Here is a 144179-nt window from a genome sequence, read left to right on the forward strand (position 1 = left end):
TATTTCAGCCTAGCACAATGTGAGATATTTGTTGCTGTCACACATAGAAATGACTTTGACTTGTGGCTCAAAATGGTGTTTTTGGCTTGAATAGTTGTATAAAAAAGGACAGAAAATTTCAGGCAAGACAGTAGGGTTTCACTTTGGAAGTAGTAGGTTATTTCAGGTGCGCTTTTTTTCCCCCCCAGGTGTATCAGGTGTATTGTTTTTCCTTGTAATAGGTGGGGTAATTCAGTGGTATTGGCCAGGTGGTATCTGTTCAGTTAGATTCCTTCAGCTTGTTTCCTCTTTTGTGATAAAGCTGGGTGGAGTGCTACTAAAAGTGAACAATCACAACACTGACATTTGTGTGTGAAGCAGTAGTTGTATTATTAATTTGCATATCCTTAACATAATGGAGCATAACACAGGCAGAATGACAAAATTACTGTATCTGTTACTGCTTTTACTATTAATTTCTCATCCCAAGCTTTTCCTGACTTGATAAAGAACCTCCTGCAGGTGAAACCTCACTGGTAGAAACATCATTTCAGATGTACTTTCAAGTACATTGAAATCATATTCCCAGGAATTTCAGAAGAATTATTTTTTTCTGAAATAGGCCTGATATTCTTCTCTGGTTTAAATGAAAGAGTTGGAACTAGGGAGGAGATCAGCCCTTGCTAAGTGTTTGTTTGTGTCCCTTGCAAAGGCCATGGTTTCCCCTTCTAGGTATTCTGAAAAAAGAATGAGAGGAAAAGCATAGACTGCATACTAAAATGTCTCCTTGTTCGTTATTTGTTTTTTTAACTTGGTAAGAGTCTTTCAAAGATTTCAGTAGGCTTCAACAGCTGGAGCTCCAGGTCGTCCAGTAGTTTTGCTTGTACAGTGAACTCCCCAATGGCTAATACTGCAACTAGGAAGCCAAATGCTTCAGAGAAGACTGAACACTCCTAACTCCAAGTCCCACTGGAATTACACTCACAAAAACATGTGAACTTAGGAGTCAGGCCCAGAGATGTCCTCATACATGATCAAGTCCTGCCCTAGCTTTCTATGAGAGGCTGGCACTATACATCACAACGTCATTTTTGTCAGAGACTCATGGAATATTTTAAGTTAGAATCAACTTCTAGAAATCATCTGGTCCAGCATCCATGAGTTTTCTTGGGAAGCTTTGTCTATGCCCCTCATTTAGAATCATAGGCTGGAAAAGATCTCTAACATTAGAGTCTGAACATTAGACCACTGAGTCCAACCATTTCTGAAATTCTGCATCTTATGTTTCTCTGGTCCTACCCATCTCCTCGGCTCATAATGCTAGATTTAGACTTTAGGTGTGGTCTTGGTACATAGACTGTCTACATCAGATGATGATTCTTTGGCCTCAGTATTTAACTTATGGTAGCCCTGAGTATGTATGTAGTGCCATATGGATCTCATATGCCATATGGATCTTCCTTCCTTTCATATAGAAAGATCATGGCTTTGGTCAGATACATACCACAGGGGATGTAGAAAATGTTCTTAAAATCCAAAGTAAGATATAACTCAGCCCTGACCTTTAGTACTTCCTTCTCTGCTGCAACTGAACTGTTATGAGAAAGCAGTTGGATTTGTGTTCCATCTGGAATTTCCAACAAATTCCTTAGCTCATTTCAGTTCCCTGACCTTGGCCAGCACTATTTACACAAGTTGTTTAATGCCAGTGTTATATGGTATTAAGTTAAACAACTTTGATGAAATACCACAATTATCCCAAGATGTACAGCAGAGGGTATTGAACTTCTGAAATAAATAAAACTTACCTGAATAAATCACATTTCTGTTCAGAAAGCAAAGGGTAATAGCTTAGGTATCTCTTTGGTGTTAGTAAGAAACAGTGAAAAAGTTTCTCTTTCATTCTCTTTTTTAAACATCCATGATCAATTGCAAAAGCAAAGTATAATATTTTTTAAGATTTCTACATCTTTCCTATTTTCTCACCTCCAGTAACAGTGAAGTGAATCTTCAAGTGTGTATACTGTTTTCATTAGTTAACATTTTACATTGTCTTAAGTATTTTAATCCACCCTTGCTTTCTAGCAGGGATGAGAAGAGTCATTATATTCTCTTGGTACAGCTAAGTCTCTCTCTGTCTAAGTGATGAAGCAAAGTTAAAGGCAAGGACTGGTCGTTCTGTCTACATTGCTTTCAAGGTGAAAAACTGACTGTATGCTCAGGTGGAGCCATTTGGGTTGAGGCTGCACTGGAAAGCAGTAATACAATCCTAGGAATCCAGTATGTCCTGCATACAGATTTGTCAGACCTCATGCTTGGAGTGGCGCACTTAGCCAAGACACTCAGTGGAACTAAGCTTCAACATATTGATTGTGAAACAGACTTAATATAAAATGTCCTGTCTCTGCTGTGCTTCTCTGTTCCCACAGAAGAGTCTCATGTAGTTAAAATGCAGTTCTGTGGTTCCTGTTATGAACAAACACTGACTTAATTTTCAGTGGTGTTAGCTGTCTCACTTTGGATCCAGCAGTAGAAAGTGACTGCCATGGGCCCTCAAGAAAGGACTTTCAGCTCACAAAAACACACTCCCAGAGTGAACACCAGCACTTCTCTGCCTTCAAAATGCTCCTTTGGAACACAAGCCCCACTGCATTTGCACCAACATCAGCTTGTCCTTGTCCACCCTACAAACTACCAAGCTCTTGCTTGAATGAGGACCAGTTGTCCAGTTCCAGTCTGCAAAGGCAGCTTTAGGAAACCTCTAAGAACTCAAGTCCTCCAACAGTACCAGAAACAGCCAAGCAACACTTGCCTTGGCCTTCAACAATCTTGTCTATCTTTGAAACCGCTCTTTCTTTGAGCAGGAGGCTGTACCTCAGATGACCTTGAGAAGTTCCATCCAACGTCAATTACCCTATGGTTCTGTGAAAAATCAGCAGCATGCTATCACTTTTCCCCATACATAGTTTTCCATGGAAAGCTGCAGTTACTGGCACAAAGGCAGCAGTCAGATACTCAGCCCCAATGCCTGGGGCTTCCCCAGCTGTGAGATGCGTGGTGGGCTGACTGTCCCACAGTCAAGAGACAAGTCTGTACAGAGTAAATTAAGTTATCCTGTGTCAGAGATGAACAAAAAATCTTGTGCAAGCATGGTGGTTTTAGGGACCTTGAGTCCAACCAGTGACTAATGTTACAAGAGTGAGTAGTTTTCTTCCCCACTTAGGTCTTGTTTGTTTTCCAGTCCAGGTCAGTATCCAGTTTAGACATAAAAGAAGATGAAACTATGTGAATAGATAATAGTTAGTTGGACTGCCAGGTTTTTGGAAAAAGACTCTCTCCCTTACTAATGGGTGGTTCATCCAGCGTCCTGGGAAATGGGGTGCTGAGCCATGAAAAGACCTGTATTACAGAAAATGAAGTGTAGCATTAAGCTTTGTTGAAAGCATTTGAGTGAGAGGTGAGTGAAAATTTTCTGTAAAAACTACAGGTAATTTTTATTTAAGTAGGTGTGTTTGCATACATAAAACATATCCTTTTCATGGAAGATGTAGATTAAAAAAGAAGAAGAAATATTAAATCCAGAAAATGTTGGGCATTAGTATTTGTTTAAGGAAAAAAAAGAGACTCTCTCTTTTTGACTATTTCAGTGGGGGGTAAAAGTTCCCTCAAGGCCAATGTAACTAAACTGAAAAAACTGAAGTCAGAAAGGCTAATGTAATTGCTCCTTTGCTCAGATCAAAGTCATAAAAGTTTTCTAGTAGCTGCTTTTATTTAGTTCATGAAAGAACCTAGTGTCCATGATGATAAGCAGAAATTATTAACCATATGTGCTTTCCCTTTTCTTGTTCCAGCAACTGAGTTCTAAAACTGCTTAGCTACCATTACCCTTACAGACTTTTTCTCCTGCTCGGGGTGAGTGGCCAGATTTATCAGAAAAGAGTGCCGATATGAGATTTGGTTGTAATTCCAGAAAACAGTCAACTCTTGATATAAGTGAAACTCCAAAAATTCCGTTAAGTTTCAGCAGTTTTAGGCTAGTTTCATGAGTTTGAATACTTGTCCTTCCCTATGACAGGCATTTATTTGTCTATTTTTTTAATAACATGAGTATTGCTTTTTCAAGTGAAAGGCACGAGGATGTTGTATTTGTTTACAACAAGCACTTCTTCCTGTTACTGGAGACAGCTACCTGCAATAGCTGTTCAGGTTGCATAGTCACCTCTCCAGTGGCAGTGGGGCTTTACAATGCACAAAACCACAGAGCCAAGTCTACTGCGAGGTTGAAAGCAAATTATTTTAAAAAGATTATTTCTGTATATGTAATGAATGATTTGTACCTGATTAGGGAAATCTCAGATTCCTACAAAAGCTAAAGAATAAAAATTCTACATAATCAAATGCGACAGCTCTAGAGGTCAGTAAGAAAGGAGAATTTTCATTAAGTGTTATAACTGGTACTTACCAGCAGCCAGTGGTGACCCTGCTTTTAAGGATGGAGGTCTCTCAGCGTAGTTCCTTCTCTTCCTGGTTTCACTGCTTGTGAAACTGGCAGTGCTGGCAGAAGGTTTCTTTAAGATTTCCTCAATGGAAAAGGACAGGCTGGGCTTCCCCTGGCCAGCACACATCCGGGGGTCCATCATATTCCTGCCAAATTGGCCGTGGGGCAGAGAGTCCTCTCCTGCTCTCCTGGCTCTCAGAGCACCCTGAGGAACATGCAGCTGGGACGGTGTGTGTCTCTCCCCACCCATGCCCAGATGACCTGCCAGAGCACGGGGAGGAGAAACAAAGGCGACCCAGAAGTAAGCACACAAGCCTGCTCCTCTCTGCTAATCAACCTGGAACCAAGACCTGTGCTCCTGTGTCTAGGGAAGACAGCATCAGAAGTGGGGGTTAAAAGTCGTACCAACCCCACCCACTGCCAAGCATTCCCCCTGCCACTCAGATTTACGGAGCTCTGAGCAATCGCGTGGCCATTCCAGGAGGAGGTGTGCTCCTTGCAGACACAGGTGAAAAATGCTCTGGGAAGGATTGCTTCTTGCTGGTAAATCCTGTCTGTGGGGCAGTTATCTTCCTTTTATGCTTCCTTTTATGCAGGCTGAAACCTGCAAAAAGCCCACTGGATTTGTACTGTGATAAAGTTAAGAAATAATTGGCATGACAAATATTTATTGCTTGTGTCACTTACTAGCTAGAGAGACAACCTGTAAACTTCTCTTGCATACGACTAGGTGTCACATATGAAAACCTCCCTACTAGAATTTCCCAGGTTATTCTTCAGCCATCTCTCCCAGCCATCAGCTTTGGTTCAGATTCTCTTTTCTTCTACTTTGGAAACCCTTTGAACTTTCCAAGCAGGTGCTTTTCAACATCATCTGATCTTATCAGTCAAAAAGAGAAAAAGAGATGGCCCTTGCAACATGTGTAGGAATCAGAATTAATGCCCTCCACCTCCCACCTATGCAGATAAAAGATCATTTTATTTCCATCCAGAGCTATGAGGTAAGCCAGCTTGATAAGCATCCCATCACTTGCTTATGCCTCCCAATTAGGCATCCACTGCAGGGGGAGAAGATTTCCTGGTTAATGCAGGTGAATACCAGTGATTCCTCTCCTGAGTCACTTCTATCTTCTCGTTCATTTTTATTTTGAGAAGAATGTGTAGTAAGATACACTCCTGTTCTTTCCCTCTTCCTCCCCCCAGTGGTTTTTTTGCCTTCTTTGGGGATTGCCCCTCACCTTTTAAATTGCTAAAGTTGTTTCTCTCTTTCCTGCTGGTTCTCCTCTGCACCTTCCTTATCGGGCTCTTATAATTGTATTGGCAGGCCCTGCCTTATTTGTCCAGTGAACTGACAATTCTTGAACTGATATCCCATCATATGACCTTTTCATGGAGTGGAGACCAAAATTACTGTGTAACCAGGGGGCAATAAACCACACCTGATAAGATGAAAGGCTTTCGGCTTTTTCCAGATTCTAAATACTGGAAAAACAGTGGGGGTGGTGGGGAAAAGAACAATGGAAGAGGTTAAGAATGGTGCAGCCAGTCGTGGTGAAGAATATTTAATTATCTGATTTTACTAATCAAGCTTCTCCACAGGCGACAGGGTAGACAAGTGAGTGTCTTTAAAAACGATGACACTCGTGGGGTAGAGTGGGAAGCATTTGTCTTTGTTTCTTTTGCATCCCTCTGTCGTTTTTATGAAGGGGAATCCTGTGCCTTCCTGGTTGAGTGATGAGGTGGCAGCTGTTTGTGTGGGTGCAAAAGGTCTTATGGCCCTCTCCATTAAGCAGGGAGCACCTTCTTGTTTCAACAAATGCCTCTTTGGCCAAGCTTTGTCCTCTCCAGCTTTGCTGCTGGTGTCTGTAATCCTGGCTGGACACATGAAAAGGGATGTCTTCCCCTTCTTTGCTTAGGCAGAATGAGAGAGTGGGTAACTTATGGGATGAGAAGAGGTAAGTGTGCTATCTGTATAGAGAGGGAAGGGAAAGAAAGGTGCTCTGAATCTACACCCTGGATTAAAGCTGCCTATTTAATAATAGGGTTCCCCTTTTTTCCTTGTGATTCCTGATTCAAAGCCCATTAAAAAGCCCAAGGAGAAACCTAGTATATTCTCTTGCAAATGCCTTACTTTCCCCACTGTGTTTGCCTGAGGCACTAAAAAGGGAGCCACTCTTCTTGGTTTTACTGGCCCTCCTACAGAGCAAGGGCTTCAAATCTTACTCACTTCTCAGATGTCTCAAGAGTCCTTGACCCAGCCTTCAGTGTATTAATTTAGTATATATGACAATGTCTGAACTCCCTGATGTTTACCGTGCTACCTTTTACCTGGAAGTTTCAGGGATAGGAAAACTAGCTCTGGGGACCTCTGTTTCTCGAGTCTCTCTGCTGTCCACTTTTCCAAAGGTGCAAGAGAGAAGCACATGGATTTGTCTGCTTTGGTTGTTAAATAAAGAAAGGCCACATTTTCCTTTGCAGTGAAAAGCTTTGGCTTTGGTTTGTTATTAAAACTTATGTGTTTAAGAGGCTAATTTCCTACTGCAGAGGGAGGAGGAGGAGGAGGATTTGACAAGAAAGTCTGATAGGTCCCAGCACTCCTAATGAGATGACTCATATCTTTGGGTAAATTAGCTGGGTAAATTAGCCTAGAGAGTCCCAGGGCAAAAAATACACCTCCTATCCCTCGTCCTTGCCCCAGCTCCACTTTTGCTGTGTTAAACAGACACTGTTTTCAAAGGAAGAAAGGTAGCCTTCTGGCAGAAATATATGTGCTTTCATGTTGAAAAATTTCTGAAGTAAAGAGAGTTGAGACAGACAGACCCCAAGTTTTCATCTCAGTGAAATACTTTTAATCAATGGTCACACTGGCAACACACAGCCAGCAAAGCCAGTATATCCCCATATTCAGAGTGTGTGCGCTGCCTGTCTCCACTGCCACCAACTTGCTCTGGGCAGGCACCTGCTGAGACAATGCTGTAGTCCCATGTCACAAAATCAAATTGTGCATGTTTGTATAACTATTCTGTCTCAGTCTGCAACTTTAAACCTCCCTGCTGCTCGCAGCGACAAGTTGATTCTCTCTGCATGTTTAAATTAGATGCTCACATGCAAATTTACAACTTGAAAGCATCCTTGTGAAGGCTTTATTTTTGTTCTGTCTTATTATATTGTTCTTTTTTATTAAAACTGAAGGCAATGTCAACCGAGAAATATATTTTTCTTTTTCTGTATGGGAAGACAAAACAAGCCCTAAAGTGGGAAACAGGATAAATAAACAGGATGAACTCTTGAAAGGCGATTTGAAAACAGCAGTGTGAGGTTGCAGAAATCCCATGTTTTGTGTACAGAACTTCTCCAGAAAAAAATGTAGTTATGATATCAAAATGTTTAAGTAGTACCAAAAGACATGAATCTTTTAGTATCTTTAATACAAAAATAGAAAAATAGTGATAAACACTATTTCATTAACTAAAAAAAAATTAAATACTGTCTTTAGAATGACTGCTAGTTTGGAATTTCTTTGCTTTGTATTATGCTAAAATAAAGATGAGTGGCAAAAAATAGATGCTTGAAATGCAAATGAACATTTTGCACATTAAAATAGTTCAGCTGACCCCCTTTTTCAAATGACTGAGTTGCTGAAATGTAACAAATTATTTATGTTCAAAACAAGAAATTATTTACTTTTAAATTACCAGAGAATGAAGAAGTTATTTTTCTGCCAAGTACTAATATGATGGCTTTTGTATGGTTGTTTGGGGATATTTTTATATTTCTGCTTGACCTGGAAATGCAGATGACTCTCATTTGTTACAATTATTGTGCTACCCGTCTAATTTAGTCTATAAATTCCTTGAGGCAGGAAACACATCTTCCTCTGGGACTGATGAGCTCTGAAGGCAACTCTGTACAGGAGAAGGGAGCTGTCTAGAACAAAATCATGCTGTGTTGATTTTCTCAGCTTATCCTCTCTGTGCCAAACAAACCTTTCACAAAGCCTCTGAGATTTTTAAAATATGGTGAAAAACCCTGGATGAGTAGACTTGAAATCAACTTGGGATCAATACGTTGGAGTTTTTTGTCCTGTATTGCCTATCTCAAATTTGAAGAACTGCGTTTATGCTGTCAGTCATGGAGCAGGACCGTTCCTGCCCCACTGGTCTCTTCCCCTACACAAAGACAATAACAGGATGATATTCCACCTGGTGCCTCTGAAGCACCTCCTTTAATTCCCCATTCTCAAATGTGGCTCAGAGTCGTGGCTGTGCAGTGTTTATGCACAGTGTGGATGCTGCAGCTCACAACACCTCATCTCCGAGGGCTTGTGCTCAGTCAGCTGTTCAGAGCAAGTCAACGAGCTCGGGCAGTCAGAGACACCGGCGGTTGTCAGTGACAGCGCGGCTGCAAATTGCCCATAACACCTCTGGATCCTCACGTCCCTGTAGGTTGTCTTCCATCCTTTATGCCTTAGTGGACTCTAACAATCTGCCCAGTGACATCTGAACTGCTCTGGTCTTCTCAGAGTTCAACAGCTGGCAGTGATCTAGCATAAAGCCCACGCAGCCTGCTCCTGGAGTCCCTTTCACCTCAGATTTATTAGCCCCGTTGTCTCTCCAGATTTCTCAACAAGCTCATAAATTAGAAACATTAATAAAAGGGATACTGTAGGCTTAAACTGATAACATTTATTGTGATTTTCTTATGGCACAGTTATTATCAATTGACATTTAAAATGGCATCATAATCCATCAGGGTGAAATCAGCTGAGAAAAATATTTCTCCCAAGTCAAAAATAATAACAGCAGCAGCAGGATTGCAGGAGAGGAAGGACACAAACAGTTTGAGCCCAGGTCATTGATTTCATACTTTGGAGGTGTTTTTTAGCAACTTCATCCTCTGTTTAATCCATTCTTGTATTTCATAATGCTTCTTCTCCCCTGCTGGGCCCCTCACGCCCTTTGTAGAGCTTTTTCTATAAAAAATCTTTAGTTAATCCATGATGGGGAGCATTTTGCTTAGAACAGAGCAGGAGCTGTTATACGTGGGAAGGGCTGGAGAGATCAAAGGTTGTCCTTTTCATAACAATTCAGGCCTCTCTGAGCAGCAATTGCCATGGAGAACTGTCCAGCATGGCTATAAAGTAGCTTTGATTCTTGTACTGTTTGGCTGATGGAAAGTTAAAAATAAAGAAGGATGTGCTTAATGAGGTCCATACTTGCAAACATGGAGAGAACAACAATCCTTCCCCACCTACTGAAGAAGGCTACAGAGTCCTTATGTACAGAAATAAAACCAATTCTTCAGGGAAAAAAAGGGGGAAAAAAACCCTAGGAATCAATAACAGAGTAAAACAGAAAGTCCATGACCTGTAGCTCATTATTTCAAACTGGTTGTAGTTCGGTAGCTAAGAAATGTCTATAGTGATGCATGAAAATGAACTTCCCATGACCCAGAATGGTTCATCATCACCCAGGTGTGGAGAAGGCACTGAATCCTCCTTGGAATCACTAGTGCTATGCTGAATTGCTGTTGTTTTGTAGTAGTACCTGCTGTTAAAGAACTAGGTCTTCACTGCATATTCCATTACGGAGATGCCCAGCAGAAGATAATCTTTGAAACAGTGCCATGGCAAGCTGTCTCATTTCCCAGTGAGAAGAAGAATGGCACTTCCAAATGTGCCATGCAAGCTATCCTCAGGTAAATGCCTGAGAGAAATGTTCCTAGCATGCCTCATGATGCACTCCTCTCCCTATATTTAAATTAATCTAAACTCAGCAAGTTTAGATTAATTATCTAAAAGTTAGATGCATGGAGTACAGTACATACATCCCCGACTCCCAAACTGACTATGCAGTGCACAGATTGGGAGTGTGAGACTGACATTTTTTCTTTTTTTTTTTTTTTTTCTTCTCCCCTCTGTTTTTAACCTCATGCACTGGACTGCTTTTTTCCATGTGTTTATGTGAAAAAAAGGCACAGACTGACCAAGTGAGCATAGCACTCAGGCAGAAGCCAGTGAGGTTTAGCTGACCATTGGTGAGTTGGCTGTATGGAAAATGCTCATGTTATACAAATGGAGTGGAGCTGTCAGTCATCTCATTCCTGAGAAGACTGAATTCTCAGTGTTGCCTGGGTATAGTTTCATGGGAAGTAGCCTTCTCATGCTGGGCAGATTTTGAGGTTTTAAGAGATTCTCCCACACCAAACCAGAACAAAAAGTCAAACTCTCAAGGACTCAAAAGAGAAGTTTGGGGTTTTTTTAGTTCAGTAGCCTCAGCTCAATAAAAACCTTCCATTTTGATCATAATAAAATATTTTGTCTTGCTATTGAATTTTCAATTATTTTTCCACCATAATTAATTTATTTTTAAATAAAGTAGTAATCTCAAACAAGGAAAAACTATCTTTTAAAGACTATTGGAACAACATGTTTCAAGAACATGAAGAATTTCTTAATTTTTTTTTGTTTTATTAGCAGCGAATCCAAACAACACCAGGCTGCTGGTGCAGTGCTCTGTGTGTGCAGAGCAAAGCACACGTTTTCCCTTGACTCAGTTTCCTGGTTTCATAGATGTTACTGGAAAATTAGCTGTTTGCAAAACCAACCATTTAGGAATGTTGTATGATGTGTGTTTTTCCTGGGTCTTTGGTCTGCCCTGATTGACAGCAGGCATAGTTATATTATATTGTTAAACCCACTTTTTCCGAAGCCTTTTCCTTTATTCCTGTAGCTACTTTTCTCAAATTCAGGAGTCCAGTCTGTGACCTATCCTGGAAAGCAGTTACTACATAGATAATTTATGTGGGAATAAAGAAACTCTATACTGCATGTGTAAAAGGGTTTTCAGCTGTCTGGGATGGTCATGGTGTGTACAAGTTTGCCTTTCTCTAAAATTGCTTTGATTTCCACAAGAATAAAGCATTACTGTGTTATAAAGTTCCCAACTGGTTCTGACACCCTGCACGGATTTTAACCAGTCAACATCTTCTGCATGACAGGCTTAGCAAACAGCACTGTGAAACGGTGCTTTAGTTGCCACTAATTAATTCAATGTTCAGGCTGACAGAGCCAGCATTAGAGGATCACTGCTTGAACCATTTCTGCCTCTCAAAGCCAAGCAGGAGAGGGCAGCATGTCCTGTGGGATAGCACTCCGGGGCTGCAGCTGCCCAGGTGGGGAAGAGACAATTGTCTTACATTCTCATCTTTAAGTCAAATCATCTCCGTGATAAAAAGATGTCACAGGATAAAAAGTGGTATTTTTATTCACCTGATTTGCATGCAAAGATTCTCCTTCAGTAACTTGACACACTAAAGCCCATGATGTACAAGCCAAGAACAAGCTTGATTTTTCCCATTTCTGCAGTTGGCAGGGTGGGAAAGAATTAGAGAAATAGAATAGAGTAGAGTAGAGTAGAATAGAATAGAATAGAATAGAATAGAATAGAATAGAATAGAATAGAATAGAATAGAATAGAATATTTTTGTTAGAAGTGACATACAATGAGCATCTAATCCAAATGTCTGACCAACTCAGGGCTGAGCAAGGTAAAACACGTTATTAAGGACATTGTCCAAATGCCTCTTAAACACTGCAGCATTGACCACTTCTCTAGGAAGCCTGTCCCAGTGTTTAGCCCCCTCTTGGTGAATAAATGCTTCCTAATGTCCAGTCTTAACCTCTCCTGGCTCAGCTTTGAATTATTCCCATGCTCCCTAGTACTGGACACCAGGGAGAAGAGATCAGCACCTTTCTCTCCACTTCCCTTCCTCAGAAAACTGTGGAGAACTTACAGTATCTATAAGGAAAGCCAGTAGATTAAAAGCAGTTAAGGACTGGTAACTAAAGCTCATTTTTCAGGTGACTTATTCTAGAAAGTACAAGAGAAACTGAGAGTTTTCCTGTGTTCTTTAAACTTCAGTCTTCCCAGAGCCCAGACATGCAGTTTTAAAGAAATTAATAATGGGGAAAGTTACAATCATTCATGATTTCTGCTGTCAGATACCCCAAACCCTACTTATCCTACAAAGTGTAGGGAGTGAATCGATCCTGATGCATCCTGCCTGAAAAGACCTTAAGTATTATTTCAGGGTGAGCTGGGATTTCTTGTATTATCGAATTTCTCTGCAGGTCCTAAACAGGAATGGCAGAAGGGTATGAACATGTGTCCTCAGAGCCACACAAAGGGAGTCCCAAGAGGAGAATAAACTCTTTTTGACAGAGAAGGGAAAGCAGTAGATAAAAAAAGTCTTGATAACAGGAGAAGATTCTGGGCAGGAGCAAGATACATCAGCAGAGCAGACTTGAGATAATGTCCTTGTAACCTGTCCTGTCAACACATCATCTTTGTCAGTGCTAAAATTCAGCTCAAACCCCATGAAGAGAGAGTAAAAGAGATTGCATTGTAGCAATTCATTAGTTCTGCTTACAAAACCTGGGGAAAATGTCACTTCCAAATTTAGACAATGCATCAAAATTTCACCCTCTGCCAGGGACAGTCGTGTCAAGCTGGCCAGATGGCAGAATGGCAAAGCAAGCAAAGAGTCCATTGAGGCCCTGTAAAATCTTGAGAGAGCACAAGATATCTGTGTACAGACTAGAGAAGGAAAAATATCACCTGCAGGCACACAAAGGAGACATTCATCCACTTACTGAGAAGGTACGAGCCCCTCTTGCCTGGCAGAGCTCTTGCAGATTCCTTCCCTCCACTTCGGTAACATTGCAGCATTTCCTGTCCTATCCCTGGGGATCCTGAGAAAATGATGAAGTCCACAATATTCCTAGGCTTTCAGCATTTTGTTTTATTTAATGGGCTCCAGTGGGAACTCCTATTAATCCACTCTAGAGAGAAGAGCTTTTTTGTTGTTGTTGCTGCTGTTGTTGTTTGCCCCCTTTTGCCTGAGGCAGGTAATGAATTATATGCCTGGGTTTTTTCCTCACTCCTGGACTTCCCTGTGATGTCCCATGGGGACCCATTAAGAGCTTCCTTGCTGCATCCCTCCAGAGAAAGACCAAATGCTGAAGTGGCAGAGGCAGGATTAGAGAGAGGCTCTTGTGGCTCAGGGGATTACAGGATTTTTGGAGGGCAGCAGCAAGTCACCATTAGGGTTTGGAAAGGGGCAAGACATTTCCAGAGCTACATGGGCACATGGGGTTCTGCTGGGAAACTGAGTTGCATACCAGAATAAACTGTCCTATTACAGGGCAAAAGCATGGTTTGGGTGTTTTTTCTTCTGAAGTCACTCTTCAAGACATGGTGTTTCCATTCATGCAGTGGCACAGGAACTCAGACTTCAGAGAAATGGACACTTCTGACCTGCAGCTGACTGCAGACCCTTCTGTGATGTAGCCCATGAACTACACAAACTTGAGCCAAAATTTAGCTCCAGCTGCTAAAGCTGCCTATGCCTTTGGGGTATAAAAGCCCTAGTTTGGTTCCTCTGAGTGACGTCAAACATAGCCACTTTCACATGTTTCAAATAAATTTCCTGCAAGAAGCCATCTCATGTGTTTATAATCACAGACATTTTAAATAAACTTCTGTATTTTCTGATGTGCCACTGACACAGGCTATGAAAATTGTTTGGGCTATATATAGTTGGGCTTTTTTATTTTTTCCCTTGCAGTTTGTCATAGGAAAGCATGACTTCTGTAGTGGTGTGTCCACCTGGTCTCTTTTCAAGTGCACTGTCTGCTTTTTATCCATAAAATTACATACCAGAAAGTCCGTCTAAAGAACATTATTAGCTGAGGCTGCAGAGTCAAGGACTGGAAAGCTAAGGCAATGCCAGACTTGAGCTTGCTTCTGCTCATACATTAAGAAGCAGATGCATTAGGACATACTAAAAGCTTTTATAGATGGGCAGACTCCTGCAGAAGGTGGGATGATCTTTCTCACAGGCAGGACTGAAGAATGAAAAGTAACTCATTTGTATGAACTCCTTCCTCAGCTGTGGCCTCCCATCCCCTTCCCTGTGCTCATTTTGGCCCACTGTCTGTATCCTCTGCAAGTCCTAGTAGGTACTAAAACCATACTGGCTATGACATAAACCATGGCACTCTGACACAGATGGAGAAAGAGAGGGAGGAGGCAGCAGATGAGGATTGCCTAGTTTAGACAACTTCTGAGGGTGAACAAAGGGCATTTTTTCAGGCCAGAAAGGAGGAGACAAGAGCCCTTAGGTAGATCACCCCTCCCTGTGGTTTACTCCTGGTTCATTAAACCCTCTTTCGTGATGAGCTGTCAGTCACTGGTGAGGCACTGAAAAGGGCTACAAAAGTAATGTTTTTTTTCTGATCCAGTAAATAATTCCACAGCCTAATCTGAGGAGAAAATGAAAATTTACCCCCACTACACATCAAGGTAGTGCAGAGCAGCTGAGCTGTGTATGACCAAAACAAGGCACTGAGGAACGCCCTGCAGAGCCAAAGAGAAATCTGGTCATGGATTGGTGAGCGTTGTTAGGGGCAGGGTCTGTCTCTCTCCCCTACCCCTGTCTACACTAGTGGTAATGTAACAGGACAGTTAGTTTCCTTTCTGACTGAATACTGAAGCTTATTTGCAGTTTAGGTTGCCAAAAATAAAACCACTTGTCTAAAATATCCCATTTAGTTGTCTTATTATAGGAGTAAGTTTTGAAAAATGAAAACACTTTCAGATTGTCCGTGCTCTTTTTATGGAATCCAAGAAAGCTGAATTTTTAAAAATGAAAAATATTTTCTGTCTTCTTTATTTATTTAGGAAAAAAAAGTCCCTGTAATTTCCTTTTAGGTTTAGGTACAGCCCTTCCCTCTGCTGGACGCTGACAGCAGATTCAAGCAGATGTTGCTCTATTCGTGACATGCAGGTTGTCATTTCCAGCTTTCCTTCATGGCCAGGAGGCTTAAAAGCATTTCTTAATAAGGAAAACACAAATGTTGTTGACATCAAAGCAGAGCTGGAGCCCCAGGCACATGCCTGTGCATTAATCTGTCCTGAGCATCATGTAGATTTGTTCCTCTGGATCTGCAAAGGCAGGTACAGCCTTATGCTTTATCCACAGGAACTTTCTTGCAGACTACATACTAATTGCCATCCCTGTACTGGTGACATGTCTAGGTGAATACACAAGACAGTCACTACCAGCTTTGGTAGGTTTTTTTTTGGTAAATACTTTCTAAATTTTGTTTACATGGTAGTACACTAATGGTAGAGGTGAAAATCAGGTTAAGAATCAGCTTATTATTGCCCATCACTTTCTATTTTAAAGAGTAACTTTCTATTACTCCTTTGATACACTATTAAGAAAATGGAGTGCAAACTCACACTATTTTTACATCTCCACATCTGCCAAATTTAAATCAGTGCTCAGTTATCAATACATGTAATGTTACTTGACTAACAATAGTGACATGGGAAGTATGTCTAGACTCCACTTTATACTCTGGTATTGGTTATTTAGAAATTGTACTACATAAACCCAAAGTCTACTGCCAAGTAATTTGAATGCTGCATTAAAGTATCCTCCTGCTTATACCTGAAGATATATGGTTTCACTTAAACAATTAAAAAAATTTATGAGCTCAACTTGACTCCCATAAAAGTCAAATAAAATGTTTCTTTGACTGAAATGGTGGTTTGAACAAGCTTGTGGCATGTCTGTGTTTTTTTGTTAGTACAAAAGTGTTAGAACTATCAAATGTATCTACAATATTAATTTTCTGAGACAGTATTTTGAATTCAAGAGTTATGAAGATGCACATATTGGACTTGGGGATTATAGAATATAATAGAAATATCACATTCCAATAAAAATCCACCTCAGGCATAACAAGCTAAATGTCTAAATATTCAAGTGGCTCCACCTTCATACATCACAGATACATAGCAGTAAAAAAATTGCACACACACACATAAACACAGAGTCATACTTAGCCAAGGACTTTTTTTCTCTTGATAATGCAAGGTAATAGTGGCACAGATGACATAACACAATTCACAGAAAGGATTAAAACAGCTAGTGCTGAATGCATTTCAACTAATGTGAGGGAGGATGCAGTAGGAAAAAACAATTCAGTGAGGGACTATGTCAGTGCAGACATGTTCCTGACAGCATCCAACAGCAACAATGTTCCACTTGGGATGCTGCAGCACCCTGTTGGTGTTGTCTTTGGATTTGAAAATAGCATTGTGGTTCATGTAGAGCACCCACAGGTTATTCTGCACAGTTAATATCCAGCCTGGATAATGGACATGCAGAGCACCAAGAAGAGCTGCAGCATAATCTTTTTTATCCCCTGCTTCACTCTCAAAAAGGGCAATCTGCCTTCCACAAAAATCTTTTGACTAAGAACTTTTCGCCATTTGTAACTGAGCTAATCAAATTCAGAATACTTCAATCCAGAGAGAGTGCAAGTGTCCTTAGTGTGTGGACCCTGCCAGACTCTCCTTTTAAAATAACAAATATTAATCTAAGTTGCATATTTCTTCTATTTGCAGCTGCAGCAGGGAAAAAGATGGCAAAACAGCATCTTAAATCTCATGTACAAGCCGGTTGCTTAACCTGGCTCATGCCTGCCCAATTTGCAGCTGTTTTTTAGTGCTAATGGTCAGCTTCTCCTTCTACTATTGTTTCCACAGTGAATTGTTGATAAATCTTCCTGGTGACATTTTAGAAGACCAAATACATAGAGAATGGTTTAAAGACACAGAGAAAGAGAGAGAGTTTGCACAGGCTTGTGTCTGTGAGGAAACTGTGGAAAGTGCAGCTTGAGAGTGTTTCAATTTGCTTCCTGAGAGACAATGATATCAAGTGTTGGTGGTGGGGTTTTTTTTGTTTGTTTGTTTCTGGTTTTTTTGGTTTTTTTTTGTTTTTGTTTGTTTGTTTGGTTGGTTTTGTTTGTTTTTATAATTTTTGTTGTTGTTTTGTTTGTTTTTGTTTTGTTTTGGGGTTTGTTTTTGGTTTTTTTATTGGGTTTTTCTCTGGTTTTTGGTTGGTTGAAGTTTTTTGCTTTTTGGCTTACAATTGCAACTGTGACAAAGCTTTCTGATCAAGGATGACTTAATGCATCTTTTGGATGGTCTTTTTGACCAATAGTCTGCAGTAATAAGTAAAGGCTGGAAGCTGTAAGCTTGGAAACATGTTCCAATCTGATGGAATTTTCTACTGTTGTTGATGCAATAGTCATATTATTCACTGACTTTGCATTCTGTGCTTGTTTAATTCTCCAAAATGTAGCTTCCAGCTGGACTTCTCAAGTCACTAGACAGTGTTTGCAGCTCACCTCTCTTTAACACCAAAGAACTTCCTTGTGCTGGGTACTGTAAAAGTACAGAAGAAGGAGACGCTTGTCTAGGTAAGATGAGAAGTATCGAATTAATCTAGTGACCTTAAAAAAAAAAGATTGTTACAAAAATCTTTTATGTCTTCATGATCCCTTTGGTGGAATTGGGCTGCACTGAGATGAGCTAAACCATGGCTATACTTTAAGCACTTGTATCTGAACTTCCTTTTAGGTGCATCAGGGTATGTTAGCACTATGCAGTTCAGAGATATACAGGCTGGATTCAAACATGCTACCTCCTTCAGGTAGAATTTTGCTGAACTTTGCTGTACTACGATCCTGCTTCTAAGTCCTGTGTAACTATCTCAGTTAACACAGGTTTCCAAACAGGCTGCTTAATCTTGTTCTGTGGCATGAGCCTAAGGAAGTAGGGTTTTTTACAGTACTGGATTTTGTATCAACACACAGTGCTGCCACAGGTGAGGGAGATGAACCCCCCCTTTCTCAGTGCCCTCTTTCTGAGCAAGTGAAGAGTTAACTAGAAAGCTACTTCTTTCTCAGCGTTTCTGAGTCTGCAGTATACAGCACACACGGTTGGTCTGCCAGCAGTTAGCAGCATGCTAACAAAAGCACTGAGCTCTGAGTTACGGTAGGTTTCCAGATGAAATGTACTACCCTGGCAGGGTCCTGGGCCCCCTGTTCACTAGCTATACCTCTTTAAGCCATTCAGTTAATTTTTCTTCTTTCACCTCCCTTCGGAGAAGATGTGAACAGAACAGCACAGAGGAATTTTGGTTGGGTTTTTGTTTATTTGTTTGTTTCCCCCCCTCTAAAAACATTCATCTCCCACTGTTGCTGGGACGCACATAAATTCTAGAGGTCTGTGACAGTGCCTTGGCTTGGGAAGGTCTGTGGCAGCGAGTGCACCAGGGAATGGTTGATGGAGTGAGCAGGGATTGGGGACCGAGCAGGGCGGTCGCCGCCAGAGGGAGCCGGGCTCACGGCCGGCCCGGAGCCTTCCCGATGGGCTGGGATGCGCCAGCACCGGGAGCTCGGCGGGAGCCACGGGCTGAACCCGCGGCAGGGCGAGACGAGCTGCTCTGCCGACCCAGCGCGGGGTGCAAACTAAAACTGTTCGTCGCTCCTCGCCGCTCTGGCCTGGGACTAGGAGGCCTGGCTTTGGGAAGGGGAGTTTTAATGTAGAAAGAAGTTATGGATGGGCGTAAGTCTCCATGAGGAGCAGGGTAAAGTCGTACTGCCTAAGTACCCCTGAGATACCGGGCAGTTTCGAGACTGTCGGTTTGGGGATCTTAGGAGGTAGGGGCAGTTTCACAGAAGAGGAAGGTTGTTGGTGTGGTCCCACTGGCACAGCATGCCTCCGAATAGTCTCCTTGGAAAAGAGGTTGATAGTGAATTGGCACATCCAGCTGCTGACACCACATTATTTACAACAGTCACAGCTAAAACTGTTTGTGAAGGCTTGAAGAAGGAGCTCAAGAAACTGAGTGATTGGGTAATAAAATGGCAGATGAAATTCAATGTCAATAAACGCAAAGTAATACACATGGAGGAAAAAAACCTTAACTTACATTCACAGTGATAGACTTTAAATGAGCTATTACCACTCAGAAAACAGATTTGGGAATCATTACACATAATTCCTCAGAAACGATCAGCTCAAAGCTAGCAGTGGTCAAAAAGACAAATGGAATATTAGAAATTATTAGGAAAGAAATAGATAACATAATGAAAACATACTTTTTGTTACCATACAAATCAGTGCTGTGCTCACATCTTATATGCTATCTGCAGTTCTGATCTTCGGGCATAATAGAAAAAAGTAAGAGGTAGGTGTGGAAAATACAGACCTAGAAACTTCACAAAGAAAATGACGAGGCTCAGTGGAGGGAGGGAGCAATTTATTAGACAGTTTGTTAGATAGTTTAAAGGAAGCATCATAAGTTTTCAAGAGACAACAGCACTGTGGAAGTCATTGTCAGAGGAAATTTTGAAAGGCCACATGAAATTAAATTAAAACAATTAAATAAAGCTGTTGGCATTAGGTCAAAAAAAGGTTGTATTTTTTGAGTGATGTAGACACAACTACAAGCTTGGGTAATAATATACTTTCTATCTTCTGGAAAGGCATGGGGATAATCACTCTATCTCAGCATTGCTTTTGCTTGGTGTTTGTTTGGTGGTTTTTTTTTTTTTTTTTTGTTTGTTTTTTTAATCTGTTGGGCTGCACAGACTTTTGCTTTTAACCATCAAGGCCGTACTTATATCATTATCCTGAAGATAAAGAAATATTTTGGTCCTAAGGAAAATCAGTGGAAGAATTCATTGATTTCAAGAACAGGAAAATCACTTCTGCCTTTAGCTGGGTCATGTCTCACTGTGCGAGGTGTTGCATTGATTGAAGCAAGACTGAAGCAAGACTGCTGGCACAGCATGAGCAGTTTATAACAGGTATCTTTGAGCTACCCAGAAAGCAGCAGTGACTAGGAGTGGGATTCATTTCAACTGACTTTAGCTGATGTTGTGAAGTAGGTGCTTGTTCTTTAGGCAAGTGAGGTACTTCTTGCTGCCACAGTGTGTCCATGGCACCAGTTTTGACAGAGAAAACAAAGACAAAATACGTATCGTGTTCCCAGAAAAAAACCTGACTGAAAGATTAGGAGCATAAGTTCACTTTGCCTGCTCTTCAGCACCTGAAATAGGAAATTAAGATGGTGTTTGGACACCTTGAGGTAAAGACATGAGAGGAGAACTTAATTTCCCTGAGGAAAATAAATGTGATACTGTTTGCCTTTGGAATGTAACAGGGCACCCATGCTTTTTAGGTCTCTCAGTGACAGAATGAGTAAGCAAAACCCAGAGACAGTATTTGCATTAGAAACATAAATATTTCTATTTGGTGCTGGAATATTGAATAGGGATCCCACTTTAGGTCATTAGTGAATTGCTGCAGAGCTCTAACTGCTTTGTCTAGCCAGGGTTTCATCCCTTTCTGTTGGAGAAAGACCTTCTGCCAGGGAGGAAGCTTCACTTCTCAGAACTGGGTCCTGACTACTGGAGTAAGCAGGTCTTAGATTAATAGCAGGCAAAACCAAAGCAGAATATTGCAGAAGGCAACACAGAAGAAAGAATCCTTTAAGATGTATGTTTTAGGAAGGCAAGAAGGAGGGAATTAGGCTTTGTGTAATCTTTTCCAGGCATATAAATTATCTCTCCCTTTTCTTTTTTTTCTTAAATTTACTTATGTAGCAGCTGATCTCCAGTTCTTCCCCTTGCACTGAGCCTTTTCTGTTTTCAAGAGAAAAGGTTAATGAATCACAGACTTGAGCAGTAATGAAAACCTACTATGTTTGATCCAGAAATACTTAAAAAAAAAAAATGGAGGACACCATTTCAAAATCCTGAACATTTAATAGTTGAAATGGAACATCCCTCTCATTGAAATCTCCAGATTTCAAGCCTTCTATACCTTATTTTTAAAAAGGTCAATCACTGAATTATTTTCCATAGAGAAGAAATATGTATATACGTGTATGTACGTATTTATAAGCAGAGAGAAAAATAAAGAGCTAATCATCTTTTCAGAAGTGGGTACATAAAATATGGCAGTCAGCTGGTTTCTTTGGTATATACAGTTAACTCATATTAATTATCATGCACTGAAGTGGTACTTAGCAGCTGCCACTGAAATTGAAGGTCCCTTGTGCTATATCTGCACAAACTGAGGAAGAACCCCAGCTTTGAAGCCATCAGTGCTTAACTAAACGAGAGAAGCCATGGCAAGAAAGAGATACCTCCTCTGTTTAATTTCACTTAACTAGCCTTACTAAAGGAACATTTACCCAAAGCAGTGCTTGGTCAGAAACACCTGACCAAGCTAGTGTCTCAAAATGTCCCAGGGCAGTACTGTGCAGAACAAGTGCCACATCCAAAAAAAGCCTCACAGGTGTGGTGCTGGGCTCTACCAGAGTCCCTCCTCTGACCCAGACTGGTGTGGGAGAGCTACTGGCCTGGCGTGGCTTCCATCTCCACAGCAAGTCTGTGGAGCACTGGGAGAAGAGCCATCACTCATCTTGCCTTCAGTCAAAAAGACAACTGAAGTGGCATAGCTGAGGGCATACAGAGGGGCAGCACTAGAATAAATTGCAGACCTGACTAAATCTCCTAAATGAAGAGCTCCCAGTCCAGCAAACCTTATTCACGAGTGTGGTCACATCTAATTTCATCTATTTACTCTGAATGGCACACTGTCTCAGGGAAGAAAGCATGTGTTTCTGCAGTGTATGTTGGTTTTGCCTACACCTACTGCTTCAGTGCAATTTCTGGTACTGCCTTTTACTTGTTTAAAAAAAGAAAAAGGGTTGCCATTAGCGCTCAGTGTTATTTCAATATGATGGTAAAGCATTAAAGATGCATAGGTAGGCTATATATTTAATATTCAGCTGGTGTTCTGGCACAGTCTGAGGGCATGAACTGTAGCCAAGAATATATGGATTCTTAAAACTGTTTCCTGTGCTAAATCTCAGCATCAGCCTGTCCATAAGTAATGAGGAGAAGGATGATGTAAAATAATGGTATTGTTAAAATACTGTCACCTCTCCCTCCCCCACATTTTTTAAAGAAATATATTGAAAAAAAAAAGATTCATAATGCACCTGGCCGTTTTCTCATGTCTTCCTTTCTTCCTCATCCTGATGGAATCAGTGCTCTATATTACTCCTTAGATTCAAGAGATTATGACAATCTTCTCTGTTTTTTCATTAGTTGAGCTGATTCCATGCAAAGGCTGTTTAAGATTCATGAGTGATTTTGCCTCTGCAAAGAATAGGAATGCAGCTGAAGGAGAAAAAAAAAAGGTTTCCAATATTCTAGTTTGACCATGGGATACAGATGAGAAATACGCACACGATTAACTTGAAATAAAATGAAACAATTTATTCTTTAAGACTGTTCCCACAAACTGAGGTGTGTCTAGCTTACTGCATCCAAACCTTTGCATCCTCCTTCTTGTGCACAGGCACAGTCCTGCTTTACTGGGTCTCTACAGAGCCATAAGCTCCTGACAATTTTCACAGCTTTTCCTCAATCTTGTGGTCTGTGGTTTCTGTGGCCATACCCCATTTCTTTAGGCCAAAGTTTCTAATTTTCTCACATCAGAGACTTGCAGCCAGGGCAAATCAAACAGTCATTGTTTCTGAGAAACTCGAGAGAAATGAGTCCCCTCTCTACCCACAGATTGGCTACAGATGCCATCATGCCTGGGGATGCTCTATGGGTGCCTGAACAACTTGACCAGACCCTGGCAAAGGGTGAACTTGGGTTTAGGTAATTCCTGTGCTCCACAGCTGTCCGTAGTTCCCACTTCACATCTCTCAGTGGATGCAGAGATAATTTTAACTGCGTGATTTTAGACTGATTGTCATAGATATCGTAGGAAGAAAAGCAGAACTAGTAACAGGATCCCTGCTTCGGTGGGCTTATCATGCACAGAGGTGCCAGTTACAACAGTCCAGTGCAGCACAGTTCAATGGTTTTCTATCTCCTGATCCCCCAGACATCTAAGGAGACTGATGTAAACGGTATGCACACCCTGGATTTGCTCGGGAGACAACCACTGCAGGTGCTGTGTAATGTCAGCTATTCCACACTGGGATTTGTTTGCCAAAACTATTTGCAAAACCCATGTCCCTTCCCTTCTGGTTTTCCCATACTGTTTCTGCAAGGTATTTGGAGCAGGATTGTGGCATTGAACATGAGATAGTCTGAAGAATAGCCTTCAGGCTTGTGTTTAGGCCCATGTGCTTCATTACTTTCTTGGACTAGGGCCTTAGCTTCCTGCAGTCACCAAGTGAACAACCATAATGTGAAGCCAGTGCCAACTTTGAGTGCCTAAGCAACAGAACTGGCACTTTGTACTGATGTTCTCTTCTTCATTAAGAAAGATGATTCAAATATCATTATTTCTTGAAAACCATCCAGCCTGTAAAAAGATTCAGACACTGTTGATCAAGTTACCATGGATTTCTTTTGAGACATTCAAGCTATTAAGAGCAGGAATGTTTTGTCTGAAATACTGCACAGAAACCTACCAATAGAAATAATCACTTCCTACCTTTCATCTTTTGTACAAGAGTAGAAGTTTACCATGTTCCTAATTACAGTGAATTAGATAAATTTGTCCTAGCAAATCAAGCCATTCAGAGTGTGAATATTTTCTAGAAAGGGAAGAGCCAAAATAGACTTCAAATGGTGAGTCCAGAATAAAAGGTTGTGAAGATGGGCAGACATGAGTCATAAAGGAGCAATTCTGTAGGTATCCTTCATACTGCTGCTTAATGCTTTTTCTTCTTGGACAAAGGAAATTAGTAATGTTGTACACAGACAGCAGAACATCTTCTTTTGAGGACATAATTTATTGGAGTTTCTTAAAGAACCACTCACTATTTCATATAATGGGGACAAAAGCCTTTGAGGCAGACTGGAATGTTCAGGTTCTATTGATCATAAGAAGATCGTTTCTGCTTTCTAACCCTTCTCCATAAAGTTTCCAAGATGAACTCTGGAACACAACTGTAACCATAGAAATAATTTTGTTCACTGCTGGTTGCAAAACAAAACAAATGAGGGACTGATCTAAGAAAACGTATATAGTCTTTTGTTCTCATTTGCAGAAAGGTCTTTTTACATATTTTAGTCGTGTGGATTGGAGTGGAATGATACCACAGCCTAAGAAAGTGGGGAAAGAGGAGCAGCCACTCCCCAGCCTGTGGCTAACAGAATACATGGTATCCAGCACAAGCTGTAAGCAGAGCTATAGCCTCATCAACCTTTCTCCCCCTAAGTCTGTCCCTGACGTAACAGCAAGGAAAAATTGTGCAAAATAATGTTTGCTTTCACCTTAAGGTTTCATGCCATTTTAAGGTTAGAGGAAATTAAAATCAGCATGTGTATGCATAAAAGTGCTACTTGTTACTATAAACCTTTGCACTGTCTTCTTCAGGGTTATGAGGCGTAACTGTGCCCAGCAGCACAATTGCAGAATCTCTCTCTGAAGTTGTCTGAGGTTTCAAATTGTTTAAATCCTTCCTCAGGTTATGAGATAAGTTAACACAAATATCACTAATTTCTAATCTAGAGAGCACTGAAACTGAGAGAAGCTCAGATTTTGCTTGTCCATCTGAATGCAATAAGCTCTGGGGCAGAATACTGGCACTTTCTAACAGTCTCTATTACAACTGCATCATTGACTGGGGCAACATGACTGAAAATGTAAGAAAAACTCTTTGGTGGATGCTCCCTCCCCCTCTATGTCCTGGGGAAAAATCCAAAAGTTCACTGCCATTCCTTGGGAATCAAACAGCTGTAGAGGACAAGTTGAAGGGAGAAAGAGGTGTCACATTAGTGTGCCTCACAAAGGAGACTTTGAGATTCATTATTTAAACTCTTATGTTCCCACAGGGATTCAGGGAGGATTATGACCTGTCCTTGCTGAGAGCAAGATGACTTTAGCTAATACTTTCTTGATTTGGTTACTCACTGACTGCACTTCCTCTCACACCCCAGCTCTCCAGCCTGGTCCACAGATTTGGATGGGCATTCCCATCTTCTCTGCAGCTGAGCTTCACTTGATGAGAAAGTTGCTGGGATGCCTCATGCACCACTGGGCACAGCTCCCCAAGGGCAGGGGTTAGGAAACTGGGGTGTCTCTTGCCCAGGTGCTACTATTTTGTCATGCCACCATTTTAAGACACTATTATTAGCAACACACTTCACAACAGCATCTTCAAACAGATGGAGTTGGGCAAGGGACAGAGGGGATAAAGTCGTCCTGAATCACCTCCAAAATAAGAAGGGCTCTTTAGAGCCACTGACCCAAAGAGAACATATGTTGCAGGTTCAAATGCTATTTCTCCAAACATAGTAGAAGCCATGCTTTTGGGATCATTCAAGCTTTTAAGTTATGTGTGTCATCCAGGTATTTCTGTCACATTTCTGGCTGGGATTTCCTGGTTGGGAACACACCAGGCATGGGGAGCTAGACTCTCCCTGGTTGCATTACAGCTGCTAAGGGTGCATCTTGGAAGCAGCAAGATAATGTTTTTCTGGACTGATTATGCTAAGCAATGATACTTGACTAAAAATTTTTGTCTGAATCTCTAAAAAACACAAAATAAACAAGGATTTCAAAGGTTACTGGTACAGCACTCCCAGTCAGAGGAAAAAAGAATGTGCTCCAAGTACTATGGATGGATGGCAGCCATAATTGAACACTTCCATTCATTGTAGGTGAGACACCTCAGATCAGGGGAGAAGCTGGAAAACCAGATGTATATCTCATGGCATGAGATCAGTAGGTCCAGCCTATGGGAGTTACCCAGTATAGATAATCCAACTGGGGTTATTTTTTCCCATCATGAGAAAATGACTTATTAGGCCTGAACTGGTACTTGACCTTTGTTCTGCACCCAAGTTTCTTAGTTCTTTTCATCAGCTCCCAGGTAACTGCTGGATGATCATTCATCCTTGCCTTGCTGCCCAAAGACCGGTGCCTCAGGGCTACAATCACTCCTACCACCTCCTATTTAAACCACTTAAAATAATCCAAATGAATTTGCTGGGCACAAACTAAGGAATGCTGACACAAACTTCTGTGTGGGCTGGTTCAAAAGGATGCTTAACACTAGAGGAGGGAAGGGGTGGGAAGAGGAGGACAGAAGACACCACATATGAGCAGCTGCAGTGGTAACATCCAGCAACACAGCTGGATCTAAAGGATGTTGTTTGTCCCCAGCCTCTGAAAGCAATTAGACTGGAGGCTTGGGGGTTCTGGCACATCTAAGAGTAAGTGCTATTTATTTTGTTACCTAAATAGGGATTTGGATATCTGTCCTTCTTTCCATATTGTAACATTCATGAACTTCTGTGTGCTGTGTAGTCGTTTAAGATCTGGCTGCTTTAATTACTGGTAGCAGATCCTTCATCAAGTGCTGCATCTCACTTGAGAAGACAGTGATGATGATTTCTTAGGTGAAGTAGAGGGAAGGGTAGTTCTGCTGTGACTTCCATCAATACAGAGATTCCTTTTCTTCCAAATCATATTGTCTAAACTCAAAATGACACAAAATTTTTTAAGAATTCAGGTTTGTAACCAGCTTGCTTTCCTCCCCCACCCCGGTTTCTGCATTAGCCTTGTTTTCCTAAGGTGCCCTGTGAATGCTGTATTCAAGAATACTCATTTCACTGCATTGTGGGACTGTGTGAAATGCAGCAGCCTAAGATAATGGTCCCTGAAACACTTCTACACACAGTGAATTGTACTGTGATGAGTTATTTTGTTGTTATCTATGAGACCTAAGTTCATAGTCCTTATTGAGGTTTGTGAACTGTTCATTACTTTATTTTTGTATTATTTCCTTTAGGGAAATGCAAAAGTTTGGGAAATATTCCCTAGGCTTGAAGAACATTACTTCAGTTGTCTTTTAGAAAATAATAATTTAACAAAATCAAAGGGTATTTTAAGATGTATCAATTTCGTCTATATCATCTGATACGAAATTATCTCCATCAACATGATGGAAATGGTTTGGTTAAGCACTGTCAAAATAACTTCTAGCTCTAGACTAATAGCTAAGCTACATCATTTTGGCTTTTAATACTGAAAGATCATATTGACCTGGCTTAGAAGAATTGAAATTATATGGCCAAAATGGCACTATTTATATATAAATATGGTCCTTTTCCAGTTTATCTGTAGTTGTGGTTACACTGTCCAAGATGGATCTGGGCATACTTTTCCCAGAAGGGGACACATAAAGTAATTTCGCTGGTTGGACATTCTTCCACTGATTTGAACTCTGATGTCAGAGCCTGACCGATGAATCATGTCTTAAATATACCAAATCAAGATATGGAAGACAATTACTTGCAGGTTCCTTAGTACCTTGAAAAGGTGATATAAATTTCCTGCTGGTCAGTGCAGACATCTCTGCTGTTTCTTCAAAGTTGCTGTCTATGATATTCTCATCATGGTGTCTGGTCCCACCAAGATCCAGTTCTTCCACAGCTTCAGGCATGGTGAACTGGGTAGCCTTTACCCAGCCCTGCATGCACCCATGGGAAGCTTTACTGGAAAGTGGTTAAGCAGTCTCCTTACAACACATAGCAAGACTGGCTGGAGACCTGCAGAGAGCCTGACCATCCATGGAAACCTGTCCTCCCACTGCCTCCACTGCCTGTGACCATTTCTGCCTTCCCCCAAGCAAAAGGCCAAAGGGCCACTGCTCTACATTCTTTTAAAAATTAAGAATGGGTGATGTTATCTATATTTATAAGATTCTAGGTAATTTTTATGATTTCTCATGTAGCTGTAGTAAATTACTTAATTGTGTGGCACCTCTTTGCCCCTCACAGTAAGCACATAACACTTACTAGCTGCAATAGCAGTTATGTGCACATAACTGTGCAAGAAATGAATATAACCCTTTGATTACAACAAGGTTATAAGCAGTAGGAGTCCATTATGATTAGCAGTAAAATGAAGAACTTTTCATAAATCATAAATGCTACTTCATAATTTCCATTCCTCCTTATCCTTTTTCTCTGTGTGCACCTACAAATTTGTATTTTGTCCTAATTCAGGCACTTTTTGTGCAATTGTCCCAAAAGCTGTTATTCATTATTAACCTGAATGAATTTTCTGAATCTTTCTTCTTTAATTTCCAAAGGATCAATTATACCAGCAGGAAAGTAAAAATTAAAATAAAATAATAAAATAGACTAAGAACAACAAATATATGGAAATCACTCAATAACATTTGCCTGAATTGACTTTCCGCTTCTCTGCACTAGGGCTAGATCTGACTTGAACGTCACTTTGCATCCTTGCAAAGTCTGACACATCCTGAAGTCCTCATGCTCCCAAATGGCAACAGGGGCACCGTTGTATCACCTAAGCCACTCCAAAGCAGTACAAAGTGTAGAGGGAAGGAAGAAAAGGCTACCAGCAGCTGTACTGCTGCGGCTGCTACCACAGTATCTGCCCAAGGTGGTGCAGTGTGACATCTTTCCTTTTGGCTGGGAATTTCTGTTCTCAAAAGGCATTTTCTCTGCCATCCTGTCACCTAGCAGTGATTCTGGGAGATCATGGTTTTCATAATAAAAATGAGGGACGCACCTCCCGTTCAGGCAGGGTCTGATATCCCTGGTGCCTGTGAAAGCTTTGGGGCAGTGTTGGAAGAAAGGTGCAATGGTTCTGAGGTGAGGGTGGGACTGGGACTGTCCCTTTAGCTACAACTGTGCATTCAGCTGTCAGAGGTAGGACAGTGGACTAGGTAGACTGAAGTTCTACTGTGTCAGCTCCTGTGTTTCACATGAATTTGAAATTCAGGCCAGTGCATGTGCTGTGCAAACGGCCAAGAATTACATTCTTTTGACATTATAGGACACATTTATTCGGAGAGATCAGGGAATCAAAAAACAACAGAGAAAATCTTTGGCAGTTCCAGGTGGAGTTACACATTTCAGCAAAGAAGGCAGCATTTCTCTCCTGACATACAAAACAAATGAAGGCAAGTTGTATTTCTCAAGATCAGATTTAGAATTATATCCTCTGGTACTGTGTGCTCACTGGTCATTAGAAAGTCTGTTAAGCTTGCTGACATTTCAGTTGTTTTTTTCATACCTGCTTTGGTCCTGCTTGAGAAATCAGCTTGTGTTTGGTTTTGGAAAGTGGCCATCCTGTGTTTCAAGGATCAAGCCTTCTTATGGAACAGATCTGCTGCCACAAGGAATCACACTGTGTCTTCCATAAAAAATTAAGAAATAGTTCCTACCAAATGCCGCGTGGGTTCATAGCAAGTAACAGTCACAACATCAGCTTGAAATAGGGGAGCTATCATGAAACCAGAGGGCTAAGAGGCATGTTCTGCTACATGAATACAGACAGACTGATATAACCTCGGGATACCATAGTGAGCCAAATCCCACTGTGATTAACTGTGGCATGTGTAACCAACAAACCTGTCCACATATTGCTGGCAATTTGCACTGTTTGCCCTGTTACTCCAAGTGTTCTCTGTAAGATTGACTGCTTCCCATTCAGGTGCCTGGATGTTTTCTACTGACTTCAGCAGGTGTAAATGAAGTCTTGTGACTAAAGAAAAGTGCAGCACAAAACAAACCAGAAAATGTTTAATTCAGTTTGAGGATTAACCAGATGTAGTTCCATGTAAGGATGAATATTTGTTTTCTGTGGTGCTGGTTTTCTTGAGAAATGAAATCGTAGCTTTCCTCTTGGAGTTAAGAGCACTGGATTTTTGCTTTCTTGTTAGGCTTGATCTTCCAAAGAAGCTCTTGCAACACAGCAGTGACCTGTGTCCGAGTTGAAGAACATGGTTTGTGATAATGAGGTTTCTAGTTTAATGCAGGAAAAGCCATGTGAAAAATCCTTTACATTTATCACTTTAAAATACTTGCAAGATTATAGCAGAATGATCTCACTGTAAAGCCAGGTAAGCCAATGCTTACTGGTTCTTCCAACACCTGCAAACACTAGTACCTATTTGCTTCTTGTGCTTCAAAAGTGATTGGAAAAAAAACCCTGAAGTTTTGTCAAGTTCCTTCATATTTAGTGACTTTCATTTGGCCACTTCTTTTTTATTCTAGAAATCTTAAAAGCCTAGAATCAAGGTACTATTTGCAAAATGATGTGTTATTTCTGTATTTAGAAAACCACAGTACCAGGTATTAAGCTAAATGACAACTATCTCTATATTTAGGACGGTAAAATGTTTTTTATTTAAAAAATGTATTTTTCCAGTAGTTGAAGCTTGAAATACCCACCTTCTAGGCTAAAATTTGCCATGCTTGGCAAATAGTTTCAAAAAGTTTACATACAAGTGTTCAGAAAAGTATCTTCAAGTGAGAATGAAAAGCAGAATACATTTCTCCCATTGTATCTTGTAGCCCTTTTCAACAACTCTTATGGGCAAAATGGCTGACAGTTGAAAATTGATTTGCAGTGGAAATAGCTATGCCTAGGTCACAATGCCCAGCCTTATTGTGAAGGAAATAGATTTTTCTTTAGCTGAGATATAGATGTTTAAAAATCATATACCAATCATGCACTGTAAAGCCTTTTTCTTTTCTTTTTTTTTTTTTTATTTCCTAATTTTGCCTTACAGCGCTGATCTTGAAAAGACCTATGGAAATACTTAACTTTGCATTCTCTGAGCAGTTCTGACAGAATGACCACAATGTATACAACCTGTGTGGGGAGCAGCTCTTTATAAAATAGGGTTACATACCTCTTTTTTTATTACTGACATACCCTGTAACTAATCTCAATGCAAAATGAGCTGGCTACATTTCAAATGCTTTGACAACTTAAAACATGTTTGAAGGACCCAGACTCCCAGCAAAAGAAGCACTCTTCTCAGGGTGTACACACTTCTCTCCTACTGCTGTGATCTATAGGGATCATATAGTGAACAGTGAAGAAAAATACTCCTGAATTTTATTCTGATCTTTTTTTGGTGACTGGACTTCATAGATTACTGTAATTTATGGCTGCTGTTTGCTGCCCTCGGAGCAGGGTGCAATCTAAAATGTAGGAGCTGGAAAGCTCTAGTTCAGGATACAGGCTGGCTTCAATAAACAGCCATCCCTCTCCTTGTTCTTGAAGAAGTATTTGGCAGTTGATCAAGAGATAAACATTTGCAATTCCTACGCTGAAACTGGAACAGTGAGCTTTTTGGCAAACCTGGCTAAAAGAGTAACAAAAAGGGGTCCAATCCCACAGCTACTAAAAGTGATAGGGAAGCTGCCCACTGCAGGAAAAAGTCTGGGATGCTCTTTCTACTGGGCATTGCCTTCCAGTCTTTGAGCAACTCTTGCGGGCATCTGCAAAAGGATGTGGAGATGTCAGCAACAGACATTATCAAGAAGGTAGTAAAACAAGGATGTGCTTAACAGAGCACTGTGGAAGAGCTTATTGAACAAGCTCTGCTTCGGGAAACTGTTACCTTACGTTTCAACAACTGTTTAAGGTAAGACATCCTGCCCACCCAGGTAAATTCTCTAATCAGTGGAGTAGAGAGCAACAGTACATGTACTTTCATCTGACCTGATGATTGACCATTGCCATCTGCCTCGTTGCCCATGCTGGATAAGATTTGAGAAAGCCTAAAAAATGGATAGGTTGTTAAGCAACTAGAATGTTGAGAAAGATAGGTATGAGTCTGTCTTTTACAAGGCAGGAAAGCAAACTTGGTATTCCACTGGGAAGAGAATGCTCAAAATCCGTCAGCGGATAGGGGCAAACCTTCTACTCTCCATCCTTGTAAGGCAGGAATGAGAACACCTTCCTTTAGTGCTGAGGAGAGCCCTCCTACTCTCCCAAAAGCCAGGACACCCCAAGCACTAAACCTGGCATATCCACACGCTCACTACATTGATCAGTGTCTTATTCAGACTGCTCTGACATACTCATCCCCTCTTCCCAGGAGGCATAGTGTTCATGGGCCCTAGCACAGGTTTTGGATGCTAATCTGAGGATACTAGCCCAAAAGTTCAGTGCTGCAGCTGCTATGACCTCTCTGGGTTCTGGCCTGCAGAGCCATAGGCAGAGCTGAGCATGGAGAGCCATGTGTGAGCTGTCACATTCCTGACTCTCATAGCAGCTTCCAGGAAGGGGGAGTGGGAGAGGGGGGCGGGTCTGTGGAGATGGAATAAGTGCATGGTAGGACTGTGTTGGGCACAAATAAGGTATATTTTTCATAATTTGTAAAGGGCTATTTGTGATCCATCTCTCAGCACTTAAGTGGAAGAAAAGAGTGGATGCATTACAGCACATTGGCTCTCAGCTGGCAGTGGGGGCAAGTATTAAACCGATTTTGCCTTATTACAGGCAGTCAAAGGGCTCACTGGTAACAACACCTGCTTATCTGAACAAAGAGGCAATTGTGTACTGCACACATATAATTTTATCCAGGGGCTATGATGACTCAAGCTTCCTTTCTTGCAGCTGATGGCATCATTAGAAGGTTTCTGCTCTGGATTAGAACAGGAATCCTGCAAGAAATAATAGCCTCATGATTCATAGGCTCGAGCTATTTATTTGCTTTGTAAAAGACTTAATCTCTTTGTAGAGAGATCAAGGTGAGGCTGAGTCTAATGCAGGGGCCACAAACAAGTGTTCAAGAGATGAGAGGGTGAACTGGCAGTGGTTGAGGCATGACCACATGTGGGACTGGCTGCTTGGGGCAGACTTTAAGCAAGCTGTCAGCTTTGTTTGGTTCTAGGGAACTCACTACCTGCATCTTTTACCAGTGCACATTTTCCACCAATTGTGAAGAATGGTGAGATGAGTTGGCCTCACTCCAGTTGAATTTAATCACTCATAGCTCCTCCAATATTTCCTAGGCTCAGTGAGTTGTAGAAAACTGTCATTAAACATGCAAAAGCAACACTTAGGTTTACTCTTCAAGGAGGGAGAGAACATATGGAGTGAGCCCACGCTTCGTGCACTGCTGCACTTCAGAAACTGGATTAGCATCTCTTTTTTCAGTTGCTAGTCTGGCCTGGAAGCTTTGTTAATTGACTAGTGTTGTTAGCATGGCAAATGTATCAGTGTGTTACCCTGAACGCATCTGCAAGCGTGATCCTAATGTAATTTTATACCTTCTGATACTTAATTTCTAGTAACTTCTAGTAACTTCTAGTAGATTATCACCAATATTTGGCTGCTGACATCACCAGTGATGTTGCACCTGTTACAAAGATGGTTCTTTTTTTGTATCTCTCAGTTTTTCATTTACCACAGCCTCCCCTTGCAATATGTCAACGTGCAGTGATTGTGTCATAGAATGTTTGGGTTTGTGGCTTTACTTCATGCCATATAACTGTGGAGACATAAATATCATCTACAAAGGCGTGAGAAATAATAGATTTTTTTACCACTGAAAATTCAATAGGAAATACACAATTCAGTTTTTACACTTCCAGGTATGCCATTCTGAGTAAAAGGGAGATGCCTTTCTTAACCCCAGTTCTTCTATGTTTGCAATTTTATATTTTTAATTTGAAGTAAGAATGCAGGCAGTAAATAGTGATTCTCTTCTAGAAGGAATAACTGCAATGACTCTTTTGGAATTGGAGCTAAAGACCTATTTTGCACTATTAATGGAAAAAGATGGAGAGAGAAAAAAAGTCTGTTGTAATTGGCTCATGGATTTGCTGTTTCTTAACTCTCTGTTTTTAACTGTATATGTATTGTACTGAATTACTGATCTTTCATGGCTTCCTCTACTCCTTCTGATATCAAAGGGAAAAAAACCCAAAAGGTGTAAGCTCAGGCATCTTGCTGATAAGAAAACCACTGGAGAATCCCAGGCTTCCACCTAAACTCCTCACTTGCAACATTTACATAGCTCTTCTTGGGGCAATAGTAATGATGTAGGTCTAGTGACAGTGCTTTTGGAGGGAGCTCTGGAACAGCATTTGAGTTTAGAATTAGTTTGGATTCGAGTGGGTTAGACTTCATCTGAATCTACAAGCTGCAGCCGTCATCTGTGCAATTCCCTTATTCAGCACTCACTTCCAGGATGCAAGAAATTAGGTTTATTTCTTTGACAGCTGACCTAGAAACTCAGGGTCAAGTTCTCCTGCTTATATGTAGAATTTTGTATTGCGTCCATTACTGCAGCCTCCAAGCACTTTTTCATGTGAAAAAAGTAACTAATTTCCACACAGACTTCAGGGGTCCTCTTGCAGTTTCCTTTTTGGGGTCAGCACTGCACATAAATGGCTGTCGTCTTTTGAGGGAATGAGGGCATGAGGGGAGAAAAAAATCTTTTTTTTGCTGTTAGTGTCACTGATTGCAATAAAGATGCCTCCAAGGAAAGCATAGTGATCCCTTAGAGACCCCCAGGCTTGGGAGTGCACTTTCCCCAGAGACTTCCCTTTCATCTGAGCTGTTTTGTTGTCAATTTCCAGAGGCATTGGCTCAGAGGAGCCCAGCTGTCACTGGAGGACACAGATTGAAATTCGGTACTTCATGGAGCAGGGATTCAATCTTTCAGCTTCTTTGAAAAATGAGACTTTGAATTGATGTCAGAGGCTATGGGAGAGGTAGAGAAGGGACTACAGCAGAAGCTCTGCGTGCCTACTGAGTCTCCAACCATACAGAAGACAGCCTTTTGTCCTGTCTGGAATTGAGTGGCAACCATTAACTGAGGCCCAGGTATGGTTTGTTCTAATAATCTATGCCAATACTGATATATGCATGGATTGGATTAGCCATGTCCGCTCCTGGAAAGAAGAGATAAAGTTGCCTTGCAAATTGCAGATGAAAAAAAGAGAAACTTTAGAAATTCATGTGAGTTGGTTGCCCAGGTTTAGTGAGGATTCTGGTGGGACTCTGGAGCTTTGCATCACCCTTGGCCAATGAGATTCACCAACAGAGCCTCCCTCAAAGCCTGTTTGGCCCTGAAATGCCAACAGGTGGGTCCCTTTAGAACAAAACTGTATCAGGTCTAAAAATGCTCCAACTGTGGCAGGAAATATATAACCAGAGAAGCAGAGCGTGTGTGGGTTGGTGGCGAGACTGACTCTCATGCCTTGAGTCCAACTGCTTGGGGAGAAAGAAGGAGACAGAGCAGACACTTGCCAAAGGCCAAAGACTGTTAAGTGTGTGGTAGCACAGGGAGAACTCTGCCTGGGAAGCCTTTTCTGGATCTGCATGTCACTCAGAGTGTAGATGGCACTGTAGGCAGGGCATTCTCCTGAATGTGAGAGCAGAGAGTGACAAATTTTGTCCTGGGGCTTCTTGCCCTGTTTCCTTCATCTCTTTGGTAACACAGGCAGCTTTTGCAGGGATGCATGCAAAGAAACAGAGCAGGCTATAAGAAGGGAAGTGGAGAGATGTCACAGTATGCTGTGGGGAAAATTAGGCAGATGTCCAGCCCAAGGAAAGCATGAAGATCAGGATCAACAAAGGCTTGCCATCCAAGCATTACTCCCAGAACTGGCCATAGATTAAGCAGCAGAAAGAGTGGCAAAGTTAAGGTGAGAAAGTACCATTATTGGTGTGGGGTTGAAGGTCTTTGGAGGCAAACTGGATGTGAGGTGATAGAAGTGGTGGTCTGATGCAAAACAGGCCTTAAGTTTCCACTAGGAGTGTCTTTATGAAGTCTGACATCTCATGTTGAAAACAGGTCTTACGGAGAGGCATTCAACTTGACTACTGAGATGGAGAATCCACCGTTTCTCTGTGTGTTTTGTTCCAGTGATTAATCATCTGTGCTCCTAAGAAGTTGTACCCCATTACTACGTTAGATTTGCTGGGCTTCACCTTCTGGTAATTAGTTCTTTTTATGTCTCTCTCTGCTAGATTAAAGATCCCTTTTGTAGCCAGTATTTTCTCCCCATGTGGGTAATTATACCCTGTAGCCACAACGCTTCTCAATCTTATTTTTGATTAACTGAAACAGATTGAGCTCCTTAAGTCTTTCCCTGAATGGTAGCAGGCTCTTTCATTCTTTCTCCACCCCCGTCTTTGAGTTACATTTTGTGTTTCTTCTCTCCCTCCTGACCAGTTTTGTGATACCTTTCTAACAAAAGGGTGGTAGAATATGTTATTCTGTCACCAATGCTCAGAGTAGGTCACCAACCATACCAGAACTTTTAATTTTAGTATTTTTTATAGTAAGCAGTATGCTATCATGTTTTGTTTGAATGTTACTACTTTTCAGGGTTTGTTCTATGTCTGATACAGACTTTATAAACTTCTGTATTGTCTTTTGTGTGGCCAGGTTCTGATAGAGAAGAGATGGCTGTAGGTGTGGCTTATCAGAGAAGTTGCTAGAAGCTTCTCCCATGTCCAGCAGAGCCAATGCCACATGGCTACAAGACAGACACACTGCTGGCCTTTGGAGAACTGAATTTCAAAACTTTAATGTTTTACCAAGCCAAAAGACTTATGCTAAGGTATGAAAATGTAGTCATCACAGTGGATGTTCTTCAGGTAAACCTAATCTACAGCAGCAACCACCTAATTCTGATATAATTAAAAATAGACAAACAGGAAGATAGTCAGAGAGAAAAAATATTCTGACAAACATATTTTTTGATGGTATGTGCTGAGGGAAATATCAGAATAAACCAATTTAAGCATGGTTAGGAGCTTAGATCATGTATTATTTCTTTCTGTTTATAACACAAAAAGAAGGGGTCTTTCTGCCAAGCTTGTCTGATTGCTTGTGACAAGATTTGGAGGGATGCCTTTAGAACAAATGGAGGTTTTTCTCTTCAGTGATCCCAGCCTGGGTGCCTCAACTGGGCATCAGTGAAATGTGACACAAAGCTCCCTTGATCACAGAGCAGGCTTCTGAAAGAGGGCGAGATGAACAATTTGGAGACAGGGTAGGGGAGACACCTCCGCACTAAGGAAAAAGAAAAGCTGTGCTGTGCATCAGCTATGTGATATGTGCCCTAAAGCCCATCAGGAGCTGTGGTTGGTTGTACCAACATGATAGATAACCAGTCAATCAGGGCATGTCTCCACAGAGAAAATGGGAGCCTGCTGTGAGGTGTGGAATGTGTTCTATTTCTGGGACAAGCCAGGTGAGCCCAGCTCAGAGCTGGAGCTAGGACCTTGTCCTAGGAGTTGCATACAGAAACACAGAGCAAGCAGAATTACTCTCCCACTGTACAGATGGCAAGCTGACACACAGGTGGCAGTGACCCAAAAACCCCCAGTGATGGTATACAAAAAATGTATGGTCAAGCATGGCACTGAATGTGAATCATCCAAGTCCCACGCAGGGGCTGCTGGAGGGATGGGAGGGGCGTAGGAGGGGAGTGCGGAGAGAGGACTGTCAGGAGCAGGTGAATATCTTGAAGAGACCCCAGAAGACACAACAAAGTCAGCAATTGGAAAGGGTCTGAGGACACACAGCAAAGCTATTCTATATTTAATCAGCTTAGATGCTCTCTTTACTGTAAGACTTATATATGTATATATGTCACATATTAAGTATGTGAGACTTGTATATGCTCCAGCCTCATGAGCACTTTTAGGACCACAGTTAACTCCCCCAGGCCATCAGACACAGTTGTCTAGAATAATCAGACAATAGAGGGGACAGAGAAAGCAAAAGAAAAGAAAACAAGGTAATGAAAGGAAATGAAAAAGCTCTTTGATCAAGGCCTTCTTTGAATAGGATGTATTTTTATTATTCTAATACCTTTACCAGAGTCGTGGGCCTTTCTCATGCAGAAGATGCCAGCTGGACAAAACAGGTGCAAAGCTGGTTCACTTCACAATGTGGATTCTTGCCTAATAGGGGCTGAACTCCAGCCATCAAATGCATTTCAAATGGAATCTCAGGTTTGTCTTTGAAATATCACACAACTCTGTCATTCAGCCAGCTATACTGATCTTCCAGGTGAAGCCTTTTACTCTGTATGTGGGTGTAAGACGGCTGTGCCAGGACCCATTCCCTTCCTGTGGCTATTTCAGTGCTCCTATAGGAAGCAGGTTCAGGGAGGCAAATACAAACACTACAAGGTTTCTGCAGAATGGCTTTGGAAGGGGAGCACACCCACTCCTACCTCCCCAACCACAAGGAACATTTCTATGCTTTACTCTAGTAGGATGAAAAGCAAGGTTGAGTTTACGAAGACTGTGGCTGAGCATCACCAGCTTGCTTGGGGTCTAAAGGACGTCATTGCTGAGATGGATTCCTGGAAACTGAGTCAGATCTGGATGGCATGAGCTATGTTATAGCAGGGGGAAAATTGTAATTAATACTTCTACTGCCTGAGCCTCATGACAGGAGGGAGACTGTTGTCTTAGTCATTTTCCAACAGGCAAGAAAGTGACTGTCGGCTGTACCAACATCAGGCATAACGCAACAGAGACCAGGATGTAGGGAAACAGCAGCTGGTTTTCATGGGGTCTAAGAGAGAAGAAGAATTTTTTCAGCGGGATTCCAGTGGCTCCACAGAGCAAAGGGCAGGACCCTCGGGCAATAAGCTCTTGGGTTGCAGCACCAGTATCAGCAAAATAAATTCTCATCATCTGACCTTACCTTCCTATCTGCATTATCTTTCCTAGCTGACTGATGCCTTCCCATTAAATGAGAGCAGGAGAAGGAAGAGGGTAGAAGCAGCCAGATCTGCAAACTGCAGCTGACTCAGACCTTCCAGGCTAAGAAGTCACTTCTCCTTCTGGATAGAAAAGGGTATTCTCATTTTACAAGTGGTAATTTAAAAAAGCTTTCCTTGAGTCACAGAGCAAACTGTGGTGGCAGCTGAAATAAGCAGCAGCTCCCATTTGGCTTTAACTGAACACCTGAGCCATTATTATTAAATAGTACTATGAAAGGAAAACCTAGATGCCCTGGCCTTGACAGGAGATCTATTACGTTACATTGTCTGGTAAGTTTATGACAAGAGCTGTAATCATTTAAGGGCTAAGTGGATGAAAAAGAAAAAAAAGAAATATTATATATTCGTATTATGAGCTAGCTAAGGACTGTCCTGCCTAAAAACAGTTTTTGCATAACTGAAATTTTGTCATGAGAAATTTCAAGTTTGACAACAAATTCCACTTCCCACTGAGAAAATGCAAATCATAGTGCTAGAGCTGCCTGCCTGGCAGGCGTTTGTCAACTTTGTTTTCTGTCTTCAGGGATGCAGTGGAATCAACAAGAACCATTTTGACAGGCAAAAAGTCAACAATCCAAACAATAGAATAATAAATTCTGTTTTAAATTTTATAATAAGTATGTGTGGGTGGGATTCCTACCTAGAATTTCTCTTCTGTAGAAAGCATTTGAATCTAATTCCTCTCTTCCAAGTACTTGGGGAGTATAACAGCACTGAGCTTTGTGTACAGTGCAGTAAGTGAAGAACTGAGACACAGAAGAGACTGCAAGCCAGGATTTCCCAAGTTGCACTGGCTGCTGTGCCTGACCCACATTTTCAAAGTTGTTTTGGAGCTTTTATCTGAATACCAAAATAGCCAGACACATCTTAAAATGCAGAATCAGAAAATAATAGATCGATTTAAATCAGAAGGGACACTGCTGGGAGAACAACTACAAAATTAGATGAGGTTGCTGAGGATCTTATCTACCTGAGCACTGAACATCTACCAGACTGCACAGCCCCTCTGGGTCACTCTTGTGGTGATTTCACCACATCTATGGTAAAAATTTTCCTTGTACTACTTGAAATTTCTGTTGTGACTTTTGTGTCTTGTTCTTGTCCATTTGCTTCATGCCCTCTTCAGTATAATAGAACCATAGGATCATTTAGGTTGGAAATAAACCTTGAAGAGCCTATTTAGGCTGCTGACATACTCGGGTTGACATTACTATGCCAGTTTTAATTTCAATAGAACCACAGAATTATAGAATCTTTAGGGTGAAGAAGACCTTTAAGATCATCGAGTCCAACCATTCACCCAGCACTACCAATTCTGCCACTAAACTATGTCCCTAAGTGCCACGTCTACATGTCTTTTAAATACCTCCAGGGCTGGTGACTCCACCACTTCACTGGGAAGCCCTGACAATCCTTTTGATGAAGAAATTTTCCCTAATATCCAATTCAAATTAATTATAAAGATATTAGTCCAAACTGACCCCAACACTGAGACCTGGGGAACATCAGCAGTGACCAGTTGTCACCTGGATTCAGTCCACTCATCCCCACTCTTTGGGCTTGAACATCCAGCCAGTGTTTTAGCCAAAGAAGAGTAAATCTGCAGTAGTAGTAGTAGTAGTAGTAGTAGTAGTAGTAGTAGTAGTAGTAGTAGTAGAGGAGATGAATTAGATCCTCTCAGTCTTACCTCATCCTGGCTGAAAAGTCCAGCTCCTTCAGCCTCTCCCTGTGCTATGCCTGACCATCTAGGTGGTCCTCCACTGAACTTTCTCCAGCTTGTCTGTATCTTTCTGCCCCAAAACTGGACACAGTACTCCGATGCAGTCTCAAGAGAGCTGACTAGAGGAGAATAACCCCTTTCCTGGATTTATTGAGGTAGGGCTGTTTAATGTACAGAAGTAGGCTGGAATGTCCCTTAACGAGGGCTGGATGCTTGAGCAGGTGTCAGAAAAAATAAAACATGTCTGACTTGTAAAAAAGTGTCCAGGAAAGAAGTCCTTATACCGAATCTAACGTAATATACAGAATGGAGTTGCAAAGGCAGCAGCAGAAGCTGCTTTGCTCTGTACATTTTTAAAAGAGATCATCAGGAAAAATTGGAAGGGAAAAATACTCCAAGCTTAAGTGCCAGCTATTCAGAAGTAGATGTAGAAATTACATGAACTCCCCATTTTGGCTCAGAACATTATTTTACTGCAGGACACTGCCTAAATAAATGTGGTTTATGATGATTGTTCCTGTCCGGTTAACCTTAGCCTAATTTAAAGATGTGTAATTATAGTGCGTTGACCCTGGCCAGGTGCCAAGTACTCACTAAAGTCACTCTCTCACTCCCCTCTGCAACTGGACAGAGGAGAGAAAAAAAAACCAGCTCAGGATTCATGAGTTGAGATAAGAGCTGGGAGAGGTCACTTACTGATTTCCTTCACAGGCAAAACAGACTCAAAGTGGGGATATTACTTAAATTTATTACTCACAGGATCAGAGCAAAAGAGTGAGAAGTAAAATAATCCTAAAAACACTTTCCTCCCCACCCTTCCTCCCCTCCACATTCTCCCTCCTCCTCCCAGCAGTGCAGGGGGATGGGGAATGGGAGTTATGGTCAGTTGTTGTTTCTGCCGCTGCTCAGGGAGAGGAGTCCTTCCCCTGCTCCCGTGGGGTCCCTCCCATGGGAGGCAGTCTTTGATGGACCTCTCTGGTTTGAGTCCATCCCTTGGGCGGCAGTTCTTCCCAATCTGCTGTCCCATGGGGTGCAGTCCTTCACGAATGTGCTGTATTGACATGGGTCCCCCACAGGGGCCACAAGTCCTGCCCAGGAAAAACCTGCTCCAGTGTGGGCTTCTCTCTCCACAGTCTGCAGGTCTCCAGCAGGACCCTGTTCCATCTTGGGCCTCCCACAGGGTAACAGCCTTCTTTGGGCATCCACCTGCTCCAGCATGGGCTCCTCCATGGGCCTGCAGGGGGTCTCTGCACCCTGATGTCCCTCCACGGGCTGCAGGGGCAGAGCTGCCCCGCCATGGGCTGCACCAGGGGCTGCAGGGCCTCAGCTCTGGCACCTGGAGCAGCTCCTGCCCCTCCTTCTGCACTGGCCTTGGTGTCTGCCTTGTTGTTCCCATGTTCTTCCTCCACTTTCCCTGTCTGGAATTCTTTCTGCACAACATCTTTCTGTTCCTAAATATGTTATCCAAGTGGTGTTACTATTACTCCTGATTGGCTCGGCTTTGGCCAGCAGCAGGAAGCCCGTCCTGGAGCTGGCTGGCATTGGCTCCACCAGACAGGGGAAGCTTCTAGTAGCTTCTAACAGAAGCTACCCTGTAGCCCCCCTGCTACCAAAACTCAGACACAGAAACCCACTACAGTAATATAACAGGGAGTGGAAAAGTAGCATCACTTATCAAGTGCATCATTCCCTGTCAGGTTAGCAGAGACTAATCACTATGACTTTTATGTTCTCTGCTCCTTAGTTTAAAGCGAGTTTTTTGCACTGTGGTATAAGTCTATGAACTGTTAATCTCTTCATGATGTGTATTCTTGCCCAAATCTGTACAAAACCACCACCGTGGTTTACTGGGGTTCAGAACATCAACCTTTTCTCAGTAGCCAACCATTGGTTTGCCAGCGACTCCAACAATATGTGGGGAAGTGGTGCTAAAAGATGAAAAGCATAGGATTTTCAGAACTGTCAGGTGGCTATGAAGCTGATAAGAGCCAAGAAAGGTTCTAATAAGGGGAAAAATGTGGGAATGATAACAGGGGCACAGGGGCAGGGAAGGGGAATGTCCTGAAAAAAGAATGACCAGGGCCAAATATGCAACATATCATGCTCTCATACTTCCTTTTCCCCCTTTCTCCCTACCTCTGTCTCCCCAGAGACATATCTAACCTAGTGTTTGCACAGGACCACTGCCAGCAGAGACCCCTGAAAGGACAAGCCAAACCAGCACATCCCTGGAGTATCCTGAAGACTCTCACATGGCTCTTTTTCTAGGCTGAATGAGAGAGCAATCCATTATTAATCTTGCTGCCACTCCAAGATTGTTCCCTGCAGTATATTTTACAGTGCTTTGTCCAGTCTGGTTTTAAAACATCCAAGTGATGAGACTTCTACCAGTTTACTTGGGGGAGCTATTTTACAGGCTAACAGACATCACCATTAGCACTATTTCTTGTCACATGCACCAGCAGCTCTCCCATAAATAATTGCTAACACCACAGCTATTCTACAGGCCTAGGGAAGGTGAAGAAATAGAAACAGGGAGTCAATGTTCAGGTGAATAAAGGAACAGAAAGATAATGGAAATGTTTGTCTCCTCTGGGAACATATGTTGTTTAGTTGGGTTATGGGCACTTGAATAAATGACAGAGAGGTAACCGGTTACTTCCGTACTCATCCCTGAATAAATGTGAGGTAATCTGAGAGAGCTCAGGCACAGAGGGAAACTGGGATGCTCAGGTTGCTGAGTTCAGCTGTGCCAGGATCTAGCAGAGTTGGCTACCGATGCTTCCATTCCCCTGTAAGGCCACCCCTAAGTAAATTATCTCACATCTGTCATGGGGTAAAAGCATAACTAGGAGAGTTATTACAGAGTTGTTTAGAGAGTTCTGTGTTACTGATATTGCATCTAAGGAAACTAATATATGACCCAGTGGGTAATGTCTTATTTAGTGTATCCTAGATTCTTTTGTTGAAAGCTGTTTTTTGCTCTTCAAGTTCTGCAGAGATCAGCACCTGACAGAATGGGTGAAGCCTTACAATTCTGTATGCAGCCAGGTCTGAAGTGTTCTGTGTAAATGAAAAGAAAACCCATTCCTCTTGGCCTCTGCTGGCAAGTCAACATCTTTGGTAGGTGGCAGTATACTGTACCTGGTTAATAATTCAGCACTGATAATGGCTGTGACACCAGCAGATACTTTTCAAACATCCTTACTGCAATATTCCAATCAAGGTCCTCCTTTGGCAAGAAATTAAATAGTTTTACTGTAACATACTAGATCATGACACCTTCATTTCCTCATGTTCCTTTGACACATGTCCATGTATCTCAACTCTTTAATAAAGGAAACCCACTGGACACATCTCACAGATGGCATTTCTCTAACAGCCCCCCACTGAAACAATGAGTAGACCGATGGATGCAGCACTGAATGACACATGCTATGACAGCTTTAAAACAAGATGATGCCTCTCTCACAAAAACTAGTAAGATTTTAGGGTCTCTGGCTTTACGGAGAGGCCATCTGACCTCAGGACACTGTTCCCTCTTTTGATCAATGTGGGATCAACTGTTTTCTTGTAGTAGAACCAGTCTGGTTTAAGCAGTCCTGGAACAATGGTTCTCCAGAGAGCTTCTTCCACATCTTACTAGAAAAGAAGAAGTTTTTCTTAACATTCAAACTTCACAAGTTTTCCTTCTCTGAAGTTCATCCCATTATGCAATGCCCCATTGTACTAAGCCTGCACAAGTCTCTTCCTCTTGGGATTTCCCTTGAATTTATTTGGAAGCGATTATCATATCTCCTCTTAGTTGTTGCTTTACCAAGATGTACACAGTTTGCTCTTTTAATCTTTCCATATCAATCAAGCCTTTCTGGTACCTAATAATAATTGTGCCTCCTCTCTGAACTCCCTCCAGCTTTTCAATATCTTTCCAGTGATATGGTGCTCAGAACAGCACAGGAGATGCTGTCTGCATTTTCAGCTGTGTGGAGAAGCTTCTTTGTTCATTTGCTCTGATGCAGAGCATCTTTAGCTAGTTTGCCCACCATGGCCCCGCGCATCGCTACAGTCTTGGGGAAGAGTGGCTTGAAAGCTGCTCAGCAGAAAGGGACTCTGGGGTGCTGTGTGAAAGCCTGCTGAACGTGAACCAGCACTGAGCCCAGGTGGCCAAGAAGGCCAGTGGCATCCTGGCCTGTATCAGAAACAGTGTGGCCAGTGGGACAAGGACAGTAATTGTCAGCCTGTACTCAGCACTGGTGAGGCCCCATCTTGAATCAGTTTTGGGCCCATCACAACAAGGAAGGACATTGAGGTGCTGGAGTGTGTCCAGAGAAGGGAAATGAAGCTGGAGAAGGGTCTGGAGCATAAGCCTTATGAGCAGTGGCTGAAGGAGCTGGGGTTGTTTAGTCTGGAGAAAAGGAAGTTCAGGAAGGACTTTACTGCTCTCTACAACTACCTGAAAGGAGATTGTAGACAGATGGAGGTCGATCTCCTCTCACAGATAACAAGTGATAGGACAAGAGGAAACAGCCTCAGGTTGCACTAAGGGAGTTTTAGACTGGATATTAGAACAAAAATATTTCACTGAAAGAGTGGCTAGGTATTACAATAAGCTGCCCAGGCAGATGGTGGATAATCAGGTCTGAGAAGTGTTCAAGAGGTATCTGGATGTGGCACTTGGGGGTATGGTTTAGAGGTGATTATGGCAGTGCTGGGTTTGTGGTTGAAGTAGATGATCTTGAACATCTCTTCCAATCTTTATGATTCTGTGATTCTACTGCCTTCCAAGAGCCAGGGGAAAGGAGGTTTCAGTGCTGGAGAGCTGTCAAACAGGTGAAAAGTTCCTCTGGATATGTTATACTAGTATTCCCCCTAAAAACTAGTGCTATACCTCTCAAGGAGCACATGCTGCCTGTTTCGGGGAAGGTACTGTTTCTTCTCTGCTTTAGTCAAATTTTGGTGGTAATACACTCACAGTCCTGAAAAGCCAATGATGCAAAGTGTCCGTGCAGAAAAAGAAAACTATTTTGATTTTTTTAAAGGGTGTACACCATATTATGAAATTTTTTCTGATTAACTTGTTTATTACTTAATCTAATAAGAAATAGATCTGTGAATCATGCTTCACTGAAAACATTTAGTTACCAAGGCACAGTCCTGAAAACCTAAGCATGTGCTAAATTTAGTATCAAAATATGTTTGATATTATAGGAAGAACTATCAGAGGGAAAATACAAATATGCCTTATTATGCTTCTACCACTATTTAACAAGAAGTTTTCTATTAGGGCTGAAAGAGCAGAAAATGTTTCTGGCTTCTGCCATCATTGCAATCTGTCAAGTAATCAGTCTGTCCAAGAAGTTAATTCATGGTCACTAATTGCCAATCATATCGGAAAAAGAGAATCACAAACAGAAGATAGAGATAAAAGAGAAAGATGAGAAAATAACAGAGGAAAAATATAAAAACCTTCAGGTTTGCTAAGGTTTAAACACACATGAGACTGGATGTGGCACTTAGTGCTATGGTCTAGTAACCGTGGTGGTTTTGAATCAAGGGTTGGACTTGATGATCTCAGAAGTCCTTTCCAACCCAGCTATTCTGTGATTTTATGATTCTATAAAGAGGAGATAGAAGAAAACACTGGGAGAAGACAGTTACCACAACATGGGTAATAAAATACTTTGCCTAATGACTGATTACACAGTGCTGCAGTTATAGTCAATAAACCAATCCTCCTGGGTCAATTTGCTTTTTTTTTTTTTTTTTTTTCAGGTTTGCTTTTAAACCTTTAACTTGCAGGTGGTATTCATCATCTGAAATCTGTAATTAAGACTGGATGTATTTTCAAGAGACAAGTTCTCACACAACTTAGAATACCTGGCTTCTTATAGGAATCAGTTTTTGGGGGATCTACGCTGTAAAGGGAATTAAATGAAAGGAATAGTATGATATCTTCTGTCCTTAAGATGCATGATAGCTATTCTTTCTCAATATTTACACCCAAAATATTCCAAGCAAGATCTAGAAGATGCATTACTTCTTTAAGAAGAAAAGAAAAAAAGATTAATTCTCTGTCCTTGCACCTCACTTTTTTCCTGCATGTTTTGGGTTTTTCTTTTTATTCATCCCTACTAGGATTTGAAGCTCCCCCCCAGTTCAGCATTGAATGTGAATTTCATTAATGCACTGTTTATTTTTCTTCCAGACCAATTAATGAGGGTGATAAATGAGATAGGACATAACACCAATCCCTGTGGCACCCCAGTAGCTACCTCCCCCAAATTAAAACACTGCCATTTATCATTACCATTTGCTAATGTTCTTTCCTCCAATTTGTAGACCCCGTGGCAGTACTCCTACTGAAGCCAATCTCAATTAATTATTCAAGTACATTCATGGGAGATGCAATATGAAATATTTTATGGAAAGCCAAAATGCAGTATACCAACTGAATTTTCAGTAGGCACTACTACTTTAATTCTTTTAAAACCTTTTATATCTGTTTGTGAAGATTTATTCCTTTATTATTTGTACTTTAGTGGTGCCTGGAGGATCCAACTGGGCTGAGAAGCCATTGTCATGTTACTAAAATTACATTGCTAAAATTTTATCTCCAGCTGTTTAGTGATTCTCTTTCCTCCTCCTGTCTCTCTTATTTGTTTCATTTTCACCCCAAGGATAGAATTTAAATTAATGGAACTGTAATTGCCAAGATCACTGACAATTCCTTTTTTCAGGAAATCAGGTACACTTTCTATATTTTGCATATTTGCTGCTTCCACTTTTTCTCTTTCCAAAAACACCTTATTAGGAGTCATGTTTGCATGAAAGCAGGCTTCTCTCTCTTTACCTCTATCATATATCTGCTCCTGCTGTGTATTCCCCACTGGAGTTGGTATCACTGATAATCCTGTGCCTGAGCAGTCTCAGTGAGTTGCATGGAGATGACTGATGTCACACTTGGAGGATTAAGTAGGGAATAAACAGCAGGAGCACATCATCTTTCAAGAAACTGAGACCCCATCTTGTCTATGCTAGATAATGCAAAAGACAGATTTTTAAAAGATGTCATGGTGCTTCCTGATACAAAAATGAAATCCTCTAGATGCCAAACTGAAAACAGATTGATTCAAAAGATGGAGAGGAATGGCTATTTGAACAAGTCCTGTTATAACCTGAGCACAGGGGCAGACGAGCTGTGTTAACAGACCTCATATGCAACTCACAAGGAACAACTTTGCCAGTAAATTTAGAATTTATTGACTTTTTCTTTTCTTTTAAATAAAGGTTATTAGATTCTTCACACTCTTCCCTTGTTCCCCTTCCTGGGACAACATGCTAACAGTGTCTGACAGAGACCTCATCTTACCTCTCACCCAGGAAAGAGTGCACTCCGGGCTGGAGAATATTTCGATGAAACACTGAAGAATCTTTTCCTTGGTCAAAGATCAGAGCTTGGAGGAAATATTTTCCCCTGCCTCCTAAAATCACAGAATCTACCTGAAAAAACTTATTCTTCCCTCCCAATCACACAACAAGAATCCTCCCAGCACTGCTGAAAGTGTCCCATCTCAGTGTTCCTTTGTAAAGAAGCCATTTTATGGTCTCATAGAGGTACAGATCAGCCGCACCTTGGATTTTTGTTAGATCCTTTATCTATCACAAAACAAGGACAAAGGTTTCCATTCACACCATGTTCCTACAGATGCTGCAGAGCCATATCCTTAACCAAGGTACCTAGTGCTGTGATGTCACGCTCCTTCACAGTGCTTGAGGAAAATTAGCTAGTCAGCAGCATCTTGCTCAGTTTAGAGCTCTGAGCTACTGCTGGAGTGGGAATCAGATCTCAGTCCTAGGCCATCCTGACTCCTGAAATGGTCTGTTACTGCCTCTTATTACTCCTTCAATAAAACCAGAAATATTTCATATTGCAAGTTTTACAGAATATTCTGAGTTGCAAGGAACAACTCAGAAGGATCAAGTCCAACTCTTATGAGAATGGTCCATACAGGGATCAAACCTTGGCATTATTAGCACCCTGCTCTCACCAAATGAACTAATCTCAGGGTCTAACCCTCTTTCAAATAAACCTCATTATAATCAACAGCTGGTTTTTTTTTTATCCTGACAATAATGCGCAGGCTACTGCCCAAAGGAGGTCAGGCCTTATTTTAAGCTCTATGCCCAGTAAGCAGACTTGGGTTTCTGTATCTAAAATGGAGTATCACCTCACCCCATCTCAGCAAAGTTGTGGATGTCCAATACCTGAGGTGTTCAAGGCCGGGTTTGAGAGGGTGTTGAGGAACTTGATCTAGTGAAAGATGTTCTTGTCCGTGTCAGGGAGGTTGGACTGAATGACCTTGAAAGGTATCTCTCAACCCAAACCAGTCCACGATTCTGTGATTCAGTTCTGGTTTATTTTCTGTAGAGGAAATCCAAATAGATGCATCTGAGTGTAAGCTACAGTTGAGAAAAGCTCTTAACTTATTCCCACCCAGGGCACGCAGTTACAGTAAACGCATTTCTTTTGATGCTGTAAGCGGGCTATTTACCCAGAGGGGTTCAAAGCTGGTTTCTGCCTGCTTCTCTCTAACCCTGGTATTATTCAAGAGTCAGTAATCCAATTCAAAAAAAATGCAGTGACAATGAGGTGGAATTGTTTTAATGGTGTTTACTTGTTCTTAATGATGTGCTGTATCCCCGTCTCCCTATTACAGACAGAAGCAGATGATAAAGAAGGGGGAACTACACAGTAATGCAGACAGTAAAATCAAAGAAGAGACGCTCCTGTTGAGATGAAAGAGAGACTCCTGCTAGTTCCTGAAAACTCACAAATGTAGGATTTTTACTGTCACAGTTGAGGTCTTTCTGCCAACAAGGACCTAACTGTAAAACTAGTGAAAAATTTCCCAATTCAGAGACTACAGAACACTTTTCAATATAACCATTTTACCCCCTAAAGCATGTTTTTGGCCAAACCAGGATGATTCTCTTCTTGTCATTTTTTTTTTCATTCTTTCCAGATTTTTTATTCCCTAATTTGACATTTTTCCCCTCTCAGAGAAAATAACTGAAAAGGGAATGCACTTATGCTCAGTGCCTCAGGAGAGGAGGCAAAGAAGGAAAGGAGTGGAAAATTGGTCTCTGCCATGATTTACAAAGTCTTGAAGTTGTTTCAGTTGGAACAGTTCACCAGGGCACAGTAAGCCAGCTGCTGTAGGAGGGCCTAGGTTGTCTTTACAGCCCCACCATAAACCTGCCTCCAAGGGTGTGAGGAGAGACAGAATAGCACCAGTTTAAAATCTTTGCTTGCCTGTTTTGGACAGCTCTGGAAAGACAACTGAAAGAGAATTTTGTGCAAGACAGCATGTGCTTCTACCTTCCTATTTCTTTAAATGTGCTGCATTGATATCGTGTCTGTGTGGTGTAACAACATCTTCCTCAGTCCATGAGGGATTCTGGCTTCTCACAGACTTGTGGCCAGCTCTGAAACCATGATGACTGCCATTGTTGCTTTGCCATTTTTGTGCTCTATTCCTTATTTATCTGTGACTGCTACTATGGTCTGTGTGCCAGTTGGTCTGAAAACCTTCTTCCTGAAGGGGAAGCAGGAAGGATTCTTGAGGATCTTTGTGAGGACGGTGTGACTATAATAAACTGCCTGTGTATGAGAGACTGCAGCAGGCAGCTGTGTTGTGGATATTGCTTAAGTGTATCCCTATCTAGGCTTGTATTTCCTGTGAAGGTTGGCTGCTGGTTCGCCAACAAGCTGAGAAGTGTCAGATCTCACATGCTTTTTACTAACGTTCTGGGAAATGCTGGGAAGGAGATGATGGCCACCATCCCTGTGAGTGTTGTATGTGGAGAAGTTTTGGAGGTGAAAAAGCAAGATGTCCTTGGCAGCTCTCCCCAAAATAATCCTGGCAATCCACTCTGGGTCAGGTAGATGTGAAGTGGTAATGCTGTTTGGGAAATTATACACATAAAAGAGTGTGCCTAGGGGAGTTCCAGCTGCTGATGGTGTACAGGAGGGTGCTCACAGGACGGTGCTGAGGAGCACAGGGGTTTGGAGGACACATCTGACATTATGAGAACTCTTCATCCTCAAGTGAAGCAAAGTACAAAACCCAGAAATTGCCAAGTTATTAACAAATGCACAGTGGCACAGATAGAAGAAAGTGAAAAATAATTTTATGCATATATCTACCTTAATACTAGCAGTTTAGGGAGATATGATTATTTAGATTTAAATGAACATAAATATATAAAAAGATATATTGAAAATTTGGTGGAAGGAGAAGAAGATGGACATTGTAATACCAATTTGAAAAATTGTACTGAGAAGACAAAATGTGCTCCATAGATGAAGGGATGATGTTATGGCCTGAAAGAAACTTTGAGTCAAACCAAATTAACAATCAAGCAAACCTTGATAACAGGGAGCTTTATTAGGAATAAGGCATTATTTAAAACCACAAAGCTGTGTCCTACTAAAACTGAAAAACAAACAAACAAAAAACCCCACAACCAAACCAAAATAAATCCTAAAGGAACAATAGTCTGAGAATACTGAAGTTCAGTAAGGGGGACCAAACAGTGAACAGTGAATAAGCAGAAACACTAATTATTATGTAAGGCCAAAAAAAGATCAAGCAGCAGAAGGCTTCAAAGGCAACAAAGTTATAGCAGAAAACCCAAATTTTTCTGACTGCACTAAAAATTAAGAGCTTGGGGAAGCTTCCACAAGAGAATTTTTCTTGTTCAGCTTTCCATGTTGATGTGTACGTTAGTTGGTATCTGGTGGCTCCACTCCATGTACACTTCTGAAAGGCATTCTACAAGGCCCTCAGCAACAGAAATCCTAAATTATCATGGGATAAGAGCAAATGTCCTCATGTGGACATATAACTAGTCATAAGACAGTAAAGAGAGCTGTAATGTTTTGTAGAGAAGGTTGTTGTCAGTGAGCTTCACACAGATCTCTATTCAGACCCATGCTGTTCATGTGTGCATAAATGACCTATAAAAAGAGAATTAATTGTCAGAAATTTGCCAATGCTAAATTATCCTAAGTAACAAAAGACATGATTATGAAACACCGGAAAAGCCAGTCACTAAAGCAAGCGACCAGGTCTGAAGTACCAGCAACTGCAGCAGTGCATTCTGGGGAAAAATCCTAGTTTTACATATACAATGATGGGTTCTGAGTTGCTTATTACCATTGGGAATGAGATCTTCAGGTAATAATAGATAACACTACAAAATGTCAGTTCAGGGTACAGCGGTTGCCAAAAGCAATCATGATGTTAGAAACTTTGAGGATGGGATAACAATCAGAACCATAAATATCTTTATGCCACTAGAAAATCAGATGTGCACCTGTACTTTGGAGACTCAGCACAGTCTGGTCTCTTGGTCTCAGAAACAACATAGCAGAAACAGGGAAGGTGCTACAAAAGTTTGCAAAATAATCAAGGTCATCAAGTAGCTTTTCCTATGAGCTACACAAAATATATTTGGACTTCCCAACCTAGAGAGGATGCTGGTGAAAAAGCATAATGCAGATTTGTTAAATGAGAAAATATAACATAGATTTTTTAACTGCAGGGAGCATGGGGAAGTCTTGGTCACTTATTGACAACGTGATAATAATAATATAATGGCCAGTCTTCGCGAGCGAAGATCCGGGGAAGGTCTTTCCACCTTCCAGCCTGCGCATTGGATTTTTTTAGGTGAGACACAGTGTGCGCGGAACTGAGCCCACCCTTTAATCCTAAGGTTCATCTGCCGGGGCCAAGCGAGCTTGGACGGTGGCAGTGAGGTCCTTAGGACGTAGGTGGGTTGCCTTTAAGGGCTGACGAGCCCCACCTGCCCGGGAGTGGCCCTGACCGGGAATCGAACCCGGGTCTCCGCGGTGATAGCGCGGCGTCTTTACCACTAGACCAGCAGGGGCTCCACAACGTGATAATGTACTGTAGAAAGCAAACAAATACTACACCTTATGATGCAATCTTTCCAACCTTGGTGCATTCCAGGTGTTCACTGAAATTATGTAGAAGTCCAGCAATACAACTGTTACAGTAGAAGTAACATTTACTATTTCAGAACCTCTTGAGATGAAAACATTGTACAATTGCTGCCATGATTTCATACGATATGACAGGTTTTTATATCATAAAAGCACACCACCTAAATAACTTACTAAGTACCCAAACATGTCTATCTATGCAGGAAGTTGGATTGCTTACCTGGGATTTAGCTTGTGAGAAATTACATGGTTAAAAAACATTCAAGCAACACTATAGAAGGAGCTGATACATTGCACTGGTTTAGTTCATCAGCTGAATCGCTGGAAGTCCAGCCAAGCTGAGCTGTAAGCATTCCAGGTTGCCAATTAAAGGTTAAGGCCCACATTACACTGGTTAGTTTGGTATCGCTTCCCATTGCAGTATGAATCGAGGCGAGATAGCAGATGCCTGTATGGTTCATTGCCTGGTTTTGCAAGGGCACAGCTTGAAATTGACTCTTCTAATGCTAAATATTCAGTGCCTGAATTTCATAAACAAATCCATTGGCTATACTTGTTTTTGGGGGATTGAGAGTCCAATTAAAGTTTCCAAAGAGAAATGTAGCCTTCATGTAGACACACACAAAAGTGCAAACACACACGCACACAAACAGAGGAAATCTGGGAGATTCTCTGATCTCTGGGATGAATATGTTCTATGCCTTTTGTGCTCAAATAGCAGGTAGATTATACTGGGCATACACACAAATGAGAAATGTAGTTCCAGCTGAAATAAACCTTTTAAAGTACTTGGAAATATGAGTGATATCTGCAAGAGCATTTGCAATGGCTTAAGGCAAGCGAGCTGGAATGGTGAGCTTGCAAAAATGATAGATGAGGAAGTCAGGGTCTGTATGTCCTAAAGCAGTGACTCTCACAAAGTAGCTCTTATTGGAATCCATGTTTTAAACCCATCATTTTATAGATAGAGAAATGCATGTGAGGGAAAGCCATTCTCCTGCTGCTCGCTACAACTGCAGCAACCAAAGTCAATGAGATTCATTTGGTATTCTGCAGCAGGAGACAAGGACTCCAGGGTCCGTGGTTCAAGTTCTGTGTGTGGACATTCTGCCTGTGCTGGAAGGACTTGACTATAAGCCTGTTAACCTTCCCCTAAACATGAGTCATGGCTGTTCCACGTTCTCCCGTCTGTAATTGCTTGTTCAGCTCTCTGGAAATATCTATAAATCCGGAACTGGCATTGCCATTAACATATCATATGCTTTTCCATCTATGTACTTTGTATGAAATACCCAGCTGAGCCTGATACAGAAATTATTCCAAATCCTCAATTAATCATGACCAGCTAGGTTGAATATTTGTGCAACCCCAAATGCTGCAGAGATGATCCTTGTATTTGTGGGGAGATATGAAGAAGCTTCCAGTTCTTACACAGACTGTGTTAAATAAACTAATCTACTGACTCTTAAGGCTCTGTCTAACTCAAGGCATAAGCTCACACTGGAACCCAGACTCCTCAGCTGACAATATTTACTCACAGCTGGAATGTGTCAACTTGCTCTGTAGGTAAGAAAATTAAGGTAAAGTTTAGAAATGCTCCAGCCTTCCAGCCTCAAAACTTCACACACAGGACTGACCTGGGTGCCTTGAGAATTTAGCTTCACACAGCTCTCAAACCTTATAAAAGCCACCCTGTAATTTCCTTCAGATAGATGCTCAAATGTCATAAGACTTATACTAGTAGTCACAAGTGGACGATCAAAGTAAATAAAGCCTGTCTTGGAAGGCCCTGAAAAACAGGCTCAGAAGAACAAGAACAGCCTGTGAATGCTGTCATTTCACATGGCAGTGCCCAACTAGGCACCCTAGGAGAGGCTGTGTACTTGGCCCCTTGAGTTTATATGTACAAAAGGCTTTACAGGTGATTGAGAGAAGTAGAACTGGGAGCTTCATCTTTACATGACACAATTTTTAATGAGATTATTATGGAGAGAATACTTGAATAAAACCCTAAGGTCACTTGTCCAGAGGTATCCGAGCCAGAATTGTGAAGGCTACAAGTAAAAGCTGTGTGTTTAAAACACTATAATTATAACTGCAAATTGTACTTCAGCCCAAGGCTTTACAGCAAAGCTGTAAAAAATAAAATCAATTTTAATCTTTAAGGGCACTTTGTTACATTCTTCTTCTTCAAGGCTAAAACCAACTAGGTCAGTCCAGGTAGGAGCTGAAAAAAATATGAGCTCTTTCTCCCTGAGCAATAAATATTATCTTCAGTATCAAAAGCTGGATTGCTACCAAGTACACTGCATGGCTCCTTGGGGAAGCTCAGCCCTGGGTCTGAGAATCTATCAGAGCTGAACAAAGGCATCCAGGGTTGGGGGAAAGTATTCTAGATCAATAGAGAAGAAAATCTCTCATCCATGACCTTCGGTGATTATCAGGCAGCAGGAACAGTTACTGCTTTCTTGGTCTTAATGCGGGTTCATTTACTCTCACTGTGGATGTACCCTTGGATGGAAGCGTTACTCATATGACACTTCTGCCTTGGGGTTCTCCCTCTTCATATCCCAGTTTAGGGCAGCTGCCTTGAATTGATGGCAACTCTGCCATTACACACTGCAAACCTGCTAGCCCATTGTACAACATCCTCTTTCAGGATCAGTTCTACAGTGAGGGTCACAAAGCTGAGTACAGAGCTCAGTGCTTTCTCTCTGAAGTTTCTCCCTCCAGTTTTGCACTAGAGACGGGGAAGCAGGGATGTGGGCATAATTAAACTTCTGTCCTTCTGTAGCTTTCATCCCATCTGAAGATGGAGGTGTTGCTATGGTTTCAGGAAATGGATGAACATCCTTATTCCCTTCTGCTGATTCTTCTGTCTTCTTTTACTTCAACAAAAAATAAAAATTAGTTATTGAGTTAGAAAGATCATATTTAATCACAACAAGTATTTAATAAGCAAAAAGTCTTCCCAGAATGCTCGGACATGATTATTTGGGCCTCCGGTGGCCTTTCAAGAATGCACTTGCTGGTAATACGCTATTATTATAGTTGGTTGAATAATATTAAATGGATAATTTATATAACACATGCTACAAATTTTTAAAAACAAATTACTCATTTAAAAATATTATTCACAAGTATAGGGGACAGAGTGAGTTATTAAATATATTCATCAACTAAGTTGTTCAAGTTTTGCAATGTATTTGAATAAATTATTCAGTGTATTCATTATTCATTGAGTTCTAATTATTATTTTAAACACTTATATAGCAATATTAGTGCACTGGCATAAGTAGCCAGTGACAAAAATGCCAGGTCTTCTGATGGATCTATGATAAAACTAAGGCTGGACTAAGGTATGGTAAAAATGGGCCTTCACCCCTATTGAAAAGGGTGATTACTATTAATTTAATGATCTTTGCATTAGAGATGACAGATTTGTGCCTACGCTCCTAGTTCCAGGAAGGAAAGAACTCCAGAGATCTTTGTCCCTGTACAGCTCGGATAAACACCTTGTTGAAAATCAACAATGCAAAGTGCCAGGTCTTGCATTTGGCTCACAACAGCCACATGCAGCTCTACAAGGCTAAGTGCCACAGGAAGAGTGGCTGGAAAGAGTGGCAGAAAAGGATCTGGAGTGCTGCTTGACAGCAGATGAACATGAGCCAGCAGTGTCCAAGAAGTCCAACGGCACCGTGGCTTGTATGTGAAAGAGGATTGTGGCCAGCTTGACCAGGACAGTGATTGTCTCCCTGTACTCAGCATCGGCGAGGCTGCACCTCAAATCCTGTGTTCGGTTTTGGGGCCTTCACTACAAGAAGGACACTGAGGTGCTGGAGCGTGTCCAGAGAAGGATAATGAAGCTGGGTAAGGATTTGGAGCACAGGCCCTGTGAGGAGTGGCTGAGGGCAATGGGGTTGTTTATCCTGGAGAAAAGGAGACTCAGGGGAGACCTTATTGCTCTCTACAACTACCTTAAAGGAGATGTAGCAGGGGGATTGACCTCTTCTTGCAGATAACAAGTGGTAGGATAGAAGGAAATGGTCTCCAGTTGTACCAGGGAAGGTTTAGGTTGGATACTAGGAAGAATTTCTTCATCAAAAGAGTTGTCAAGCATTGGAGCAGGCTACCAGGGAGTGATGGAGCCACCATCCCTGGAGGTATTTAAAAGTGTTGTAGATGTGGCACTTAGGGACATGGTTTAGTGGCAGAATTGGCAGTGCTGGGTGAATGGTTGGACTCGATGATCTTAAAGGTCTTCTTCACCCTAAAGATTCTTTAATTCTGTGGTTCTATTGAAATTAAAACTGGCATAGTAATGTCAACCCGAGTATGTCAGCAGCCTAAATAGGCAGCTTGGAGGACTCTGAGTGTAGCTCTTGGAGTGTAATTCCAAACCTATGGCTTCAGGAGCATATGGTTAGAACTTTATTAATCTTAACTGCCTATTACTGCAAATCAGTTTCTATTGATTTCAAGGGATGTGCTGCAGGAAGTAAAAGTATTCAGCCACAAACTGTATAGCCAGAGAAATCACAGAGCAGTAAGCTGACCCCCACCCTGCCTGCCCCTAGCACTGCCATCTCACCAGGGTATTGAGCACATGACTCCACAAAAGGCTGGGGGAAGAGTAGGTGGTAATACAGCACACCTGTTGTCAAAAAGTATCAAGGTTTCTTTCGTTGAAAAAAAGCTCTTCTCTCAAAGAGATGAAATGCTATTCTTTGCTTTGGAATTCTTGTTTTCTACTGCTTTAGTGGGGAGGTAAACCAGTTTGATAGAGAAAAAGGAACCAGAAATTGCCATGCTGCACCCCTAAATGAGGCTTTATCATTAGGAAGCTAAAATTCTTCCCGAGGCTCATCTTTCAAATCAACACCTGGTAAGATCTGTCCTTATTTTCTTGAACTTTCTGAAAAGAAGGTCAGCTCTGGAAGAACAATGTAGTTCAAATCCTAATGAATTTGAATGGAATAGACAAAAACTAATGTTTCGAATACACATTTTTATTTTTCAAGGTATGGTTCTCCTCCTTTTTGTTTTCTCATATTGTCTGTCAGCATTCATTTTCTCTGATTTCTATCACAAACAAACACATGTACATGTATGTGGACATACTGTCCTCTTTTCAGTCTTCCCCATCCTTCACTTTTGCTATTAATTGAAAGTTAGGACTTGTGAAATAGCATCTATGTTTCTAAGGGAGGAACTATGGCACATATCAGACTTAAAAAACGTTTTTTTCAATGACATGGTGCATATCTGAAAAGCCCAAATTGTCATATTTGGAAAGTACCTTGTGAAATAGTTTGCACTAAGAGGAGCTGTCTCCATGGTCCAGCACATCTCTTCTCTGCTGTGTCCCAGTTGGGGTAGGTCTTATTATAACTTTCACTATGGAAGGCAATTTACTTCAGATTGGAGTGGAAACTTAGAAATGCTTCAGGGAGATGAATTGCATCCACAAAATGCAAATTCTATAGCATCAGGAGTCACCCCTCCCTATATATATATATTTATTTATTTTCTGGTCTGAAAGCTTCATGCTAAACATGAATGCAATCTTTGAGCACTGAACTGTAACTCTTCTGGGCTGTCTTCTTGTTGATAAAACTTGAAAAAGCAATTTACTCTCTTGGGCCTGTTTAAGAATTTTCAGTGCAGAAAGGGGAGGGGTAGAAAGACAAGCCACATCCTTTTATCTCTCTCAAGTTCCTGCCTGTTTTTTAAGAAATGAGGTAGAAAGGGAGGGGTGGGGAAGGGGAGCCAAACACACACACACACACCCCCACACCCCCACACACACACACACCCACACCCCCCTACCTCTGCACACAAACCCCAAGGGAATGTCATTTCCCTTCCTCCTGCATTGTATTCCTGCCCCTTATTTTACAGAAACACTTCCAGCCATCACCTTGGTCTCGAAGAGGAGAAGCATGACAAACATCAGAGCCTTTCCTGAACTGTCTGCAAAGCTGTGAACTCCAAGCTCACTGAGAACAGACACCTCTGCCCTGCTCACCTCCTGTTACACCCATACATATACCCACAACATATTTACAAATGATAGCACAGAGGCCTTCAAGCACTTCCATTACGACAAGTCCCAGTATTTTTCGGGACACTTGTTGGAATACCTTGGTTGTCAATTTATACAATGAAGTAGAAAAGAAAATAGGATTTGGGAGGATGGGACCCTGAGGACTTCTGTGAAAAGAAGAGGCTCCTCTACCTTTTAGAATTTATTATACTAGAAGGGATTAAAGGACATTGGAGGTTTTTTAAAACAGCTCTATTATGCAGAGCTAGCACAGAAAAGAGTAGTGGGCTTCTAATGGATCCTTCTGTGCTTCTTCAGCCCAGTAGTGCCTTCAATCAAAAGCACAAAAAACTGCCACACACTCAAACCTGAAGTCCCTCTGCGGCTGGACAAGAGACACCCTCTTTTCATCTTAGCAGTTCCTTGAAACTGCTGCACCTCTATTTCCAACTTTCTGTCAAGGAAGAGGTTTCCTGCCATGGAACAGGACTAGGACAGTTACAAATATTCCTCTCAATTGTTGAATGCTGTGGTCAGGCTGGAGCTTGAACCTAGGTTCAAATCCCACAACACTGACCTTGATTCAAGTGATGTTACAGACACTTCATACATCATAGTAGGTGTCATGTTGCTCTAAGATTGGTGGATTAATACCCTGAGAAGCTCCTTTGTGTGAAGTGACTCCAGAGAGACAAAGCCAAGATACCTGCTCTCCAAAACCCTTCCTTTGAAGCATTCAGGACTTTAAGGGAATCTCCAGACACTGCTTCTTGTGCCAGGGACCAGAAGGGGTGCTCCCTGAGCCAACAATGCTGCTTCTTCTGGGGTTGCATTGGACATCCTGGCCAACCTGTCTGCTTTTATTTTAGACACTTAATTTTCAAAGAGACACTTCTCTAGGAAAAACAATATAGGTTCTACTATACAAGCAATAGATGCTCAATCTGCATCTAGGCCAATAATTACCCTTGCTTTTGAAAACAAGCTGGTTTTGTGTGCAGATGGTGTGAAGTGGGACAGAGGGGCTGTGCCTGTATGAAACGAGAGGAACTGGCATGACTGCAGATGGAGAGTCAGCCTGTAGAGGGAACAGTGATTCATGGCTCTGTTTCACACTGAGTGCATCTTTAAGATTTACTTTTAAAAATAATTTACAGCCAGAATATAAAAAGAAAAAAGAAACACTGAAACCCTGAGAGAAATTCATTAAGCAGCATAAGACAAGTGCACAGCTTAGAAGGAAATATTACAAGTGCTCTTTAATGCTTCCCATCCATTTGCTCTTTCTGTAATTTAGGAACAGGGAGGGAGAAGGAATTTTACCTGGGTTACAACAAACCCTTCAGAAGTAAGTGTTCTGCATGGGACAGAGTTCCTGCAGGCTTCCTTTAGGACCTAGGTTTTAAAACAAAACAAAAAAAAAGCTTTAATCCAATGACATGACACCAATAAAAAGCCCTTGTGATTATCAGGGTTAATCTCAAATGGCACAGAATTGCCACCTGAGATGCAAGGTCGTGCCTTGCATTTTTGCTTTGCATTGATACTGTATGAGCAGGCTGGAGGCAGTGCTCTGGGGCATGTCCTTTGGCCCTCCAGCTTGAGATCACTTTTCCTTATAGCAGACCTGTCTGAAGCCTCATATGCTATTTTAGCTTCCAAAAAACCAGGATAAATGCTCTGCCTTGTACCTCTCCGCTTCATAAAACAAGTGCTGAAGGCTTCAGGAGAGATACTGCTTACAGGCAACTGAGTTAGCTAGTACACTTACCTGGTGACTATTCCGTGTCTCAGAAGTGGTTTGGAAAAATAAAATCAGGTAAATTAAAAAGACTACAGAAGGCTAAATTATCTTTTTGTATCCCAGCCCTCCCACTAAAGATGTTTGCTGTGTATTTTAAGGCAATGCTGGCAGGCTCTATGCTGAAAAGTACAAGGAACTGTTTTTTGAACTGGAAGCGTTGCCAACATATTTCATGAAAAGGAATTCTGTCTGGAGTCAATACCTGAATGCCTGGACCTTTGGGGATGAGAAGTGGCAGTTAAGTAATGAAAGATGACCTGTGGCAACTAAAAATAAAGGATGATCTAGAGAAAGAGATGGAGTGAGGACAAGCATGATGCTTGATGAGTTCTCCAGCTTCCCTTTTTCACCTTCCTGACCATGACAAGCTCTGCTTGATACGCAGGGCTGGTGCTCCAATTCTTATTAGATCCTTCTGCTACAGCATCTTTCCAGACCCTGGCACCTAGTTGCTGCTTTGGGTTGCTGGACTCCACTCACAGCCTTCACTCCTCCTGCAAGTTGCTCTCTGTAAAAACTAGCTTGGAAAGAGTTGGAGACTTTATCCCCTCCAGTCTCAAACTAATTATCATGGAGGTTCTACAAACTCTCCTCCCACTGAGATTTCATCATATTTGGTGTGCTGCCCAGTCACTTTTCTTTCCTTCTGCTGATGTTCTCTCTACCTCATCTAGAATATGGGCTTACTCTGGTATGGGATCTGTGTGACTTAAAATTGCTTCTTTGTCCACTGTGTCAGCAATTCACAACTCATTGTATGTGTATTTTGGCCTGATAAACCTCAAGTGCACTTGGGTTTTAAAGAAATCATTATATTCATTTGAAAGACTGACTAAAAGCATCCCTATAAAACAAAACATTCAAAACTAGATGAGCCAAAGCAAAACTGTCCAACAGAAAGGATATGAGATTACTGCTGAGTGTTCACATTAAAATCATGAATACTAAGAACTGAAATGCTTAGGCTAAAACAATGTTTTCCAGCAGCAGCCAGACCTGAGGAGAGCAGGAGGAAATACCAGCTTATGATTGACTTCTATGGAGATGTAAAAGGCACAGAGACGACAGCTGCTCATATCTAAACACAAATTAACTGCAGCAGTGCTGAAAATAGTGGCACGGAGAAAAGTGCTCTCAACCTTCCTTCTCAGCTCCACATTTCCCTCCATTTCTTCCCTTTCAGATGAAGTGCTTTCCTTGCTTATACCCACATGATGTGCAGGACACAAAGAATATGCCACATGACATGTTCCACTCCATTTCCCAGACATGCATGTTTGTGCATATCATGCCTAAATGTTACCTTTCCCTGCCTCATCTTGGGCCACAGCATTTGTGAATTTCACTGTGGTTTGGCTTCTTCATCTAACCAGACTTAGATAACTCAAGGTAGTCTTGAATCAGAGGAAAGGTAGATGCAGAGTCCACACTGACAGGCAGAGATGCCATTACTAGGAAGGCCATAACCTCATGCTGCCCAGAACTGTGTGTGCTTTCAGGGAAGTCTGATTTTTCTAGAAATACAACTAGTAGGAGACAATATTCTTCAGTTACTCCATTGCTCTGTGCTAGCTCTGAGACATCTGAAGGTGTTTCTGGGTCCTCCTGCATTTTTAGGATGCCTAGATCTACTCTATAGATACATTCTTTTGAAGCTCATGTGGATAAATTGTTCACCTCATAAATGAAGTGATGAACTTCAGCCTTTTTTTGCAAAAAGTAGTCCTTATTTTGGAGCTGTACTTGTTATTCATTAATAGTAGATGAACAACACCAACATAATTGTGTCTAAATTGTTTATCACTTTTACTCAGATGGTAGTGAGGCACTGAGAGAAGTTTCCCGGAGAAGTTGTGGACATCCCATCCCTGGAAGCATTCAAGCCCAGGTTGGATAGGAGTCTGAGAAACCTGGTCTAGTGGAAGGTGACCCTGCCTATGGCAGGGGAGTTGGAACTAGATAATCTTTAAGGTCGCTTCCAACCCAAACCATTCTATGATCCTATGATCACAAAGGAGTGTGTGTAACGTTGGCTGACCGTGGTCAGCTGTATTGAGCAAGAAACATGCCAAGGGCAGCTTCATGTTTCAGTTTCCCTGTCAAACCATTTGGAGCAACACCCAGCTCCATTTTACACATAGGACTGGGTCTCAAATTTTGTGGAGTTTATGACCTCGTGGCCATGACAGCTGATTCAGAATATTCACCAAATATGTTGAACTCTTTGGTAAGGAGTTTTTCTACAGAACTTAGCACACAGATAGGGAACTCAAAGCTCTACACCTACTGTTTGCAATAGGGAAAAAGACTGTATAAAGCTGAGTGGTCTTCTGACTCCCCCTGCACCTGCTCAGTGAGTTGGAAACAGGCTTTTAAATTGCCTGAAAGTGAAGTGAAAGCATTTCATCCTCTGGATTTTAAGGCAAGTAATCGTTAGAGAGTGATAGAGAATTTTTACCCTCTGTTTAAACACCTTTATATTTTTTTGTTTTAGCATGAAATATGAGGTTAAGTGAAGAAAAAGGGATTCACATCCTGGATTACACAAAGTCTCCACATCTTGTAGAGGAGTTCAGGCCTCTGTCCAGCTTGGTTCACCAGAATTTTGAAGCTGTGTGACATCCCAGATGAATGAACAACTAATGGGCTTATTGAGCTGATCTGCATTTGGATTGTCTCACCAACCTGATGAATATAGCTTTAATCCTAGATTTAATGCTTTCCAAAAGAAGGTTTTGTCAAAAGCAATACATTTCCTGAAAGTTTAAGTTCCACAAACCTATATTTGCAAGGAAGAAACAATATTTTGCTGGGTGACTGTTGGAGTCAAAAGGTAAACATCCACACTAACATTCAGAAAATGTTTGGTACTTCAGTGAATAAGGTAGTAAAAATAAGGAGCATTTGAACAGGAGGATCCTATGAACAATAGCAGAGAGAATTTGCATATTTGTTTTGGGTTATCTTTACAACCTCTGTTAGTATAACTCAATCAGCTGAAATCACTTCTCTAAAGAATGCCTTGTCTGACAACCACATCAGAGAAGTGGTTAGGTAATTTTGCGTGGCTGTGCTATTGAACTGAGACTCACACTGATGTTAGAAAGCAAAAAAAAAAAAAAAGGCACAAAGGAAAGAAACTGGGAGGCAGGCTTCTCAAAAGCATCGGCACACAGAACAAAGAGGACTGCAAGGCGAAGCTGTGTACTGCACAGAGACTCTGGTAGTGAGGCATGCTGTGGGTTAAAACTAATAAATAAGAAAAGGCACATGGCAAAAGCACTACAGGCAGAAATGAAATTCAGTTCTTTTCTGCATGTCTGCAGGATATAAGTCAGGGGTGTACATGGGGTACACATGCTGAACTCTGAGATTATGCACAGCAGTCCAGTAGCATATTTGCTCTGCTGCCTGCTGGCCTGGATCATAACCTGATGATGTGAGTTTCCAGCCCTAACATCGTCCATGCATTTACCATGGCTTATATGCCTGATATTTCTTTCCAATAATAACTTCCCTTTAGGCACGGTTATCAAGACCTCCATCACTGTGAAATAGCTTCTGTTCAGTGAGGCGGGCTTTTAATGGGATGTGATGCTGTATAGCAGAGTTTCATCTACTACATTTAAGAAGGTGAATGATGGATTGTTTACTCCCCTAATCTATCTAATTATGGCAGCTTACAGAAAATTGGAGAGAAAGAATTTGTGCCGTAGGTGATGCTGAGAGAGATCTGAGAGCACGTTGATTTAAAAGGCCATAAAGTACTGTCTAAAATAGATACAGAGTAGCTTGTTGATCTCACTGTAAGAGATGGCATTGATAATTCAATACCCCCTGGGAGATGGCCTGTTACCAGATATTCTAAAAATTTCTAGTTTCTTTTGTCTTCCTTTGAAGGGTAGGAAGCTCAAAAGGAAATCTGTAGAGCTTTCCTTATAAAGCTACATCCAGGTATGGAAGGGAGAAGATGTGGAAGGGGAGTTGCTGCAATAAAAATAGAGGCACAGACCTGGGGCATGTCTGAAGAGCCACACAGAGTATGTGCCTGCTCCATGCCCCCAGCTCTGGCAGCAGCAACTTAGTAGTACAGCACCCATGTGGGGGAGCATGGCTTTGATTACCTGCCAACACCTCCTGGTCACACTGCACATCACAGAGCAGAGGGAGGAGGGCTGATGCATCTTTCCTAACTGTTTGCTGCTGTGAGAGAAGAAAACGGGGTGTTCTGGGAGCTCTGGTGCAAGTACAGCAGCATGTCTGTAAAGATATCTTTCCTTGGTCACTGACTTTGGTGTTTGAAGAGGTACAAAGCCCGTCTGAAACTTTTTGCCAGGTGTCCCATGAAGACTCAATTCTGTGTGGATTGTCTGGGATTTTGGATAGAAAAGGGTCTCTGCCTCAGACTCTCTGGGAGATGCTCTTGTGCATGGAACAACCTATTTCAGTGAAACTTTTTGGCACCTCTGTCAGACTGAGTGGGTTAAAATTCAGCATTTTGTTCAGAATTTGTTGGAGAATTGAAGAGGAGAGGATACTCACGCAAAGCACAATGACATAAACTTCTAGTGGGAAACCAGGCAAAATGCAGCCTCTTTTAGCTCGCTACATAAACTGCTGAAATTTCAACTATATGCATCACTTTTGTAGAATGCTGCCTCTTCTGCAGCCTTACTACTTTCTGTACTACTACCATTAACAAATCTTCTAATTCGTGAGTTTATTTTCTTGTTCTTATTGCTTTTGTGTATCTCAACATTTTAAAAAGTCTTCTTTTTTTTCCTCCACACCCTCTCACCATCTCCTCTTGTCATTATTAACTGTGATCAGGTGCATTTAGAAATAATTGCATCTAATTATCTATATAATAATTAGTAATTCTAATAGAAGCTGCCTTTGTTAGTTTTCATTGGGGTTCAGGAGAGCAACAAGGTAAAGAGTTTGACAATTAAACTTCCATTATTATGTTCTCCCCTTTACATTCTCTGTTTAATAAATCTTTCACTGTGGAAATGGATAGACTAGAGCTCTTTTGAGATGAACATCATGAAGAGCTCAAAATTAGTTTTTCATCAAGGTGAAGTGGGGAAGTAGTAATACAGAAAAGATTCTTTCTTCTTGCAACCTGCTTACCAGATGGCCTGCCAGACATAGATACCAAGCTGAGAAGAGAAAGAATTGTTGTATCTTCTAGTAAATCAGAACTCAAAACTATGTAGTCTGTTGAGTATGTGTGTGGAAGAGCTGCCGTTGTTGTTACCTGAGACTGAAATAAGAGCTTCCAGAAATATAAGCAGGAAGGGCTCCAGCATGCATTGCCATATGTGGCTCTCAGATCCTGTAAGGAAAACTCATGCTAAGTGTAAGGTGCAGATATTGTCTTTCTTATTCAAAGGCTGCAAGACACCAGCATGACATTGCATAGCTTGCAAGGCAGTTGCAGTGGTTTCCCTGTGCTTGTGAAAGGGGATGGAGTGCAGGAAAATTTTGCTCTTAATCAGAGCTATTAACTGGGTTAGGAACTTGTGTATATCAATAAAGCTGCAGGCGTTTACACATGGGTGCAAAGCACCTGTGCGTCTGAACTTAATTGTGCTGCAGAAGGTGCTGATCTTTCTTCCCCCTTCCCTTCACCAGTCAGTAAAAGGCGTTTTGAGTGCTCTGCAAAGCCACAGTTCAGGAGTCACGTGCTCATTCTGCAGACAGTGAACCCTGTCGTCCCTGTCTTGGTGACGCTGTATCTTCATATACCCCCCTTTGGCCTGAAGGTTTTGTCTCTTCAGCCATAAACTGTGAAGTTGGAAATGGCATGAGAAAGTAGGGACAGAAAGGAAACAAAGGGACTCACTGAAGTACAGCTTTGCAGAGGGATTTAGGTGCTTAATGATATTGGTAGGCTATGCAGTTATGGCCATTGGAGTCCCAGCTTCCAAATAAATCTCCAAGCCTGGTCTTTGGAAAAGGCAGGGCCCACTGAAGAGAAGTTTAAGGGGTTAAAATAAAAGTGCTGAGCAGGAAATCATCTAGAGGCAGCCTAGAGAAGGCATCAGCCAAAGGTGTTGCATGCAATTCAATCTGTCTTCACGTGTTTTGGTAAGCTGTGGTCTAACTTTCATTCTAGGATGGTAAACATGGGGAGTAGGAAAATGAAGACACTTGTAAGAAAAAGAGCATTTACTTTTTTCCCTGCTACCTATATTAAAAACAACATAAGGGGAGGTAAAGCTGATAGCTCACTGGGAAGTTAACAGGAAGGCAAAAGAAGAGTAAATGTGTTGATGGAAGAGCACATTTTCCCCTATAAATTCCAGCTGCTCACTGTATTCTTCCCCTCGTGTTCCTGAGCAGTAGAAGCAAATACAGTAAAAATCAGCAGCTGGGACTTTCTTGCAGGGCAACAGCACTGAGCAGAATTCCTCCCTCCATATTTTATAATTTGTCTGAAGGCTACAGACATCTGTTCAGATGGCCAAGGGGAAAAAAAGCATGAGGGATTTGGGCTAAATTCAGCACCACTTAGGAAAGATGCACCTGGCCTGCCATTTGTTATGTTCTCTCCTCTCTGCTTTATGATGTATATTTTATAAATACCTTCCATTGTGGCTCCCCCCACTTTCCTCCTTCTGTTCCTGTTTGATCAGATTGTAAAGGTTCAAAGTGTACTCCTGTTACTTTAATTAAAGTCATTTCCCTCTGCCCTCCCTGTTAGAACAGATGTATTGGAAATCCCCAGGCACTTCCTCCCTGGGCAAAATTGGACACTAAAATGTAAAACTGCATTAAGACAAATTCCCTGTGCTAATTGCTTTTCTCTGTGCAGCAGGGATATGCAGGAGGGAAGGTGTTCCTCCATGCTAGCAGGTCTGTTTTATCCTCTCCAGTGAGTTTATAGTGACTACCTGAATTCCTTCTCACAACATCTTGTCACTTGCCAAAAAAGCTCAAGATAATAGAAGCTACAAGATATATCTACCATGATTTGTTACCTTTACTGTCTCTCCCACCAATATCCTGGTGATCCCATGTCCCTGGCTAGTTTCCAAACTAAACATTCCATTTTCAGTGGAGAATTGTGCCCACTACACAGAGATTTTTTAGGCACCCTTACCCTCAGATAGGTTTAAGACTGAGAGCAGGAGACTATAGCCTGAGGTAAAACCAGACTTGCAGTATTAAGTCATGAGAAGAGGCAGGAAAATATATTTCTATGATTAAGCTTAATAGAGAAGTGCTAGCTCTTGTATTTTAGCCAGCTCACGAGATAGCTAATTAGTCTATATGAGCTTGTCCAGGAGAGCATTTAGAGCTAGATCTTTCCTGCTATTGGACTTAGCTGCCCCCCTATCTCCCTCTCCTCTGCAACCTTGCTTAATGGAGATTTATTCTCCATATGTTGTTTATAACCAGCCTTGATGCTAATTTCCCTCTCTTGCAGCATCTTTAAAACACTGCACATATTATGCTTTATGTGCCTTTCCTGTCTGCTCTAAAAGAATAGCCCATACAGGAGAAAACAAATTCATATCTCTGCAGAGGGTCATTTCATCCTGGCTAGAACATGTCAAAAGGCCTCAGCACAAACACTGGCCAATCCAAGCAGCAAAACAGCCCTTTGGCCAGCAAAGGTTACTTTAGCCAGTCAAAGCATCACTGGCAGGCTGTGGAGGACAGAAAAAGACCTGTGTGGCACCGAGTATAAAGCTCTATTGATTATGAGGAAGTAAAGCCTAGTCACATGCAGAGTTTAAATGGGAAGTAGCAGATTGAGGGTTTTGTCCTTGCGTGAAGACACATCGTGTCTATTTTGTCTGTACTGACCTGTCCTGGAGCCCTGGTTGTGCTCCCCAGGCGATATTTCCAACTTGTGCTCTCAGTAACTCTGTATGTTAGCAAAGCCTCAAAAATGCCCAACCCTAGCAGCAGTCTCCAGCAAATGTTGTGCTTTTTGTGTGTGGAGAGCTGCTCTGGTTCACCAAGCCAATACTACTCTAGAAAGGTACATTATTTTTAGCATTAATGGATCCCAGAGCCAAACTGCTCCTTCGCCCTCCATCTCATCAGAAATGCAGAGCTGTGTAACTCCATCTCCTCCCCCAGAAGCCTACACGGGTTTACAGTAAAAAGGAGAAGGACAACAGCACTAATAAAGACCTTCCTCCCTTCTCCGCACATTCTTTTCTAGAGACAGTTTTCCTCTCTAATTTTACATGGCACACTGGGACTTACCATCTGTTTCAGAGAGCCCTCAGATGAAAAAAAAACACTCTGTGTCTTATAGAAGAAGAAATCCTTGAGCACCACACAGACTTCTGGCAGAGCAAGGTTTGGGAGAACATTTCAATTTAACGTTGTAAACAGTTCTGTCCCTCCCTAAGTGCTTCCCACAGAACAGACAAAGTTTGCACTGTCAATTCCCAACCCTAGTTCCTGCTCCCCAAAGGACAGCAGAATTCTCATTCTTAAGAAAACTCCCGTTCTCTCTCTTTCCTATTTTTTTTTAATGGAAATATTCATTACACAGCAGTCCTACCCACCTCTGTGCTGCATTCAGACAGTCACTGACACCTGGATTCCCAACCTTCCCATGACATCTTTAGTCAATGCAGTGTTCTTGAAATATCCTAATTTCAAGATTGTGTCTAAATCCTTTTAAAATCTTCCCATTTTCCTATTAAAGGGAGATCAGACTGGGTTGATCTATGTTCCCTAAGCTAAAGTCAGCATGACCAGCACCCAGACCGTACATTCGAAAATTTAAGGAAATTCAAAGTTACCGCTGGGTTTATATATTTCATATTTAAAACATCTAGGATTTTAAGCAAGCATCCAGATTGTAAGCAAACATCCAGGGCACCACACAAATCAGTAATTTTTAATTAAAACTTATAAATTAGTAATATCATTTGAATGCTGAAATTCAATAGCCTGAAGATGACTGCTACACTAATGTATAAATATAGGGAAAAATCCAGCCATGCATGCTACAGGAGCATGAACTCAATGGGAAAAAGCAGCAAACAGGCAAGGATAATGACGATCCAATGGATAGATATTATATGGGATTCCAATGACAAGCATTAAATGTGCCTCCTAAAAGAAGGCAAAGATATAGAAAATCAGAAGGAATACACTTAGGCATGAATTTTTCATTAGAAATCCCTTAGGCTAAAACTGGTAAACATCTCCCTACTGCCAAAAATTTCATAACTGTCTCATGACTCACCAGCAACTGCAGGTCAATAACATCAGGCCGCAAAACCTCCTTGCTGGAGATGAGTAGGGCCCTGAGTGCTATTCTTAAATCTGGATTATATCTGCAAGTAAATTTTAATTTTTTGTTCAACCAATTTTCATTCTAGAATAAGGTGAACACATTCAAAAATGTGTGTTTAACAGAGAAGAGGATACAAATGGGGGCAAGCACCATTGGCAAACTTACAGGATAAATGATTAGGTTTTGGAAAGGATACAAAAGACACCTTGTGTTTGTGAGGGTTTAAAGCACTGATGCATATGATGACAAGGTTTGCACAGCTTGCTTTTGTCCACACTTGCCTTTGCACACTATACTGGAGGTGGGAAGAGCCTGCACTGGCATGAAGACGTGCAACTTATAGATGACACAGATGAGAGTTAGTGATCATATATTTGCTGGAGGGTGCTAAAGCTTTGGACATTTCCATGGCTTTACAGGTAATTTGATTGCTGCTTCTTCTGAATTTGCTTCTTGCAATTTTTTAAAGTAAAAACCAAACATCATAAAGTGAAGCTCTCTGAGTAATGAAGGTGTCTGGGGGCTGTATTTGATGAAAAGGAAGGTCCTAGTGGAAAGAGGAATTAAATAATTAAATATTCACTTGCACAAGTGTGTGGATATGCAAGGCAGTCACACTTTTCATATTTTCTCCTTTTTTTTTTTTTTTTAATTAGAGATTGGCCACCTCATTTAAGAGATGTTTGTGCCAAGAAATGGAGTGTGTGCCTTATTAATTTTGCCTGCCTGACACTGTATAGTTAAAGAACATATGGAGTAATTGAAATCTGTGCTTTCTATTTTAATGCAAACACTACAGGACTGAAGATTACTTCTGAAAAGACCAGCTCCTGAGTCTGATAGAACATCCGCCTTGGTAAAGACAAAACCAACTACTTCTATCATCATCAGAATGAAAGATGCCAAATTTCTTACAAGCCTGTGGAAATTTTACTTGGATACTCTGCTGTGTCCTATGTCAGCCTCAGTAGCACATGCCAGCAGATTTCACATTTCTTATGTGTCTTCCTTGTGCAGGTACCTTGGACTCAGGCAATGGATGATGCCATTATTATTGGTTCTCTGGTAGACATTGCTCTTCCCTTTGCCCAGTTGCCCATTCTCACAAACTCTAATGTAAGATAACATGTCTGAAGACTCCTGCTTTCACACCTTTCACACTGATCTACCCCAGGGGCAATGTGTGCCATTTCTGGAAGGGTCAATAATGATGGGCAGAGGAAGGCCTTCTGCTCCAGGAAACAGAGCAACAGTCGCTGGTGGTGGTGGTGGCAAGAATCACACATCTCCAGAGCGCTCTCTTCCTTAGCAATGCCTCTTCCTTCCCCATGATGAAGAACATAGACCACAAGTCCCCAGGCACTGTAAAATTCAGGTTTTTTAACTCTGCTGAAAACCATTTAGGTAACGCTTTGACTGTACACTATGCAAAGCACATCCCCCTACTATGGCAGAAGTGCTGTAATAATCTATCTGAATTGACACTGCAGAAACTAGTCTTCCCAATCACAGCACTTCACCCTCCTCTTACCAACCTTAAATAATCCCTGTGAAAGATGGTTTCCTTCTCAGAGTTCTTGCAATGGCATGTGCACTTAAAACACTTAGCTTTTTAGAAGTACCCAACCATGAAACCTAATTTCAGTCTCTAATGCATGAAAGAGTAGTTAGAACTCCAGAAGGATAGTCCAGAGAGTTCCATGTTTATCTAGAGAGAGTAAAAAGGGAGATTTCACTAGAAGAGACCCACTTAGTTCCTTGTTCCTTTGAGGATAATGATTCACAGTTACACTTTACCAGAGTATCCACATCAGCTGAACTGTAGTAAGAGAGGACAGGATACTTACAGCTCTAGGGACTCTCAGGATTTTGCAGCTGTTCTGGGGATACAGATTTGATAGTGCTTCTAAAGCCCGTAGGTCATTTTTGAGAAACATAGTCCTTATCCTTTCATGATTAGTGTGCATGCAAAGCTCTCCTTCTGGAATTCAGATGGTATATACTTTGTCTAATGAGTATGGAAAAGAGAATGTTAACTGTGTCTCAAAAGTGAAAATCCTGTTGACAGCATAGTCTTTGAGGCAGAGGACCACACTCTTCTGGCTTGTTTATACAGTATAATCATCCTGTTATTCTTGTATGTCAAGTAGTGCTGGGTATATAATCCACAAACATAGGAATAGAAACCAATGTTCTAGTGGAGATCCAGAGGCAGGAAAACCTATAAATATTGAAGGTAGATGGGCTACTCTGTTAGAAATTTTGTATGTTGTTCTCCTGTCCAAATCAGAAGATACCTTAAAACCAGCATCAGACTTACACTTGCATGGATGAGAGATAAAGAAGAGGTGAAAGCAGACTAAGAGTTATTAAAAATATATCCCCATTTTGGCTATAGAATTGATCATGTATCTATTGCTTATTGTGTTCAGAAGGACAAAGTATAAGACATGTCCTCTTAAATGGTTTAAATTAGTCTGTAAGCTTACAATTGTTGGCCTTGTAGCTCAATTTGCACGGTCTTGGAATTGATGTTTAAATCATTGTACAGTGTATTAAATTGGGATGGTCACATTTCTTTAAGGTGTTTTCTTCTTGTCTATGAAATACTTACACTGAATTTACAGACATTCTTGACCTTCATCGGTATCTTTAATTTTTGGAGATAATGGAGTACTCACAAATGTATGCATGAGTTGGCTCTACAAATCATAGTGCATTTGATTTACATGGTACTCTTACTCATTTTCATTATTTTAAAGTTGGTGTGTATTCAGCTCTGATACATGCTTCCTTGAAACAAAGAATACTGATCCCAGTGAATTCTGTTGGACCCATAGGACCTCATTTCATCTTTGACTTTCCCCCAGAGCTCCAGGCCAAAAGGGTTTGCATCAGAAGGTCAACATGAAACTTTACTGGAAACCAAAGTTTGGGGGTCTTGAAGAAAGCCAGTGGGCCCATGTGGTTTGCATTGTCAGAGGGGGAGCTGAAGGAACTAGCTGATTTTGTATGAGGAACAGAGGGAGTCTCATCTGTTCTCTTGGATTTTCTTAGCACAGAGGAAGCTGGACAGAGAGGAGCCACCTGCGTTGTTTAATCTATGCTGCATCCATCACTTGCAACCAGCCCATCATTCCTTTTTACAGATTGAATGATCAAGCACCAACTTTTTTTAAGGGATGAGGTTTTTTTCCTTTCCTCCATCACACTGTTGACTAGACACCATCCTCTAAATCTGTTTGGTCTTGTATTGATATCCTTTAGATTTAGCAGACAGTAGTCTCCCTTCCCACAATGTTTATCCACATGATGCATTACTGGGCAGCAATCACATTCTCTATCAGCCCTAAATAAGACCTAAATAAGTCAAGCTTGATTCCTGTCTTATTCAAGAAAAGGCTTCAATGTTCCTACTGTATTTTAGCAATCTGTTTTTGTGGCTATTCTAATTTAAATTAATCCATCCTCATCATGGCTAGCCAAAACTGGACACTTTGCCAGGTTATAGTCCTTGGTATTAACCTTGACTCAATACATCTTGAGATGATAGCTGTTTATTCCTCTCACACTGGTGGGTCACAGACAGCTTGTATTTGTCAGTCATTCACAAGACTTTCCTCATTTGAACCCTGACTTTAGTGTGTGACTTAATGTCTTATATTACTCTTCTTGTTGATTTCAACTTTAACAGATCATCTTTTATCCATGCTTTTCTCTTTATTCTTTTGATTTATTGCATGCAATGTTTCCCCACCTTTCCTTTTATATATATCCGTCCTACACAAAATAAGGACTAGCAGCAATGGGGAGCTATTAGGGTAAAGATAAGAAATCAAGATTCCCCTTAGGAATCACAGAGGATCTATATTGTCCATGGAAGGCAAATCAGAGCCAATTTGTTGGCTTTTGCTAACTCTCATTTGTTTCAACACATGATTTATCGCCAGGGTCTCCTTTCACATCTTTGAAATAAACACCAGATGCTTTCCACGTTTCCTTATTTCTCCAGCCTTTCAGATTCAGCCAGCATCAATTCCAATATCTCAGGGAGGGCCCTGTTTGTGCAGTCTGACAATAAAATCTATATCTTTATTTACAGCATTTAGTGAATTCATAAAATGGAGTCGATGGCACCCTAATGGTTATTTCATCTTCGGGACAGCTGTTAGCAGATCCTCAGAATAAAGATGGATGCAGGCCCTAGGAAAGCCAAGACCCATATCACTGTGGTGGCACAGTGCAGAAATGGCATGCAGATTATCAAGGAGGCCTGGCAAAGAAGCTGATCTCTAAGCAAACAGAGTGTGAGCACCAATTATGACTTTTCCCGACAAAGAGTTGGAAAGAGGAAAGAGGGCTCAGCAGCCTCTCTCAGTGGGTTTTAGCTCATCAAGGTGGAGGACTAGGAGTTAAGTATTAGAACAGGCTTGGATGGAGCTCAGAAGTGCAGTTGTTGTGAATTTCCTCAAAGGGAGCAGACACAACCATGATTATGGATGGGCATTTTCCCTCCCTCCCTCCCCATGGCTGGAACACAGTAAAGTGTGCACATTTGAGAAGGAGAGACTGAGATGATCAGTTTCTAGGGGTGACAGTAGGGGACTGGGAGTCTGTAGCTCACTTTAAGTGCTGTGTATCCTCTTCAGAACGTGTCATGCAGGTGTGCCTGTGATGCTGTTCAGTACAATTGGGTTGCCAGACTTCCCCATGGTTCCAAAGCATTCTGTGCTGTCTGCTGGATTTGTACTGCTGCAGACTCCCTTCCACAGCTGGCTGTGGGTGCTATAGCCTCTGTCAGATCTGACCACTTTTGCACTGAAAAGCAGAAGTTTGAGATGCAAGGATAAAAAGGAACCAAAGGGAAAAACAAAGCCTCATAATAGGTGAGGGCAGATAAAGATGATTTCTGCCATATAAAGACTCCTCATTAGTATTGCTGCGTGCTTCCTTTATGCTACTGATCTGATGGTACATCTTATGCGTGTTAAACAAAAAAAAAATCATCAAACTTAGCATTCATCTTTGAAAGGAAATAGGAAGGAAAGGCAAAAGGCAATACCATCAAAATAGTTGCTTCTGAAGAAAAAATCTCTAGAAGGCAAGTGTCAGGCAAGTTCCACTTGTCCCACAGTTTTGAATTGAATGAACAAACACCTGTGATGACATCACTAATTTCTCATACCTTTTCAGCCTTGGAGATAACAATGCACCAAGCTACACCCTCTGAAAGCACGCAAGGAGGAAGGTAGCAAGTGGGGAACTTCTAGCAGGGTGTCATTAAACACAGTCTCTGCTGTTCCACAATTGTTCAGACACCCCACTGTGTTCTAGGCCACTGTCCCCACATTTGACCACTATCATTCCACTAGGAATTTATTTTTCCAGTGTGTAACTGGAATTTCCTTTATTCCCTCACAAGTACTGAACAGAGTGGAAAAATCTCTTCCCTTGACACTAATGCAGTCCAGTTACCTGGTTTTCACAAGGAAACACAACTGGCTTGGGTTCAACTTGTCTGTTGAGATGCTGACAACTCCTTCCTTACACCAGAACTGAATTTCTCAGAAAAAGCAGGAAGTTGTACCATTTGGGGTATTCATCACTGTGAAGTGAACAAGCAAATGCTGAGTAAGTGATAATTACCTTTTGCAAGTAGGAACTGTGGGTTTCAATCCAGGCCCCCCCCAAAAAGGAGTTCCTGTGTTCTTCTGTGTGCCATAAGAAAATCTTTCAAGATTCCATTACAGATTCCCAGGATTTATAGCTTTAAATGCTTTTATACGGGGGAAAGAAAAGTAAGCATCATTAGCATGTTTCAAAAAGACAGTGGAGTGGTTTTTATCTCCATTACTGAGAAATTGAGTCAACTTTACTCTATATAAATTCTGTCTCTCAGAACTTTTGTTCAAATCATATTTGCTACTTAACAAAACTTGATTTACTGAGGGGGATATGCTTAGAAGAGATGGAAGGGAAATATTAGCATTTCATTGGAAACTTTAATATAGACATTAAATGGCACCAAAACCCAGACAAGCTGGTACTTTTATTAGCTTAAATTTCTAAGCACTAAATGTTTTTCTTTTACTGTTGCTTCTTCTTTCCCTGCTTTCTTATTACCTTAGCCCTACAGATCAGATCCATTTTCTCCTGTTCAAGATTTCTAAATCTCTAAATCCATGATTTTTCCACAGTACATCTACTGCAATTATGGATAATGTGGTGTCTTTAAAACTATGAAAGACAAATACCAATGACTACCCTGAAGCAGAAAGCAGACAAGCCTTTCCCACATGGCTTTAACAGGACAGTGTGTACCAAACTGAGGAGATGATGGCCACCGAACCCTGGTGAAGGCACACTTTGTTACTGGTGCTTCTCTTCTTAGATCTTCATTCCAGACCCTCTGGCCACGGCTTGCAGTAAGGAGCAAAAGGCTCCTTTTTATCTTCATGTGTTGGAAAGGTCACCCAAGAATACTTCTCCCTTGGAAAGAGCACACTGAATTGTGAAGCCAAAGGCGATTTGTTTGAATGGGTCTGGGAATGTTACTAAAGTCATGCATAATGGTATATATTTCATTCCCTACTCTGATCATTGCTTTAATCTTGGTGACTGTAATTTCTGTTTGGCCTGAAAGATGATAATAATGTTATGGTTTTTATAAAGTGAACAGCAATATCAGGACAATACTCACAGAGAAGAGGTTCATAAATCACACATCCATTTAAAACCATTAGGAGTCACCAAATCTGACATCAGGTTAGAGATGTGGAACTACTTTGAGCAATTCTGCCTTGAACTGAGGAAAAATATTTGAGTTTTACTTAAAAATTGACTGAAGTGAAGAAATTACCCTCAGCCTTGTTCACTGCTCCAAGCTAATGGCGATACTCCATCTTCCAAACTACCATCTTATTTCCAACATGATAGTATCCACTCACTGCTTCCCAGCCAGGAGTATTTCTGCATGAAACTTGGTGAGCAGTCACTATGCAGGTAGTTCTTCTTTCTCTTGAAACTAAATCCATTGATCGTCTGTTTCAAGCCTCTAGGAAGAAAAACATTGACTAAACAAAAAAGGCCCTCTGCTCTTTGTTAGACCTTTTTGAATTATTTTTTACTGGTCTGCCAGGACACAAGATAAATTCTCCATTGACTGTGCCCCTGATTCATTGATCTTTACAGCAGGCTTACCCAGAACCTGTTGCTGTCATTGGCAAGCAGTCACACAGGCAAATAACACATTTACACCATTGATGAAACTCAGCTCAGCAACTACTCCTGAGGGAGCCAGTGATTCATAGCTTCATTCAGTGGAGGAGGATATTCCACTCACAAATACTTTCCAGTTGTTCATTTAGATGTGTATGCCAAATACCACTAAAACGATGCTAAAATGTAAAAGCCAAAGAAGTAAAAAATTAAAGTACTGGTGTTAAAAAAACCCAACAACCTGGTAATCAAATAAAAAAGAATCAAGGACAATTGTTGCATAGTCTTTGCAAAAGTGCTGCTTCTCCAAGAAGAAAAAAACAGAAACCCAGGAAAACAAAATATGAAGAAGTCTGAAAGAAAGAGTTAACAGGTTCAGATCAGGGTTCCAGTACTGTGTAATTCTCCACCACTCACTATTTACACCTCCCACACAGCCTTTCCCTTGTTTCTTGTTTTGTGCTGTAATGGAAATGCACTGCTGAATTTCTACTGTTGACTTTATATGTTGTTTATTAAGTGTGTAGAACATATTTTGAAAGAAATATGTCCCAGGGTACATCAAGCTATATCAGACTTTGATCAGTTTTCTCACAGTATGCTAAGCTGGTGAAGCAGAAGAATTTGCTTATGGTGAGGACTAAAATGATTGATCTGTTTGGTGGCTTGAGATGTGTTGATTATAGGGTGTTGCAGGCTTATGTAGGTGTATGGGCAACTTACTAGTTAGTATTTCACTATATTGTATAGTAGCTGGCATAAGCAACAGGGTTGTTTTTATCATGCACAATAATGTATGTTTGAGCTTTAGCACATTACAATCCCCTATTTCCTGTTTAAGTGAGCTATTTCTAGTCACCTAGAAATAGCCTCTTTTGATATCCACACAGATTTTAGAAAAAAAACTTTGAGAATTAATACATGATAATTTACTTCTGAGGTGAAATAAAAATCAGACTGGAAAAAAGACATTTTTAAGGAGTTATGAAATGAAGGTAATTAACCCTTAACCACTTTCCACTTAACTAATTAACTGCTTAACCCTAAACTTTTTATAAAAGAAATACAGTGAAGTCTCTGATGATCTGCAGACTTTAAATCACACTCAAAAGCCTTTCTAAGAACTACCCTCCAGATAATCAAGTAGCTCTGGAATTGCTGTAGGAATTGCAAGTAGAAATTTTATAGTTAAGTAGAAGATTAGGAGATCAAATAACATTCTCTGGAATTCTATCATTCAGAGCCTTCACAGAATAAAAGAACTCACTTTTGCAGCTCTCCAAGCACTTAAAAAAATGAATATATTAAACTTCATCAAGGACACATCACCTGCTCCTTTCTCAGATGGGCAAACTGAGGCAGAGTGAAATTACAGGGCTGATATTTTTAGAAGTGGGCTGGAATGCTGTGTGCCATCTCTTCGGGATGTTAATCATTTGATGCACAAAGGGGGATTAGACATCTCACACTAAGCTGTCTGAGCTCCTGTGCTCGACCTGTGCAGTGGAAGAATACATGGCAGCAGGAGACAGACATCCTCACATCATCCTTTTCTCTTTTATTCTTCTCCTGCAGTGATACACAGAACTTAGCACATTGCTCCATGAGGTGGCAGCTATGATTTCAGATGACCAAGTGGATCTGCCAGCGTATTTCCCAGCCCCTTGAAAAGAGTCTTTGTGCTCAATGGGTGGATCAAAAGGTCAGAGAGTATAATTAAAAGTAGGAGTGAATCGCGAAGTGTTAAAAATGTTGCTTCTGATGCCAAAATCGAAGACAATCTTCTGCTTCTCCCCCTTGCCTTTTACCCAACAGCACTCCACATATCTGTAACACATCATGCTGTGACAATCATTAACCAAGAACAGAAAAAAAGAAATAAGAAGATAACCTGGAGCCCTGCCTAGTCCCATGCTTTGACCTCTTAGACAGTCTCACAGTGCTGTCCCCAAGCACAGGTATACGTAGGCTGCCTGTGCAACATTTTTGGCCTTCTCCCCTGAGTAGATGCTCTGGCCAAGTTTTCTGATCAGTGATCAGTGATCACCAGACCAGCAAATGGGACGTACACCCAGAAGCAGATGGCAGTGGCTGTGCTCAAGCATGACAGCTCTTTGCACGCAGAACTGGCTGCAGAACAAAAGCAGACTGTTCAGGCCACCTAGACACAGCTCTCCCTCTGCTCTGAGCCTCGAGTAGAAAGCATTTTGTTACCTGCTAATACACCTGAGCATCCTACCAAAGGTGCCTGGGAAGCAGAAGAGTTTCTCTGGGTTCTGCTTTCTAGGGCTCCATATATGGCCCTTGAGTTGGGCGAATCCATAGTGTCTGGCACATGTGAGCAGGAAAAATGGTCTCTTTAGAACTATTCAGCACAGGGATACACTGTCAGGAGGACTAGCCTTATCTGTGACTCTAGAGGAAGCACTATCCTTTGAAGAACCCTAAAGATTTGAGAGCTGCCAAAGCCATTTATGTACTCTATGGTCTTCTACTTGTCCATTTATCCTAGTTCCAAAACCTCCTGGAAATTCACAGCAGCCATCTCCAACATTTGCTTCCACATTTCTCGGGGAGAGGGGAGTAATCGAGCTCACTGATAAGAGAATCGGTTCTTTATCATTATATTAGGACATTTTGGGAATCATGCAGCCCCATTTCACCTAATCATACCCTTCCTGAATGTGGTAGATAATTCCTCTTATGTTAGTACCTAATAGTTTTGCATATGGAGTAAGCAATTGTTTTTTTGCTTGTTTATATTAGGTAGCAGCATCAGTTATGGGTTAGAGCCCCATTATGCAGGGAGTTGTAAAAACAGTATTCACAATAAGATAGTAGATAGTTATCATATCCCTCAGGCCTTTGGCATGTTATTTTTCAAGTGGAGGAGAGTTTGAAGACAGAAGAAATTAATCTACTTTATAATTCATACCATTACATAATTTTGATTAACTCACATAATAAGAAACTCCCAGAGCATCCCCATGGAAACAGATTCTGAGTCCACCTTATAAAATGTCCAGAACAGGAGTCAGTGTATCCATTATGCTTTTAGCAGCACCTCACAGGGGACTGCTAGCTCTGTTCCTGTGACACAGCCTTTCCATTTGTGTTGCCCAGTTGTTGCACAGGTGTTTTCTGACATTAACAAATGAGGTATGAGTTTGTTTTAAAGAGATTGGTGCATATTTCATGAATATGCCATCCTAAATCGAGATAGTCTCTCCCCCTCTCATACCTGCTGGAAATTGAAGTCATGAGAGAGCACTACACAGCCATACTATTTAAATCAATACGTTGTCATTTGCTATTAACCTTTGCTTTCAGCTCCAGCACTGGAATCAGTTTTGTGCATGAGCTTTCTGAAAGCACAGTAACAAACTTTACAAAAAGCAAGCAAGGATGCTTGGTGTGGTTCATCTCCTCATGCACCTAAACTCACTGTGACAAAGAAACTGGCAAGTTAATCTAGGTGAAGTGCTTACTGCATAGCATTTGGGAACCCTGGAGGGAGCAGGTGGAACTGGCAATAGCCCTGCATTTTGCATATTGCCAACTGGAACGGAAAGCCCAGGGCGTGCTGGTTTGGTTGAAGATGAGTGTGTTAGATAGATTGCAAGGCAGGTCTGGTCCTACCTTACTGAAACCTTGCTGAAGACAGTGAGTAGACTGAAGAGGCTTCTCTTCAAGTTAGAATTAAGTCTAAGTCTTCAGAGAGTTCATTTAAACAACAACAACAACAAAAAAGACATCTGTTTAATTTAGTACCTCTACGACAGAGACACCCTCTATGGAGGAAATTACTAGGACCTACTGCAACAGAAACAATAATTCATCTGCAAAACAGGAACATAATACAAAACAGACTAAGAATCCCATGCAAACTATTTTTTGTCTGTATAAAGAGCTCAGAGTTTTTTTATGATCCATCTGTATTACATGTAGCAGTAGAGTGTTATCCAAAGGTGGATTAAGTTAAACTTCTCCTCCTCCCAAGTAGATATTCCTTACAACTAGAAAACAATCCCAAAGTTAAGAGAATTGAGTACAGGATTTACTTCTCACATTTAGACCATGGTTTTAACATTTGTGCAAGCAATAATAAAGAACAATTGAATTGGAGCACTGAAAAGTACATTTATTGCAGAAAGACATACTTCCATTTTAGAGGGAAAATACATTTTCAAAAATAACTTTTATAACAAAAGTTATTGGTCCACATTTAAAAAAGACTGTCAAAGGAATTATAAACAACAATATCATTGCTATGATCAGAGTTTGTAAGCAGCAATAGATGTAAGAATTCAAATTGTGCCTACAATCCTGTTCCAGCAGATATGGTAAAAACAATGGAGATGTTCTTTTTTCAAAACCTACACTTCAGTGGCTGTTTCTGTGTTGTGTTTTAACCCATGAGGCAACTAAACACCACATAGCCACTGGCTCACTCTCCGCTCCACCTGTGGGATGTGGGACACCGAAAAAGTAAAATTTGTGAATCGAAATAAAGGTAGAAAAATAGAAAAGGAAGTGTTGTTGATGATAAACAAGATGATAATTAAAAGAATTATTAGAAAGTACACAATGAGTAATGCACGATGCAATTGCTCCCTACCTGCTAACCCTGTTTCTGAGCAGCTGCCCCTGGCCAAATTTCCCCCTAGTCTATATACTGAGCATGACATCATATGGTATGGAATATCTTTTTGGCCAGTTTGGGTCAGCTGTCCCAGCTTATCTCCTCCTAGCTTCTTGTGCCCCCCAATCCTACTCACTGGTGGAGTGGTGTGAGAAGCTGAAAAGTCCTTGACTTAGTGTAAACACTGCTTAGCAACAACTAAGTTGCTAGTACACATCAGTGTGCTAGCATTATTCTCATACTAAATCCAAATCACAGAACTGTGCCAGCTACAGGAAGAAAATTAACTCTATCTGTGGCAAAACCAGGACACTCTGGTGAATTGCATAGTTAGTGATCTGGGATGCCTAAAAATCACACAGTCAGTCTCTCAAACTGGAGTAAATTTAGTGGTCAAAACCTCTTTCAATTTTGGAGCAGTCTTGGGAATCCAGAGAGGTCCCAGCTGACTGAAAGCTGGTGAATGTTGTCCCAGTTTTCAAGAAGGGTAAGAAGGAGGACCCTGGAAGCCACACGCTGGTCAGTCTCACTTCAGTGCCTGGTAAAGTTAAGGAGAATATTATTCTGGGAAGTATTGAAAAAAACACCTGAAAGACAATGCAGTCACAGGTTGCAGCCAGCATGGCTTCATGAGAGGAAAGTTCTGCTTATCAAACCTGATTTCCTTTCTGACAAGGCAATCCACCCAGCTGATCAAAGGAAGCCAGCTGATGTAATATTTTTGAATTTCAGTAGAGCTTCTGTTACCAGTTTTCAGAGGATCTTCTGGACAAAGTGTCCAGCACAACACACAGCTGGATAAACACATCAAGTGGTGGGTAAGCAATTGGCTCATGGGCCAAGCACAGAGGATAACAGTGAATGGGGTAACGTCAGACTGGTGACCTGTCACTACTGGGGTTCCACAGGGCTCCATCTTGGGCCCTGTGCTCTTCAACATGAATGATTTGGGATACAGAACTGGAAAGGATACTAAGCAAGTTTACAGAAAGCACAAAACTGGGAGGAGCTGTTGACTCCCTTTCAGGCAGGGAGGCCCTGCTGAGAGAACCCAACAAATTAGGGGGCTGGGCAATCACCAACCACATGAAATTCAACGAGGGAAAGTGCCGGATTCTGCATCTGGGATGAGGCAACTGTGGACGTTCATACAGAATGGGGAATGAGATGCTGGAAAGCAGTGCCATGGAAAGGGACCTGAGGGTTCTGGTCGATTGCAAGTTGAATATGAGTCAGCAGTGCCCTGGCAGCCAGGAGGGCCAAGCATGTCCTGGGGGGCATCAGGCAAAGCATCACCAGCCAGATGAGGGAGGGGATTGTCCCGCTTTGCTCTGCACTGGTGTGGCATCATCTTGAATATTGTGTGCAGTTTTGGGCACTGCAATATAAGAAAGACATTGAACTCTTAGAGAGCATGCAAAGGAGGGCAACAAAGATTGTGAAGGGCTTTGAGGGGAAGCCATATGAGGAGCGGCTGAGGACACTTGGTCTGTTCTTCCTGGAAAAGAGGAGACTGAGGGGAGACCTCATTGCAGTCTACAGCTTCATCATGAGGGGAAGAAGAGGGGTAGACACTGACTGATCTCTTCTCTGAGGTGATCAGTGACAGGACCCAAGGAATGGCCTGCAGTTGTGTCAGGGGAGGTTTAGGTTGAATATTAGAAAAAGGTTCTTCACCCAGAGGGTGGTTGGGCACTGGAACAGGCTCCCCAGGGAAGTGGTCACAGCACCAAACCTGACAGAGTTCAAGAGGTGTTTGAGTGATGCTTTCAGGCACGTGGTGTGACTCCTGGGGATAGTCCTGTGCAGGGTGAGGAGCTGGACTTGATGATCGTTGTGTATCTCTTCCAACTCGACATATTCTGTAATATTCTTGCATGAGTGTCCTACATCTTCTCCTGACATGAAAACCTAGACCCAGATGCTTTCTGTTTCAACCTAGAGGAATAGGGTCTATTCTTATTATTCTTAGTATCTATTATTCTTATTCTTATAATTATTTACTATTATTATTATTATTATATTAGATCTATTATTCTTGGCAGAACATCTAGCTCCTTTTTCAAAACAGGGACAATCCACAGGAGATGGCAAAGCAAAGGCAATGTCTAATCTCAAATATAAAATTGCTTTTGAAATTTGCATTTTTGGTCTTACAGAAATACTGAGGGAATGGAGAGGAGAAAAGAAGAAAGCAGTTCAAATGTCCATCTTATCAACTCTCAGACCTTAAGAAAATGTTTTCTTCTGACTCTGACGTACATTTCATTAACCCCTCCAAAATTGCCTTTAACAATATGTTTCTACTAAAGCTGTGACACATTTACAGTTGTAACCCACGGTCCCCATATCTTGTCCTTTTTGAAAACTACTATGTTATAATATTTCCCAGCAAATAATTGACATTTCTTTTAGTTTTTCTCAGCAAACTACCCCCGTGTCACCCTCCTTGTTTTGGTTTTATAGAACTAGTATGCACACTTTTTCCTAGCTCGCTTATTTGATGCCTAGGTCACTTTTGCTGTCAGAATCTATTTATTGAATAAAACTGATTTTTTTTCCTCTTCTCAAGTTACAGTGAAAAATGTGCAAGAACTCTCAGTACAGGGATGCTGGTTACTAGGAAACACAGTCTCAAGAGAGCAGAGTAGGAGCACAAGCCTTGGACTACAAAGATTTATTTTGGGGAAGGATCCTAAACAAGTGTTGGAATTAAAATAATAGTAATCTAAAAAAATGCCTTTTCTGAAGGAAAAGTTTAAAGACAGAAATGGGTGTCTGTAAGAGTCTTACAGCAGTCTTCTTCTCTTGTCCTAAGGAGATGTTTTATGTAACAGTTCAAAGTTTGTGGATATTTCTCAAGAAACAAACCTCAAATATTCTTAAGAAAAATCAACCCAAAAGATACAGGGTTTCAGGGAATCACAGAATGGTTTAAGTTGGAAGAGACCTTTTAAAGGCCATCTATTCCAATACCCCTACAATGAGTCAGAGTATCTTCAGCTATATGAGGTTGGTCAGTGCCCTGCCTAACCTGACCTTGAATGTTTCCAGGGATGGTGCTTCCACCATCTCTCTGGGTAACCTATTCCAGTGTTTTGCCATCCCATTTTTAAAAAATTCTTTGCTACATGTAATCTAAATCAACTCTCCTTCATTTTAAAACCATTACCCCCTGTCCTATCACAGCAGGCTTCCTAAAATGTTCATCCTCATCTTTCTTATAGGCTCCCTTCAAGTACTGGGAGGTTACAATGCAGTCTCCCTGGAGCATTCACTTTTCCAGGCAGAACAACATCAACTCTCTCAGCCTTTTCTCATAGGAGAGGTTCTCCATTCCTCTAATTATATTCTTGGCCCTCCTCTGGATCCATTTCAATAGGTTCATGTCTTTCTTGTGCTGAGGACCCCAGAGCTGGATGCAGCACTCCATGTGGGATTTCATTAGATCAGAGAAGAGAGGCAGAATCATCTCCCTTGACCTGCTGCTCAAGCTTCTTTTGATACAGCCCAGGATATGGCTGGCTTTCCGGGCTGTGAGTGTACATTCCACTGAGGATTTTTCTGTTCCTTGGCAGGAAAGACTTTTCTGCTCAGATCTGTGCACAGTCACGATACTTAGAAGACACCACTCTGTACATGGGCTCATGCTGGTTAATATGTTCAACCTTAAGTGGTAAATGGGTCCTTGAATATGGCTTTGGAATATGACCTTTACCAATATTTGTGATTTTCTTAATTATTGTCACCTAATTGGCAAAATAAGAGCACTAGGATACAGTTAAATAAAATAATAATAATTAGAAAAACTAAACCATAAAAAACCACAAACAAAAATACTACTGAAAAATAACACCCATCCAAGAGTGGTGACAGTATTCTGTACTGTTTGTCTAATGCTTCCATTTTATGCCCTCTAAAAAATGGGAATATAAGTTAAGTGGAGCCTTCTGGGAGAAGAGACATCTTGAGGAGGAGATGTTCTAGACTGGAGCATGTGGCTTACAGAGAAAATAAGGGTCATAGGAATGAGTTCATGGAGAGACAGTGAAACAGCTGAGAGGCACGTAGGAAAGACCCACAGCCAGGCCTTAGATGTGATGGAAGGAGACACTTTGCAGGGACCAGAAAATACTGCAGAATCAGCTGTAAATCCAAAAATTACTGTGCAGATTGAAACAAAGCATTAAAGCAACTGCCTACCTGCAAAACAACAGTGATGAGGGAGAGAGTCGTATATAAGCATGATTTCCAGGTTGTTTTTCCTAGTCACTAAATTAACAACATAACTGTTTTAATTAATAGTCTAATAAAATCCAGCTTCTTTGAATTTAAAAGATTTTTGGCCTCCTATGGAATGGATTCCTACAAGGAGAAGTTCTGGGCATAGTTTTACCTGTGTAAAGGTAAAAAATAAGCCTTGTCACAATTTTGCATTTGAGATATATTGTCCAAAGCTTTTCCTAAATGGCTCCCTGGCTCTCCTGTGAGAAACCCCATGACACCCTGTGGGCTATATTGTTTGAAATGCCTCAATGTGGTCTGTAAAATATGCAAAACAGGAAATGATCCAGCCAGGAGTCACTGAAGACAAATCTTACCCAAAACATTTACAATACTGGAGCAAGGCTCAAACTATCAGTGTTTCTGTATTACTCATTTGGATTGACATATCTTAGAAAGAAAGTTGTAGGAGAAAGTCTTCCCTTTTATTGTCTTGTAGCTTCACCTATATATCACCAAACAGCATTATAGATGGAGATTGGAAGTGAATGAAGAGCCCCATGCTCAAGTGGCACGAATGCCATCACAGCAATAAGTAAAGCCCTCCTGGAAAATTCCTAGAGAGACTGTCACTTGACAACCTATTGCAGGTGCTCCACAAGGACCATGTAAGAAAGCACTGCCTCTGGCTATTTGTCTTAGATGTAATTAGTGTGTGATGGATGCTCTTATGTTCCAAAACGCAGAGTGGAGGTAACTGCAAGAGCCAGCTGGAGCCTGGCCCTATGAAGTTGGTGCCAGACAGTTTGAAACAAACACCAGTCTTTCCCACGCAGCAGTTTGCAGAGTTAAACACATCAAAGGCAGGCAGGCAGCCAGAGGCAGATTCATGGAGGTATGCACGTATGATGATATGATGTGCTAGATACCAGAAGAGGAGGTAGTCTTAATCTTGACAGGTTGTTCTCAGGTGAACAGGAGAATAACAAGCTCTCCTCAGATAAAAAAAACAAAAGCACAACAAAAACAAACCAACCAACCAAACAAAACCAACAGCAAAAGCAAAACAAACAACAACAACAACAATAAACAACCAACCAAAAAAAAAAAAAACCCCCACACAAAACCACCCAAAGCAAAACAAAAAAAACCACCACAACTGAGGTTTTTGAAAACAGGAAAGCAAAGAAAGTGTTTAGATCTATGAGCACCAAGATAGCAGTTCTGAAAACATTCATGGCCTCTCCTGGAAATAGAACTTTGAGGCCAATAGCCTAGGAAGGCTTCATGCCCTCCTTTCATGCTTAGGAGACTGAAATGCCTCTAGAATGCCAAGAGCTTCTCTTGGACTCTGACCACAGGGAAGGTGTGTTTTTACACATCATTGAAGACTTGTGATGCACCTCCATAGTTAAAAAGCAACCAGAATGGCCTCAGAAAAATTGAGGGACATCAGGAGACCAAGGACAACTATGCTTGGGACCACTGTAGGGTAGTTTTTATCATATTTTCTCAGATACTTGTAAACATGGTGTTTTGATTTAGCCAAAGCAAATTGTTCAGGAAACCTGAGGGATCTGCAGCTGAACAAAAAGGCCAGGAAAGATAGTGTCCCTAAGAAAGGGATTCATGACCATATACAGAAAAAGTCAGTGTCCCATGTACTTACTTCCTGGGGCCTCCAAGAAAACGGCTTTAGTACATAATCAAAACTGAAAATGTACAGAAGCATGCAATCAACTTGCTAAATTCCAGCTTTGATATTACAGGGGAAAAGGTCCTTTCCTAGGCCTTCAGTGTGGCATTTTGTTCATTCGTTTCCCTACTTAAATTTGAGGATGAGGGCTGCCAGTTTGGAGAGAGAAGACTCATTGCATTTGAATTTTGCTGATTATTTGACACTCTTGGGACAAGAAATCAAGATGATCAGCATAGTAGAATAATTTTCAAACATTTCAATCTACAGACCCACAACAAGAATTGTCACATGATCTACATCAGCAGATTCACAGCAAATAGCTCTGAAACCTGGGCAGCAGCGACTGAAAGCACTTAACATGGTAGATGTCAGTTAGATGTGAAAAATATCTAGGAGTAAATGGTTTGGACTACCAAGATCAGGTTGTACCCATCAGTGGACACGTGGTTTAGTAGAAGTAAAAAACTTCTTTTTGATAATTCTAGATAATTTAGATAATTCTAGAAGCTTGAACTGCTCCCTGTGCTCATTAGTCACAGACTCATGTACCTGGACATATAAACGTGAAAGAAAAACCTTCTTTGGGGCTAAAATACAAAGGGAGGTCAAGGGATGGCTCCACCAGTTTGATTTGTGACAGTTTGCTGAGCCAACAGCCAAGGGCAGTGGCCTTTGACCAACACATTTCTGGTCACTGTGGAAGCCTGGCATTTGCATGGTGTTGGGGGTGGACTCCGGCCGCAGCCCAGCACTCATACAGCCACTCACTCCTGTCTCCTGGGAGATAGAGAGAAAATAGAAAGGAGGTGAGAAGACTTGTGGATCAAGATTAAAACAGTTTAGTAGGTGAAGCAAAGGTGTGCACACAAGCAAAACAAAGGAGCAATTTGTCCACTACTTCCCTCTCAGCAGCAGCCAGATGTTTAGCTGCTTCCTGGGAAGCAGGGTCTCTGAACACTAGTGGTTACTTTGGAGGACATGTGCCATACAAGTATTCTCCTTTTCCTCCTTCTCTCCTTGAGTTTTGATTATTGAGCATGGAGTGAATTGGCACAGGATATCTCTTTAGTCAGTCTTGGTCAGATGCCCTGTCTGTGTCCCCTCCCAATTTATTAACCACCCAGCTCACTCACCATAGGAGGCAATAGTGACAATAAGATACATTCTTGACATTGTGCAAGCACTGCAGCAATAGCTGAACAATGGTGTGTTATCAATGTCATGTTAATCAGAAATCTAAAACACAGCATTTGTACAGGCTGCTATGAAGAAAATTTACTCCATTCCAGCCAGCCTCAGTATGGATGGATTTATAAGATGATACTGAGCAGGGGAAATAAGGAGAGAACCACAGAGCTAGTGAGGAATAAAGTCTTAACATGTTCAGTCCTATACCAAAAATTAGTGCTAGGCCCAGTGGAACATACTGGCTGATACTTAATTGCAGGATATGGACTTCAGACCTTGGAACAGGACTAACACCACATCCAACCAGTACAATAAGCTACAGAATTGGAGGTGTGTAGTAGGACATCCTGAAAAAGTCCATTCATAACAACTGCTTGAACTACAGTAAGTGAATGCCTAAACACAACTGCAAGCACCATTCTAATTTTGTCCTTGTTTCTATGCTAGAAGGAATTTCCAGATCATGGACAAGAAAGCATTGTGGATATGATTCAGCAGAGCATAAGATCTGTTCATTTGCTGGAGGTTCTTGCCCAGAGATACAATATACTGGATCTGCTGATGTATCAGCATGTACGTTTCTTCTTCCATCTTCACAAGTTAGGACTAGACAACACAATATTCTGCGACTCTTCATCTTAGTGATACCATCAAGAAATTCAAAAAACCTGGCAAATTATTGGTAATGGTCTTAAAATCCAGCAATTGACTTAGCTGCTCAATAGGAGAGCAAACCCAGTGCTATATTAGCAGGAAAAGTCTGGAAATGGAAAGAATTTAATATCAAAGTCTTATCAACCTTGTCAGTCACCTGCTTTGTCCTCTCAGGAGGAATTAGAGTAAGGTGGCATGAGTCCAAAAACATACAACTTTTGAAACTTTGTCTGTCCTAGACAAGGAGAAGTTGCCAGACTGTTCAGCTGGAGATGTCTGAAGTAGTGCACAGACATTTGACATGCCCTCAAGTGTTGTTAAAAATAAAAATTCTGCATAATACTTCATCTAATGCACTATTTTTTTAAAGTTATTTTGGTTTTCTTTTTCTTATTTATCTAGTTTTTCTGCATCTTCATTGCATTGCCACCTTCCTTTCATGGGATTCTTCCACTTAAATAGGTTAATAAAAAGAACAACAAAATTTGCCACTTTTGGTAGGTAGAACAGCAGGGAAATTCTTTCTACAGTCCATTGTGGAGTTTATGAATAGCTTGAGTGAATCTCTCAACAGAACCCTCGCTACCCATGGAACATGAGTGGCTTCTCCCCCTTGACTTGTCCTTCATTCACCAAAAAAATCTTGGCTTAGTTCTTTAAATCTAGCCCTTTACCCCAGCACTGACTTTTTCCTTATGTATCCAAAATGTCCCCAGAAAACCCCCACACAGCCTCAAAATGTAAGAAAATCTCTCTGAGAATTTTACTTTAGCTACAGCATTCTTATCAGTTCCATTTAACACTTAACTGTAAAAATTTGTAAGAAAAACTTTTACAAGCCTTGGAGAAGCCATAATTTGCCATTGGAAGAAGGATTGTCCTGAAAAAACAACAGCAAAACTGCTTCCAATTAATTCAGGTAAGTTCAGAGGGGGTGCCCTTAACAGACTGGTAGTAAGCATAAAACCCAGTGGAAGATTCTGATGCAGAGATGCAAGCTAGACATAAATAAGTGAACAACAAAGATTTAAGACAGTTACACATGATCAAAGCCTGAAACCCAGATAAGGGTATCCATTTGGGGAAGCTGGCAGGAACCTCCTTTTCTGAATGTGCTGTGCTCCTCTTCTAAATTTTTTTAAAGGTGTCTGGTCAGCTCACTAGCTGAGTCAAGTCAAGGTTCATGCATATTTCTGCCCTGTGGCAAATGTGAATTAACGTGTGATCTCTCAGCCTTCACATAGTGAGGCAAAGCTCAACTTTTCTTTTATGAGCTGCAGGCTAACCCTGCACACAGACCATGGCAAGGGATCATCTGATTTTATCACCTTGTTCAGGAGACTGAAAGCTTCCACTCAGGCACTTAAAAATAAAGGCAATCTGACAAGTGTCAATAATCATTAGTAACTACTTTTTCAGGGATAATGATGAGGTGAGGAAGTTGAATGCCACAGTAGTAAAGTCTCAGGTGAGCTGCAGGGTTGAATAAATCATCAAAAATGGATCAAAACTATCTGTTTGAAAGTGAGCAACCCATTTTAAGTACCCAGATTTGAAGGTACTTCAGTCTTTGAAAAAGGTTGTTGATTTTTCCAGGTGGCTCAAAAATTCTCAAATAATAGATCAACACAATCTCCTCCTACCCTTGGCACTCATTCCAAGAAAAAGCAGAAGTTTTGAAAGTGCTTCCTACATGATTACATACTGAGCTCTGTGAGCTCCAAGTGAGTCCAGTACTTGATAGGGTGCTGGCCTCAGAGCTCTCTTGCAGACTAAAGAACTTATGTCATTAAACAGTGGTAGATTGAGCAGTCTGTGAAGGTCACTTTAAACTAGGCCTGGTAAGACCATCAGTAAACAGTAGCTGAATTCTAAAGATGTACCATTACGTTTTCCTTCTAAGGAGCACACATGGATGATGCTCTGTCAATAGAGTCAAATCCTGCCTGACTGGTGTCTGAGAATTTTGGACATTTCCTAAGCAAGGCTGATGGATATTTTCCATAAGGCCATAACTGTAGAATAGCCTCTCCCGGCACTTATTCACTTGTTTCACTACCTGTGCTATTTCTGCTCCACTGAAGGGGGATATTTTGGTTGGATAAGAAGTAGGAAGCTGTTTCATATTTGATACAAGTGGTTGTGAAATACAGCTTCCCTGTGCATTGCTGATCACTGGCTATTGCAGTAGCCTTCTGACTGCTGCGGTATGATAAAGCAGCCCTTTTAATTTACACTTATGAGGAGCTAGCTGTCCCCACACACTGTCTGATGTTTAGTAAAGAATCCTTTCTATCTTTTCCTCTTCCCTTCCCAGTATGATCCATGTCTTTCAGCCATAGTCATGCAGATGGGAGACCTGCCCTCCAGGTGGAAAATGTGCAGGGATTGACTGTAAGCACATAAATCAGCAAGCAAACACTGCATAGTGTGTATTGTCATTTCTACTAGAAGCAAACCAGTGTGTGTGTGTATGTGAAGAACACATCAGGATTGGACAACCTCTTCTGCTCCATAAATCTATGGAGGAGAAACCATCAACTTTCCCTAACAAACCCATCTTTTTGATGGCAGCAATGAATTAATAAGGAAACGGAACCCTTCAGCATTGTCCCTTTGCACAATTTAATTGTTCACCTCCAGTCCTGTTGCTATTGTCTTCAACCAGGAATCCCAACCAAGTCTCAGATGCTGCTTCAAATATATTCAAGACTCTGGTGGGTGATACGTTTTTCTTCATGGTCTGTTTTCACAGAAATCTAATTAGAAGTACAGAAGTTAGATAGTGGTTCAAACTTATTTAGCTAAGTGACAGTAAGGCTTATGGAGGTGACCATTACAGAGGGACTTTTGAGGAGCACTGGAGCTAGGCAGCTCTTCAGATTGCAATGTTGTTGCTCTGTTCTAAATTATCACCCCCTGCTGCCCTTGAGGCAAGCCCATGTGCAAAAGAACAATGCAAAGCTATATTTCCCAAAAGCATAAAGTAAACCACATCAGTCTTCTCACAGATCCTCCTTGCTCAGGTCTAAAAGCTGGCAAAAGCTGCTAGGATTTGAAGCTGCCAGAGTTATGAACTAGGCTTGAAGGGATGATAAGAGACTCGGTCATGACAAGCTGTGGGATGATGTGCCAAGGTCAGAAGGACAGGATGCTATTAAGGACCCCTCAGCCTTAGGGTGATGAGTCAGTAGCTCCTGAGGTAGTAAAAGCCAACAGAGAAACACCATGAAATATCTCCAGGGAACTAAAGGATGTTCCTCTAGGAAGGTGACACAGCCAACAGCCCATCTGAAGTGCCTGTGTTGGGATGAGTTCAGGAAAGCACGTGTGGCTGAGCTTAACTTGTCAAGGGATGCAATGAATAATAATAAAGGTTTCTACAATATGTCCGTCAGAAAAGGAAGGTCAAAGGGAGTGTACTCACACAATGGCAAGCAGGAGTACAAGACTGGCAAACTGGTAACAATGGAGGAGGTGAAGGCTGAGGTACTCACTAATTTTTTTGCCCCAGTCTTCAGTGGCATCCTCTCTTCCCACACCTCTCAAATGGAAGGAAAATAAGGCAGGGCCTGGGAGATCCCTCTTGCCATAAGAGAAGATCAGGTTCAGGACCACCTGAGGAACCTGAACATACGTAATCCTATGGGATCTGATGAGATCCCACAGTCCTGAGAGAATTGGCTTGTGTAGTTGCCAAGCCACTCTCCATGACACTTGAAAAGTCTTGACAGCCAGGTAAAGTCTGGAATGGGCTGGAAAAAGGGAAACATTACACACATTTTAAAAAGGGTAGAAAGGAGGGCTCTGGAAAGAACTGACCTGTCAGCCTCACCTCTGGGCCTGGGAAGATCATGGAACACATCCTCCTAGAAGCTACACTAAGGCACATGGAGAACAGGAAGGTGATTTGGGACAGCCAGCAAGGCTTTACCAAGGGCAAGTCCTGCCTCACCAAACATAATGGTTTTCTATGATGGAGCAACTACATCAGTGGGCAAGAGAAGGGCTACAGATGTCATCTATCTGCACTGCTGTAAGGCATGGAATATGGTCCCCCACAACATCCTTCTCTCTAAATTGGAGAGATATGGATTTGATGGATGGACTCTTCAGTGAATAAGGAATTGGCTGGATGGTCACATGCAGAGGCAATTAATTGGTCAATGTCTTAATATCCAGATGGAGATGTGTGACAAGTGGCATCCCTCAGAGGTCTGTACTAGGACCAGTACTGTTTAATACCTTCATCAGTGACAAAGACAGTGAGACTGACCTTTTAAATTCCCTTCCAACCCAAAATATTCTATGACTGTAAGCTAAATAAGTATGGTTCTTCACATGGGACCTCCTTGGCTGTATCAGAGAGCATGAACCTGACAGTCAATTACAAGGGCCCCCCTAATTGAGGAACATGTCTGCATGGGAACCTGGAGTTCAGTAGGGACTCCAAGAACTGCTGCATTAGAAAGAACAGCAGCAGTTGTCAACTCTCTCTGTTTTAGAAAGGGAATGAATTGACACAGCTTTAAAGAAAAACACCAAATAAGAACATGTTCTCAAAGACCTTTAAGATTGCCTCTCTTATTTCAGCTGACTGAGATGATCCCAGAATCATGGAATCACAGAATCCCAGAATATGCTGAGTAGTTGGAAGAGATACACAAGGATCAAGTCCAACTCTTAGCCTTGCGCCCGTTCCTAAGAGTCACACCATGTGCCTGAGAGCACTGTTCAAACATTTCTTGAACTCTGTCAGGCTTGATGCTGTGACCACTTCCCTGGGGAGCCTGTTCCAGTGCCCAACCACCCTCTGGGTGAAGAACCTCTTTTTAATATCCAACCTAAACCTCCCCTGACACAACTGCAGGCTGTTCCCTTGGGTCCTGTCACTGGTCACCACAGAGGAGAGATCAGTGCCTGCCCCTCCTCTTCCCTTCATGAGAAGGTTGTAGACTGCAATGAGGTCTCCCCTCAGTCTCCTCTTCTCCACGCCAAACACACCAAGTGACCTCAGCCACTGCTTATACAGCTTCCCCTCAAGGCTCTTCACCATCTTTGTTGCCCTCCTTTGGACACTCTCTAATGGTTCAATGTCTTTCCTATATTGCAGTGCCCAAAACTGCACACAATACTCAAGGTGAGGCTGCCCCAGTGCAGAGCAAAGCGGGACAATCACCTCCCTCATCCGGCTGGTGATGCTTTGCCTGATGGCCCCAGGACACGCTTAGCCCTCCTGGCTGCCAGGGCTCTGCTGACTCATATTCAACTTGCAATTGACCAGGACTTCAGGTCCCTTTCCATGGCACTGATTTCCAGCATCTCATTCCCCAGCCTGTATATAAATCCAGGGTTGCCTCATCCCAGGTACAGAATCTGGCACTTGTTGCACTTCACATGGTTGGTGATTGCCCAGCCCTCTTATTTGTCAAGGTCTCTCAGCAGGGCCTCCCTGCCTTCCAGGGAGTCAACAGCTCCTCCCAGTTTTGTATCATCTGCAAATTTGCTTAGTATCCCTTCCCTTCATCATTTGGTCTGGAAGGGATCTTTAAGGATGTTCAAACTCAGTCCACTTCAGAGCCATTTAACCTTCTTCCAAACTTGTCTAGTACTATTCCTTGCTCAAATCAGAAGCAGGTTGTTTGTCATGTGTTTTTAATGCAAATATTTTTATTTCTCCAGTCCTTGAAGAATCCTAGGTCTTTGTGACAATTACTCTTAAAAATTGAAAATTATCACCTTTTTTTTCCTTTGTAAAAGAACCATATGGTCTTACAGCAAAATAATTTTGAAGGAACAAGGATTTATTACTATGGTCCATTGGTCCCAGTAGATATTATCTCACTCATTTAAATCCTTCCCCAGAAGCATTAGGGTAAACAGGGGTTCATCACCTAAAAGTATTTCTTTTAGATCTGCAATAGCAAGTCATTCATGTGTGCTTACTTACGATACCAATAATCTAAAGCAATTAATTTCTGTGAATTTCAGCTTTTCTCAAGACTTTATCTCTAAAAATTGAGACTGACTGCATGAAGGCATTTAAAGGATGCAATCAGTCCCTTTTCCTCAGGGACACCATACAGCAACAGCTCAAATAGCAAAGGTTACACCGCATGAAACCACAAAGCAAAACTACAAGCTGCATATTGAGAACTGGAGCATGACACAGGTAGGTAGAAATTGTTTTTTCTAACTATTACAGACTAACCTTATGTATCAGCACAAGGCCAGTGATGTCAGTGACTGGCTGAGAAACCAGTTGTAATGGAAACTTGACAAATGTGTGAAACTTTTTAGCACTAGTGCTCTTTAAGCATTAGGTAGTTCACCTCCTCAATTCCAGTAAACCTGAACCAATGTTTTATTATTATACTGGTCTTTTATTCCACAGAAACACTTTTACATGTGTTGTGGGGTATAGATAATCTAAAGGCAGACCTATGAGTCATCTTTGAATGGGAAATCCTTTAAACAGAGAAGAAAAGTTAGGGGATTTACAGTCTTCCTAGATCATCCCTGCCAGGGACATTACTGGGAAAAAGCTGAGTCATCTTTCTGCCAGAGGATCTCTCAGCTGCTGGGAAGGACAGCCATAAGAATTTTGCTGAGTAATATGGAGACTGAGTAGAGTTCTGAATCTGATCCAAGTCACATTCTCTGATGAAAGAGAAGGAAAGTTTCACAAACATTTTAAATCAGAGTAGTCTGGCAGTTGCTTTGGTGTGTCAGCAGGTTCCCCACCTGGAGGGACAAGCCACACCAAACAATTGTCACACAGCAGTAGGGCAGAGTTTTGTCTCCTTGAGCCAACTCTGTGCTTTAGAAGAAGGGACCATGTTAAAAAAAGGCAACAGCATCAGTTCTGCATCAATGCAAGACTCTCCCAAAGAGGATAAATATTCATTAAAGGAAATTTAGGAATTTTCTGGAACAGGCAAGAAGATCTGAGCCAAAGAGTCCAAATTTACAAATAAAACATCAGAGTAAAGTTAGCTTTTGGCAAGGGAAATGCATTCCCCACCTTAGCTGTATATTAATTAACCAAGCATTTTACTTCAGGGAATAAAATATTGCCCTTTGCTGTTTGCAGCACTTGCTGCTAACCCACTCTCTTCCTGTAGCCTGAACCTGCTGATCAACCAAAGCTCCAAATTGACTGCTAATTTTGTGTTGGGTCAAATTAATTTTGAAACCAGATTAATTAAAGCAGATGAAGCTTTGTTTATCCATTATTCATGAAGCTCATTGGAACAGGAGAGAGTACATTAGCTTTATTTAGGATATTACTTTGCTTTAATGAACTCTACTTTTTGACTCAATGCTTCTTTTGAGCAGGCGTTCAGGTTTGTGTTGTTGGGTGTTTTGTTTTTTTTTTCCTTTGGTGGTCTTAGTACAAACAACGTAATTAACTGATTTTCTTGCTCCAAAAGAGCTACAGCTGACAAACTACAGCAGTGGCTGCCTCTTGCCATAATCCTGCAGAGGGAGAAAAGGGTACGTGTGCGTGCTGAGCAAGGATCTCCTGCTCATCCTCTCCTGTTGCAAATGGAGACTGCAGAGATGGAAAGGATACGTTCACTCAACATCAGAGTCAGATAACCCACAGATGGTCAGAAGAGGCTGCTGGATAAATAAAAAAGAACCACCTGAGAGCGGTTGAGTGTCAATGTGGATGATTCAGTGAAGAATTCTGTTCCCCACGAAGCAGTGATTTATAGAAGCCGAGCTAAACATGAAAGGGTGAAATATGGGCTAGAAAATATTACTGGAGCTATTACAGCTCTTTTCACAAATGGTGTATCCCCTCTGGATAAGGTTTAGTTCTAGAAGCTCTGTCTAAAACGATGTATTCAGACCTGAGATACTTCTTGTCTCAGAAACTAATGGTATTTATGTGCAAGTGGAAGACCGGAATTCCTCAGAGTAAACAGAATAAAAATAGAGCTTTGCTCAAAATTTGCAGTAACATCATATTTGTAAATAAAATTAGCTAAGCAAATGTAAGTTAAACAAAGGAAAGGTTGTCTTCTCAAGGTAGATTGTACTAAATTAAACAAAATATCAACATGCCAATTAAAGAAGATACAAAGATAGGTCTGTGTACAAAGACAAAAGGATAATTTGCAAATATGGAAGGCAAAACATTTAAGATTGTTAAACTCCAAGCCTTTTTCCTGTAAAACAACAAACTGATTGACAGATCTCATTGCCACAGGATGTTAATGAGAACTGATGAAGTTAAAGACAGAAGTGGTTACCCATATGACTTAGGAAAACATCCAGGTACAACAGTGAGAACACAATAAGGGATCCAAAAATACATTTCGGGTTATGAAACAACAGCAAAGAATTAGGATGAAGCTTTCATAGAAAAAAAATCTATTTTCCTTTTACATATCTTGGCTGAAGAAATAATATTAGGCACTGGAAAAAACCCAACAACTCAAAAAAACAAAACAGGATAAGAAAACACACATTTTATCCTCTTAACTGTGGTATCCAAATATCTCATGATCTCCATGTATTTATCCTCACAATCCACTTATAGATGTGGGAAAATAATTTGTGTTTTAAAAATGAATGGAGAGAAACTAAGGTTGTGATCCTCAGAAGTATTTCGGCACCTAACTACTCTGTTTCACGCAGAGCTGTACTAATAAGGAACTGATCTTTGTTCCCTTGTCACTGCTTTGTTGCTCTTCTCAAGATTAGATGGTTCAAATTGACTATTATAGCTATATTTTTTTGTGTGTCTATCAACAAGAAAAGTATTTTTCATTTGCTTCTGAAGAGAAGGATGGTTGCTAAGCAAAAGAGTACCCAGTAAGGGGAATGTGAAGTGGTTAGAGAGATCAAGGCAAGAAACCAGAATGATGATGTGAGAGCTTATGTTCCCTTTATTCATGGCACTTTTATTAGTGCTGTATTTTCAGATAGCTAAAGTGCTGTTGTAACATCACCACAGAAAGCACCAGGATCTGGAGAAGAGGAAGGAAAGAACAAAAGGCTGTAAAGTACTGAAGAGGGGGGATAAAACTTACACTAAAGCTGCTAGATAGAGTCGTGGCTGTTGAAGACTAAACCCCATGTAATGGGGCTGTATATCTGTTTTAGTTATCATTATGGTCAATGCTACCCAATAAATTTCTATTAAGTACCAGAGGGTATAGTTCCTGTTTATGAGCTCGTCATTACCACATCTTGAGCTAAATAAACTTGGAACCTGAAGGCTGAACTTTTTATAGGAAATAAATTCCTTCAACCTTGGCATTTGTTAGCTCTGGATACAATGAAACCAAGCTAAGCAAGGAACACCTCAGTATGTTTACAAAGATATGCTCACCTGGCTGCTCTAGCACAGCTCTGCTCACTCTCACTCTGTTTCCAAAAACCGGCACAAGAAATAAATAAGCTAGTCAAGCTAGTTTTATTTAGGTAGTGTTTTTGCCTTCTCTCTACACAACAATATTTTTCATCTGGTAGAGCAGGACTCAAGGAGTGTGGCGCTCAGGTCAGCAGATTGCTCATCTGCCCTGCTTAGAGACAAGAAAGTGTGATGAGACTGATGGAATTGAGGGTTCCCTCTGTGTATCTGGCTGGGAGAACTACAGGCAGGCAGTGGTCTGGCTGGCATGGTCAGTCTGCAGGGCCAGAAGAAATAGAATTTTCTCAACAGTGAAAAGTAACTGTACTATCTTTATGTGAATCCCAGCACTTTGACTGGCTGATGGCTGTAAGTAGCCAATTAGGCTGCACATGTTTGCAAATTAATAAATGGTCATTCCACTGTGGCTAAGCTGCATAGCAATCCTCAGTGTGGCTTGCTGAGAACATTCCTCCACTGCTGACTTTAATTGTTATTAGTTTGCATTATATGTTAAATAGGGGAATATTTTAATGTAATAGCTGTAAGCGCTAAAGCTGAGTGAATAATTCATAGCAAGTTATTTATTCAATAAATTTAGCCTCTTTTACTCTTAATTTTTTCAGAAACAAGTTTATTATTTTCTCAAAAGAGTGGTTATTATTCAGAATTAATTTATAATCAGTTTATCAGAATGTTTCTTGCCCTGCAGATCCCGTGGGTAGGCTATTTTTTACTTAATCAGTAAGTCACACAGCACCACTACCTCCCCCGTTTTGGTGTGTGTTACCCTTCATCAGAAGTTTCCAGAGAGGACATAAGTTTAACCAAAGGCAACCCAGTTCATCTTTCTCCCAGTGTCCTTGACACGTGTCCTGACACAACACTTTTACCTTCTACAAAGGGTGGCCTGGGAAAGTGGTCAATGCTCTGGAGGTTGAGACAAGTTTAGGACTGAGAATTTCTGTTATGTTGATGAAGAACATGTATAATTGTTCTGTCCACCCTGGTTTCAGACAGGGGGTGCAGAATATAAGAGATGCAGGAGAGATTGCTTTTAGATCCAGGACTGGTATGAGAAAGCCATTACAAACTTACCAGTGATAAACGGCATCTGTTTCACAGGGTGTCAGAAGACCCCAAAACATGCTGTTGGGTTTTTTTTATTATTATTATTCTAATAAATTATTATTATTCTCCTTCTGTCTCTTTTTTTTTTTTCTTTAATAGTTCACAGCTAAAGGAAAGCAGATAAGGAGAATCAACACAACGTAAGAATAACCCTCACTCTCCACATAACTGCATCAAGCTGCCCTTTGTGCACCTCTCCTGGCTCAAAAGTTTTGAGCTGAGCAGGTTATAGCTCTGCTTTTTACCCTCAGCTGCCTTCCCCTGAGCCGATTTGCAGCAATGCTTGGATAGTTTTGTTACAGCCATTTTTGTCTTAGATCTGCACCTTGTGCCAGGTGTCTGCCTTGGGTATTTACACGTGTACATGAGATCTGAGAAAAGCAGAGCTAATCAGTGAGTCTTGATAATTAATAAGCTCTGCAATCTCACAACATTTGCATTGCTCCCTTGCCTTCCCCGAGGTTTCCCAGCGATTGCTCCTACTCCTCCTGCTGAGGTGTGCTCCACCTCAAGGGCTCTGGCTCACAGCAGCTTCTGTGTTACTCACAAATGTGCCAGACAGCTCTGCAGCCCTTCTCTTTCCAGTTAGTGGGTGGTCATCAGCATAATGCTGTTTGCTATCAGCATGTGGGGGTCTACTGTTTACTGAAGACCAAGTGGGAAAGCAAACAGTTTAGGTAAGCGCTGCTGACAGTGGAGTACAGCTTTATTTAGTAGAAATTGTTTCATAGAACGGTATCCCAAGATACTTATCAAAGTTAAATAATACATAATAGCAGAGGGAGAGAGAAATTAAGAGGCGTAGGCATGGGAACAGAGATGTTTTCAGATGAGACTTTCAAATAGATGGAGAAGCAGTGAGGCAGAAAGAACAGTAGGAAAAAGGGACTACTCCAGATGGTGGGAGATACAAGGGGAAAAAGCTTTTGCAATAGCCATGGTTTGAGCATAATTAGGAACAGAGAGATGACCGATGTCATTTGGTGAGAAGAATGGAAAGAGGACGGAAGAGGAATTCCAGGAGATAGACTGGGAAAAAGGTCACAGAAGGCAAATAAAGAAATGAATGGGTACCTGTGGGAGCTTCCTCTGTAAAAGTCATTATGGTGATTTGAAAAGCCAATGCACCTGCAGAGAGACTAGAGTGTGTTCAGGATGGCTGAAGACAAGAAGAATTTCCTTTTATCGAATCAGTCATTAGAAGGAGTCAAGGTGTTGCTAAAGATATAGCAGATTATGGTAGTCAAAGTACTCCCTGGGACCTGAAGTTGTCTCCATTTTGCTGGGTGGATGAACTATGAAGTCATGGTACACATCTGTAATATGGAAGAAGAGGGGAATACTGCAGGAGAAAACTCTGGTGACCAGAGTGCTTCTGCCAGACAGTGCATGAGATGGGTGTACTATGACTAATTTGGCTGAAGCAAGTAATTAAATGCAGATCTCCCAGCGTGGCAGCTGTTGCACTTCTGACCTGTGAACTTGCCTGTGTCAAATGTGCAGTGGTCATCCATTGACACAGACAGTGAGGACCCCTATGAAGTCTCCTTTAGGGCAGCAATATAAGCTTGCCCACTGCTCTATGGGTGGTCTGAACCTTCTGTGGATAGTTCTGCAGACACTGATGTGTGCTGCAGTGTCTTCAGTGTTGCTCATGTTTGTACTGGAGGGAAGGAATATTTTCACTACTGGAGGAATCCTGAGTGTGTTTAAATAGAATAGGTTTGGGTTGGAAGGGACCTCTAAAGGTGACCTAGTCCAACCTCTCTGCAATGAACAGGGACATCTTCAACGAGATCAGGTTGCTCAGAGCCCTATCCAGCCTGACTTTGAATGTTTTCAAGGATGGAGCATCCACCATCTCTCTGGGCAACTTGTTCCAGTGTGTTGCCACCTTCATTTTTAAATTCTTTTTCCTTATATCTAGTCTAAATCTACCCTCATTTCCTTTTAAAAACATCAGCCTTTGCCTTGTCCTGTCACAACAGGCCTGCTAAAAGGTTCATCCCTGTCTTTCTTGCAAGGCCCTTAAAGTACTGGAAGCCTGGCAGTAAGGGTTCCTTTTCTTTTCCATGCTGAACAATGCCAGTCTCAGCCTATTATCATAGGACAGGTGTTCCATCCCTCTAATCATCTTCATGGCCCTCCTCTGGACTCACTCCAACAGGTTTGTGTCTCTCCTGTGCTGAGGACCCCAGAGCTGGATGCAGCACTCCAGGTGGGATCTCACCAGAGCAGAGGGGCAGAATCACCTCTCTTCACCTGCTGCTCATGCTTCTTTTGATTCAGCCCAGGATATGGTTGGCTTTCTCAGCTGTGAGCACACATTGACAGCTCATGCCCAGTTTTTCACCCACCAGTACACCAAGTCCTTCTCCACTTGACTCTTCTCAAACTTTTCACCACCCAACCTGTATGCATACAGGGAACTGCCACAACCCAGGTGAAGAATCTTGAACTTATCTCTGTTAAACCTCATGAGTTTCCCATAGACCCACTTCTCAAGCTTACTCAGGTCCCTCTGCATGGTATCCCATCCCTCAGGTGTGTCAACCTCACCACTCAGCTTTCTGTCATCTGCAAACTTATTGAGAGTCCACTTGGTCCCACTGTCTTTGTCACTGATGAAGATATTAAACAGTACTGGTCCCAGTACAGACCTCTGAGGGATGCCACTTGTCACACATCTCCATCTGGATATTAAGACATTGACCAATTAATTCCCTCTGCATGTGACCATCCAGCCAATTCCTTATTCACTGAAGAGTCCATCCATCAAATCCATATCTCTCCAATTTAGAGAGAAGGATGTTGTGGGGCACCATATTCCAGTGCCTTACAGCAGTGCAGGTAGATGACATCTGTAGCCCTTCTCTTGCCCACTGATGTAGTTGCTCCATCATAGAAAACCATTATGTTTGGTGAGGCAGGACTTGCCCTTGGTAAAGCCTTGCTGGCTGTCCCAAATCACCTCCCTGTTGTCCATGTGCCTTAGTGTAGCTTCCAGGAGGATGTGTTCCATGGTCTTCCCAGGCCCAGAGGTGAGGCTGACACGTTGGCAGTACCCAGGAAATGGAAAGGAAAGTGGATATTGATCTGACAGGAGAGATGACAAATCCATCAAGATGAAACACATGCTGGGAAGAGACCTAAAACTTTGAAGCCACTTTATGTGTATCCCTAGCCTCTGTAGGGGCAGTCTCCACACATTCCCTTTAGAGCTGTCACAGCCCAGAACACAAAAGGAAGCCAAAACCCTGGCAGTGAGGGCATTGATCCAGCAGCCCCACCAGGAGCCCGTAGAGAGAGGAGCTACAGAGAAGCTGCAGGGCATAGCAGTGTCTTAAAATTTGTTTCAAACTTTTGCTGTTTGTAGCCTCTGTGCCTGAAAAACAGAGGTCAACCAAAAGGCCACAGAAATGAAAGAGGAAAGGAGGGAGAGATACTTTTGCCAGTACAGAAATGAGATGCCCCCCCCCTTTAGAAAATATCTGATATCAAAGTTCAAAGGAAACAAGCTATGTAGGTGTCCATATTTATTTATTTTTCAGTGCAGAATTCCCAGCAAGAAATAATCTTGTATTCAAATATTATCAGAAGGACTTCCATATATTTTTTTTTTCCCAGACAGAGGGACTTGGAGCAATATTAGTATTTAGAACAAGTAATTTTCATAATAATTTAAGTATCCCAAATCTGTCTCACTATTTCTTACAGTACCAAACTGGTTTACAGCATTGTTGTGGGATGTGCAAGACCTTGCAAGAACAATCATCTTTTCTACTCCCATAAAAAAACCATTGTAATATATTGAGGACAAGACAGAGTGGTGGGGGACCTTGGATGGTGATGGGCCACAAACAATTGTTTGATAGAGAGGAGGATGGAGAAGTTGATGTTAATCTCAATGAGGTTGACTGTTTCTCACACACCTGATTAGCACCCTTGACTTGAACTGCCTTAGAGCAGCTTTAGCTGATTTTGGTCAACCTCTTCTCAACTCACTACACATACCACTTTGGCAGGGAGAAGCTCAAACCTTGTAGCATGGAGAAGGAACCATTTTTCTGTGGGTCTAAAGTCTCCAACTTCTTAGAGGGTTTGGATGTGATCAGACTTCCAGCTTTCCTGCTTAGGACAACTGTATGAATAACATGTAAAAGAGGGAAACATGAGAAATCCTCTTGTCTGCAGCTGCCTGAAAAGGTGAATTTGGCCCTGTTTTGAAATGGCTTGTTTTTCTTGGATTTGAAAATAAATGGCATCTGTTAGTGCATAGTTTATGTGCCAATAAACCAATTTTTCTAATTTTCAGGGCAGCCCACTTTGCTAGAAGGCATTAATATTTTATATAAAACCATTTACTAAGGACTTTGCATTGTGTTTAGCTTATTAAATGGGATTAATAAAAAGTTATTTATCAACAGTGCTGATAAATAAGAGAATAAAAGGTTGTGCAGTTGAACTTTTATACCATCAGACATTAAATGATTATTGGTTTACTTTTTACCAAGCCATAGCAGATACTATTTCCCTGCACACTCTCTTAAATGAAGGGTCTTTCACCTGCTTACAGCCTTCCCTGCTGCTAAGAGAGAAACTGAGGTAGTGCTCCTAAATGCTCCAGTGCTCCTAAGTACTCCAACAGCTACAGTGCATTAAATGAAACCTCTCCACGATTTCCACTGCTGTGTGCAAGACAGACATGCCAGTACCTGGCCAACCTTCCTTAGGCTTACCAAGGACCACTTGGATCCTTGTGTTCCCATGCCTGGACTTCCCACCACTGGCAGTCCACAGCAAAAGGTGGCACCAGGTATTGGGTCAATACATCCCCTGCCCCTCTGTGGGAGCAGAATCTACCCACAAAAACAATGGGTTATGTTGGATACAGGAAAGTCCTAAGTCTTGTGAATATGTACTCTTTTTGGCTATTTTCATGCTGTCAATAATACAAGGGCCATTTCCTTGGTCATGGTCTTGTCAGCTTCAATCACACTGGGAGGTGATGTAAGTTTAAGCTGCAATTTGATTATCTGCTTACAGCACCATATCATGAAGATCTTCATGGCATTTTGTCACAGCTTGTGGTAGCTCAGGACACTCCTGGTTTAGGGTCAGTGTTATAAAGCTGTTTTTCATGACCTCAGGGTCACACTTCACTGTCTGTGTTGGTGAAGAATTTAAGAGAGCAGGAAAGAGCACAGTCTGTCCTGGGTGAGAGGCAGATGAACCAGGAATGATAGATGAGCCACAGAGTGAAGAAAACATTAGATAAGGCACAGATATCTCATTCCCAGAGTACTTCAAAGCCTCTGTAGCATGGGCACACAGCACAAGGTGACACAGCACAGAAATTGACACATTTTGTAAGAGAAATTTAAACAGAACACTACTGAGCCATATGGCACTTTTAGGGATGGATACTTGATCATGATGACTGCTAACCTGGTCAGTATGGGCAAGCGTGGTATCCTGCTGACACTACTCAGTCAAACCTCAGAGTAGAAGAAAGAGACAGACAGGCCCCATGGATGACTGAAACTGAGAAGAAATGGGACGTGGGTCCTCCCCTTCCCCAACAGGTAATTAGTGCCTAGTCTGCTCACTTTAAATTTTTTTAACCTTCCTGTTTTTAGCTGATCCCAATTTCTCCTGTCCTAGTAAGTCTTTTCAAAGTAAGATTGAGCTGCAGCTGTCTGTCTGTCTGTCTCTCTGAGGTTTTCCTTCTCCTTCCAACATAAAGAAGGGAATTGAGAGCTTTCTTATTTACCTCTTTCTGTATGTTTTACAACTAGTCTATTTTGCTTCAGACAAAATCCTCCTTAAAAATACAAGTACTGCTTCCTTTCCATTTAGAGGCAGGAGGCAGCAGCTGCCTGGCCCCGGGCACAATTACACTCCATAGCTGAGGATGGAAGTCAGTGGCAGCCTCATTCTCCCCCCAACTTTCAGGGGGAAAATTTCATTTTCTGCACAGTCTCCCCCTTCCCAGTGAAGAAAGAAGCTTTTGAAAAGACTGTAGGAAGAGTAATATGCACATGCATTTTGGCTGTGTCCTCTTACAGTTGTTGCTGTTTCCCCATGTCCTCTGCAAACACATTTTTTCCCATCTGTATGTACTCTCATTCCACTCAGGTGTCTAGCACAGAACACACACATCTTGTTCTGTTTGTTAGGCATCTGCTTTTCTTTTTTGTTTGTTTGCTTTTGGGTTTTTGTTTGGTTTTTTGTTTTGTTTTGTTTCTGGATTTGGTTTGGTTTGGTTTGGTTTGGTTCTTGTCATTAGTTTTCTAGGAGGGACTGGTTATTCAGGAGACCATGCTGTGTGACTGAGCTATTCATAGAGTCACATAATGGTTTGAATTGGAAGGCATCTTAAAGCTCATCTGCTTAGAACTCCCCTGCCATGGGCAGGGACACTTTCCACTAGGCCAAGTTGCTCATAATGGATCTTCATGGTACCATTTGTGCTCACGGGAGCCTGGGAGTCTCCCCTGAGACATTTGCAGAACACCTGCCATGAGTGTTGGCAGTGTGAGCTACTACACTTGCTGTAGCTGCCTGATGTCTAGGTCCCTTTTGCCCCAAAACAAACCCTTCACACCTGCCCCCTTTCCAAGAAGAACAGGATCATGTTTTTTCACTTATGTGTACCTGTCTAGGATGGAGTGACCATCTCTTATGACTACAGAGGTACCTCCCACCCTCACGACCACTCAGGAAAGATGCTTCCCTTAGTGGATATGCCCAACATTTTTAAGAAATGTTTATGCCAAAAATCCCATATTATGTTAAGCTTCTGGTACTATTTAAACTGTCTCTCACTAAGAGTATCTGCAGTATCTAATGACTCTGAACTGTTTGATAGATGTCTCAAAATTGTAATGCCTGGATTTTTATAAATCAGATATTACCACATGACAACCCACAGCACCAAGTGGACTTTTGTTATCTGAAATTCAAATACAGATCAACTGATTTTCAGCCTTTTCAACAGGCTACTATTTTGACAGATTTTTCCATCACCATGTTAATATTGAAAAAAACCAGGAATCAGTGACATGAAAAGACTGTGTTTCATTGCAAACAATTGAAACTCATGCTGTTGAACAGTGGTTCACCATCAAATTGCTGGAGCAGACACATCATGTTAGATAAAATAACTCAAGCCCTTCTTCTGTCTCTTGCAGATCAAAAAAGTGGCTCAAATTATTCTGCATGCAGCATACTCAAAATATGGTGGTTACTATCTCTAGGACACACTACAAGCTACCCTTCCAGGCCTGAACTGATTCAGGATGACTGCCTCAGGTGAGCAGGTATACTTGCTTCTACAAGGGTGAAGAACTTTAGCTGGAGAGGTTTGGGCAGCACCCTCTGCAAAGAGAAAAGAATGAAGGATGGAAAAAGAAACTGGGCTTTACTTACTGTACCTTGGGACTGGAATGAAGATACCTGAGATTGGAAGCACTGCCTTCTGGGCTTGAGCCTGCTGTAGAGAACTGGAGATGTGCATGTTCAGAGTGAGTGAGCTGCCAGTACAGTTTTATTTAGGCCTTGGAAGTCCCAGAGATCATCACTGAAAAATAAATCTATAGGTGGACCAGCAGCCATGCACCCGAGACACACTTCAGGAGGCTGGTGCAAATGACACAGATGAGGTTTCTGTTGCAAGAATAATGGTGATGATGGGCCAAGTCCTGTGAGGGAAAATAGTCTTACCATGTTTTGGCATACTGTTGAGCTCTGATGCTGATTTGGACTTCTAGGACTGCTGATAGCCATGATGACAAGCTCCTTCCATATTTACTAACACTGCACATTTGTGTATAAAGAAGGCTTTATAGATCTCTGACAGCATGGAAGAGACTGAACAGCAACCTGAGTCTTTTTTTTTTTTTTTAATGCAACTTAGACTGTTATGCTAAAAACTCATTTGGGGGAAAGAGAAGAAAATGGGACATATCCTGTTTTCTGACTGCAATTGTTAATCTGATGGGAACTTCTGAACGATAATAATGTAATGGACAAAACAAATGTACTGAATCTTTTTAGGCCATGGACATCAATCATTTGAGCTCTCTAAATATCTGTACTGACAAGTAAGATATCCACCGTCAATCATGAGAGGCTGTGTAGTGGAACAGCATTGTAATGGACTGGTGCTTGGTCCATGCTCATGTTTGTGCTGAGGGCTGGGAATCAGGTGGGGCAGCAATGCCCTTGTCAGGTTCCTTATAAAGTGCTGTGCTCTCCCTCTGGAGGCTGCCACAAAATAATTTTGCCTCCTGCCCTCAGGGAATAAATAATACACAAAGTGCTGCAGTGTTTCTCCTTGTTATCCAAGGAAATATATACGTAATTTAAGCACCTTAATGACACTCTATTCAAGGCATGGTGACAATGACAGAGGCTGGGGAATGCTGTTCAGTGGAGCAGGACACAGTGGGTGCAAGTCTGGTCTTTGTGTACAAACTACTTACACTTGCATAACAATCTGCCAAGCCATAAGCACTTCCCAGCTCTAGGGAGCACCAGGTAAAATGGGAAGCTGAGCGTGCATTGGTTCAGGGCAGTCTGCCTTGCAGGCTTTCATACTTAGGCAGTTGGGGCCTCTCTGGAGAAGGCACAAGAAACCAGACAGTGACCTGCAGGATATAGCTTTAAATGGCCAGTCTCATATTGTTAAGACCAGGGGAGAGGAATTCCACACATGGGCGATGAGCTGAAGCACCACGAAAAGGCTCTGCAGGAACACAGAGGCATGATGCACAGAGTCCTGCTCACACCCTCCCCAGCAATGTTATCTCCAGTCCATCTCCCATCTCCCACCTCACTGTTTCTTACAAGGTCTGTCTAGACTAGTCATGGTCCTGGACTGACTAGCAGTGCATATATAGACAGAAAAACCACATGTAAGGTGTCTAGTTCTTGCACGTGCTTTGTCCATGGGGTATAAGGAAGGGGAAATACAAATGCCTTTGTAAGCACAGATGTTTGCACAGAGCACCTTATGTAAAAGGCATCCTATATGTTCCAATATTGTGAGGCTATAAATAGCTAGATAGAGAACAATCTAACCTTTATATAAATTTTAAAAATAGTTTTTCATGCACTAGAATGTCTAAAACCAGCATTTACAGGAACAAATCACACCTTCTCATGCTGTTTACAGTAACATTCATTGGAATCTTCATAGCCTTCACTGTGTATACTACAAAAGCAGTGCACATATAGGAAAGAATGTATAGAAAGATATATAAGGGAGTCACATTTTATGGTGAAATTTCTACTTCCTCCATGGCTGAGTTTATTAGATTAAAGCTCAACTCTTTGAGTATGAACATCCTCATGCAGGAGCACAATGCTACCTAGAATGGTGAAGACTGGCATTTATCAAATGCTTGAAAAACAGCTATGATAAATTAAACTTTTTTTTTTCTCCAAAGATGTTCTAAAACCTCTTATGACTGAAGTAGTTTTTGTACAAGGTCACGCAAATCTACAAAAATAATTTTGTCCTGTCGAAATGAGCAGAATAGCTGTCAGACGTGGTCTGCTGTTAATGGACAAATCTGTTTGAGTCTTCCATATATGTAGGCTATCTGTATTAGAATACAAGTATCTTCTGAGATAAAATACTCATCTTTCAGTCTCTTAGCATAACTATTCATATATGTGATGTAACCATATGCACAGCCAATCCAGTTCTTCACTTCCATACAAACTGAGTCTGTGTTTAATGATGGAAGCTCTCCCTGAATATACTCTTCAAGCTATCTGCTACTTCTGTTCACCTTCAAGTTGTTTTTTTTGTGGCAAATATCCATTACCAGCATGGCCATCTGCCTTTCTGTTGCCTGCCACTTTATCTAGGCAGAAGAATGGATTGCTTGAGAAAGTCCTTCCCTTTCTCGAGAACTGAGGAAAGGAGTCTCTTATTCAAAGGCCCCCTTGAGTTGAGCAGATAGGCAATTCAGCCTCTGTATTCCAGTCTTTCATAAAGACAGACTGATGCTAAAGCAAATGACTTCTCCTATGCCTCTTAAAAGGAAAGAGGCAATCTTCCTCATACAACCTTATGTCTAGCCATGTTTGATTTGCCTTCTGACTGCACTAAACCCATCTTTAAACAGTGTATAATGAGCACAGTGTGGCTCTGCTGTCTTGTAATGCACGATTAGTTTGCTAACAACTTTTTGAGTAGGCATGTGTGTTGCTTCATGTCTTTAAGATTATGCCTGAGCAGGAATTAAAAAAAAAAAAAAATCACAATTCTCCTCCTGTTACTTCTATCTAGACTTTCTCTGAGCTTTCTCTCTCTCTTATGTCTCTCTTAATTAGATTATGCTAGTCCTAATTTGGCAATGAAGATTTTAAGCAGGGAGAAAGAAAAGAAATACAGAGACAATATACTAATTTTAGACAAATGTGTCTTTTTCCATTAGGGAGAGAGAAGGAAGGATATCAAAGATAAGAAAACCCCAAAACCAATAAAAAAAAAATCAGAAAACCTCTAGATGAAAACTGTACATTGTATCTGAAGTGGTGATTCTATCAAAGAGTACTAGGTAATTCAGCTGGAGAGAAGTCTACAACCAAGACAGCACTCTGTTACCAGCTCTAATGGCCCTCTAGCTCTTCTGGCTCGAGGTATACTACAGAACAGTATTGCACATTTCCTTAAAAGTACACACCAAACATTTTTATAGCACCCAGAAACTAGAGGAGAAAACAGCATTTAGACTCTATAGCTTCTCCCTTACCCATCCATTCTAAAGCTCGACATTACCTGTGGCTATTTTCTAAAGGATTTATCCAGTGTAAATAGTTGCATGTGTGTGTTTAGGATAAACACCAAGTTCAGGGTTTCAGATTGTCAAGATTCTTTTGTGTAAGCATGGATTTAGAGGATGATGCCTAGCACATGTAGAATGTAAACAGCAGTTCCCCACCAAGCAGACTTTATTACAGCCTGGGGGAGGGAGGAAAGCCCTCAGTGATAAATAAGAGTTTGTGCTAGGTCTTGAATTGGTTTTGAATAAATCCATTCTGTGACTGTGTGCATGAGGAAGGATATTTAAGATGTGCAGTCATTGCTGTTTATTACTGAATATTATTTATTATCTTCCTTTCTCTGTCTGCCTCCTTCTATTGACTCAAATTATGCACATGTGGAATTTGGATCTGAGAAATGCACAAAGGGGAGTATAGTTTGCTCCTCCCTAAATGATTCCTCCTCCTTCAGATTCACCTTGTATTTTTCTGCCTCACCTCTTATCACAGAATTATCTGCTCTGAGCCAGGATATTCCGTGCTCACAAACCTGGATGAATGTCTGGAGATGGAGTTGCAGTCCAGCTTATTAAAAAGACAGATGAAATTCAGGAACATTTGTAAAAGTATATTTTCTTGCAGGTTACTTGTGCCGAATAAACTGGACAGGTAGAAGTGGAGAATGAGGCTGTGTGCCACCTAATTTCAGTGATCTGGTCCCCATTTTCTGATAGCAGTCTTGTTCTGCAGACAAATTATCCAGACACCTGATATGATGTATTGAGCAGGTAACATCTGCTTTTGCCCAGGTCAAACAAGAAGCAACACAGGAAATTTTACCTGGTCCAAGGAGCAAATAGAGCATTGTCAGAAGGACCAAAAGTATGTTTGGTATGAGTGGGTAGTGCCTTGTCACAGGAGTGACAAATGTGCAGTGTGAGTCCTCTGTGGTGCAGTCACAAACCAGCACAGGCAGATGGGTTACATGCAGGTGCTCTGTAGTGTGGCTAGGACCACAGTATGGCTGCAGCCAGAGCTGGCCCTTAGTGACATCAAACCTAGAACTGCTTGGTTTTACCCCAGGAATACTTCGCAGTGGATGCAAATGAGAGGCTGGATGTACTTTAAGAAATGAGATGTGTAAGGTAGGTAAGGTGCCTTCTGTAGAACAATAGGTCCTAGATTTTGCCATTTAGTTTTCTTCTGTTTAAGAGGTTGGTTTTCCTGTTCACCTCAAACTGAGCTGACACAGGGAAGGCACAATGGAGTGAAAGTTAATTTCAGCAACTTTTCAGTATATATGCTAATTCACAAAATCTCAGCTTATGGTTAGGAGTAGCTGGGTCACAGCAGGCCCTGCAGTGCTGGTATCTCTTTTCTTCTTTAGGGATGTGGTTCAATTAAGCTTCTTTGCAGCTGCTGGAATTTTGTGAAGGGACTACAGCAGAAAACTGCTCAAGGATGTTCATGTGGCTTTTCTTAGACTTTGATTCATATTTTAGCAGACTCGTCAGATTCCCACGTAACAGCAGTTTCTTGTGGTGGCGCTAAGGAACAAGTGACCTTTCCTCTTGTCTGAGGAAACCTCGCTGCAGTTGCTAATACCCTTCTCACACACTGAGAACATACTGGCATAACACCTTCTGTATGGGGCTTCACCTCTGAGGTCACTCCCAAACATGAATTGCCTGCTCATTAAATAAAGGTACTCACAAATGACATGTTACAACAACACAGGTCACAGCTTCAAATGTAAAGGTAAGCCCAAATATATCCCTACAGTTTCCTGTGAGTTTTGTAGTCTTTTCTGTTGAAAGGTTGTTTGTAACATTCTCAGCAAAGTTCATAATAAAAGATGTTTATACACCAAATAACCCAAAAGGGAGAAAGGGGGAAGAGGAGGGAGGAGACAAAGGGAAGGAGAGTATGAATGGAAAGACAGTATCTATGTTTTCCTCCTCCTTTCTCCTCTTTGTAAATTTTCAACATCTCATTTGCAAACTCCTACAATTTTTCTTATACCAAGACAACAGTTTTCTTCATACTCCAATGGCAATTCTTTCCCTCCCTCTGACAGAACAGTGGTCAGGAACTGTCTTCTTAAAATACCATAGAAGACTTGAACTAAACAAATTAGTTTCGTGTAAAGTGTCTCAGGTGTATGGGGTCAGAAGAAGAAGATATAAATGAACTGGTAGAAGACACGAGAAAACAGCAGGACAGAAAGAGGTCCAGGATGTGGAGTTATAGAGCCTTGACAAAGAAGAACATTACAGATGTGGTCTGTGTGGACCTGGTGTCCCAATCTGTATCTTCTGTCCAGAGCCAGCTAGAAGTCACTGTTTCACCATGTGGACTGTACTGTACCAGTTCCTGACTATGCCCGTAATAACGATTCTAAGCTGGCTTTTAAAAACCACTCTAAATGAGCTGTCATAGACCTTAAGGTCCCATTCTCTAAGCACTGAAGAACTGGTCCCTTGACCAATTATTCTGACCTCTGAAATACCTAGAAATGTTTTTTCTCCCCTCAGGTTGGATTAGAAAAAAATGCCAAACAAATAGAACATCTTTCTGAAATCTATCAAATCTAACTCAAAAGAGCCCAAGCAAAGACAATCCAACTTCTTTGCCTGGTAAGCTCCTTTAATGTTTAGCTGATCTCATTGCTAGAAGATGGCAAGCTTACTTTCAACCTCCAAAGGTTATTTCAGATAGTACTTACTATTTAGTGCCATCATGAGAAGTTCTTTATATGCATGAACACCCTTACGCAATGATCCTAAGAACATATCCTTGACTAACGTACAGTGACTCACTGTCATCCCATGGCACATGAAGGAGAGTGGAGTAACTGGATAAACCATTATCCTTCCCACAGTATATCACTTCAGTTTCGTGCAACAAGGTATTCAGGGATTTCTGAAGTAGAAGGCTACTTCTAGATCTTTGCATTCTCAGGTAAAACAGTTGTTCACCTCCTTAAGATTCCAATTGTGTAAGATTGGTTTTTCCTGACACTGGGTCATTTCTGTGCCTTTTGACATTCAAAGCACCCTGTCATGAGAAGCATGCACAAAGGCAGTGATATTCCACTGTGGATTAATTTGGAAATAGAGGAAAGATTCTCTATGACAGACCACTAAAACATGATCCCTCTACTCCTGAAGCTGAAAATCCATCAGTGATGAAGCCCTGTGACCCAGATTCTCTCGACAGCAAAGTTCTCAGCCTGGGGTTTCTCTCAAAAAGAATGTGAAATATTTTAACTTTATGGACCTATCAGCTCCTATGCTTGAAGTATGCAAGCATTATGAAAGAACTGGGAACTTTTGCCAATTTAATTTCCAATAAGTACCTTCTGCAAGAGAACTGGACTCACGATGTGTTTTCTGACTTCTAATTTGGGTGCTATTGTATGTTCTGTGTTTCACCATGACCTGCCTGAGTTCACATTTTACAGCTTTTAAAGCTAGTCATCCTGCTCACGCTTTTAATTTTGCCATGTACTTTTGGCTTAAAGCACTCTACGTGAAATCAAAAGAAACAAAGTGTACCTAGCAAGACTGCACTGTTTCCCTTTCAAAGCTGAAAAGTGTCTTTGTATTGTATGTGTTTTGCCTCCTCTATCCTCTTAGTAAGGAGTAAACTGCAGATGAACTTCAGACTCCTCTCCTCTGAGCTGTGCTGAAATCTGCCTCTCTTCAAAGCAGCCTTTTGATTCTTCTAAACATATCGCAGCTTGGCCCCTGTTTTCCTTGACACTTTGCCAAGCCTATTACACATGTCTGAGCAACCAGGGAAATAGAAGAATTATGATTTCCATTTGGTTAAGTCTAATTTTCACTGGCTTTGAAATACAGCAATTGCTTTTCTTTTGTTTTATTTTTTTTCTTGTAGTTTTGTTGTTTTTCTTTTCTTTTTCCCTCAGAAGAACTGAACAATAAAAAATTCCTAAGATGAAATCCGCTTTTCTACACCACTTTTAAATAAAATAACTACTTATTTGTTTGATTTCATTGTCTGAAGAGGATTTGTTTTTTATTATTTTTTTTTTTTTAGGAAAAAAAATGTGCTTAGGAGGTCATATGGAATCAGAACATATGGAGTTGCCTCACCATTATCTCCATTTCAACTGTTTTGAAAAGAGGGTGAAAGCAGGGGTGGGGGTGTGTGTATGTGAAGAAAGGTAGCAGCCATGGCTACTGGAGCATTCCTGCACCATATGAGTGGGAATACGTGTACTTCTGAAGCAAAAGCATTTGCTTTTCAGAAGAGACTGTGCAGGCTGGAGGAATAAGCCAATGGGGACCTCATGAAATTCAATAAGAACAAAGTCCTGCATCGAACAAGGAATAACCTCTTGGAACAATACAGGCTAGGGACTTACTAGCTGGGGAGCAACTCAGCACATGCTTGGAGGAGAGCATTGCTGTACACAAACAACTCAGGAGTTTCTGGAATTGCTAGGGATAATCTATTCATGGATGAGTTGGACAAGCCAGCAGAAAATATGGGTAGAGAACAAATGATCAGGAAAAAGAAAGTAGTGCTATGGTGAAAGCTGAGGTGATTATGAGGTGTAACATGCAAGTTCCCAAGTGATATGAAGGCAAAGAGTGATATTACCAACCTGTGCTGCATGAAAGCATACTTCAGCTTGTCCAGGGAACTGGCATAAGGATTGCCTGGGAGGCAGCATGCCAAGGCAAAGGACTCTGGCACAAGCAGATGATCTTCCTAAAGCTCAAAAATGGTCCATTCCAGTCCTCAGGCAAATGAAAAAGTGTGGCAGGAGGGTGGCCTGGCTGCAGTGGGAATTTCCAACTGAGCCCAAACGAGAAAAGGAAACATTTGCAAGGTGAAAATAGGGACAAACAGTCCAGAAAGAATACTGAAGAGCAGCATGAATAGAGGATGTGGAAGGCCAAACTTTGCCTGAAATTGAAACTGTCAGTGTATCTGAAGAGTCCCATTTTACTGACAGATTTTTCCGTAAGACATCCCATAGAGTTGTGACAAGGGCAGACTGTGGGGAGGAAGGAAGAGGAGTAACATCCAGAGCAGAGAAAGACTGAGATAAGGACCACTCAAGCAAAGTAAACCTACACAGCCTGTGGGTCCTGATGGGGTACTTCCAAGGTTGCTGAGCAGGCTACTCTCTATAGTTTTTGAAATTTCACAGTGATCAAATAAGTTCCTTAAGATTACAAAAAGAAGTACACCTGTTTTTTATAAGAAAAGGTGGAAAAAGATACATAAAACTGCAGGTCTGTCCACAGTCTCTGGAAAGATTATGGAGTGAACCATTCTGGAAACCATGCCCAGACATAAGAAGAACAAGGTCACTGGAGACATCCAGCACAGATTTACCAAGTTATCCCAACAAAACTGATTGCCTTCTCTGATGATATATAACTGATTATGGATGAGTGGAGAGAACTACATGTTGATCACTTGACCTTATTGAGACTTTTGACAGTTTCAAATAACATCTTTATAGAAAAATATGGTTTGGATGGAGAACTCAAAAACTGTGTGAGAAACTACCCAGACTGCTGAGTTCAGTTTAGGTGTCAGCTGTTCAAAAACTAGTTGACAGTCAGTTACCAGCTATGATTCTTGAGGGTTAGTAATGGGGTAGATGACTTGCAGTATTTTCATTAATGACCTCAGCAATGGGTCCAAATGAGTTCTTGCTGGGTTTACAGATGATGGCAAATTGCATAGATTACTTGAAACACTGGACAACAGAGTTGTCATTCAGAAGGACTCTCATAAACTGGAAGAATGGCCAGACAGACGTTTCCTGAAGTTCAGTAAAGGTAAATGCTTCATTCTGCATTTGGAACATGACAGCTCCATGCAACAGCACAGGCTGGGAACTGGCTGACTCAGTGGCAGCCTTGCAGAAAAGAGCTTGATCCTGATGGAGAGCAAGGACAAGGCAAGTCAGCACCATATGCTAGTGAAGGGTAACCACTTTGTTGGTAAGGGTGTAGAGACTCTGGTTTGTTTAGCTGGGAGAAGAGGAAGGGCAACTTGAAGTCTTCCGTTAACAAAAATGAAATTGTAGAGAAGCCTATGCTGGACTTTTCTCAGAGGAGCCCAGGAAAGGGACAAGAAATGAGTTGCAACAAGAGAAAATTCAGCTGGACTGAAAGAAATAAAACTTCACAGTGAGAACAGTCAGATATTGGCATAGATTTCCTTGAGAGGCTGTGTGAACTCCATCCTTGGAACTGCTCAAGACTTCAACTTGACATGTCCACAAGCAACAGTTTGCTGTCCATATTAAATTGTTACCTGCATCCATGATTTTCAGTGCTGATGAGATGTATAGGTGCTGGGAGGACAGACATTTATATGGGGTTACCTCTGCTGTGCTATCCCTAGTGCTCAACCCACAAAATATGGCCTCAAGCATACAGGATGTGACTTCGTTCAAGTGTATAAGAGGTTTCCATGAAAGAAAGATCAATTAATGGATTTGAAAGGATCCATCAGTTCTTCATGGGAAAGGGAAACTCAAAGGACCCTATTCCTTATGAGAATATTTTTTTTCATGCTTGATTTTATTTTCCTCTGCATCCACTAGATGTTCAAAGGAAGAGAGCTGACATACATTTCTCTTCTTGCTATAGATTCCTCTTGGGTGGACATGATTTCAGGATGAAAGGAGGCTGAATTTCTGCATCCAAATGTCATTTTGTCCCTTGTCAAAATGTCACAGAAGCCTCGAGTGCCTAGAAAAGCCTGAGGTGACAAAAGTCTTTGCTACTCTCACCAGCAAACACAACCCCTTGGGATTTTTATAATAATTGTGTTCTAAAGTAACTACTGTCAGACCCTGATGATTATTCCTCTAGAAAATATGGCTACTTCTGCTTGAGCAAAGAGTCTGGTACAATAGAACTGGATCGTCAGATGGATGCAGTTACTGCTGAGGCTTCTAATTTCCACTACATGCAGACTGAAAACCTGCTGGTCTGAAGGCCTGGGTGTCCCTGTCATGCATATGTGTTGAAGCTGTACAAAGAGGAGCTCTCCTACAAACCTTTGCTTCCTTGCTTATGAGCCCATCTGTGAAGCACCATATTATTCTTTTGCATTTCAAGCAAATGATGGGGTTATAATAATGTTCCTGTCAGCTGTAGTAAGGCTTCCTATATTTAAAGAAACATTTTTCTGCCTTTATTTGTGCATTTCCAAGTGACATCATAATGCCTCTGTCTGAACTCCCCGGTTCTAGTTCATTCAATGTTCAAAAAAAGTGTCACAGGTGGAGTATGAGAGATGACAACAGTGGCCTTAACTCTGCAGCAGATACTCTGGGAGAACACTTGAGAATGCTGATGCTGCCTCTCTTCCCCTGCCATAGAGAAATACTGGAAGCCCTTGCTATTGTGATTGCTTTGGCTGTGGTTCTAGGTATGAGAGGCAAATTCTGATTGGTGAAACAGAATTATTCTTAGGACACAGTACAACCAGAAGTGAAAGCCTTTCAGAGGTGGTGGGGCAAGTCTGAGGTCCTTAGCCACGAACTAATGCTGTGTTTTCATCACCATTGGACCCAGTTTTGTGAGCCCATAGCTGTGTTAAAGAGCTACTGTTGCTCTGGGGAGTCAAAATTTTACCCTTAGTGATGGAGTAATTTGGTGTAGGCAAGACCATCACAGACAGAAAGGTGACTGATACCTCAGAGGAGTATTCTATAAGGCACTTTTTTTCCAAGTGAGTGAGAAACATCAGCACTAATATTCAGGAATTTGGTGAGATGCAGTCAACTGAAACAAGTGCAGAAAAGCACAGGCAATATTTTGAACATTAAGTGACATTCATCCCCTTGGAGTGATATAATCAGTTCCCCAAAACATGTGGAGTTAGTACTATCTTAGATTTGTTAAAGAGTTGTCCTATTACAGGGACAGATACTGCTTCTGCAGTGACCATAACAGCTCTGAGGAAGATGTATATACAGCACCAGAGGAAAAAAAGTCATGAAAGAAAAAGAGAGAAGGATAAATCAAGGTTCTGGTCATTGGGCCATACCATCAGGAGAAGCACAGCAGATGTCAGGCATGCAGCCTCATCTCACACCTAGGCTCAGAAGGGAACTGAGAAGTGCATGTTTGGGAAGGGGGTGGGACTACTGCTTAATGTTACTGAGCAGAAGCCATATGAGGTCACTGGTGAAGGATCAGTGGCTAAGAAATTATTTGACCCCCATTGGTGCACTGCAGATGGACTGTGACAGTTATCTGGCTTCAGGTCATTGTCAGACAGCCAAATGCACAAGTCCTCTAGAAGGAGACAAAGGATTTAAGTATTTCCTGATGGTTTCTGACATTGCTTGTAATTTTATCAAGTGTGCAAGTACTCTGCAGTGACCAGGAACATAACCAGAGGCAGTCATGGACTGATCAAATGCCTCCATGTCTATGTGAGACACTGTCCTACCCATGCTGCAGACAAGCTGTCCTTGGTATTTCCAACTATCTGATGTTAATCAAGATTCAAACCACATTCTGAGATGGGCTGCTTTCTGGAGTGCCAAGATGGTACTGCTGTGCATCCTTAAGGAAGGGATATTAATGTTATGTTCACAATAACATTCCATATTAAAATAAAAAGTATTAAAAAAACCTAAGTGAGATGGCATGATAAAGAATTAGACAGCAGCACGAGACAGGAAAAAGCAGAAAGGAAACCTCTACTATGAAGTAAACTCATCGGTCACCTATTAGTTAGCTTCACTGCTGGTTTATTAGTATTATTTGGAGTTCATGGCTGTTTTATGTGTGGAGCTTTGCTGTGCAACAGCAAAACTTGCCACAAATTAAAATTCAACAAACTTACATGAAAAGAAGAGAGAAAAGGCTATCTGTTCTCAGCATGAATTTTTTTCAACTGACTTCATCCTAGGCAATTAACTTCTTGTAAGAAAAGACTTATTTTGTGCCATGGGGGAGGAAAAAATATCCATGCCACAAAATATAGTGAAGCCTGAAGGAAATTGAGCTGAATTTACAAAGTACTCAAGCAAAGAGGTCAAGTGAAATTGCTCCATAAAGTGTTCATTTCTAGCCTTTTTTCAGAGCTTCAACCAGCACAGCAAAAACTCTGATGCCCCATTACCCTTATTTCAAATACTTGCTTCTCAGCAGCTCAGTTCCCACAATGGTGACAGAAAGCATTTCTCAACAAAATGGAAAAAACCCCAACAAACGCACCAAATCCCAAAACTTGTCAACTCATCCAGTTCAATACAGCCTATCCACGGGCAAAGAAAACCAAGTATTTTTCATTTCTGCCTTGTGGGGATCATAATTTCATCACTAAAGATTTCCCCCTGAAACAAAACAAAGTAAGATAAGAATATGTTTGATGGTCCATTGTCTTTTTATGCCCCTGTTTCAAAAAGCAAAATCAAATCAATACAGCTGCCCTTCCTAAATATCACAAACATACCCTGCCAAGATAAGCAGCCCCTCACATATCAGATCAAGTGTCATTTAACTCCCTACAATCCAAACGGTAGCAATCAAAGTTGGAATTACAAATAAGGACTTGAAATCTTTTCTTCCCCGTAAGATGGGTCACTTCTTAACTGCAAGAGTGGAGTTAATGCACCCACTGTTTAGGGCTGTTGAGGGTAGAAGATGTCAGCCTGAACTCTCTTCAATACCTCTCTACATAAGCTGGGGACTTACCTTTGTGATTTGTTCCAGTGGTGATCTAGCTACAGGAACTGACAGTCATCTGGTAACTGGTTATTCAGAGGAGGCTTTCAATAGTCTTACCATTTGGATTAATTTTCTCACAAGGCCTCCTTTGCAACATAGAACAAATTTATCAGCAAGCACAAATGAGCGACTCATGCAGAAAATGCTGGGGACGAGACCTAGGAAAGCTATCTTGTCAAGATTAGTAATTCTGGAAAAAACTATGAAGCAGGGTTGAGCTGTCTGCAACAGGAGAGATTAGAGCTGGTCAGTGTAAACTTTTTCAGACCTCTGAGGGTAAAAACCTTATCCAAAAGAAGTTTTTAAACATGGCACTATGTTTTAACTGCAGAAGATTTGTTTCTCTTTTCCTTTTTTATATGACCAGAGGGCCCCGTAGGATGTTTATTTCTATTTATTGCAAGTTGTATGTTATGTTCATCTATTAGTAAACTATAATTAGTCTTAGGGCACAAATGCAAGTGCTTGCACTTTATTACCAGTGCTTTAATTCAGAATACATGTTGACATGGTTTTGACCTGTGGCAGCCATCACTGTAACATAAAACCAGGTCACATTTCAGGGGATGGTAAGCTGCAGGTTTTTCCACATAGGCTGTCTAAAGCAATACTACTTCTGGAAAGAACCATTTTGGTGACCATAGCTCTTGCTGTAAGGCACTGTGTCACTATCTGCACAGGCTTCAGAGAAGAAGCTTTCTCCACTGTTTAGCCAGAGTGCTCTGTGCTCCCTTTGTCTGGTCTGAAGGGTATCAGTTACCAGAGAAAAATTCTCAGACCCCATTTGTGGATCAATGAATGAATATATTTGCTTTTCTTCCAGGCAGACCTATGTGGTGACATCATCCCTGAAGGTTTCTTGCACTCTTCACATCTTCTCGCATTCTTCACATCTTCTTATAGCTCTTGCTATACACAGAGAAGCTACCTGGGTGCCAGCCACAGCTGGAAGACCTTTAGATATAGCAGGAAAAAAAAAAGGAGCGTCACTAAGTTAGGAGAAGAAAAAAACAAGGTGTGAAGCAAAGCATGGACTTACAAGTGTTTTCTTCTTCCAAAGTATAAGAAAATGCAGTGGTTTACCAGCATGCTGGCTCCTTTTCATGGCACATGGGAAAGCTGCATGAGGCCAAGCAATGATTTCTCTCCCTGGAGTGGCAGTCAATACCATGCTTCCATATCAGAATCATCTTTCATCTCCTTATAAACAGCCTGTGGCTTACCAGTGTAGGCAGGTCTGGATCCCATTGCCAACAGCCCACTCTGATTTCTCATGGAGACTTGAAATCTATACAACAGATTGCCTTCTTTCAAAGCTGTTTAGAGCAGAGCTAGAACAAGCATCTCACATGATAAAACAACACCTTTCTGGTGTGGGCCTTTTTACAGGCAGGTTGAAAAAGTGGAGAAATTTTTCAAAAGTGTCCTATCTCCTTCGTAAATACAGAAGTGTGTCTGGCAATCAGCAATAAAGAAGGGAACATGAAGAAAATGGGTGCAGAAATACTCTTTCTGAACTGGTACCAGTGCCAGCAAGGGATGGGGTTTAAGAGCTAGGTTTTACTTCTGGATTCATGGAAATAGTCCAAGAGCTGATTTTTCAAAAGGTGCAAGATTTACATCTAAGTTTCAGTTCTGGAAGGTGGAAGCTGGGTAGATCAGGGGTCAGAGTTTCCCTGCAATGCTCATAGGTGACCATTAGTTAAGCTACTCTAAATGCCAAACCTCAGTCTAATTAATAATGTTAATAGATTCACAAAGTAAATTACATTTGAAGAGATTTCTGGAGGTCATCGGATTCAGTCCCCACTTAAAGCAGGGCCAACTTTGATCAGGTTGCTCAAGATCCTGCCCAGACTAGTTCAAAGAACCTCAAGGTGGTGTGAGAAAGGCAGGGTAGGTTCATGCTGGGGGATATGAATTAGCATTTCAGAAAGTGTGTTTGGGAGATCTGGGGAAGGAATAGAGAGTGTGAGAAAGAAGAAAAACCCCATTTTTTGCTAAAAAAATTGTTCATGGATGCAAATGATGGGGTCGATTTTGTTTTTTCTCAATGGGGCTGTAGCTTTTTGAAGCTTGGGACACCATTTCTGTGGCAAATGGCACATCACCAAGCATAAAGAAAGCCTCAGGTCAGCATATAGCCTTCTTACCATTTCTTCCTAATACCATTGTCTGGGAGAAATTAGAAAAGAAGATATTTTAATAAAATAATTGTTTTTTAGTTCTTTCTATTTGTTGCCTGTTTAATTGATTTATTCTGTTGTGGCTATGGCAAGTTGGTGGAAGGTAGCATTTTCAAATATTTTTTTCCCATAAAAATCTAAACTTAGACAGAAAAGAGTATTACATCACAAGTTGCTTCATTGTGGTCCTGTGATGTTTTTCTCAGTATATCAGTGCTCATCTTATAGCTGGAGTTAAGGACATTGGGGTTCTTTAGTGCTGTCCCCTTGGAGGAAGCATTAGATGGGATGCTAAATATATTAAAATTAACATAAAATCTCAGACAATGTGTAATATTGGAGGTACAGTTCAGAATCTATCCAGGAGTTCAGAATCTATCCAGAATCTATACCAAAGCAGTCATTTAAGTTGTTTCATCCAGCAGGCAACAACTTTTTATACAGGCATCATTTAAAATTAGACTGACCTACATTTTAGTTCATTTATAGTTCAGTAGGGGGTGCAAGAAACCTCCCAAAATTTTCAGAGTTGGACTGAAGAGTTCAGCAAGGCAACTATAGCTACAGAACAAAGAGAATTCAAAAGAGGGTTAAATTCAGAGGAGGTTGTAATATGGAAAGGGGGCTTTGCTTTACAAGTGCTCTCACTCATTATCAATAGAAACATCAGTTCTAACTGTTCAGCTTTCAATACAGGAACAGGCTTAAATCTTCACCACAATTTCTCTCACAGTATGCAGGCCTCTCCCATCTCCTTCTGTAACTATCACAAATTGAAAGAACAACTCTAAAACACTGACCTTTTTTCCTTATGAGTTGTAGGAGAAGTTGAAAGGATTGTAAGTTTATATTCAGCAGTAGGTTCTCCAATCTCCTTTTTAAGTTATTAATCCCCAGCCTATTTCTCCAGCAAGTGCTAACTACACAGATGATCCATGTATGCTACTGTGCTCATTTGCTATGGCCCTTGTAAGGCATTTGTCTCTGCCTGCTAACAACAGGTCTTCTAGCATTTCAAGGAACAGACACCTGGAAAGCTGAGGGCAGTGGCTGAGACTGTAACCATTCAATTCATCACTTGGGAAATTAAAACTAAAAATATAGCCTGCACAGGAAAAAAGTGATCCTCAACAAAAATAGACCAAAAAACCATGAGGTGTAAGTTCTAAATATTTGCCTTAAAATTCAAATCTACAGCTACATTCTGCTTTCATGGTTTTCTTCCAAAGAAAATGTCCAAAGTAACTAGAAATTATTACCAAGTGCCTTCTCCATTTTATTTCCACCCCTGAGCCATTTGGGTAAATGGCATATTTCTGCCAATAGTTACTTACAAGATGCAAAGGCAAGTAAATCTTTCAAGATGCAAGGGCTACAGAGAAGAAATAAGTATAAGAAGAACATTGGTAAAATGGTAAAAATCTTACCTGGCCCACCTTGGATTTAGAAATTAAATTTTCCCTAACTGTAGCATGCAGTTAAGCCACTGTTTTCTTATGCCAACTGCACAACCAGAAGGATTGTATAGCGTTATCCAGACCTTGTTCATATCCAGTGCTTGTGGTGGATTTGTCGTTTCAATTATGCATGCTCTGAGAGTAGAAAGCTGAATTTGTAATGAACTTTCAATGCCATCAAGGAGAAAACCAACTTCATGTGCTGAAGTAATGCACAGAGTATTTTTTGTCTTATTCCTGCCTACAAAACTGTTTCCAAAGACAGCAGGAGGGAGATAAGTCTCATACGTATAGAAAAACAACAGCACACTTTCTGTGTCTCTCATATGCACCCATTGTTACAAATTGCCTCCGTAAAACACATTCCTCCATCTCACTGAATAGTCACCTCAGCCTTCCCTTCCTTCTCTCTGGGTAATCTCCCTAATCAATGCCCCCACTTCTTGACCCCTTGTCAGTTAATCATGACGACCTGGTAACTCCAAAATGCACTCTAGAGATAAAAATCACTTCCAGATTATGGTGTTCAAATATATCTAGCAGATAAATTAGTTTTAACTTTCAGATAAGACTTGTATATGTTTAAATATTGGAAAGTTATCATCTTCTGATTATACCCTCTCCTCTTAGAGCCCCACTTTCCCTCTGGTATGGTTCCCCTCTCCTCTTATTCACCCTCAATGGCAAGCATAATCCCAGTTACTCTACTTCAGTAGAATTGACTGAGTGGTGGTCAAGCATAAAGTAACTGTGTCAGGTCAAAGTAAAATTTGAAATCATTTCGCTTCCCAGAAAAAAATCCATTTTCTCAGCTGAGGTTGTTGACAGCACATATGATGCACCAAAGAAATGAATGTAAAACTCAGGACAAGCTAGATAAATCTTTGCAACCACATCTCTTCTAATAGCCCCGTTTAAGGTGTAAACTTGAAAACAACTATTGTCATATGTACAAAATATTTTCCACTTTTGTCCTAGAATTTGTTTATTGAGCAGAGAGGAAAAGGGTGATAAGGCACTTTCAAAATGCTCTGCATTCATGAAGAAAGCTCCCATATTGTTATTCATTCAGCAAGTCACAGTGTTTCCTTCTTTTTACCTAGTGAAAACAAAGTCATCACTTTTCATTTTTCTCTGAAAGTTTTGTTGGCCAGAAATGTGACAGTTTTTTCAGGCACACTGGACACCCAATATGCTGCTGATACATGAAAATAATAACCGTAGCTTAAAAAGTGAAATACCAAAGTAATGTTCATTAACTAGCTAGCTTTTATTCTCAGTAAATACTCTTTATTTTGATAAGTGCTCCCTTAGCTCCCCATCTTAAGGAAGAAGGAACAGCAGCACAAAAGATACGAAACCTCCTGACCGAAAGTCGTAACATGTTTGAAATACAACTTAAATCTGAAACTGGGACTCTGATGTGACCACCAGGTTACCAAATACATGATTCCCCTAGGGAAGGGAAAAAAATTAAAAGTACTCAACTCACTTGGTCACTCTTGAAATCCAGCTAAAAGGCTTCCTGGTACCATAAGGAAAGGACTGAATAGAGATGTGGCCATAAAGCCTTTTGTTTTCACACTGTAAGCTTTGATTCTCAGCTTGGTCAGTCTGATGGCAAACAAAAGACCATTTCTCTTTAACAATTGCTCAGTGGTCTGCGTAAAATAAAAAGGTTGTTATCTTGATCTTGCATGGAACGGAAATGGAACAAGATAACCATTACAGCTGTGAGAATAACTTACAGAGACTTACATACTCAGTGAATCGAAGCATTTTTTCCTTTTATAAAAGTCAGGAATTGCACTACAGGAAGATCCATTGGAATGGAACACATCCCATTCTTTCCCAAATGCAGTTCTCTTGTTTAGGTGTGTGAAACTTTATCCTGTACAATGCACTATAAACATAAGCAAAGCAAGTTTCACCTGTCTTTGCCAATGAATGTGATAGCCACTTTAGAGGTGAACAATGAAGTTATATTAATTTCAATAGAGTCTGGAATCAGGCATCCAACAAGAAGGATTCTGATGGTGTTGCTCTTCAGTATTTCATGACTGATCAAAGATATCAAAAGGATAAAACGAGTCTCTCTCTGAAGATTTGTGGGTAGAGTTGGTTCCTTCAAGAGCATAATTTTAAAGCATCAAGATTAAAGTGGCAGGTGTTTACTTTTTACCCAGAAGTTTTGCAAAGCACCTTGAAATATTTGTGCTTCTTTCTTATAACTGGAGCTAAGATAAACTTTCAAGTCTTGAAATTTTATTTTCATCTTCTACAGAACTTTAGAGCACCATCCATTTTTAACACTGTAAAGAGAGCATGCCTTTGTCAATCTATTTTTTAATAGTTGTGATTAATTGTGTTTCTTCATTCAACAAATTAATTTCTTTTGGATGGAAAAAGTTAGAAACGAGAAAGAAAATGTGCTAAGAACCCTGAAGCCTTTCATGGGCCACATGAAACTTGCCCCAACATAACTAATTTCCAATAGGTGAAAGGAGGGCGCTCAATGCTTTTATACCCTACTTCCCAAATGAGAAATTACATGTTTCAGTGTGCAAAAAGTGTCAACATTTCCCCTTCTTTTTTTTTTACCTGGCCCTGGACTTTGTTCAAGACATTCTGCTTGCTGTTATGTTAGGGCCATATCTATAACGGTATGTTCAAGTATGCCCAGAAATTTTCAAGATCTGGAGCATGGCTATCTATGAAAATAAATGGTTAAGCAGATTATTCACTGGAAAGCCCTGGCCTGTGCTATTAGTTTCCAGGCCTCGTTGGTCTGACTCTAGCCAGATCCTTTGCACTGGAAGTAGATGCTGGAAGCAGTCTCATAGCAAGGTTGAGTATCTCATCTCTTGGTGATGGTGGTAGAGATGCTTCAAATGCAATCTGTGTGTGTGGGGGGTATTCATGAACCTTGGATGTAGAGTGAGTTAGTCAATTGCTGTTTCAAAAGTGGAAAAGTCTAAGAGTTTAAAACAGTAGATTAAAACCTTTTTTCCAGTAACAAACAAGGTACTCTTACCCAATTTCATTTTTGCTCTTTTGAGTTATCATTTTTAAAGTGGAATGCAATGAAGAAGTGGTAAAATCAAGTCTTGACACTTGTCTTCAAGTGGTCAGACTACCCTTTTACTGAAAAGATATTAACTTTTTCTGAGAGATAACTGCAACAGGCCTTCAGCTCAAAGAAATCCAGGACTGAAATCACCAATTCTATTTCATTTATCTTACACTGGATGAGAACGAATTCAGAATGTGCCAAAAGGTACTATATTTAGTAGCCTTGCTCATCCAAAAAGCAAACAGCTGCCAGTAAACCAAATGCATTCTTTCTTATCAGTCATCAGCATGATAAAAGGAAGGATGAAACAATTTATCTGCCAAAACAGACATACTGAGGCTTCAGGCACATGCAACACAACCCAAGGGTAAGTCCCAGGCTTAGCAATGTAAAGAGTTAGCAATCACAGCCTGTCACTTCCACTATTCAAGAACACTCTGGTGACTATCTGTTGACAAATTGGAAGAGATTCAGAGAAAAAATGCAAGTCTATTTCTATGAGAGGATATGCTGTCTTCTAGTAAAAGGTTTAAATGTGTTCTTTGTACCGGGGTCATTAGAAGAGTTGCTGTATCATGACCCAAAACTACCTACTGGGAATGGGAAAATGTTCTGACATTAAGAGGTAAAGTCATATGTCCAGATACCAATTCGTACTGGTATGGGGCTGTACTTTGGACTTGTGCTGGAGATCATGTTGGTAATTCAGGGATGTTTCAGTTACTGCTGAGTGTTGCTTACACAGAGTCAAGGTCTTTTCTGCCTCTCACCCCACTCCATCAGGGAGTAGGTTGGGGGTGCACAAGAACTTGGCAGAGGACACAACTGGAGTAGCTGACTGCAACTAAGCCAAAGGATATTCCATACTATATGGCATCATGGTCAGCAAACAGAGTTGATGATAGAATAAACAAGGGGAGGACATTTGGAGTGATGGTATTTGTCTTCCCAAGTAACCTTTATGTGTCCTGGAGCCCTGCTTCCTGGAGATGGCTGAAAACCTGCCTGCCCATGGGAATAGGTGAATGAATTCCTTGTTTTGCTTTGCTGGCATGTGCAGCTTTTGCTTTACCTATTGAGTTGTCTTTATCTTAACTCATGAGTTTTCTCAATTTTACTCATCCCTTTCTCTCCCTCATCGCACTGGAATAAGATCTCCGAGTCAAACCTAGTTAACCTAGTACTACTAAATCTATCACTAAACCATGTCCCTAAGTGCCACATCTACACATCTTCTAAATACCTTCAGGGCTGGTAACTCAACCACTTTCTTGGACAGCCTATTCCAATGCTTGGCAATCATTCTGGTGAAGAAATTCTTCCTAATATCCAATCTAAACCTCCTCTGGTGCAATTTGAGGCCATTTCCTCTTATCCTTTATCTTGTTGCTTGGAAGAAGAGATGGACCCTCACCTCTCTACAACTCCTTTCAGGTAGTTGTAGAGAGTGATAAGGTCACTCCTGAGCCTCGTTTTCTCCAGGCTAAACAACCCCAGCTCCCTCAGTCACTCCTCATAGGACCTATGCTCCAGTCTCTTCACCAGCTTTGTTGCCCTTCTCTGGATACACTACAGCACCTCATTTGTCTTTCTTGAATTAAGGAGCCCAAAACTGAATAGAGTATTTGAGATGTGGCCTCACCAATGCCCAGTACAGAGGGGCAACACTGCCTTGGTCCTCCTGGCCACAGTATTTCAGATACAAGCCAGAATGCTCTTGGCCTTCTTGCCCACCTGGGCACACTGTTGGGTTATATTCAGCTGCTGTCAACCAGCATCTCCATGTCTTTTTCCACCAGGCAGACTTCCAGCCACTCTGCCCCAAGCCTGTAGCACTGCAAGGGGTTGTTGTGATCCAAGTGCAGGACCTGGAACTTCTCCTAATTGAAACCCATGCAGTTGGTCTTGGCCCATCGATCCAGCCTGATGACCCTGAACAACTTCCCTGACTGAGCGGGGTGTTGGACTTGATGATATCCAAAGGTCCCTTCCAGCTTGATTTTCTGTAATTCCTTAATTCAGATCCAGCATGTTAGAGAAAGACAGCCAAGGCCATCTGCCCTTCAAGGTATTATTTGTCTTCACCCATATGTGGACACCCAAGATCCTGCCAAGGGAGACCCTAACCACATAAGGAATGACTACAGAACTCTGGAGGTGGGAGTGAAGAGTGTGGGAGCATAGCTGATGTTTTCCTCAGTCCTGTTGATGAAGCAGAAAGATAAATGTAGGAGCAGTTATTTTGCAAGTCAATAGCTGGTAGTAGAGCTAGTGTAGTGGGCAGGGTTTCAGCTTTTCTGAGTACAGGACTCTCCTCTGAGGAAGAAGGACTGCTTAGGAGACATGGGGTCCACCTGACAAAGCAGGATGAGAACATCTTTTCAAAAGGCTTTCAAACCTTGCAAGGAAAATTTAAGTCAGATTCATTGAAGGGATTAATTTCAAAGAGAAGCAGTGGCACAGGTAAGTGCCTGAAATTAAAGTGTCTATGACTAAAGATACACAACGTGGAACAAAGTCTTTGTGTGTGAAAAAAATTCCATACCATATTTAACTCCTCCATACCCAAACTGCCTTATTTTTCCATGGACTTAGTGTACTGTGTGGATCTTTACTGAGGGAAGAATATTTGTTTGGATGTCTTTTCTGCAGATATGAATAGCAAATATCGCAGTTATGAGATGGAAGTGTGTAGAGAAACGTTGGGGGAGGGCAGACAAAAAGCATACTTGATATTTGCATCAAGTTGTGCATTCTGTGCAGTTTATCCTGCTCAAAGCATCTTTGTAATCACTTCTTACACATGCATTCTGACTCCATACCTTAACTCCCTTGGAGCAACTGGGAAACTGAATTTCTTGTAAAAGCTTCCAATCTCTTCTTTTGGAAGCCACACTGCTTACACAGAGATACATAACTTTCAGCTAGATGATTCGTGTCTGTAAAAATACAGAGTTGAAATGCAGATGCAGAGAAATTTAATCCAAACTTGAATAGAATTATTTGCTCTGATAAACCTTCATGTTAAGAGTGGTGATACGGCTCAATCCCTCCTAAGCTTTCGGCTTTGCCAGTGTTTAAGCGATTGCCTTTTATGAGTATATGATATACCAAAAGGTAATAGGCACAATTTTACCTTAAAGGGAGTAGTATTATTCCCCTTCATTCCTGGATATCAGTCTCAGTTTGGAGTCAGAAATTTCCAAACTGAATTGTTCTGGCATCACCACTGGCAGTGATGACTACAGCAACTCCTAGCTGGCCATGCACGTATATGGAAAAGTGCTAGGAAAATTATTCAGACAACATCTGTGTCCTACTTTGAAGTAGTTTGCATACAGCTCTGCACACATCTGTTTAGGAACCTCATCTAAAGGCATTACCATCTTTTTCTCTTCATTACAGAAAGAAAAAGCTCTTCCCAGATGCTTTCTTCTCTCAGTGTTCTTGTAGTTTGCTCTGTGTTTCCCTTAATATTAATTTGTCTACAGCACCATACTGAGTCATGAATATACTATTTTTCTGAAATAAAATATGAAAGGCAATTACTAGTGCTTTTGATTTACTTGAAGAAAACCTGCAGAGTGTGTGTGTGTTTTTTTTCCTTCAACTGACACATTCTGAACTGTAAAAACTAAAATATAGAATATAGAAATATCAGTTAAAGGAATATAGAATTAAAAAAATGAATACAAAAATCTTTGCCTGCACCGCTTTGGTGATGTCAAATCAAGACACAAATGCCTGTACACACAACTTTTTCTTGGGATTTGTTTGAAGGAGAGTGATTATAGCAGGTTAAAGATGTAAAGGAAAGTTCCACTTCTATACTCACTGCTCATGTGCCCATTTTCAGAGCAAAGGGAAAAAGTAGGTGCATTCATAAGAATCTCAGTTTATTAAGGCATTTCACTAGAAAACCAGACATCAGAAATCCAGTGGGCAGTTCTACAGTCAGACATTTATTTAGATACCAACAGCTATAACTTCTTGCCTTGTTCTGCAATCTGTCCACATTGCAGAACAGAGCTCCAAGACCGAAAACATGTACTACACTAGAACTAAACCAGCCTGATGACTATGGGAGGAGAAATAAATCGCATTGCTAAATGCAGTGTCATCTGTTCCATCAGTAGTCATCCTAAAGTGCTGACTTTGATACAAATGTCACAGTCAAGAAACATCAATTGCTTCATAACATTTAGCTTGACTGTGGCACTGATGTGACCACCTTTCAGTCTCTTCTATTGCTGAAAAATTTAAGTGGAATTAAGGTAGTAGTAGCAACCAGTCACAGATTGAGATAGCAGGATTACAGTTTCCTAATTTTCTTCTCAGTTAAATGAGTCCAGTCTATCTCTTGACAATTCCTGCAATGGGTTCTGTGTTATGAAGAATGAAAAATCTGCAGCTATAACAGGAAAAAATAAATGGATGCATAATAGATTGCATTAAGCAGCAAAGCAAATTCAGGGGCTACTGCACAATGTGTATTATTCATTTTCATATTTAATTCATCAAACTTCATCTTTCTTTAATTTAAATAAACCTTATAATATCTATTTTGCCTACTGGTCCAGAGCATTGCAGGTATTCCAGATGTGCCAGAAAACTTACATTCACTTTGCTGCTTCATACACAGACCTTTGCACACACACAGAGGCATAAAATATGCATATTCTCATGCATTTTGGAGAAAGTGATGAAAAAGTACTGTCCCTTTATTACTTTTATTATTGCTTTTCTCATTTAATGTCTCCCTCCTTTTCCAGACTTTCTTTCCAGCAACCATCTGCTTTCCCTCTTTCTAGTTTTCCCCACAAGCCCCTACATTGTTCTATACTTAAAGGAGATCACAAATTTTCCAGGGTCTAAATATCTATATCCCCTCCAGAAAAATAACCACTCAACTCCACAACCCCTAAGGATTTGTCCTCTTGTATTGTTTTTCTCTATGTTCATAAACCCTTTCCTGAATTTTCCCCCTCGCTTCTTCCTCACCACAACAGCCCTTGATTCTTTATCAGCAGTAAAGCTTAAATCTCTAAGCCCCTAGCAGTGCAGTTTAAAAAAATTTTTAAAACTACTATCATTACCTTAGTATATAAGGTGTCCATGCTAAAAATAGCACTACTTGATTAAAGAAAAGATAACTGAGATGCTCATCCACAGGATTAGTGTCTCAAGAGTAGGCAGGATCAACATGAAGTAGACAATAATCCATCCCTGAGTTTCAGTATTACTATTGCAGAAAAAGTGACAAAGTGAAAATATATTATGTCCCTTGTGACAGTACAATCAAAAGAGGAGAAAGATCTGTGAAGAGAATGGTCATCTTGGAAGACGAGGTGCTCATGTGGTTCTTCTTCTCCAGTGCAGGGATTGAAGGAGATTTATCAGTTCAAATTAAACTCTATAAGGTTTTTGAGAAGAGGGACACCCCTGCAGGTTCAGTCATCCTGTCTCTAATACACTGCCTATCCTGGGAGAGGCAAATCCTCACTGACACAATGGAAAGCTGGAAAAATGCTGAACACAGCCTTGGTGCTAGGTTCAAATTAACCATGTGGTTCAACATAACCTAGAGGATCTGTTACAGATTTTTTTTCCCCGTGGTTTGTTGTCAGAAGGATTTTCCCCACACAGGAGGTCATGCAACCCAACTCTTCTCACCTCACCTGCAATAAAATACAGCACAGTTTTCTCCTCTCTTTCAGAAGTAGTTCAACAATGCATATTGTAACTGCACTCCCCAATTACAGCAACAACACAAGCCAGGAACCCTTCCAGCTTTTAAAAGAGTGAATTATGTATGAGCAGATGGCTGTCTACTGAACTGTACCCCAAGGAGGTAACAGACTATAGAGGAACCACTGTCTTCTTTAGGGACTTACTGGACTCTTGCAGCAGTTGTCACCAAAAAGAGGCAAGTCAGCCCACAAGGATAAGAATAATATAGTTTCTTCACGGAAGACCCAGTTAGTGGGGCATCAGGACACGTCTAATAGCAAGGATTGTAAGTTGGCAGGTTTAGCTTCATACAGTTCCCACTACACAGCATGCCAAACTGTACAGTTTTCCCCATTGCTTTTGGTGAAGATGTTCAATGAAGTCATATATGTTCCTGGACCAAGGTTCCTTTGGCTGTGCAGCAGGCACACCTTGCCTATCTTTTTTTTTTTTTTCTTTTTTTTTAAGCACTCATTTTTTCTCCATAGAAGACTAAAACTGTAGCCCCAAGGTGACTCAGGAGGGGATTGGAGAGGAAAAAATCATGAATGCCCCTTCAAAGAACAGTTTTGGAAAGAGGGAGCAAGAAGATAAGCATTTTCATCACTCTCTATTCCATGCAGAAGGTCACAAGGGGTTTTAAGGAGAACAGCTAGACACAGAGTGCCTCCTCCCTGCTTCCTCCATAGCATCAGTTCAGTGGAGCTGGCCCCTGTGCTCACCAAAACAGGGAAGTAGTGGATTGAAAAGTGTGCTCTCATACAGAACAGTGAAAAAGCTGTTTTTCAAACACAGAAAATGCCACATTGAATAAAGCCTTTCAGCTAGCTCTCAGGTTCAGTCACCCCTAGAAATAGCCATAAGCATAGTTTGGCTAATACCCTCCAAATAAGCACAGTGATCAGTGACCTTTACCAAGGGTTTTCTAAAGGTACCATTATCCCAGTTTCTGATCCTTTAGCAATGGCATCCAGATCTTTCAACAAGCCACAGACAGTCTTCATTGTAGCATCCATTGAGATGCATTAAAAAAAAAAAAAAAAAAAAAGAGCTGTGATCACAAGCATCACAAGAAAGGGGTGACAGCTAGAAATAAGGACAAGCTTTCCTTAAGTCCCAAGGAGTGAGTTAGAAGCAGCAATTTTTGTCTTACTCTTTTCTACTAACTTTGATAAGGAGAGTTTTTTTTTGCTCTCACAGTTTTGGTGACTTCTAGACAGGAGGTCTCAGAAGGACAGACAAGTTCTGCTTTTGCTAGAGAGGCATGGAAGTACAAGAATCATCTTCTCTTCAGGCAGGCCCTTCGTGTTTATATCTCAGTGACAAAACCATGAGCTGCAATTGAAATTTTGCACTTAGGACATTTAAATGTGTCCCACAGCACTTCTGAGGTCAGGTTATACCTGACCTCCTGGCCTTCCTGCAGAAAGAAACTTCCAACATCTGCTGCAGGCAGGTGTATTTTCAAAAGCTGGTGTGGAACTAGTTCCTGATGACCCCTGGACCTACCAAAGCTGGTGACACCTGTTAACACGTAACCAGAATTAATGGATAGGGACACATCTGTAGGCATATCCTAACATTAGCCTTCAAATCTTATCCCAAGAGCAAACCAGGATTAAAAACAACCCAAAGAAGTGAACAACTCTATGGATGTAGTTCCTACCCTTCAGGCTGTTGCTTGTTCCCTTCTTTACAACACCACAAATCAATCTACACTGTGTATGGTATAGTTGTTTGCAACACCTTCTTCAGTTTTTGATTATCCATACGCTGTATGGAACTCAGGAACTGAATCCCACCCAGGGACCTGAACCCAAACCATTTGTTTGCATCTCCAGCTTATCTGAGGAAAATTGTTGCAAAGGTCTTTCATCTCAGCTATTTCAGGATTCTAGATATATAGACTACAAACATCTCATCTTTCACTTCTCTATAAATCATTACTTTGTAGTGCACTAAAAATGATGGAAATCACATTTGTTTTCTCATTCATTTCTCTGTTCACACAGGAGGAGGAGACCATCAGCTTGAAGTTCATATTTTCTCTTCAAAGAATTAGAGAATCAGAAAGGTGAGATATATTTTAGAATTCACTTTCAATTAAAATCTGAGAGGGTTTCCCCTGCTCTACCAGAGAATTATCACTGCCATAAAGAGAATTTATCCTTATGGCTCCCTACACCAGTCTGTTTTTCAGCTACCAATTAACTTTCAGAAGTTGCCTTAACTTAAAAAAAAAACAACCACAAAAAAAACCCCAAACCCCTAAAAACTAAAAAATTCTCTGATAGCTTCCTTTCTGCTATCCATAGCCTACAATCCCTCATGCAGTACATAATCTGTCTACCCATAAAATGTACTTTAGGGACAGCAGCTGCTTTTACGGTGTGTCTTGGTATTCCTTGGCCTTCAAATCCCACACCTAGAGTTTCAGGAGACCTCATCAGGGACTCCAGTCTTTGTATGCTGGAACTGCTGCTGGTCTCCTCTTGAAATAGCCATACCACACTGTGATAGACTTTTTTAACTGTGGTTTTGTCTTTAGTAAGCTCACAAGTGTTTCTTACTAAACTGGAAACCTGAGCAACAAATGCTTCCTAAAATTGTTTTTTCAAAAAATGTGTGTTCATGTCATGTACTACATCTGTCAGACTATCTGATGAATTTAGTGAAATCAATGTAAAGAAATTATAGTCCAGGGCACTGGACTGGAAATCCAGAGTTTTTCTCTGTTTTGGTCTGATGAAGTTGTACACATTATTGTCACCTCTATGCCTCAGTTTCCCCATATAGTAATATGGTAGTAATGAGCTATTAAACTCACAAAAAGCTTTGAAAGTATTAGAGAAGCAACCTACCATGTAAAAACTCAGTATTATTGAAGGAGAGTGAATTTTTAAAATTGAGAGTCCTGTGTTTATACGTTTGTGAAGAATTAAAAAGTGCTGAAATTCCTTCCATTTGTGTGGATCTCATTTTCTAAAAGATGAAAGAAAGACAAAGAGACAAAGGGGTAATCAGGCATGCACAGGTTATTGGGCTGTGGAAGTGGGGGGTGCCAGGTGCCTGCATTTCTTTTCCAATTGCGTGAGGATTATGAGTAAGTTTTGACATGTATCAGGTTATCTAAGTAGAGGAAAATTCAGTGAATTTCTTACAGCTGACATGATCTCCCATCAACCATGTGCTCAACTGCATTCCAAACCAAAATTCCCCCAGTATTTATGTACCTAAAAATACACACCACTGCCTAATGGTGCTCTCAAAAGTGCAGTTGAAGTGCTTACACCCCACCGCAATCACCCTTAGTCTCTTTAGGTGCTTTCCAAAAACCTAGTAAGTGCCTACCTTCACCTAAAACAGCCTAGAAAATGAGCCATTAAGTGAGTCGTGATTCTAAATCCCATTAAATTGTCAATAGTACAGGACCCATATTCAGACTGAGGAAAGTAGTGGTCAAAGAGGATTGAGATTACAGCTCTGGGGTCTTTGCTTGAATCAGGAATGGGATAGGGACTAGTCACAGAGTTCCTACTGTAAGCTCATTATGTTATGGCCGTGACTGCTGCTGTCTGTGCAGCACATCCAGGGGTCTCACAGCTCCGAATGGCTTGGGACTGTCTCGCTGATCACTGCCATGGTAAGGAGCAACAGGTAAGGTTCGCAGCGGGTCGGGTTTGCAGCAGACAAACCAGCTACACATGACAAAGCGATCATGGCTCTGAACACCTCTGAACATGGAGCATGGGCTTTGTGTGCCTGTGCATATTTCTTGGGACAGAAGAGGAAGAATAGGAAGAACCAGTTCTGTAGGAAACGTTCCTATGGAGGTTCGCTGAATCTCTGTTGTCACTGAGGCACTTTTGAAGGCATCATACAGGATGCGATTTGGACTGAGTGGCTTTTCTTCAGCTTCCTTTTTCATAGACAGACTTGTTCTTTACACCTCTCCATACCCCTCCCACTGGTTTTCGTTTCCCTCTACCAGTTCTGCTGATTGCTTTGTGGAATTTAGGAATGTTCTAGATAGAAAAAGCTGTTTTTTCTAAATTCCAGTGCTTTATGCAGCTGAAATCAGTGTCCATTCAGAGCATGTTTATGAAGAGTTTTGGTTTGATTTGCAGCTTGTGTAAGCATGCATCAGCCTTGCAAAATAGAAAAGATTGCTTATTGTTCTACATGTGTAGAGCAAGATTTCAAGACAACTTTATCCTGTGCATGTACAAAAAGGTATATGGGCCTAATTAATTTTCATTCTTTCTGTATTATTTTCTAGTCTTTGTGTTATGCTGGTTTTGAAAATCCAGTAAGCAGTTTCCAGACCTCTTCCAGAAAATTTAATCTCTCTTCCAGTCTGTTTGTGTTGTTTGTTTATTTTTGACAGTCCTTGTTGGGACAGTGAAAATATGCTTGGCAGTTTCAAGTATAGTTTATATATTGTTATAGAAGTTTCCTATGCAATCTAACAGGAAATCGTAATTTTCCTGTATGTCTTGGGATCACCCTGTAGAAGATGCTAATGCATACTTGCTCTGCTCTGATAGATTTAGACTGTTGGATGACTGCAGTGACTTTCATAAATAAAAGTCTATGTTTTTGTTGTAACTACTGAATCAGTGCAAAGGGAGCTTTATGCCAATTTTGCAGCTTCCTGATTCTTGGGACATTCAGTTGACGGCAAAATTCTGATTGGAAAGTTAAAACCACAGATGACCATCACAATTATAACAGCCTCCCATCCCCTCTTTCTGTGAGGTAAAAAAATGAAAATTGCAAGTGACAGGTTTGCAGCAGCTGGTTCTTCACAGAAAGGGTGAGTAAGCAATGGGATTCTTTGTGGAAGTTAGAGATGTTTTCTCAGAATATGCTCCCAGTTCCCAGGATCTCATTGCTTTCTCAGCCTGTGTAAACTTTAAGCATCCATTACTATTTACTTAGGTGTTTGTTACAGACTCCCCTGGGGACCTGCCATTGATACCTTTTCAGTGGCAGTATAGCTTTTGATATGACTTGAGCTGGATGCTCTTATGAAGAAGGAAAACTTCCTAGAAGAAATACTACAAAAACTTGCAGGAGTTGCAAGCTTTTGTGAGTTCAGTGCAGCAGACTCCAATGGGAGGAAATATGGCATCTTGCTAATTAATGGCCTGAACTGTCAGGCAACTTTCAGCTCTCAATGCACTAGTCAACTCCATTAATCAGCTCAACCCTGTATTGCTCTCCTCTGATACTGCTGATGGTGCCACATTGTGTTAATAATCAAAATTCCAATTAAATGAGACTTTGCAAGTCTGTCTTTCCCTTGTGTAAATAAAACTTGAAGTTGCAATGGTTGTTTTCCCTCTTTTATAGGATTTTGTGTTTATTGTTCTTTACCATGTGTTTATTTGCTCAAAATTCCATTATAACATTCAGCAAGCACAGTTGTCCTATTGTTTTTGTTTCTTTTATTTTTATAATGTATATAAAAATAAAAGGCACCATTTTGATGGGCATCCAGACCACTCTGAACATCCATGGATTTAATCTCCAGGTGTTGTCAGAATCTTTTTTAAGCACAAATCCACCACTTTTGTGATTTTTGATTCCCTTGGAACCCGAAACTCAAAATGACGCTGACTTAAAAATAGCAGTCAGCCTGGTTTGCAAATTGTGCAAACAGCTTTCAGGAGGCAGGGAAAACAAAGAGGAATAAAGGAGTGAAAGGCTAGATTCATTTCCAGACTGCATGTGGACTTGATAGGGGGTCATCAGCTGCAACCTGGTCAATGTCTACAAGTCCAGAGCACAGATTACACTTTTGGTTTATTTGCTGTAAGGGTGAGATTTTGCTGGGAATATCTTAATCAAAGCTCTCTAACACATCCTACAGGGAAGTTAACCACTAGCTGAATCTCAGTCTCTCAAATAATCTCTGCATCTGTAAAGACATCTATTAAGAGCTTTGTGCTGCCCTGTGTTACCCCAAAATCTTTCTAACAGGACTCCCTTACTTGTTCACAGACCCATGTCTTGGCATAGAAGAAGACAAGATGTTCACATCTTAGACTATTCCTCTCAGGATCTTTCCTCTAATATTCTATGATTAACTGTTGAATATTAAAATTCTATCTTAATTATGAGTTCTGGCTCAGACTACTCAGTAACTAAATTTTATGATGTTGGATTTAAGAAATACAATAATTTTCTATTATTGAGATTAAAAATTATAGCATCTGATTGTTTTTTTTTATTACTATGTCTTCACATTCTTTCATTGTCTCTGATTTGTTATGTGAATTCCTTAGCTGTTAGCTGCCTGAGAATATATTTTGCTATTTGTGTCCAAAGGTTTCTTCACCAAGCAATTTGTATTAAAGCTGGGGTATACATCCATCAAATCTCTGGGGAACTTATCATGAATATCTTATCCATTTTGGAAATATTGCTTCTTTGGTGGTCATATAATCTCTCTCTCAGCTGGCCAGGGTCATGTTCTCAGTCACCAAATGACTCCAAAGCCAGTCATCTGGTCAGAGAGGTCTGGGCACAGTATTCTTCAAGTACCAACCACACCTGTCTTCCCCCTCATGTGGAAACCACAGAACTCACAGATGTCTCCATCTGGGATCAGGACTGTCCACAACCAAAAGAAAGGAAGGATGCAAAGAATCAAGCAGCAGTAAATGAGAACAAATTGTTGGGTCAGTCTGACTGGTTCTGTGCTGTAGCTGTGGAAGGCAAGTCTTATAACTCCAGCTGAAATCAAAAGCACAGAATGTGGCATTTCCTGCTTTCCTAAGGCCATGGGAAAAAGAGAGAAACCTATACTAACCACAGGGATGCTGCAACTGTATGGAGTCCCTAAATTCCATACAGTTTCCTTCAGAAAGAGAGGCAAAAGCTGAAGCCATCATTTGTCCATCACACTGAGCTCCACAGTGATCAGCTGTTTGCATTAGCCTTGTATCTTTTGCCTATTGACATGCCAGCACTGTCAGCCCAGCAGGAGCCCAAAGCTCTTCCCAAGGTTACCCATCACCCACACTGTTTACAAGCTTGCCCTCTGACATGACCTCTGGTCAAGCTCCAGGGATCGAGGTGATGGGAAGATTCAGGAGTTTCTCCTCAAAGCTATGGTCTTTCAGCAATTTGGGACCACAGGAGAAAAATCTTCTATAATCTGCTTTACAAGTGAGTTTCTGAAGCATGTTGTTTGTATTTCCCAAGCACAGCGTGTCTTTGAAATCAAAGTTCAGCCGGGATGATGGAGTCTGATGAACCACCTAATACTGCTCTGAATTAATTAAGGTTTGAGCTAGAACACATCTTTCAGAGGACACCAATTTTGATTTGGAAATAGGATCCTACCATCCCACAATACATAGAAGTCAAAGGAGAGTATTTGTTCCAAAAGGGAAAGAGAATTATGGAGTGGAATAAAAAACTTCACATATAATGTGTCCCATCTTAAACAGATGTAAAACAAATCAACCCCTGAAGCCAAAAGAACTGTAGTGATTTATGCCATTGTAAGAATCTGAATCCAGAATTCTGGGATTTTTTTTTTCTTTTTTTAATAAGGAAAGCTTTGCACTTCATTGTAATGCTGCTCTTGAAAGAACAGGTGGGGGTTTGCATTTCTGGAGTCTGATGAAGTGTGCTGTTCTTTGTACCTGATAAGAATAATGTGTTTATTTATTAGGTGGGTAGATGAGAAGATTTATGTCCTTAATGATGCATTTCCCTTGCTTTATGTATTTGAAATTGCAAATGACAACTTTGTAAGTAATGCAACTTTACTTAATTACAGCCCATTTTCTTCAAAGCAAGTAGGGACATGAATTTTCAAGGGGACTTGCCTTCCTGGAAAACCTGAAAGGATAAAAATAACTGCTGCATAGCTAAAAGGACAAATAAATGGTGGTAAACCCCAAATTGCCATAAGGCTAGATGTCAAGTTCAGCTGGTGTTTTTGCCAAAGAGAGACCTATTCACCTCTGTTATTTTGAAGGAGCAAGGATTATTATTGCAAATAATGCCTTTTTTTTTTTTTTTTTTTAATTTTATTTAAAAATCCAGTTAACAATTCCCATCCCTGAAAGTTTTCAAGGCCAGGTTGGACGGGGCTCTGAGGTCTGGTGAAAGTTGTCTCTTTCCCAAGCAGGGAGGTTGGAACTAGATAGTCTTTAAGGTCACTTGCAACCCAAACCATTCTATGATTCTGTGATGCAAAGATACTAAACATGGTCCAATTTACTAATTTGGATTAAATATGTATTTTCTGTAGGATTCGTGGTACGTCAGAGACATTCAAAACATGAACGGACGACGCAGCAGCACTAAACAAAGCAACTTGTTGAGTTCAGCCAACAAGACAACTGCATTAACACAACCACAGGTGACCTAGGAATATCCAGAACATGGAGTGATGCCTGGTGGCTGAAACACATGCTTTGCTGCTCAAATCCATAAAGTGGTTACTTAGAAGTGTGCCTAATGTTTTCCACAGGACTGGCTTAGAGTTTTGAATTGCAGAGAAATCAGCCTCCATAAGAAGCAGATAGTCCAAGGATGCAAAGGGAAAATATGCAAGGAGACACAAAAGAAATTTGAGCCATGCTCAAGCAAACTTGATTCACTGTAAATGTCGTTGCAGATGAAGCTCTTCAAAAGCCTGCAAGAGCAGGCAGGATGTGATGGATGAGCTTTGTGCAGCAGGATACATCATTTGAAGAAACCTACTGTGATGATTTCAAGTGGCATTCATTTCAGATGAGTTGGTGAGTTGCTGGCAAGACAGAAAGATTGTGTGGATTCCTTACAAGAGAGGAAGTATTTTCATGTTGCACCACCCAGTTGGAGCATGAATTTCATCCACAAAGCCAGAGACAGCATATGAAAGCGTTGATTCTTTTGTTCTCTTTCCCTCTTTTAGCAGAAACACTTAGAAGGCATTTTTTCTTGACATTACTCTTTGTCAAAAATAACAAAGTCCTATAGAAAACACTTTGTATCATTTCAGACATTAAAATACAGTGACAAGGCTTGATAGAAAAACAACTACTAGTACATGATTAAATTATTTCAATCTATCATGTTAAGGGATCTGAGACAGTGCCGGCTAGCACTTATCTGATGCATGTAAATACAGTGTTGTTTGAGCTGGTTTTTTATTAACATGAAGGTCCCCCTTCTCTCTCTTGGCAGTGTCAAGTAACAGCAGTGTTATTTGGCAGTGTAGGGAAGGTTAACACAGATTCTGGGGGCCTGTCCCTCTAGCTGTGGTACTCCTAGTCAGTGGGGCTTGTCAATTTTCTGATACAGTTTCCATAAAACCCTCCTGATTTCAGATGTGATTGGGTTCTGGAAATTCACTTGTCATGGTAGTTTCTCATTCTTTGTCTCTGACCAAAGATAAATCTTTATCTGATGTATAAAATGTATTACAGCAGTTCTCAAATCTACAGTTCTTTTAATCAACATTAAAGATATATTTGGTTACTTTAATTAAAAACTGTTGTTATGTAGCACTTAGGCATTTAGCTGGAGCACTTTACTTCATCATGCTGGAGTGATTACTCTGAGTTGTCATCCAGGGTGTCTAGGATAGATATTGTATTATTCATGTTATAGCTAATCACCTTCTGGTAAGTATAAAACCTCACATTTGCTAGCACTGTGATGTTAACACTTAACTCCATAAGAAGTTCCTAGTAGACACTCTCCTTGTGACAACAAAATTCTCATGAGTCACAGGGGAAAACAAGGGAGTGAGGTTTTGTCTACAATACTGTGTGTCGACTACTACCTACTGTGTAGGCAAGACACTGACATTTGCCTGTGAGCTGAACTAGGAAGATGCAAGATCAAGATGACTGACAAACTGGGAGTGTGTTACTGGAGCCCCAGATCTGAGGTGATATTGCAGGCCTCTTTCAAGGACGTATTAATAGGAGGGCAGCAGCCTGCTAAGTTGCTGTGGTTATCAGCAATTTAATCCTGTATCACCTCTGCCTGATGGGGTCATTCCAAACTCTCAAAGTTTCTCATCAGGTACAAGTGAAAGAAGGTATGGACAATACCAGGGAATTGATGTCAACACTCCAGCAACCCTCTCTGACCCCAAGGGAATTGCTGAAATCCTGGGGAACCCCTAGTCAGAGTGACAACTCTGGTTAGAAGTCAGGCACTGCTGCCTGAGAATGAAAAATCCATGAGAGGCATAGAGAGGAAAAGTTAATGTAATATTAAAACTAGAAATATCCATTCTGTCAAATGAAATGCCCTGCTGTTTGATCCCATTTACTGAAGTAAGGCTTGGGCTTTAAATTACATGTCAGATATAATTTTGCGCTGTGGACATGAAATGTGGGACTGTCCTTTAAGGGAAGAAAAGATCAGCTCAGCCCAAAGTGGCTGACTAATAGTGAGTTCTCCTGCATAATGGTTCCAAATCTGGCAGCCAGCCACAGCTTCCAATGAGTATTTGGAAAGTGGCCATGGACACTGACAGCAGTGTCCAGTGCTGACTCAGGTATCTCCATCTCCCTTAGAGGCATCCCTGTTTTGTGGTGGATTCTTCCAGGTGGACCCAGAAAGCAGAGCACCTCCACAGTTCCTTTAGGATGGTATGGCAGCACCTGCAGTGAGCTCATTTCAGGGAGGAGCCACAGAGTTTGTGCAGGAAAAGATTTCTGTAATTCTGACACAATTAGAGGAATAGGAAGCAAGTGACCACACCTCACTGTAGGTTTTCTGAGTTACATCAAGAGTCACTGGCCTGTGAGCATAATAACACTAAACCAAGCTTCCTTTCCTTTCTTGTGGAACAACACTTCTGAATACATATTCAATCTTCTTCAAGAGGTCATCTTCCTCTTAAAAGCCATTTCCCTGCCTTATTTTATTATCTAGTCGTATTGTATCTTTGCTAATTGTGCCTGTTGGGATGTGAAGCCAGTATTAGCACCTGTGTTTCTATTGTTGTACTTTCTGTGTCTCTCTGCCTGAATTTTCATGCTAGAAGAAATTTTAAGGGTGATTATCTACCTTAGTGATGTGATGGGAAGATTCAATCATTCTGTTCTTTAAATTAGAAGCCTTGAACACCTAGAATAGAAGGCAGTCCCCACGGGCAATTTTTAATTAAGTTTTCTCTCATTGGTTATATATTATAATCCGTACTAATGTCTAGGTCTCAAGGCAGATCTGGGCTGCATTGTGCAAGGTGCTGTATGAATCTGGGGAAATAAATGAATCTCAGCTGATTTTAGCCATCCAAAATTGAAGAGCCTATGCTGT

At 41.2% G+C, this 144179-nt stretch overlaps 1 protein-coding gene across 1 annotated transcript in view; it reads right to left on the minus strand.

Moving 5' to 3' along the window:
* The window catches only part of ISX (intestine specific homeobox), a 25295-nt gene extending 20676 nt beyond the window's left edge, over nucleotides 1–4619 (minus strand). Inside the window, exon 1 of the mRNA XM_050323718.1 lies at nucleotides 4442–4619. Within this exon, the coding sequence (XP_050179675.1) occupies nucleotides 4442–4619 (178 nt within the window). The remainder of the gene's footprint in view (nucleotides 1–4441) is intronic.
* Nucleotides 4620–144179: the final 139560 nt, after the last annotated feature.

Source organism: Myiozetetes cayanensis, unplaced genomic scaffold, assembly GCF_022539395.1.
Source record: "Myiozetetes cayanensis isolate MyiCay16 unplaced genomic scaffold, myiCay2020 scf3, whole genome shotgun sequence".
Taxonomy (NCBI): Eukaryota; Metazoa; Chordata; class Aves; order Passeriformes; family Tyrannidae; genus Myiozetetes; species Myiozetetes cayanensis.